We start from the raw sequence: 121896 nt of genomic DNA, 5'->3' as shown, positions 1-121896 counted from the left end.
TTGTTAATATGAAATGATTTATTCGATTGTATGTTTGATGACTTTACATGGCTTCTGATATGTGGAAATGTGTGTTATGTTGAAAATCACCTTGATTTGATTTCACCATGATTCACCTTTGTGAAGAAAACCTGTTGAAGTGTTAATGTAACAACATACTGATATGTTTATCACTGAATATACTGATAGAAACAATTAAAGGAGCATCACTTCATGGCAGTATTCCTTTTATCATTCTCAGATTTCATCCAACAGCACTATTTAAAGCCGGTGATGAAAACGAAAATAGCAAAGGAGCATTTGAATTTGTATATGTCCCTTTATTTGTTTCTCTCAGTATATCATCACCTAATTGTAACATCATCTGTTACATTTATACATGCTTTACTCAACTTCCTGCTACTGATGATCACCATGATGCATGCATGTACAGGAATATGTGCCAGATTTTCACAGGATACTTTTGTTTTGTTCGTCAGGAATAGCTGATAGCCAACATAGTGATAGACTCACATGCTATGATAAAGTCATCCTCTTGATTGTCTGGGATGGGATACAGGTTTTATTTGTTCTGGTGAGAGCTAAATGAAATCATTTGAACCTTTAGTTTCATGAAAAAATAACAGAAACAAGGTATTGGGAATGCAAGATGTCCTCAAACAAAATTATCCAGTTTCTTTCAGGAAAAGAAAATATGTCTTGAAGTAATTACTCTGACAGAATATGAAACTCTTTAGGTGGTTGTTCTTTGGTTGTGTGAAAATGTTTATGATATATCAGATTCATGTACTGGTTATGTTTAGAATAGAACAAATCAATGTTTCTTGTCATTCCCAACTGAGAATTTGTATATCCATACTTATGACAAAGGGACATCATTGATTCATTGTTCAACTTCACCCAAAAGCTTCAGAATTTGCTGTTGCAGAGTAACATGTATTTCTCCCCTCTGTCTTACTAAAAAATGATTTAGGTGCTGGTAAAGTACATCTTGTTTGACTGCTGAAATTTGTGTTCCAGACTTTCATTGCAAGTTGTATGTTTTAACAGTAATTCAACTCATGATTGATTGATGATATTAAATGATGTTGACTCAATCAAGCCAATAATGCCTTGAAACATTTTCGGTAATATTTTATATTTTTGTTTCACAAAATGAAAAACTGGTCACTTAATGAAAAAGAAGAATCATCGAGAGTTGTCTCTCTTTGAAATTCTGACATCTGCTCTTTTTCTGTGTATGATGTTTATAGAGCTGGAGATTGGCTTGGTAAAAATTGTGACTTCAGTGTTTTAACAGAGAGGGGAAAACATTTAGCATTTAGGGTAAACTCTGAAGAACATGATCTTCTGATCAATTACTGATTTCATGTTTTATGTGAAATCTTTTCAAGAGCTATCACAACTGGAGGAATATGGGAGGAAGGAAAGGGTTTTAAATGGCAGTTGGTGTAGATTTCTACATTTTGCAGGACCACATTTTTCCTACACATTTCTCTGTTTACATCCTGTTGTGTTGTGTGTAGACATGCCAGATTAGTGTTATAAATGCAGATTGATAATCCAATGTGAAGGAAATCAAAGGTGAAATCCTTGCTTTGTGTTGTCCTTATCACTAAGAAAACGAACAGCCTGGATTTGTGGCGACAATTTCTGCTGAATGCAGCTGATCTTACAGAGCAGTTTAATCTACCTTGAATACCACACAGCAGCTGAAATATATTTTGTTATAATCTCTGAAAGGGAGCTAAAGAGAGGAAGTACATGTGTAGAGAATCACCCAGTCTGTTTCCATGACCACCAGGGCTCTCCCAGCCATACTTCACTTGGCTGTGGTGAACGGAATTCATCATTTAAGGGAGGTAACTAGGTATACTTGTTCAGCATGGCAAGTATGACCAATGGAAAAGGGTATTTTTCACACGAGTATTTTCACTCATCAAGATTAGAATCTCATTGTTTGGAACAATGAACTAAGTATTCTGTTCTGTATTGCACTGGACTCGACCAATATGACACTGTCCTAATATTGGGCAGTGATGGTTCTGTAAAGTGATGATTGGTCCCAAAGACCAAAAATATGAAAACAATGTACAAGTACTTCCGATTTATTCCCACAGTATATAATACAGTTTTAAAACAAGTATAAAGTATAATCCGTAAGTGTAAAAAATATTATTTATAGCTATGGTAAAAGATACTGTATGGTCAGTGGTGTTAATTCACAAGACAAACATCAGAGATACTTTAGTCTCCACACAAATAGATGACCAAATGTTATATTGCTCTAGTTAAAACAACTACCTCACATGTACAGTTCCTTGGAAGGTTATCAACCGTATCAAATGTAAAGGGAACACCCCCTGGAAACATCAATATGATTTACTGTTATCACAAATCAGCAGTTTGTATTGTAGAAGAAGTAGGATCTTGTCAATACATTAAAAAATATATTTCTATGTGGAGAATAAAAATTCTATGGGGTGCAGTCTTTGGTACATTATTCTGTGTCAGACCCCATTCCTTAAAGCAATCTAAAAGAGTATGACCATTGTAACATGCAACTGTTGAACCACTGAAGTTGCTTTCTGAAAACGGGCTTTGTTTTGAAAAACTGTTTCTCATCAAACAGCAGTATCCAAGTGACTTTAATCTCAGGTCACACAGGGCAGGAACTGCAATTAATAGCTTTATCTATTTATCATAATAAACCAGGAGAAATAAAAACAAATCATGATATACTGTCTGTACATCAAGACCAATGAGGGCCTTAGCATGTGGGATTGGGGCAGAATGAGATATCTCTGAATATGGAAGAATATGATAAAGTTGGTGCATCATGATAAATATTGCTATAAAAAGTGACCAAAAGAAACAAAAAACACAAACATATATACATGTGACATTACTGAGTAAGTCCAACACAGGCAGTGACAATATACATTCAGTCTGTTCATTACTGATCACATTAACAGCAAACAGACAACAAACCCAGAGGAAACGATCTTCCTCAAAATGATAGCAGACAAGCTAGACAACAAACCCAGAGGAAACCATCTTCCTCAAAATGATTGCAGACAAGCTCGTAAACGATGGTTTCTTTTATTGGTGAATTTATAAGATCCTTAAGACAATATTTTACAACAAAGTCACCATTTAAAAAGCCTCACTACTAAGGTTTTATTACAAGAAAACAAATAATGCAAACATCAGCCAACACTCAGATCTCTTGCTTGTAATCATATTCTAAGAACAGAGTTCATGTTCTCTCAGCACTGACCTCATAGATCAACTGTTTGAATGGAATAATAAAAATATTTTATTTATTAATTAAAACATTAAATTGTGTCATGATAATAATTAAAGCTTGCATAAAAAGGTTCTTTCCTGCTAATGGACTAAAATATATTAACACATGTCCCATGTAAATAGGTTTCTCAAAGAAACAAAAACTTTAGTTTCTAAGCTAACCATGAAACTGTTGCAAAGATTCAAATCTGGTGTTTCCTGGACTACGTGACTAGCTTCAGCCTGATGTACAGGACATTGTATGCATTGCTTAAGAGAGGTATGACTCTTTCTCAACCATGCAGGTGTAGTAAAGAAATTATGAATATGCTGCACAATAAACTGCTAAAGGCTTGACAGAATAGACAAAAGTTCACACCCAATTTACATGTAATGAACATGTTTCCATGGAGCCAATATGGGTGAAGGAGCCAATATGGGTGAAGTACTCACAGTGATTGGTAATTTCATAAAGACAATCATATATTGACACTTACATTATACATTACACACTGCAGAACCTGCAAATAATGAAGTCAGAACATTTAAACCAGTTCCTATGCAGCTTCAAACCATGCAGTTTGGGTACTTTAAGACACCAAGCCAGACCACCTGCTACGCTTTGTGGCCTCTTACCATGAACATTAACTGCTTGGAATCCAATTCTTTAAACACTGAGTGTATCACAGCAACTTAATTATAGAGAGGCAGGATAAAAGACCTTTACCACTTTGATAAAACCTTCAAGCAGAAGAGATGTTGATGTATCTGAGAATACAATTCAGGTCAATTCAAAAGCATGATCAGCACATCCTGGAGCTACAAAGGAATACAACTATGAACAGGAAATTCCCACAAATCACACCACATGAACAGAGCCCTTAACAGGAAGAAAGGCCATAATTTGATGGTTGCATCAATAACATTGACATACATGTTAGAAAATAGGAACATGCTCTTTACTGCTACACTATGCACATCATTCACTGCATGGGAGTGGACAGAGGTATCTTTGTGTCATCCCAAACACTAGGGGAACAGTGAAGTGTAGAGGGTGGAGTGTAGTTTTTGGTCGGCTGCTGCTGTGATGGTGATAGCTATTGTCAGTGCATGACCTAGGCAAAACCCCAGTCACTGTGAGGACTGAAGATGAGAAGTCATAAAGCAGTTCCAGTTCAGTGAACTGATGCTTCTGTACGCCTTGACTAAAAATATGTGCACAGAAAGAACCTGTACATGATAACATATTTGTTAACTCAGAGTTCATGAAGCACAAGCTATTAAAATAATAAAAAAATCACTAAATATAAACTAATTTCACAGCTGAAACAAAATACCACACCCCTTTCTACCATGTTCTAGTTTGTGCAAAAGTTAAGAGAGTGAAAAGCTTTTGAACTGAATACTACTTTCGCTCAGCATCTTAGTGTTTGTATGTCATTGATAAATTATTAAAGTACATTTAGGAACCCCCCAAATCATGATTTTATATACAAAATATGCACTTGAGACTAAAAATTGTGGAAATAAAATTGATCTGCTATAAAAAGCATGATACTGATCATGTTATTATTGAATGCATACCAGGATCCAATAAATATATTGATTTAAAACCCTGTGTATTTTCTGACAACCACTACAGGTTACAATTTACCCTGATACAGTGCCAGCTGTAGAGGAAACACAACCAACATCCGAGACAGGAGAAATGAGAGGCTTTACCCCATCTGTATACAACATGTATCAAAATAAAAACATTAAAATATGTGAATAAAATATATTAAAACTGATTGTCCATTGATACTTCACCATCCTGGATTATCCACTGTATATTTCCATTCTACCATGACATTATTCAGTGACCATCAGCCATTAAATCTTCCTTTCGGTGATGTCACTATCATATCTTTCTTGGAATTTCTCAGGAGATTAATTTGATTGGATACCTATTCATAGTGCAATGCCATATGAATCAGTAGTGCTGCAGCCAGAATTTCCTTGGAAGGGGCTAGTTCCTTTGGAAAATGTGTGCAAACAACCAAAAAGTTAAAAAAATCTGTAATCCTTCTCTTTGACATTTTGACAGGAAAAAAGATTTGATGATAAACTCCTTACATCATGTCGAGTTTCATACAGTGAATCAAGGTCCCTACAGTGATGTCGATAATGGTTTCATATGCAAATAGACACAGTGGCAATCTAAGGTGCTTAGGAAGCCTAGTTTTGAATTCTAGAAATTTCAATGTATTGATTCTGATTTCTGAAAGGTTGGCATTGTTTTCAATCAAAGGCAGATCCAGAGTGGGGGGTGCCCCCACCTCCCCTTGTCCCTAAAATTTTGTTAAGTGACCACTGAAACTCAGACTTAGTGTGCACCTCCCCCAACCCTGTATATGAAAACAGCTGTACTTTTAAATTAATTATGCACTCGACATATAGAAAAAAACCCAAAACATTTAAAATGAGAAATTTGTGTCACTTACCAAGGTAAGTAAAATTAGAGGGAACTATGCAGTGTCTGTAGCCCTAAATCAGGCTGTAGATAAAATGGGTCCAATGGGTTCAGAACTGTCAGGGTACAATAATACCCTGGATCATCGAGGATGGTACTTTGTCAGAGACATCTGAAAATTACTTTCAAAAATATTTTCCTCTGATTAAAGCATAATTGTTTAAAAAATCAATAACAAATTGAACTTGACACAGTATATCACACACAAGTTGCTTCCACGCTATACATATGTGCCACACAAAATCACTGGTGTCAAACAATTGCAGCATTTCACGTGCAACACAAAAACTTTAACATGAGATGATTGCTGACTCAGAAAACAATGATAAACTTGGAAAATGAAATCCTGTCATATTGCAAACACTCAAAGTATTTTCAATTTATCAAATGTTCCCCATAATTGTGGATATCAATATGACATTTTATTGCTAACACTCACAGAATATCATGAACATTGTAACTTTGTCTTTACTACGTTTACACACAAAAAAAAGTTCATAAAAGTGAACTTTCACCCACGACCTCATTGATCTAACTGGTCTCAATGAAAGTAAATGGTCTGGAATGTCAATCTTACTAATACACCAAACACACCTATTTTAAATCAGAACATATATTAGTTTCTTATATGAAGTAAATATGCTCCGAAAAACTATGTCAACAATAACAGTCAAACATATACTGATAATCACCCCAAAGCATTTCACATTTCAATAGTGTATTTTGAATATAACAAACAAAATTCCTCAAATCAGACATTGATGTTTGACTTACTGAGTTTTCCACTGTTTCATGTCGAAAACACAAGATAATATGTTCCTCTTTGCTGAAATGCTGACTTATGTAAAGGGTAATCAGATTCATATTAATATCATAGATATTTTCTGATCACTAATGCTTTTTCCTTCACAGGAAGTACAGTGAATATGGACAAGGGGTAGTCAATTAGTAATCTTCTGATTATATACTGAACTACAAAAGAAACGTCACACTTTTCAAAGTCATTTTACTCACACCTGATGTGGAATTTGATAGGTTGACTCACAGTTTATGCTATTGTAACATTACAAATATGACATTGACCATTCATAACACATCATTTTAAAGAAATGAGATTTCTGAGTAGGATTCAAACTCATACCCTTTCCGTGAACATGGTAATGCTCTCGAACGCAACTTTCTGAAAAGCATGATGCATGTGCAAATCCCTGGTCTAGTGGGTATAAAAAGGACCCCAAACCATCATCCTGTCATTCGATTCCTGATCACTGTCACTATGCCACGTTTGACTCTAAATCAGAGGGAACAAGCCATCGGACGTCTTCACGCTGGTCAACGTCCACGGGTCATTGCCAACGACTTCAACTGTAGTGTTCGGACAGTCGAGAGACTGCTGGAGCGGTACAATGCAATCAACAGCACTAACGATCGTCAGCGCAGTGGCCATCCCAGGGTAACAACAGCACGTCAAGATCATCATCTTCATCGGGAGCACTTGCAGGATCGCTTCCGCACAGCGACAGAATCGGCTCGAGCGACTGTTTGAACCCACAACAGACCCATTTCTGCAGCAACAGTTCGTCGTCGGCTGAGAACTTTCAACCTGGCCTGTCGACGTCCTGCTCAGGGTCCTGTCCTGACAGTTCGACATCGTCGGGAACGTCGTCTGTGGGCCCAACAACATCGGAACTGGCGCTATCAGCAGTGGGGGACTGTCATCTTTTTAGACGAGAGTCGTTACTGCATATCCGTGGCAGATGGCAGAGCTAGAGTTTGGAGAAGGAGGGGTGAACGGTACATTGATGCATGTCTTATGGAGAGGGACTCGTGGGGAGGACCAAGCATCATGGTTTGGGGTGGCATTGGACTGAACCACAAACTTGGACCCCAGGTCTTGCAGAATATTGGTCCAGGTCGAGGAAATGGAGTGACTGCTGTCCGTTACATGGATCAAGTGTTAAGACCGCACGTTGTGCCACATTTCGCCCGTCATCCAAACCACGTGTTTCAAGAGGATAATGCACGTACTCACACAGCCAGGATAACGAGGGACTTCTTCCAACAGCACAACATCCGCACATTGCCCTGACCTGCTCTAAGTCCAGATCTAAACCCAATTGAGCACCTATGGGATGACATTCAGAGAAGGATGAATGACCTTCGACCAAGGCTGACAACTGCTGCAGAACTCACGGCAGGTTTTCTCAGGGTGTGGAATGCTATCCCCATGGCCTTCATCAACCACTTGATACACTCCATGTATAGGCGTTGCATGGCAGTTATCAACGCAAATGGTGGCCACACACGCTACTGACTTCAACCCTGAATGTCAAGGACATGACCTCAGCATGTGGCACCATGTGTTGTCAGACTTGTTTCTGGAGTACTTGTTAATCAACAGGACAAAACAGTTCCTTCAATTTCAACCTTAAATAGGAAATATGTTTCCACATAAATAAAACAGTTTGCAATACGTACATGTACGACGTTTCTTTTGTAGTTCAGTGTATTTATATTGTTAAGAGGCTGAACAACGTTGTATGTATGCCCTAAGCATGGAAAAATGGACCCTAAAAACTGACTCATATATATTACAATACATTATGTCACAGGTCAGCTAAGCCTGATTATTTATTTGTCAGTGTGAAAATAGCATAACATTAGCTCTAAATAACTATTTACCAATAGATGGTATTTTCAAATGATCAACAAGTTTCTACATGGAAATGTTGCAAACATTAATACTGGTTTATCATATAAGATAGGTAAGCTTCTCATACAAACAGTAATGTTATTCTTAAACCATTAAAGGTTAAGAGGTAGTTTCGTTCACACTACTAGGTAACATTATGAACATGAATACAATGTCTGAGTGAACAGTTCAATTTGTAAAATACTGCCACATGTCTTGTCCTCATGTTTATCTACAGAAGCATTAAAACACCGGGAAAACCTTTTGTTCATTAAGGGAACACACACAAACAGATCAAGCAGGTAGGTATTCCACAGAAGTGTGGAGACTTTTAAATATAGTTCCTGTTACCTGACTTGCCTATCATCTGTAGAAACTGCATATTTATTCCATTTAAGTTTAATCACTTGACAGTTAGTGAAGTCAATAATATTTTGCTCCTCGTCAATACTGAGCCTATCAGCAGTGCAGTTAAATTATTTATAGGTATACTAACCCTAACTACCCAAGTTATATAATCAGAGTGAGTACATATTTGAACACATGCGAGGATATCTTGGAGTTGCTAACAGACACGTAGTGAAATGTGCTCTCTTCAGAATAGTCAGATTACTTATGACTCTGAAAACCCAGGCCACAGTTATGATAAAAACATGGAGGAATATTTCTATGTCTTTCATGTAATATTCTACAGTCAAAGGCATGTATTATAGATGACAACTTCTTTACTGTACGTTACAACATTTCTGGGCTATTCCTTGCCCCCTTTGTCAAGTGAATCGTGAATCACAATAAAGAAGACTTAAAATAAAGAAGTTGTCATCCATATTTGTCTTTTACTTTAATACCAACATCTACAAGCTTCTTAAGAACCTAATTCTACAGTCACTCATTCAAAACTTAAAAGAAGACTTAAAATAAAGAAGTTGTCATCCATATTTGTCTTTTACTTTAATACCAACTTCTACAAGCTTCTCAAGAACCTCATTCTACAGTCACTCATTCAAAACTTAAAAGAAGACTTAAAATAAAGAAGTTGTCATCCATATTTGTCTTTTACTTTAATACCAACTTCTACAAGCTTCTCAAGAACCTCATTCTACAGTCACTCATTCAAAACTTATGAAACACATGAAACCACGAGGAGAAATCTACAGGGATGATGAAATCCCATCATGCTATTCCACACAGGCATGTAAACACACTATCATTATAGAACATGAACATTTCCCAGGTATACCACATGTAAGGCCTCACTGTCAGCAGGGGAACAATGCAGCCATAGCCACCCTACACATGGCTGTCTCCCCTTGTCACCTGCTGGCATGTCACACACCACGGTCTGTTTGTGGATGGAGGCCACACTTGATGGAAGGCTCACCTATGTACATCAGCATGTGTAACAACAAGGGGTATCAACATGTGAAATGTACGTACGTAAATGACATGTAGATATCAATGAACATGATGTGCCTACCTGCTGTTACACATTGTAGGTACGTATCTAAAACGTATGCAGTGGTAACAAGCACTCAGCAGTATTCCTATATGGTGGCAGTCTGCAAATAACCGGGTCAGACAATCCAGTGATCAACAGCATGAGCATCAATCTACGCACATGGGAACTGATGATGTGTGTCAACCAAGTCAGTGAGCCTGACCACCCGATCCTGTTAGTAGCCTCTTACATTCTAATCCAGACCTTCACGGGTTTGCACTGGTGAGGAGGCATGAAGGTGGTAACTGGGTGTTAATAGTGTTTCTCTTCAGAGACTCAGGAACTGAAATCAGACTAGGTTTGACTGTAACAAAGCCTATTTTTGAGGAACAACCAGTCTTGCTTATCTCGTGTATTGTACCTCAGTTCTACCCAGAGACAAACCCTCGGCCCAGTCACCACTATAGCTTCATTTTAGGTCTCACGATATCTCTTGGCTATGTCATGAAACTCTTGGCTCATACACTACTCTAATTGTGTTCTTATTGAACACAGTTTAACCTCAATCAGTACACTGACTTTAAACTCACCAGTTTGGTTTTACACTGCTTTCTACAGTATTCCAGCAATACCATGACACCAGATATGGGCATCACACAGTGTACCCATCCAATTCCAAACACAGATCTTCATCATGACAAGCTATAATGATGAATGCATCCAGGGTATTGATCATCATAAAACAGAGATATAACATAGTGAATACTGAAAAGAGCTTGAAAACCTTGAAAAAGGTGCACTAAAAAATCATCATCCACTGTATAAATATTGTAGGTATACAAGACATGACAGAGCTATTGAGGTATTTGATTTTAGCTCAATACATCTTTAAAACCCTAAACCAAGGCAAGATAATTAACACCAGGAGAAATAATAACTTGTGAAATAATAACAGGAGAAATAAATATAAACTTGAGTAAAACTACAACATAGATTCTACAATAGATACATGTACCAGGAATCCACTCCATAAAATAGGGTGGCACAAGGCAGGTTACAAAACACCATCTGTTTCCCTCCTAGGGGTGATACATTGAAAGTATTTATTGAAATCATACACTACTGTATTAGGAAGTTTCATTTTTTTTCTTGCAATGTACAATGTACAGATTTTACATCCAAAATGAATTTGCAGTCATGAGATAAACTTCTGGATGTTTCAATATTCTCTATACAGTTTACATGGCAGGTATCACATAGCTCAGTCAGTGAATCAGGTGAATTAATGTAGCATATATATTCATGATTGCCAGCCATTGCAATATATCATTACACGCAACATGGAACATACCACATGTTGTATGTCAAAAACAGCTGTTTGTATCCAACACATGGTAGATGAATGATATGAACCACACCTAAATATTTCATTAGTATTAAAGCTCAAACCCCAGATGGCAAACATTCTTTCATAGGATTCTCAACTTCAAACGTTATCTAAATTAGAGAAGTTTGCCAAAAAGGTCAAAGTAGTCATATAGTATTTTGATTAAACATTCACCTTGAGTCAATGAACTAGTTTAAAAGATAACATTAGATATTTAAGATAACAACATTTTTACAAATTTTGATATGAAAAATGTATAAGTATCCTCTATACCTTTAGTTCAATTCCATCAATGAGTTCAAAATCTAAAATTTTTACACTTAACAACAGCTGAATGAAATCCAATACTGCCTTACCTTCAGAAAGGTAAAACAATTAAACAGTAACCATGGCAACCAGCCAGTTAACAAACAATACTGGTCTATCACAGTAGGGGATAACAGGGTTCATAACTCACATATACTGGAGTTGTCAGTGATTAATTTACAACATGAAATTTACAACCCCATATTGCTTATCAACAAGTGTTCATAGCAGTCATACATGTCAGTCTCATTCATAGTACACGCCATACACAGAGCCGATCGCATATAAATGTTGATTGCGGAATTCTGATGTGGAGAAAGTGTCGCTACCTGCATCCCACAAGCACCGACTGCTGACCCGCATGTCTTGTCCACCCAGCTGACCAATGTGGACCAAGCAGATAATCTTGTAGCGAGGAATCATCAACTCTTTCACCCTGGCCTTGATCACCTGGAGGGTGACATCAATAAAACAAATAATGAGGGCATTTGTAATGAACAGAATTCAGCACCACAGAGAGGCCTGATCAAAGCACTACAATCTGTTTATTACGAATATTGAGTGAGTTGCCCAACAATGCATAAATGTTCCACATAGTTAATGGCAGCCAACACTAGTAAGTGAGTGAGTATGGTTTTACACAGCTTCTAGATCTAGCAATATATCAACATTATCACGGCGAGGGACACCAGAAATGGGCTTCACACAATTTACCCATGTGGGGAATCGAACCCAGGTCTTCCACTTGACAAACAAATGCTTTAACCACTAGGCTACCCCATCACCCTATATTACATATAGCCTTAATAAAATACATATTCACAGAAACTGACATAATTTGCTGAATGCAACTAAAATTTAGTTCAGTGTCCAAAAGGACAAATGTAATTTAAAATTATCGACTAACTAAACTGCAGTGCACTACATTACACATTATGAATGAATATTGTACATATTGTAAATTTGTTTGCATATTGTTGAATACCTTGAGCAGTAGCAGGCCATGATATCCACTATGCTCTTGTACACACACAAGACATGAAGCTAGTGACAAGCATACTCCACAAATCCAACTTTCATCTTCTCTTAACAGGGACATATGATTCCTTCAAGACTGAATCGATATCAGACCAAATAGTTAAAATAATTTCATTCCTTCTTCTTTGAGTAGTGGCTCTTCATGATGTGAGTGACAGGTTATTGTAGCTACAGTTGGTAACACTATAGATGGTAGTTCATGATTACTTGGCAGCACACATTAAATCAATAACATGCAAGACATCTTCAATGGTGTCCTGAGAGTCAGGTTTAAACATACAAGATGATGGAGAAACTATTTTCAGCAAAGATCTGTCTGCTCTTTCCTTCTGTCATCAACCAGCACCTTCAAAGAGTGAACTGGATTACAGACTGCTTTGAAGTTTTGTATCAGAATGTGTCAGCTATATATTTTGGAGCAAAGCAGATGTTAAAACTTTACCATTTTAAGAACTACATGAGCCTGGGTATGTAGTTGGAGAACCAAAGTGGGCAAATCTGAATTTCAAACCAGCCAGGTTTGGGGCATATCTAAGGGAAGCAACTCTGTATAGTGAATTTCAACAAATGGGGTCTCCATGTACTATGTTCTCCTTCTATTAAGGAGACAAATAAATATAATAATATACTTAATGTCACAGTTTAAATCAAATCTTGAATTGGACCTTATTATATTCAGCGTAATTCAAACCAAACTGGTAATATCACGGCAAGAGGTGACTAACAGGATTTGGTTTGATTTGCAAAGTTAAAACACGTCATCGCATCCCACATCCCACTTTATGATGTTCATGCTTTGATCACTGGATTGTCTGATCCACTCTTGATTATTTACAGACCATTGCCATATAGCTGGAATATTGCTGCGTGTGGTCTTAAACAACAAACAAACAAACCATGGCAATTAAAGGTCACATGCAACCAAAAAATCAAACATAAGTAAAACACATTTATCACTTATTCATGACATATTATATACATTGATGCTTTTAAATAAACAAATAAACAAAATTCTAAGCGTACAATCGCGATTCAAAAGTGCAATATTTTGTACTTGGGCTTACTTACCCCGAAACGAAGCCCTCGGGAGACCGAACCCAGTCATAGCGGGTGGATGTGCACACAAGTGTTACGACGGCTTCTGATTGGCTGTTTCATTTGCTGATATGCTAAGGGTTCATTGTGTGTACAGACAGATGATCTGTTTGGTGGGCATTTTAGAAGTATAGCCAGTCACAAGAAAGTAAGATTCTTTATGGATAACAACTTCTTTTTGTGTATTTGATGCGTCGTTTCAGTATGGATTCATAGACTGTTGTCAAACAAAATCATATACACTAAAAGAAGTCGTTATCCATGAAGAATGTATATAGAGATGCTGGGTTTGGAAAATACATGTCCTCTGAATTTGCGCTCGATCCAATAAAAATCATGTCAGTAGAGATAGTAAACTACTGCATCACTGGAATCTGTCATCCGTCCAAGTACAAAGCAGGACTTGAAACTGACAAGAGTTTGCACCAGTTTCCGTCAGATTCAGTCATCCGAAAAAAATGAGTGTAGTTTGTTTGCAACCCACAGACATAAAAACATGTCGTATGTATCACACGTGCCTAATTACATAATGTGGCAGACACGGGACTCGGGTGCACGAGTCATAAATCAACTTATTTTCTTTATGTCGTATAGTCTGATAGGTGTTAAGTTTACATTGCACATGGTCAATGATTGAAGCTGTGTATTGCATGTTGTCTTTAGCAGACAGGCAGACAGACATATGGGTGTGAATAAACCAGACACTCAGCTTTCTCTGTGACAGAAACTGCTTACTACAATCAACAAGTTGTTTTACGTAACGAGTAGATTATTTACTTGTTTGTGTACACAACCAAGATTAGACTACTGCTCACGACCACAGACGCTGGGCATGCATACTGTTTCAAGCTCCGCGAACCTATTCACTGCGCAAGCGTTATGGACGCAGTGCAGTACAGCTGTTGAAACCAGTTTTCCCCCCAGCGCTGGGGGGAATTTAGTGAAACGTTTGAACTCCGATTTTGCGGGCTTTTTTTTCATCGCGTTTTTTCCAATTTTATAGGTTGAATTGGCATTTTTTATGATTTGTTTCGGTAAGTGCATACCTAAAGGTACCAGAATCTGCAAAGTTGTGTTTTATGTTGCATGTGACCTTTAAAGGAATGAACAAAGAACAAAACCGATGCTGTTCGCTGTCTACTTACCTCAGAAAGAGTTTTGGACATCTGTCTGCAAAGCTCTGGCTCATATCTCTCTTCTGCTAAGTAAGCCTCCAAAACATCCTTTATAATGTTCTGGACCTTGGTGTAAGGGAAGCGTTTGTTTGGGGAAAGTTGGTATGTATTCTCAAACTTCACTGGGATGCGATACGTCTCATCATGGCCAGGCTCATCCAGGAAAGACACTGTGCTCATAGAACTGAAAGATGCACAAAATACTTCACACATCAGAAACTAGTTGAGACAAATTTGTTCAGTTATCATTTAGGGTAAAGTCACCTCTCAAAATTTGAATTCTTCAAAAAGGTCCACCTAATTCCTTAGTTGATTAAGTGAGTGAGAGGTAAGTACTGATCTATCCTGCTTTTAGCAATATACCAGCAATACCTCAGTAGGGCACATCATAAATGAGTTTAACACATTGTACATATGTAGGAAATTGAACACGGATCTTCGGGATGATGAGAAAACACTTTAACCACTAACATACCACACATGAGACAGAATGATGAAGCCTTTCAAAATGATGATCATCAAAGGCATTGACTTAGGTTGCTGTTTCAGTTTGTGTTATAACCAAAGCTTGGGAAAAATTATTAAAAAGGCGAAAACATGATATGAACAGAAGCTTCACATGATGATTATTAATGAAATTATAGTCATGTAAGCATTTTGTGATGTCAGGTGCAGTATACAAAGAACTAGATGTTGGAGGAAAGACAGAAGTGATGTGACTTCACATTGAAGACTTAGACATTGACCTGTTTGGTCAAATTTGTCTCACTGACAATAATCCTGATAATGTGAGTATTTGAATCATCATAATCACCAACTGGATTGGTGAATGAGTGAGTTAGATTTTACAGCATGTTTAGTAACATTCCATCAATATTACTGTAGTTTGTTTTGAGAGATGTTAAACTACTTGCACCAGGTGCAACCTAAGATAAAAACCTCATTGCACCAGGCAAATTCCAGATGAACTGCTTTATTCCAATATGTAATGAAAGACATATGCTTTTGAATTATTTACTTGTTTTATTCAGTTTATTAAAAGTTTACTAAAAAATTGACTTGCACCTTCGTGCAGGTTAGGCAAATAACTAGGTTGAACAGTGTAATGTTGGGCTGCACCAATACAAGTACAAAGCACTAAATCGAGCCCTGTTAAATAGACACTAGACAATGTTTTAGGAAATCACAGACTTGCATCAAAGAATTTGGTCACTTGGGCAGTGTGACCTGACTAAACATCTGTCATGCTTTGAATAATAGTCCACCTTCACTACACATGAGTGAACTAATTAAAAAGGTGGCATCCTCTTGTACTAACTTACCACCAAAATATACTGACAGATTAAGAAATGCAAGTTTTGAAAAATTGAAATCTCATAAAACTAAGCGTTAATGTTTATGTCTTCCATTTAAGAACTTGATAAAAAGACAGAGTTGCATTTCTTTTGCTGTTCAGTATATTAAACACTGGTTAAAGCAGGACACACTTTATACATGTCTTATGACTACAAAAGATGTCTAGTCTTGTTAATAATCAACACACAATCCCTGAACCTATCATAATTCCAAGTGACCCTCCTTCTGGAGACTAATCCCTAGTAATAAAGGACCAGGCCTTAATGCCTTGTCCATGTAATGTTCACATTCAATGTCCCTGACACTGCTTGCTGTTTAAGGCTGTCCTCAGTTTTATTCCAGCTGAATGATAGTGATCTGTAATAATCAAGTCTGGACCAGACAATTCCATTGAGCATCGATCAATGTAACTTAGAAAACAAAGACACACAATCAATCATCAAGCATGACTCCACGATCAACCTGAAACACCTCTTACATCAAACATTAGCCTGTCAAGCAGACCCTCAAACAAATTTATCTAAGCAAGTCCATGCAAGTCAAGAATGTGTGGCAAGTCTACATTACTTCAGTTTCAGAAAATGAAGTCTGTGGGTTCCTTTATATAATAGCATTGTTTTTTTCGGATTATAATTTAGGAACCATTTATTTGTGTAAAACACATGCATTTTAGATATTTGTCTAGTCAAGTATGGATCACTGGAGATAATTCTAGACTAAAAATATATTTCTGAAAATATATAATTTTTATAGAAACAAATAACCCTGTTCAATTTGAAAAGCTATTCCTGTGATGAGGGTAATTTAGAAACTGAAGGATATATAGACTAACAATACTGCAAAGAAGGAGTTGTCAGATAATAATATGGTTCAATGAATATGATGCAGACTAGATCTATGTTTATCTAAACCTTCATGGTTAGTTCTCCAAGTACAAGTGTTATGATCTGTGTGGACCTCCCTGCTACTAAAACTACCAGTTGATTGTCAGGTCCTTCCCCTTTCAGGCAATAATGAAGTCAACTCCACAATGCATAATGATCCATTGGTCTATAATCCAAGCATCAGCCTTGACATGCACTGACCATTTGATGATCATGGCCAATGGGAAATTTATGAGGTGGATTTTTACCCTGCCCAATTTAGCATGGACTTCAGCTTTCAGGGGAGGGGAAGGGGAAGCTTTTGTCATGAGAATAATATCAAAATAGAAACAATCATGATAATACAAATTATTGTTATTACATTGTAAATTAGCAAGTGCAGTTATTTCAACATTTATTTTGTCATAATCAGTCTTTTGATTTTTCATCAATTTTATAGGCTACAATTCCATTTCAAAAGGTGTCAAACAAAACAGAATTTCTTAAACAAAATCATATGCAAGGCAAGTTTCAGATCAATTCATTTTAGGACGCTGATTACAACAGTCTGAATTTGGATTTCATATTTCATAATCAGCTAATAAATCCAAGAAGAGAAATCTTTTTTAATTCCAAATTAAAAATCTCTTGCAAAATCATTGCAAGGGAAAACGTTATTGTTAAGTACTGGTATTTTTCAAATTTCCAGACCAAATATACTTTAAACAAAGATACCTGTTGATCAGGAAAGAATTCATATTGATAACACATGACCAAGAATGCTTGGAAAATATATTTCTCTGATTTATTATTTGCTGCTCAAATTAACTGCTCCTATAAAGCATGATTTCTTGAACGAAAGTGCCTGGTACCAGCAAAACTCACTGGTTCTGTGCTCATAGTTTGGAGACTAAGATTGTTCATCTAGGTATCAAACAGGACTCACACAGGTAACAACACACACAGAAAATCATATACATTGTATCCATCACAACTTGACCTGATTTGCCCCTTGACGGAGGAAATCAATTACACTCACTAGCTCAACATATAAAAAAACATACCACAAAATCTTCCAAGCTAATATTTTGAACATTATCAGTTCATGTCAAGTATACATGATAAATGCATACTGTAATCTTACACTTAGTGACTGTTTATTCAGCTGTTGACCATCATAATTTTAGTCCACACTAAATGAAATGAAATTACTACATTTTCATCCCTGCCCAAACCAAACACACTGCCTTGATCAATTAATGATCCCAATTTACCAACAGAAAGGCAGAAACTGGTCCATGCATTCAGGACACATGCACACATGCCTTGAAAAACTGGAACATTGTTATTGTGTATGAACAATAACAAAAATTCACAACAGTTTGGAGGTGACAGATTAAACAGGAGACCTTCACTCACCATCAAACATGTTGTTTAACATAATTACAATATCCCCAAATGGCTACTGATGAACGAAATTGATCTGACTGTTATTATTTATGCAGATGCTTTGAAAAATTTAAAATAAATAATTTATTGTTGCCAATAAAACTGTTGTCATGCCTTCAGCAATGACAAAACTGTTCCAGAGTTATAGCCAGAAATTACACTAAGAAAGTAGAGGACACACAGAAAACACTTGATTTTCTCATCAAATCCATGTGAATCTAATCTTGTGATGTCCGAAGTCAACGTTTTCATGCATGACTGCACCATTCAAGAAAATATCAACTTTGCAAAAAATAGATGAGACAAACATCTTTTTAACAATTAAAAAACCCATTTCATACAATACGAACTATATGCTATCTAAATTCCTCTTAATTCTATTAACATATGCTTGGAGTGTCAGTCCTCATATTGCATGTACGGATCATGTGAAAAAGAAATTGAAACCTACTTACATGGATGCCTTACATCATCTTAGTCAAAAGCCAAATGTAAAAGGTTCTTATGATTGATTTTGGCAATCTTCTCTAGAATATTTCATTATACTTGAACAAATATTAACAAGAAATATAGGTTCACAAAGGCATTTTTCACGCAAACCCAACATGCTTGTTTATCTATTAAAGGAGAATACTAACGTAAAACTATTTTTTGATATATGGAGAAGGGCACCCTAAAGATCACTTTCCGTATCAAAATGTCTCAAAAAGTTTGTAAAATCCCAATAAAAACGTGAAAAACGACCTCCGATTTCTGCTTATTACGGAAACACCCAACAGTTCACAGGTGTCATGTGACATAACGTCAAATGTGATTATAGTCGGTGGCATCCTGTTTGGTTGTATACCAAATACCAGCTGATTTTACATCGTGCAGCAGAAACTTCCAGTGAAGATGAAAAAGAAGAATCCATCGAAACGAAGGCACCAGTTTGATTCATTTCAATTCAATTTATTTATTCGGTAGTTTGGCCATGTGACCCAAAGTACAATTGATTGTGACGACATAGCCATAATACGTGACAGGAAGAACATACGCACATCTTCATGAAAAGGAAAACACATGTTTCATGTGAAAATAGCGACAGAAGTTATGGTTTGGGTACTTTATGTACAGAGAACAGACTTTTGAAATTGATACTATGTAATTATTTTGTTCCGAGATGCGCACACCTTTCACATACAAATAATACATGGTACTCATCTTCGAGAACTCCTAGATTGTTACAACATACATACATAGTGCATACAAGGAGTGCTTTCATTAGTACAATGTTCTCAATAAATTAACTTTAACCTAAGGCAATGCAATACATAATTTACAGAATGCACGATTCAAGGTGTTATCACTTAGCACTGGAAGGTTTTATTTTGGCTGTAATTCTAAAGTCAAGTAATTCCTTAAAATTGTGGATGTACAAAGAGAGTCGTGCCAAATCTGGGAATATATATCACGGATTCATCATGCAAAAGTAAAAAGTATTTTTCCTGCATCTTGCTCTATCGAAACATATGAAACACCAGTTGTGAAAAATAAGTGGCGGATATCTGAAACTTGTGTATTCTTGCCATTTTCATCAAGCTCTTATCATAAGGAATAGATAACACTGGTGAGGAAGGCGGTGTGATTCCATTCTTAATATTTCAAACCAAAACTTTATAACACACCTTTGAGTAGAAATGCGTGCGTTTCTACCACACCACCCCAACATGGCCATATTTGACACGTTTTACATTCAACTGTGAAGGAAATATGCTTAATAATCTATACATGGAGCAAATTACTTACAATTTTAACATCTTGACCACTTGATGTCAACATCAGAAAACTCGGGAACACAGACTAGTAAGTTCGTCAGATTGTGTTTATTTCGCAAGGGGGGCACATGCCCATGATACAGGTACCATAGCACAGATATTTGTTGAGTACAGAGAGCTTGAAATGGTGGCTAACAGTTATAACAAATGTATTTATACAAGAATAACCTCTTTTACAAGATAAATGCATGGGAAATGTTTATCCTATTATTCTACTGAAATAAATTAATGAAATCTAAGAGGGACATCTTCGAATAACATTTGTCTTTTCGTAATTTCATCATATAAACAACTGTCAAATAATCAGTTTTATCGGTTCAGTTATATTGTTAAGGTGCCAAACTGTGATATATAAACTTTATTCATGAAGTACTAATTAATCTTCTGTTTAAACAGATGACTTACATAAATGATGGTATTACAGTTCAAACACACAGAGATGTTTTCATTGTACTTTAATATAGTGTGATTGTGATGAGGGCATTCTGATGTCAACTTGTGTTGAAAGTAAGGGCTCTTGACTCAGAATGATTAGAATGTTTATCTTGCCTAAATCTGTCTTTATACTTGGAAAACGGATAAAATGGTGGCTCCTTTCATTGTTCGATGATTCCATGCATCCCCAGGCAACTGAATAAACTATTGTACCATTTGCTAAAATGACAGAAACAACATGACTTTTATTACTGGAGCGCTTGGTCTTTGGAAGCTAGTCACATTTGATGTCACGAACGGAAAGGTCATGTGACTCCCAGTGGAATATGCATAATGGCCGAAGCTGAGATAACAGAAACTGTTTTAGCGATTAAGATGTAAATATTCATAATTTGTACTTGAAACTTTGGGTATATGTTTTTGATAACGTTATCTTCCACATCAAATTACTGAAATTCTCTCATATTCCCCTTTAAGACAAGAAATCTTTGCTCTAGACAAATCATAATAGATTCATTGCTATTTCTGACAAAGCTTTGGTCTAGTAACCCAGTACATACCTATGTATGTAAAGACGTGCTTAAAAAAAGACACAGCGACATAATTGACCCATGTTTTTCAGCCACCTATATCCAACACTGAAGGTATAATTATTTCATGTACTTGTGTCTGGAGTCAGACCATGCTCTATATACACAGAGTTGAATTAATAGCCCCTTCATGTGATAAATGGCCCCTACTGAACAAAGCTGCAACGGTCAATACAAACAAAGTTATTTACTACCCTCCACCTACTTTAGCTGATAAGAAGGTCATACAGAACAGTTTATCACCGACTGGGGAAATATGGTCATCTAATACTGCCAGAATTGCCTGACAATAGCCCTTTCTTACAGGCTAATGACCTACACAGAGATTCATGGGAAAAGGGTTAAGTGATGGCTAGTGTAATATGATACACAACTTCTTGGGTATGAATTACAGCAGGGTTATAATTTTTATTCCTTGGCTTATGCATACCAAAAATGTCAAGAATGTGAAGACATAAAAGCAACAAACAATTAAAAAATCAGATGACTGATGTCTATTGAATGGTCTCTGTGCATATTACTTGATCAAGCACTACTCCCCATTGCTAGCCCTCCTCGCGAATTAATTTCTACAATTCTGTAACATTTCACAAAGACAGCAATTCTGTAAGAAAACTGAACTTGTTTTTCCTAACCCTATCAACCATAAATTATCACAAATACCAAAATATATCTTAAATTACATTTTAATTATTTAAACTACAAGCACAAATGTTATCTGTCAGACATTCACAAACAGATAAGAAACCCATAAATATAAAATAACCAAGATATATCAACAAGAGAGCAAGATTACAGGCTAACTGCAATATAAATTGTAAGATGACACATGCTTAAAGGTTCATCTGGCTTGTGATATTCAACAGTTTGAATATCTGAAAAACATTTGATCATGTTGAACTAATATGGTTTGGGACTATTCCAAGTCAAACAAAATGTATTAAATATCCACTTGAAGGGGGGGAAAAAGGGTGTCTTGATAATAACCCTCTTTTCAGAGTTCAGTATTAGGCTAAAATTACTTGGACTAAAGTTATTGGAAAACATCAAAGATGTCAAAGCGTATGCAATTCTGAAAGTCAAATTAATCCCTACTGAAAATGATTCTGTAAGACAAGTTGTGCACAGCAATCTGTAAAGTGATCACAGTGGTTATGGTTGCCAAAAGACTGTCTAGATATCATCAATGTCATTGTAGCTAAAATCACTTATGGAGGAAGGCTTGATCTTCTTTCAATATCAAACTCCACTATATTGATCATCATGTCAGGGTATCAAAAGTTGGTAATGAAAAAGATAATAAAAAATACAATGAAACAAAAAACTATACAGAGAGCAGAAATTCTGTTAATACTTCAAAGGATTTGATATCAATGTCGGAAAGTTTCTTTGATACATGCCATAATCTGTATCACCATGGCAACTAATTCAACTACACCAGACATAAACATAGTTTGTTCTAATGGTAACAGATTGAGGTCAGTACATGTTGATTTCAAGAGCTAAACACCATGGAGGCTAAACTCTCCTCACACCATTGTATACACAAGCACTCATTGTATGGAGAAAGTCACGCCCGTGTGTTGTAAGTAAACAGGGTGTTTTTCTAAGGTGACTTAATTTGCCAACCTATTGAGAATATAAATGAATGGTGAAAACAGAAATTTTCATGAAAGGAGTCCTTTGAGCTCAAGAAAATTGTGCCTGACATTCATGTGGCTCTTGAGTGGAGTCAAGGTGCACACATCCAAGACATGTAGTGGTCCTTTTACACAGAATATTTAACTTTTCTTAAACAATGTCATTGTACTGCCTTCCACTGTATCCATTTATCAATGCGGCAAATGAGCTTTACTAAATATTGTGTAGAGTCTTAGTCAGTAACATTCCAGCAACCGAGTCTGGACCAGGACCACCAATGGCTGATAACATGAGCACCAACACACATAATCAGGTACTGTGACACACAACCCTATTTAAGTCAGCTCTTTAAGAAACGAGCATGAGGCATTGGGAACCAATTCTTACCCCATGTCTGTCATGATGGTCTAAAGAGGAAAAGACTTGTCAGTTTATTAATCTGTAGTTCGACAACAATACTACAGCTGACAAGTAACACATAAGTAAACTGATTCCATGTCAAGCTATCCAGTGGTTGATATTATGACCACATTCTACCCTGTTGAAACAAAAAGGATACAAGGACTAAATTAGAATCAAATCCAGTTGTCTCAAGATAACAGCAAGCAGCAGAGTTATAGGGACAGAGCCCAGGTCAAGAAAATGAATATACAAGTAAAATACTACACAAAGCAATAACAATACCTGCATTTCCCATATCCAACCAATGCGCCCACCAATGCGGAGAGTATTATTACAATATAACTATTGCAAAAAGTACTACAGTAAACTGTGTTTATAATGAACTCAGGCTTATAATGAACTGACAGATAAAGCAAACTGTTTCCATAAGACCAGTATATACAGGACAACTTCTCCTATATTGTACAACACAATGTTGTACTTCTTGCCCCTTCTTCAGTATCAGTAACACCTGATGAAAGGGCAAAAAGTAGCCCAGAAACATGTTTTACAATAATTTGAATAAAGAGGATGTTGTCATCCAAATGATCCATATACTCATCTTATATATTTACCAACTTCTAAATGCCTCTCAAGAATCTCAAACTGTTTTTGGTTCCTACCACTATTTTGTTCTGACTATTGCTATATTATAGTCAAAATGTGCACAATATCTATAGTTAAAACAAACACAAATAAAACATTTGTTTAAAGTTTCTTGTAACCATGGTTGACAGTAACTAAGAATGGACTACGACTATAACAAACTAAAAGGGATCAATAATTTCAGTTCATTATAACTGAAGCTGATTATATACATTTTGACTAAAAGATGTAATAAGTGCCATGGACCCTGAAACAGTCTGTTATATTGTCAGTCCATTATAACCCTGCTGGTTATGTAAAGATGTGGGTCACTGTGTACTGGCCAGTATCTGTACAGTCTCCAAATTATTGATAAGATGACGAGAAGTGACTCCTACTGACCCAACTTTGTATGGTCCATGTTGCCGGGTAGCCTCGCTGCTGGCCAGTGACGATACACTTCCCTGCTTCTTTAACAACCGGGCTGCCTTGTCCCGCGCGATCTCTCGGTCTGACATCATGTCTAGCTAGTTCTGGAAAACAGGATAAAAACATCTGACACCACATGACATTTCAGCCTAATCAATAAGTTCCTGGAACCAAACAGAAATAGAACCAGTTCAAAAACTAACAGGGTATTATACGGTTTATTCTGAGTTAAGTATAACTGAATATAGAAAAACAGTAAACTAACAGAAAATATAATTAGAACTCTATGACAATATGAAAAGGCTAGGATTTCATTACATTTCTCATGAAACCATACTGACTAAAATGTCTTACTGATTCTAGGTTTGTCATGTTTATGATATTCTCCTAAGCAACAACTTTGTTCTACATAAAATTAATTAAAATACAAGAAACTACCAGTGCACACTGCTAAATTATCTTACCTGTTCTGAACCAACTGTCCAGCAAATGTAACAATCTGAAAGCAAGATTTGTGAATACTTTCTGGAAGGAATGTTAAGGAGACTTGAGCAACTTCAGAGATCCGACATGTCACATGTCAATCAACATGGATCTGGCTTGAAGTATGAGCAATAGGTTCACAAGATCAAAGCTAGGAGCTATTCAAGTTGTGTCTAATGTTGATATGGATTTCACTCTGATAGATTAAAACTGACATTGGCTGAGTGTCTGACAGTTGATGGCATCATGCCAGTCAATCTCTTAGTCTTTGAGTTCAAACACATATATCCAGTGACAGCTGTCTGCCCACTTGTCAATGGCAAGAAGACTTAAACATTAACTACCAATTATTCAGTATTGGCTTGTTGGTAACCCTTTGACCTGTCCTAAAGAAGACAGACATCAGAGTGAGTGAGTGAGTGAGTGAGTGAGTGAGTGAGTGAGTGAGTGAGTGAGTGAGTGAGTGAGTGAGTGAGTGAGTGAGTGAGTGAGTGAGTGAGTGAGAGTTCTGCTTGGAACAGTATTTCAGTTACATCATGGGGTGTCAGCTTGAAGTGATTTCTGACTATTCTAAACATTTCACAATGACAACATTCTGGACATTTGTGAGAGCACTATCATATGCTGTAGGGCATGTATCTAGCTTCCAAATAGTTGACTGCATCATTTTTATCATGAACCTAAACTGTGTATTTAATATAGTTAATTAATCATGTGTTGATCATGTGTGGGCATTTAAAGATTCCAGGATTAATTTTCATATTTCTATTTGGTAGAAACTATCTCTAGGTAAGTGCTGGACAATAACAGGGGTATGACAACAGCACAATTGATATCACTTATCCGGGGGAACACACTATTTTCACAGTAAATAGCAAGTAATTCTATATAAGATCTTCCTAAAATATTGAACTATATATATTTTATGACAAAAGATTCTCAGCTTTTACTCTTTGTATATTAAAAAAATGTGATGCCATCTGTTTCTTCTCCTTCATTTTCAGCATGTCAGCTATGTAAAGGAGAATTGGGGCACAGTAATATTCATATAAAATTAAGTGGACACATTTGTAGATGAGTTTAGTGTTTCATTGGAGGGTATAAAATGATTTGCTTGATATCCTCAAACCCCTACCGCTAAAAAGATAATTTAAAATAAACATTTCAGCACTATTTCCTGTTTTAAAACAACTTACGGAAATAGGATTTTAATCTGACATCAACGTTTTGAAAAGTTCCAAACTGATGATTTGCATTTTACTAAGTAAAATATCCCAAAGGGAGCGGAATTCGACGATTGCAATGCTAGTGCTCTATCGGAGAAGTATGTACACAATCAGTGTGCACAAACCGTTTCATCGGTAAGGCGGATGCCCAGTTCCTGTTGTGAGCCGTTTTATTGACAATTGAGATTCAGAAGTTAAATTATGTACAGAGCAAATAAACATCAATATTATTTAACTAAGATCGTTAATACCACTTCAGATGCAAATCAATTACCTGTTTAACAAAAAATAGCGAGGGAAATTCAACAAAGATCAGCCGTCTGCTGTTGATACTAATATGATGGGTTATGTATTAAACAGGAAGCCACGTGATCAAAACATTCTCTCGCTGTGTGGAGGTAAAAGTATGGCTCATTGTCGAAAACTCATACAAAATACCCGGATGTGGCAAGCGGTTACAGTTTTGCCGATACAATGTCATCAACACTATTTTTGTAGGAAACACATTATATTATTGTGTGAAACAGATGAATATATCTTTATAACTCAAGGTTAGCAAAATCAAAACTTCAAATGATATTTAAGATAAAAAGTACGCTTTTGTCTCACATCGTCGAAAACCATTAACACCGGTATGTTGTTACATGGTCATTATAATCACGTCATGATTTATGAATGACTGATCTAAGATTAATATTTTCCCCTCTACTTAGCCTTTTCTGAAATGCTAAAAGTCTTAATGAAGCAATCATAGATTTACCCCGTGATCACTGGGACAACTTTTCAATTTAAATGTATTTGGTTGGTTTTAACAAAATTATTCTGAGACTATAATAATATCTTTATCAACAGTCTTAAAGAATGGAAATTTTATTTCTCAAACCATGTAGTTAAAAGATAGTTTTCTTTTTCCATGTTAAATTTTTTAGTCATAAGTTGATAAACATCATTGCTGATTGTGTTTTTTAACCAGCTCTGAGCCATCGTCACCTGTCACCTGTTGACTTGCCTGGCACGTGGAAAAATGTCGGTGCTATTTCATCACCAAGTGACAAACCACAAAATCGACCGATCGTGTAAATATGATCAATGAAAACCTACTTTTAATTACGTCTATGCTTTAAATTAAACGAATTACCTTTGGAAACGGTAGTCCCTTGATAGATTCCCAATGCATCAGACGCACCTGCTCCTGATGGCGATAGTTGCTTGGTGACTGGATGCTTTGATAAGAGACCCGAGTGGAGACACACAATCAAAAACCGCAAATGTTTATATTTACGTTTAACACATACGAAACAACTTCAAATTTAATCCTAAAATTGTCATTTGGCATCACATTTACTATCTGGAAAGGATGGCAATTGTGATTTATAACTTCGTTGTAAAGCAGCAAGAGTTTTCTATTTATTCGAAAATGAGTGTCGAATTTTCCATTACAGCCTCTACCGGAAGGGAATCCCATTTGGTGGACACCGATATGTGTATGTTACAAGATTTCTGATTGGATATGTATTTTAAGCTGCATCCAATTACTAATACTCTTTCTAACAATAACTCTGTTTGCAATATGGCCTCTTGACATGTACTTGTGGCAGGACAAGTTGTCCAAATTTTATCACAACAAACATGTATTTCCCAATTGGATGGCCAAAATATCTTAGGAATTCACGTAATGATTCCTCTCCAATCGATTTTATTGTCAGTAGTTGTGATCGGATGTTTTTTGCCGTTCTCTCGGATGATACGCTCACAATTTGGTATTCAAAGGTGAGTCTGCACTGTCAGTGTCATCTTTTAACAGTCACCGTATTTATATCACTTCCAGTCTATATATTCCTAAATGTCGACATGAATTCATTTTGGGATTGAAATTACGGTGTTTTGTAAAGTCTACCGCAAAATGGTCGTGTTTAGATATGATGACGGAATATGCGTGGCAATGAGGAGCATGGTTTTCATTGTATTCCATGGGATTTTCATTTGCATTCATTTGAACTGTTGCGTCTTAGCAGACAGTCTGTCGTCTATTTTGTAACCAGCAATAGATGACATAGAAAGGATATATTCACCGAATTAAATTTGCATTTCAAGAATATGTTGTGTTACACTCTGTTATAGTATATTATGTTTATTGGAAATTTGACATTTATTGCTTGCACCCTATTCTTCAAGATATTCTGTTATGCTTTATAAATATAATAGGTTTCATTTCATTAAACCTGTTAATCACAATCATATCACTAAAAGCAATATGTGTCATCTTGTAAGAATTTGAGACACATTAATGTCCGTTGAAATTTAATCTTCACATCAAAGTTCAAACCCTGATGAAGGGGTAACATGTACTGTGATGAGCGAGTTAGTGGAAGTCGTGGTGGCTGAGTGGGCTAGGTGGCTGTCTTTGTGTGCTGGCGATTAGGTGCCTGACTGAGGGTGCAGGTTCCAATCCCTGATGGGACTCATCCAAACAAGTACTAGCATTTGTACTTTACTAAGAAAGTGAAATCCCAAATATGACCTATGTTGCATGTACTGCAGTGTTAGATTTGGGTGAAATTTTGAGTGGGTCCAAATTGATGAAAATAATGTTTCTGGGCCCCCTCCAATGTTGAATAGATGGGCAGATGGGTTCTCACTGAATTTGATGAGTCAAAAGACTCTAAAACCCTCTCTTGAGCCAACACTGTACTGTGATATTTCTTTAAGGATATTTTAATTTCCCCAGACAAAATATCTAAAATAAATTCTTCATTGTGTTTTTCCATTATTCCTATTTTGAAATGTATGCAAAGTGCAGGACAGATGATTGGAGATGCAGCGATGCATTACCTAACAAACTAATTAATGCGACTGACCATTGATTGCAGTGATCAAAAAGATGTTTATCTCTGAAAGTTGTCTATTGTGGGTTACTGCTTGTTGATATATGAATCAATGATAATACAATTTGTAGGCTCAAGGTAAGGTTTCATGACCCAGTCTTATCATGATTTAATGTATATTAAACATATCTGAAAAATGACATAGACATAACCCTTGACCTATTTCTGAGAGAACAGTGTAATTACCCTTAAATTAGATCATATTTCTTTATAATGACATTTCAGGTGTCCCCTGCTGTGACATTGCTGGAATACTGATATAAGTAGCGTAAAACCAAACTTTATATTGATGTATAATGTTCAATGATTGGTATGATTTGATGCATTGTAGTGGGAATTGCTAGTTCTGATGAGGATGCTGACTAGGATCTCATACAGGGATGCATGTCACTGGAAATAGGATACCACTGATACTGTCCCTTGGCATGTACTGATAAGACACTAAGAGACAATTAGGTCAGGGCGATGCTGTAGGATCTTGACTGATGATGTATCGGCCATCATTTTATTCACCTGACAGTAGATACACGTAGTAGTAGCAATATTAGAACTTCACAAGCCTATGTTAATGTTAGAACACTAGCACCATGACAATCATGGGCCTAACACTGTATTGTGAATTAGGAAATACAAGATATTGTCAGTGTTCTTTTGAAATGTGCTGGGTAGAATCTTTCAGTGTCTGAAAAGGGGGCTACCTGCCCCCAGATTAATGATATATATTAGCAGGTATTCAAAATCATCCAATACTTAATCCAAATATCTTGGTTGAAATGCTTGACAAGATTTTAACGAGTGAACACAATTTTGGTGATCTATGTTAGAACTTGAAAACACAATGTGTCAATTTCTGTACACCATTGTTTCATCATCTTCAGTCACACTTGTTGATCATTTGTTTACCTGGAGGCATGGTCAGTCAAGCATAGATCATCATATCTTCCTACCTGTAAACCTATTACTGATGCTGTCATGTTGTTGCTGATACTGTTATACATAATCAGGGAGAAATCTTGATGAGACATCAGCTGTTTAATGTGTGTGAATGCAGGGGTTGAAAATAACCATTGTGACCATGACAAAACCAGTGCTAACCTTGCTAACAAAGATAACAGGTATTGTGCCATTGGTTGATCATGCTGATAATGAGTAGGTGGGTCATGATAGACTTTCCCCATTTACCAATACATATGCTGGGCCCTAGCTTTTCGAAGTTTTCTTAGAGTTAAGACTAATAAGAGTCATATGTTAATTTTAACCAGCATACTCATGTTATCGGATGTAACTGAATTTGCTGCTACAAGTTATGTTGTAGCTACATTAGAGATTTTTTTAAACAAATTTCACATGCTTCCAAAATAGATCAAAGAAGCAATCACCTCCTGGTGGTAACAAATGTTCTTTGCTTCTTGTGTCTATTTTGCCAACATGTGAAATTTTTCAGCATGTTAATGTATGGCACTTAAGAGTTACAACCATCTTAACACTAACAAAGCTTGGAAAATCAAGGTCCTGGTCATTTTTTTAGGACTTAAAGCTGTGTGTCCTTTGGTGATTAAATTAGCCTCAATTGTAGTTGGTATATTCCAATGTCTTAAACATTTAACATTGGACATCACCATATTATTTTGTGTTATGATGTAAAGTGACCATTAAAGCCTCTTCATCTTTCATGTTCCTGTTATCAGTGAAATACATATAATGGAGCAAACTAGTCTGCAGTCAAGGTCTAGTTAACTTCTATTCAGCCCGTTAACTTCAGTTTGTAATCATCTAGTAACAGCGTCAGAGTCTGTAGTAAAATGATGCTTATTGTCAAATTCAGCCTTGTGGCAAAATGCTTTCAGCTCAGACTGTATAACTGTACGTTACATGTAATAGCATGAGATTAGAACCTCCTACTTTGGGAATTCTTAAATGGCATCTTTTGAAGACTGTGGATGAAATATTGGCTCCAGAGAAGATTGAGATGAATATCTGATGTTGCAATTGTGGAGTTACATTTTCAGTATGCATCAGTGTGTTACTAGATAACAGTGTTTTTGACTTGAAGAACTTACTTAGAATTGTTCTGTAGTGTTTTACATTCAGACTGAGTATTTTGATTCATGATGGGTGGTGATTTAATGCTAGCATATAAAGATCAAGGTGTGCCAAATCTACATAAATAATTTTGTTTGGAAATTGAACATTTACATAAATTGACCACCAAAGGCATCGAGTATGTCTGTAGTGCTTGAGTCTGAGAGTCTGGCGTGATGGTGTAAATTATGAGAAACAGTTCAACAGTATACACCCTGCAAAGTCCATGGACATGGTACTGAGTTAAACGTGAGGAAGTCAGGCTACTCTATTGCCTGGCAGAGTTGAGCTGTAGCCCATGCTTCCTGTAAACACAACGTTCTACATATATGGCAGGAAATTGTCAGTGTGAAAAAACAAGCTTCATACATTTCATACACTATGTTAAATGATGAAACAGTGATTCATCATGTTTGTTGTCATTGTCACAGACCTCTGTTTAAGCATTAACTGAACAATGCATTCAATGTAAGGGATCTGGGTCCTTCATTGTATAACAATAGAGAAAATATACATATACCCATATCTATGCTCCAATGAAACAGCTTCTGTTTTGAAAAGTAATGTGGATAAGGTTGTTTATTTAAATACATTTCTTGCTTGTCATGAACCACATACCCCTGAAATGCCCACCTCTAGCAGACCTTGAATTGGATTTTGTGAGTGAGTTTAGTTTTACAGCAATAATATGGTAGGAGGACAAAGAAAATTGGCTTCACACATTGTACCCATGCAGGGAATTGAACTCAGATTTTCAGCCTGATATGTAAATGCTTTAACTACTAAGCTAGCTCACTGCCCAATAGGCTATCCCACTGCCCTGAATTATGACAAATGATTAACCGCCTATTTCCTTCTCCAGACATTTACATACTATCTCCCTAAATACACAGGTACCTTACACATGCAGATTCCCAATAGCACAGATCAATGCTCATGCTGTAGGTCATTGGATTGTCTTGTCCAGACTCAGTTATTTACGTATTGCTGCCAAATAGCTAGAATATTGTTGAGTGCAGAGAAAAACTAAACTCAGTCACTCACATGCAGATTACACACACCACAACCATTTACCACCCTCCATACAACATCACCACCCACCCACCAGCACCCCACATTCCCCCAACCACCACACAAGAACACATTTTATTGATCACTGTGATTTTTGTGCAGATGTCTGATGGAATATCATTTGATTGCTCATTAAGAGTTACTGCCTTGGAATTTGAGAGTATTTTAGGTGAAGCAAACAGTGTTGGTCTGATTAATTGAAATAATGAAGGATTATTGTCACAAAAGTAATCAATCATGTTTTGTCATGATCAAACACAAACCAGACATTTGTTTGCATGAAGAATATTTTTCACAAGGTTGATTTGTCTGCGTCATTAAATTTACTTTTCATAAGCACTACAAGCTCCAATATACGACAAAATGTTATGGATGTCAGCTTCTCCTTTATTGTTTTCACAATGTTTCTGGGCTTCACGCCATGATCGAATTTATCTTAAAAATCCAAGAAGTTTCTTTTCCTAACATGCTAGTCATCTGTGAAGTGTGTGAAATTTTCAAATGTGTTTTGTTCATTTTGCCTCCCAAAAAACCCTTAGAACTTCATATTTTGTCTTTATTTTCATGTGCATTAACAAAGATAGCAGATACATTTAATAAATTACGCTTATTATTTTCACTGATTGATTGATTGTAATGGAGCAAAACTATGAGGTTTTAACCAATTTTAACCAATGCTCGGATTAATATAAGTGTTTCTTTTCATGTGCAACCTGTGAAGGTCCGGGGGATGCTTGCCATGAAAGGTGATTATACTTGTCATAAGAGGCGACTAATGAGATCAGGTGCTCAGACTCGTTGACTTGGTTGACACATGTCAAGGGTTCCCAACTGCACAGATCAGTGCTCATACTGTTGATCACTGGATTGTCTGGGCCAGACTCGATTATTTACAGACTACTGTCTTATAGCTGGAATATTGCTGAGTGTGGCATAAAACTAAACTCAGTCACACTCATGGGCAGTATATTAGCCTTTTGTTGTATTTCTGACCTTCAGTAAACACTCCAGGACCAAACCACTGGTTAGATGATATATCAAAGATTATCGAATCATGCAAACACCTCCTTTGAGTTGTTCTGAGGGCTATGTTGATGGAGACCTGTTTGTTGAAAGACTTCAAATACCTCTGCAGCAGAATTTGATCATGTTGATAGCCGTGTAAACTCATGTTTAGTATTAGGTTAAATATTTATGTTGACATAAGAACTCTTTAAGCTCCATAAACTGTTTTTGAAATTAACTTGAGTAAGCATGGTAAGTGCTCCCTGTTTCTTTGATGTATTTGAATCTATAAACTCGTAAGTCTTTCAGACTCTTCATCATGGTTAAGGCATTGACACTGACTTGCATGCTGGGTTTCAAAACACTGTTTTCATAGTTAAACTTTGTATTCACTCAATAGATACTGTTTGTTTTTGTCCTGAAATTCTGAACAAACTGCCACATTTCAGCATCTGTTTGAAAGTTTAACACAAGTCAAGAAGGAATTATTGATGTTTGTGACCGGAATGTGTCACTCCATTGGCTCAAGGGATGCTACTGCTGTGTACATGAATGTATATGGCAGATTTATGGGATTTTTGTCATTCAGAATTTTATGTGGGAAGTGTTCGTAAACTTGGAGAAATCGTTTCCAGAACCAGGATATTTAGACGCTGAAAATTCTCATCAAATTTAGTCAAAGCACTTTGGGGTGCTTTAACACAGGTGGCAGATCGAATGGCTGTTGTTACTTAACATTGTGGATATCTTCATGTTTGCTTGTATGCTTGAGCAAGAATGGCTCGTTCAGATATTAATGGGTGATGACAAATTCTTATGCATTTGAATTATTTTCAGTTTTAGAAATCATGTTTGATTTTACCATGAATTATGAATAATGTTCAATTCTGGAATAGCAATAGATTTTGTTAATGATCATACATGACAGACCTCATGTAGAGTACATAACTATGTATTGCAAAGGAAATATGGTTTCTAACTGTGTCCTTCAGGTTTCTGGAACTTTTATGTATTGCAGCAACAGATAATTGGCATTGGCACCATTCTTTAAAAAAACATGTTTTTTCAAAACAGGGGTTCAAAAATCACATTGCTCAGTGCCCAGGACAAGTGAGGTTTCATTTCAGGCAATCAAGTAATGGTATCTTACTTGTCCATATACTGCTAGATGGTAGATAGTTTCCACTTATGGTTTCAAACTGCAAATAAACTTGGATTTCATTTCATATTTGCTCATAATGTAGCTATAACATTTTGCAAAAATAGTAATTTAGAGTTATCTTTCTTTGAAATTTATCACTCTTCAACAATTAGTCCAGTAAACATTAAATCAAACATTGTGTCATAAAATCAGGGCAAGTGGAAAATTAGTCAGGACAAGTTACTTTCTTGAAGTCACTTGCCCTGTTGCAAATGGCTTTTTTAAAAAGGTTTTTGAACCCATGAAATAATTATTCTTCTTGACTAGAGTAATGTTTGTGATCTAGTAAAATGAATAAACTGGAGTTTGAATAAAGGTTTAAGCAATTTGTTCACTGGAGAAAAATGTCTGACTGGTGATGATTGTTTGATGTTAGTATTAAGGTAGCTACTGTACATGGATGTTTGGTAGAACTGGAGTAATTTTTATGAATTTATAATCAGCCATTCTTGACTATCATTTAACGACACATTGTTAATGATAGTGTGTTTACTTTTTATCATGGTTATACTCAACTTTCCATGCTAAAATTATTGTTAATCACTTTAAATCAGATTTAATTTTTAGTCATTGGCCTTACAATCTGATGATTTGGTCAAGCTTTGAAATGATTGCATGACACTGTCACATGACATTATGACCATTTCCACATGTGTAGTTTGTAATTTTGCAAACCACCTGTAAATATTAGTTTCTTTACATGCTAGCAAGCACATGCTTACCTCAATCTGTGTAACCTGTAGTAAACTGGAAGCTGTTAAGTAGCATCAGTGTTGAAATACTTCCAGTTTAAACAAACCTAGAGACATCAGGTCTTCCCTGCTTACAGAGATATTAACATTCTCAGCAATTTTAGTTTCTCACAGACCAGGGCTTTATTTCTTGTGTGGGTTTAAACATTGCAGGATAAAAAATTACCGTTCTTGTGAAAGAGAGTTTTAACATCTATTTGCTGTGTTGACAAAAGTTGTTCTTCAGACTGTAAGTGTGAATGTGAAGGAAACGTAAACATTAGTAGATGTATTTATTTATAGCATGAAAGGAGAGAATTCGGTTTTTGTATTGATTTTCCCCACAATTTTCGTTGGCAGAGATTTGCATCTGATCATTATGATAACACTGATCCTTGCTTGAGAAATCTGAACATTTTACTGGAAGTTTACAGGATTGTGTAAGGAGACCCTTGGTGGTTGAGGCTCTGTTTGGGTTTTCTCATGCAAAAAATCTCAGTCAAATTCTCCCTTGAAAGTGTTTATAAATACTGTAAACTATGTTTATAATGAACTCATTTATAATGAACTGACAGGTAAAATGAACTGTACATGTGGTCACCACTTACAATATGTTGTACTCAAAATAAATCTGGCGAACTCTGGTTATATTGAACTAAATTTAGTGGTGCCTTTGAGTTTGTTATTACTGTAAGAAGTATGTTTATTTTCTTTTTGTGTGGAATATTTTTCCACTGTTTGAAATTCCTTGTGTTAGGTTGTCACACATTGTTAAAATCAAAATGGCATGTTGAAGCTCTTGGTGCTTGAAGTTCATGCTTTTTGAAGTTCATGCTTAGAAATAATGCCCTATTTCTTCCACATACTGTGTGATTATGTCTATTTTATGATCCTGACTAGCTATTCTCGAAACCTTTGTAGCCCTACGAACGTTTTAAGCCGATTCTTAACACATTGGCTACGATCAAAGTTAAGAATTCTTAGGGCTACGAACGTTTCGAGAAGAAGGGCTGTGGAACTTCTTAAACCCATTCTTAACACATTGGCTACGATCAAAGTTAAGAATTCTTAGGACTATGAACGTTTCGAGAAGAAGGGCCCTGGTTATTAAACTGATTTATTTTGACATATACATAAGAAATGAACTTATATGGATGATTGATGTGCAGTGTGATTTCCACTAAATCTTGGGACTTAGAAATGAAATGGCCAATACTAGAATGTTATCAATCTCAGTGGAAACATATAGGGTAGCTTTCTAAATTGCAACTACTTTTTGTCTATCTCATGATGAATTGGTATAATCTTGTCTGCAGATTTACATTTCAAAATGTTCTCTTAAACATATTTTAAGAGCCTTTTGGCACATTTTGTTGACATCATTTATATCCATATTTTACTTTTCAGTTCCAGTTGTTTGACAATATGTAGAAAATATTTAACAGAGTGTCTGTAGCTTTGTGATGGACATGTGGGGATTAAGGATAGCAGTCACCACTAACCTGGGTTTGTTTGTTGAGGCAATTCATGTAGTGACACTCTGTGACTTACTCTGATGTATGTCAGTGTCATCATCATCATCATCATCATCATCATCATCATAATGACTGGATTGTCTGGTTCTGCAAGAGATGTCGTCATATTATCCTTTGTACAGGCACCCTATGTTTGCTCAAGAGCTAATTAATGGGAACTGGTTGCCATGGTTATGATACGTGACCTGCCTGACTGTGTCACTGTCAATGCTTCAGGACACATTGTTGTAGTGGAAATATTGGAGTAATACATTGGTCACATGTCTAATATTCTTACAGCAAGTTTTATAAGTGTTCTATTTCCTTTTGACATTCTTTACCCTATGTTCAGTTTCAGACATGTTTTGAAGAAGTCATCGAAACCCAATTGTTGATTCAGGGCCCAGCATGTAATCTAGAAAATGGACACATTTGGGATAGTCAGGACATCTAAGGCAATGCAATTCACTGATGCTGGTTTAGTAAGTCATGCCAAGATCTTGAATCCAATGTTTGAATCCTGGTTCAGGGCAATGGTGTCTAGGTGTGTTTGGTGCCATACCCATACTTGTGCTAAAGTCTCCAGCATCCAACATGTCCAAAGACCTGCATGTCTTCAGGCTGTCCTGCCACATCAGTCTGACATGCTCCAGCATAGACTGAATTATATGAACAGAACAATGCTGAAGTATCCATCAGTTTTACACCACTTTTAGCAATATTCCATCATTTCATGGCTTTACACTTTGTACCCATGTGGTTAATCGAACCCGGGTCTCCAGTGTGACAAGGAAGCATTTTAAACCACTGCCCTGAAAAACAACTGAATCCAACACACTTACTAATAGGAAAAGTGCATTAACACTGTAACACAACAGTGCCCGGATTGCTGTCTGGAAAGGCAGCAGTCTCAGAATTCCCACAAGCGTACAAATCCATTTGGTATATCTGATCTAGTCTTTGATAAATGTCGCAAGAGTTGAATTTCTGTCATAACCAACCATGTGTCCTATTGATTAGTGTCTGTGACACTCCCCATGAAATAAACTGGTCCTATAGGTAGCCATTAGAGGAGGATGTATCCCATTTGTTTCTGTAGTGGAATGGGAACATAAAAAAGATACTTTGTAATTGGGTTGAGTTAGAACAGTGATGCATGGGTATTGAACTTGAACATGTCTCTAAGGTAATAATTAATAGTTTAAATGAGTATTTTTGAAAAGATATAAATAATTGACTGGTATTATACTCACTTCTTTAGAGGTTAGCATTACTAAACATCCATGGGCTTAGTATTCAGTAGAGCAAGATTACATGAATATGAGCTAAAATATTCACCTAAATAATGGAGTAATGGAGTAATGCAGCAATTCGTGATTCAGAAAGCAATCCATTAGGATGAAGTCTTAAGAATGTTAAAACAGCAATAGTAATGTTATTAAACATGGTGATAGACCAGGTTCCAGTACATAACAAGTTTCACTGTAAATGCCATGTCAGAGTATTAGTTTCCATAGATTCAGTTTATCAATATCTAGTATAAGAAACATTGATATTGACAGGATTGTCTGAAGGTGAGACATCAGATTCTAGCATATGAAGAAAAGATAATGCTAAATTACCCAAGTGGGAATTTAAGACAACAAAGCAAAATATCAGCATGTTTAAAGGAAATACTTAAATACAAAACCTATCAGTTAAAATAGAAGACATAAGTACAGTGTTTAACAAATTAAATAACAGTCAAGCATACTAATACTAATGGGAACAAACAATTATGCAGCACAGTTGGCCTGAACTATTGGCACTTGGTAATGGCATGGGGATCTTATAAAGACATATACAGGGAAGAAAATGGGAAGAGTCTGATAATATTTTAGAAGCAATTGGAGAGGACTCTGAGAGGTTCTTCCTGTTGTGGCAGTGGAGTACTGACTGTTTTGGGCATTCTCAATTGCTATGGGTTCTTTGTTCTAATATCAGTATTTAATTCTTTCACTTTAGAGTTTTTTAGCTCTAAATAATGATTTTATGTTGTGTATTTCCTTTTTCCATAGAGGTATTTACAGTTATATGAATATGAATAATACAAGTATATGAATATTAGAATATACATGCCTTAACTGAAACCTGAGTTGAGTCAGCCATGGTGGACATGCCAAGGTCAGCTCAAGGTTACAAGAATGTAGTGAAGTTTGTCAAGTCAGAAATTGGTTGAGAGATGTGAAAGATATTCAGGGACATGTATCTCAAATGTCAGGGAGGTTCCCCGTCTGCTCCCACATGAACTTTTCCTGTGTCTCCTGATAGAACTGTTCTCTTGGTAGACCTAGTTACTTTCATTGAAATATGGTTCATGATGCCACTTTGGACGTTTCTTGCTTTACAAAAAAAGTTACATTCTATGAAGCCATCTTTTTGAGGATCTCTCATTTGTTATGCAAAACCTTTAATTTATTACCACCTAGCAGTAAATCTTCCTCTGTGTATAAGCAGATCTGCCAGTGCCAACTCTCTGAATATGTGATTTTTACAGAAAGGAGTAATTCCTGTCTGCTTGAAAATGAGCCCTATTGAGATGGGTGAATCAGTTTCTGTACTTGAGGGAATCTAGATTTGCTTCATTTAGGGTTTTAGCATTGCAAGGAGACCTGGGCAGAAGGTAGAATAATGCAGTTTTGGGACTGACTGAGACAGACTATGTATAACCAACCAATGGCTATGTGCAGATTAAGGTAAACAGCCTCACAAATAACAAGCAAGACTCAATCGACACAAAGTGTGATTGCACACTCAGTTTGTTGTGGTCAGTGTATTTAATATGTTTGAAAATGTGGCTTGTTCCAAATAATGACACTGTACACTTTGGACGATTGTGTCTGTGTATAATTTGTTTGGCTGTTTATTTTTGAAGTGTGCACATATTTATAGTTGAGTACATGACACGTTTTATGGATAACAACTTCTTTTAATTCTTTACATGAGGTTTCAGAGCTAATTCCTGCTCCTTTATCAGGTGAATTAGCTCTGAAAAATCGTGTAAAGAATGAAAAGTTGGTGTCCATAAAACGTGTCATGTATTCATGTTCGTTTTCAGCTTCTAAATGCCTTTCAACAACTTCATATTTTTAGTTAAAATGTTCCAAGTTGGTTTTCTGTGAATATTTGTCCTTTGGCTTTTACAATATCAGTTGAAAACTCCATCAAAAGTGTGTTCAGTGTGATAGTTGTTTACACTTTGAAGGAGATTGATTTAGTTATTTTGAGTTTGAAAGGTTATTAACGGACACTTTGGTTTTCTTGTATTCTATTCTAGCTTAAGACTGAATAATGCTCCAGAATTGTTCATGTGTGCCTCTGTGTGTTTAAGAATACCATGATGTTCTAGATACATATAGGAGAGCACAGTGGCTGTTTTGATAGTATATCCTTGATCACTTGATCTTTTGAAGTTTATAGTAATCTGTCAGCGTATAGTTTCCCAGTATCCCAGTCAATATGAGTCACCTCCAAAATGTTTTTATTTTTTCATAGTTTTTCTCATTTTTTCTTGGTTCATTAGAGACTGTCTCTTTTTCTCAGTCTATATCAGGTTATCCTGGTTTGTGTACATTTATCATCTTTCATCCTTTTGATATAGTCTATCTCAGTTTTTCAGTCTTATAAGGTTATCTAGGTCAGTTTCCCACAGTCTATTTTGTTTCAGTTTCCCACAGTCTATTTCAGCAGAGACCATATGGTGTCTGAATCCAGTAAATGACAGTTTCCCACAGTCTATTTCAGCAGAGACCATATGGTGTCTGAATCCAGTAAATGACAGTTTCCCACAGTCTATTTCAGCAGAGACCATATGGTGTCTGAATCCAGTAAATGACAGTTTCCCACAGTCTATTTCAGCAGAGACCATATGGTGTCTGAATCCAGTAAATGACAGTTTCCCACAGTCTATTTCAGCAGAGACCATATGGTGTCTGAATCCAGTAAATGACAGTTTCCCACAGTCTATTTCAGCAGAGACCATATGGTATCTGAATCCAGTAAATGACAGTTTCCCACAGTCTATTTCAGCAGAGACCATATGGTGTCTGAATCCAGTAAATGACAGTTTCCCACAGTCTATTTCAGCAGAGACCATATGGTGTCTGAATCCAGTAAATGACAGTTTCCCACAGTCTATTTCAGCAGAGACCATATGGTATCTGAATCCAGTAAATGACAGTTTCCCACAGTCTATTTCAGCAGAGACCATATGGTGTCTGAATCCAGTAAATGACAGTTTCCCACAGTCTATTTCAGCAGAGACCATATGGTGTCTGAATCCAGTAAATGACAGTTTCCCACAGTCTATTTCAGCAGAGACCATGTGGTCTCTGAATCCAGTAAATGACAGTTTCCCACAGTCTATTTCAGCAGAGACCATATGGTGTCTGAATCCAGTAAATGACAGTTTCCCACAGTCTATTTCAGCAGAGACCATATGGTGTCTGAATCCAGTAAATGACAGTTTCCCACATCTATTTCAGCTGAGACCATATGGTGTCTGAATCCAGTAAATGACAGTTTCCCACAGTCTATTTCAGCAGAGACCGTATGGTGTCTGAATCCAGTAAATGACAGTTTCCCACAGTCTATTTCAGCAGAGACCGTATGGTCTCTGAATCCAGTAAATGACAGTTTCCCACAGTCGATTTCAGCAGAGACCATATGGTGTCTGAATCCAGTAAATGTTAGTTTATCCAGTTCCTTTCAGTCTGTCTGAGTGATGGCCAAAAGTATTCTAGATCGCTGAAAGCATTGCCTCTACACTAACATTTAACCTACAACTTGAACAAAAACAGAAGGCCATTTTAGGACTGTGTAATCAGTCTATTACCAGGTTGTCTATCAAACGTGACCATGGTCAATGAAACATAGCTCCTGTCAGTGGGACGTGACCAGCCCATGGCTTGCAGGCATGTTGGTACACACGATGCAAGGGATGAGTCTGTGTGATTTACTGGTGTGGTTCCATTGAAGATGTGGCCAGTTTTAACCATTCCAATGCACATAGCACAGTGAGTTACCCACTCATTGTTAACACTGTTGACCTGTTCTTACAGGGTCAGCGACAGGTCAGCTTGACCTCTCTTAAGCAACAGTACAGCCAATTGTCAGGGCTATTTCAGGCTAACGCTTAGTCTCTGAATATATATATTTTTGATTGTAGCAAATCATCCCATTTAAATTGAAAAGGAGTCCCAGAGAAACGAGAGATTCAGAACCTAAAGAAATCTAGACTTCCTTTAGGGTTTTAGCATAGCTGTATCATGGAGTAATAATTCATACAAAATGAATTCTTCATTATTACCTCTACAAACAATATATTAGGAAAATATAAACATAGACAATTAGTTCATCATGATCAGTAATATTCTATGTTTATATTTTCCTAATGTATTGTTTGTAGTGGTAATAATGAATGATGAATTTGGTATGAATTATTATTCCGTGATAGCAGTTTGGCTAGGCTGTAGGGAAATAATATGGTCCAGGGACTGAGAGGTTATCTACTCAGGACTAGACATTGTAATTCAAGGAATGACCTTGATGGGTTTGTGTCTGTTGAAAAAGAAACAAATGTTGATTTGGTCAGGGCATTAATCATGATTATAATCATCTTAAGACGAAGTTGGTATTCAGAGACTGAATTTTTGCTTCTGCCAGTGCTTGTAAACATTCCACTCTATAGAACATCCATCTTTGCATGCTGTGGTATATAACAGTATTGCTGTTAACACAGATTTGTGCATACCATGTCGGGCAAAAGTGCATTACCTATGTTATTTCCAGCTTAGAATATATACCCTAGCTTGCTGAGGCAACTTTATGGGCCAGCTAGGTCGGCTGGTTCACTCCGTTGGTTAGTTGTGTGTCATGACATGCCAAACAATACAAGTAGCTTCATATGTATGTTGTTACCCTATGACAGTTTGTTATATTCGCTTTCTGTTTGACAAGTATTAGATGAGCCACGACCTGACAAACGATCCCAACAATGCCCTCCAGAACATTCCATTTGAAAAAAAAGGGAAACAGGTAGTTGCTATATATTGTAAAGTTTAATGTCATCATGCAAGTAGCGTTTTGATTGTTATATCATAATACTGCTTGACAAGTATTAGATGAGCCAGTGCAGTGAATGCGTTTGTGACAAGCAGACAGGGCAAGTATTCTGGGCCCTGTTCCTCAGAGCGATCGTAGCGTTACAACTGCCCTAAGTTAAAGTATCAGAGTTACGATCATCTTAGTGCTAATGGCTTACAGATAAATAAAACTATGCATAGCTTTAATGTAGAATGATTGATTAAAGTACTATATTGCAAACCGAGTTTTGCAAACATAATGATAAAGGCAATACTGATAAGCGACGACCTGACAAATGACCTTAGTTTGCATATATGGGAAGGCCCTTCAGAACATTCTGTGTGAAAAAGAAGTAAAACAGGTTGTCGCCTACAACTTGACAAATTTAATTTCCTCATGCAAATCGTGTCTGCGGGACATGTGTTAAACAGAAGTGGCATTGAGTTCATGCCTCGGTCAGCGTGTATTGCACATGCTTAATCCCCAGTCTACCTCATGTACCTGTAGCAACCAAATGTATTCATCTATTTTCCTTGCCCCGCCTACTTGTCATAAACACATTTACTGCACAGGCTCATCTAATTCATGTCAAGCAGTAACATATGTTACACCAGTAAGACATGTTTGTTTATGACATTGTGCAAAAGACTGTCCTTTTACATAGGTTCTGTAAATCTACAGAAGTAAGCTTGAATCTAGGAGATAAAATGATCATTTTTACCTTATGCTCACGTGGTGAGACGTTTATCCTTGAACCATGTTATTTTCCTAACCACTCATCTATTTCTGCAAAAGCTATACATGAAGCAAGTCTATTTTCTTCAGGTTGTAGTCCCATATGTACCTTTGAGACCCCCAGCCAGTGTTCATATAGCTGATTGTTCTGATCAAGATTACATATTTTCATGGACTGAGTGTTATTGTTTGAATGAAATACTACAGTGCATACCTGGAATATCTGGGTTAGAAGTTGTCTTGACAACCCATGCTTGTGGTAAGAGGCCATTCATGGAATCAGGTCGTCAGGCTTTCTCACATGTGATCATATCCCAATTGCATAATTTGATGCTCATGCACTTGATCACTAGATTCTGGGGTCTTGACTTGATTATTTACAGATCACTGCCATATATGAGGAATATTGCTGAGTATTGCATTAAACAACAAAGACACTGGGATAATGTTGACCATTGCTTATCCTGGAAATACGACTTACTATGAATATTACATGGTGCTTGCACAGATAGCCCAAACCCTTCTAAAAACGAAACGTAAGTTTGATAATTCGTTTCCTATGCTTAAACTGAAAAGTAATTTTAGACTATTGAAAATAGATTTAAAATAGATGCAAATATATGAAGTAGCATTTAAATAACATCAGATATCTGATTTATTGATTTTTACAAACAGATGTGTAGGAGATGTGATTTAATGTTGACGATGTCAATGCGTCAGCTACTCTATTATTCTGAGGAGGATTTTTGTTTAGAACCGCTGTTATGTTGTACAGTTTGAACTCTGAAAAGTGACAAATGATTTTGTAAAGTGTTGAGTAATTACTTTGCCCATTACATGAGCTACTGGCAAAATGTTGTGCGGTGTTGTGTTGTGGATTAGTTTAACATTGATACAAAGATAATACAAGTAGATACAAAGATAATACAAGAAGATACCTATCAAAAATCTGGGAAAGAAGAGGTTACATTCTATACGCATAGGCTAAAGTGTTATGCTGTAGATGAGTGTGACATTTCTACAAAAATCACAAGTTGGTATGAATCAAGGATTTGGGAAAGGATGGGTTGCATTCTATGCACATAGGATTTAGTGTAAGGGTGTTGATTAGGGTGACATTTCTATGAAGAAACAATCTTGTGATAAACTGGCATGATCATAGGTGTCCGAAAAGGTCTGAGGTTGTAGTGTTTGTGATATGTTGGTGTACCCCTTCCGATCTGCCTGTCCCAAAACTATGGGCGTAAATGTGGCAGGGAGGAAAGACATAATACTTGAACGTTTATTTGAGAAAGAATGAATAAATACACACATTGTCTTATATGATATCATATTTGCCATTATTTACCTAGCTTCTATTTTTGAAGCTTACTGTCAGACTTTCCCCCCAAGAACTTAACGAAAGGTGCTTCCCCTGTAGTGATTCCAGCTAGTAGGTCAGACTGTGTCGTCTGTAAGTCACAGTAGTGTCCCAACAACATGGATGTTTCTTGGTGGGGGTGTATCCAGGATTCCTTGTCAGTCAGAATGGAAGGCAACAGCGAGTGAGGGAGTGAGTGAGCAAGTTTAGTTTTATGCCACTTTTAGCAATATTCCAGCAATATTGTGATAGGGTGGCATATGGGGAAACAAGCCTGGATAGGGAAGGAAATTAGACTGTATTTTGCCTGTGATTGTTACATTTCACTGTCTTCCAATACTGGGAATGACCTTTATATTCGATCAAAATGAAAAACTAAAAATTGGATTTTCTCCATTTTTTATCCCTGTCATGAGTGAAATAAATATCATCTCCACAAGAACATTACTTTAGTTATAGCAACAAATACGTGAACTGGGCAATGTCGAGTGGCACTTTGAGAAAGTGTTGCAGATTACATAGAGTTATATCAAATCTGCTTTAAAGTTTGTAATCTGTAAATATGTGACATACACTTCTCTGCTGCTCAGTTGTAAATACTAATATTATTTATATAAATGTACTATAGGCCTGTGGCCTCTTGAGTACAGAATAACGATTGATTGATTGATACAGATATTTTACTTTCCACTTTGGCCTGCGTATCGATATAGACACCATTGAGCAGGTATGTAAGTGTCTGTTGTGCTGAAGTGGATTATTTATGTGGCAATGTCATATTGATAGAATGAGACTAACAACAGAATTTAGGAACAAACTAACTGGAATGACCTTGTACAATTAATTTCTAGATATTTTTTTTAATCCACCTATTTGAAAAAAGGCATACATTATTTAAGAACAGTTTTCTCATTATGAGCAGTGTTTAAACTGAAAAAGGAAATTAATGGATAGGATGTCATTTGAAGTTAAGAACTTAAGGGTTTTTCAGATTGAAATATGGCTACTGAAAATATCTAGACAAAATTGAATTCTTTTACATAGGAATCCATGCACCAAGCTGTTTCATTGAGGCTATAATTCACGTATCATAATTGAAATCAGTGTGATAGCACTGCTTTGCCACATTTCCATGCTCTAGCAGGTTTGATATATATCTTAATGTTGGCTTGATATACTGATATAACCTGTATTGTGATGCCATATTGATGTAACTATCCATATCAGCATATTCTGGGAAACTGCTAGCCATTGATTATCATGATTATCACGCCTGTCAGCCCCTGGAGCTGACTGCCAATAGCAATCATAATCTGTGTCTTTGACTCAGGTCACGTATAAGGAAGTGTATTTGTGATGAGGAAGGTGTTGCTGACCAGATATTCCAGGGGTAGATTTAAGGAGAATCATGTCTACCAATCAAGGTCTTGATCCAGAGTCAAATATTTTTCTGGACCTGAGAGGGTGTGGATTTGAATTGATTCCTCAGTAGCCCATGCTTGTTGTAAGCGATGACTAATGGGATCAGGTAGTCAGGTTTGCTGACTTGGTGGACAGATGTCATTGGTTCCCAATTGTGTAGATCCATGCTCATGCTGTTGATCACTTGATCATTTGGTCAGACGTGATTATATATGGACCTCAGCTGGAATATTGCTGAGTGTAGTGTAAAACTCACTTGATCCAGAGTCTGGTATTTTTCTGGACCTGTAAAAAATTGGTCTTCAGCAGCCTGTGCTTGCTGGATTAAAATCTTCAAGGGGTTACCTCTATGGGAGTGTCTAATAATGCTGGGGTAGTCCTCTGACCCAGATGCACATAGTTTCACCTGTGTAATAATTACCTGTCACTGTAATGATGCAGATTTGATGCATCACTGCAGCATGTGTAGAATGAGACATGACTGAGCACCAAACAATGGAGTATTGTCCTTTTAAACAGTGGTCCGTCATACTTTCAGTGGAATGTTTGGTATGTGTATTTAAACAGTTGATTAGAAAGACGTTACTAAGGAACTGTTTTTGTTTTGAGAGGCAGGGCTTTAACAAGAGCTGTGATGAGACTGGGATGTGATATAGCCCAACACAGACTATGGCATTGGTCTACAGGATCTGGTACACACTGAGATTAATTGTGTGTGTATCCAGTAGATGACATAAAATATGAACAAGCTCTGGGCTATTGACTGTGTTTCACCAAAGGTGTCTGTTTATTAATGTGAGCACTTTGTGAAGGATAAATTGGGGAAAGATAGGGCTGGACAAGTTCGGATATATTCTGAAACAACCTGTCACAAACATATAGTTGGAGTGAGTAGGCAAATCCAAATTGACAGAACTGTCTGGAATTATATGTCCAGCTGTCTCAGCAAAATATTATCAAGTTACACTGTGTGTAAACATAATCTTTAGATTAACCTTTAGTACATATTTGTCAACTGAAAACTGGACCTGCTCAACCATTTGTCAACAGCAATTTGGAAATGTTAATGTCCTGCTAGAGGAAAATTTTGTAGCCTATTTAGCCTATTCTGTTTACAGAAGTGTTGGATTAAAGTATATTTTAAAGCAGTCAGACATGACAACGGTCACTGGGTGATTGTAAGTTTTACAAGTAAATTTCATCTGAACATTTACAAAGAAAGATATGCAAAAGATCATGCAAATTTTTGAAAAAAAAAGGGCTTTGATATTTCTCAGTATTACAGATCATATTAAACATCAGTTGTACTTAAGTCTGAAATTTGCTTTAGAGGAGTACAGGGGTAGAATTGTCCATAGCAGAACCATAGAGCATTTGCAATGGACAGTTATTACTTCAACCAAAGAAAAGTTTATGATGGCTGACTGCAAGACCAGTTCTCATATAGTGGTGTACAGGTTTATATACTCCTGAACACAATAAATCATTCCTTTTAATTTTGTTCTTATCTGCATATTTTCACACCATATATATGCTGTTACACCCTGTAACTAGACCTTAACCCCGAACTATACCTTAAAGTGTTGTAAAATCATGCTTACTCACTCACCACAAGCTACTAAAAATGATGCAGACTAATGTTTAGTCTCTGAATAGATATAATTTTGATGGGAACAGACTGACCGATATAAATTGAAAAGGAGCCCCGGGGAGACCAGAAATTCTGAACCTATGGAAATGTAGACTTGCTATATTTAGAGCCTTAGCACTGCAGAAGTAATGTGGCTCAGGGACTGTGAGACAGAATGATGCTGAGACACATGTTTTGGCTCAGATATACAGATGTTTGATTGTGCAAATGATCAGCTGAAGGAGCAGGATAAGAATCGAGGTGTGACCGGGATACTACTAGTCCAAGATTACTCCAAACCTAAAGAATTTGTACATGTCTATAAAAATTTAGTTAAAACCCTTCATAACCCTTCTCTAAACTGTACTATGGACTACTTAGAAATGGCCAGTATTATCTGTCTGTGAAATTATTCCTCATACTTGAATAACACCAAATCAAAGAGTACTCATGAGCTGATGTCAGCTAGTTCGCCAGAGCACATGTTCCACCTAAAGCATGTGATATGAGTGATGATCAATTGAGACTGTCTTCTCACTACAGTTGGGTCTCACACTGCCAAACATCTGTAGATTCCTACTCAATCACTAATCTTGTAATTGGTATATAACATAGCCTAGTACTTAAGCTCTGATTCTACCCTCAGCCAGTTGGCCTTGATCACTTCAAAGCAAGTTATTCTGAGAGGGAATACAGTCAATTTGAAGCAGTTTCATTTGAGTATTTGGACTTGGACTTCAGAATGTCGAGGGACACTTTTTGTATGTCAAGATAATCGAACGAGAAAAGAAGAGGCTTACTTTTTGGAAGACATTAGTGGAAAGTGGTGTCATTTAGGGCCCTATTAAATGTCAAGTTGGCAAGAAAAATCGTTCATTGTAAATAGAGTCTTTGAGAAGCAGACATCTTATGTCTGATGGACATCACATGCAAATTGTTTGACAGCTACAGGATCCCATTGCCTTGAAGCTCATAGAGCTTTGTTGGTTAAAAACATGGTGACCTGAATGGTTAGTGTATTTTGTCACTGAGTGACTGAATACAGAAACCGGAACAGGTTTTAGTTTCTGGTTAGAACCAGATTAGCTACAGAACAATAAGCTGGCTATCAGAGTATACAATAGGGATTGATGATCATTGGTTAAGTTTGGGAGGTGGGCTAGGCTAATGGTTAATGCGTCTGTTCGTGATGCTGAATACCTGGGTTCAGTTCCCCTCATGATATTTACATTTATTCAGTAATTTGGTGCCATAGCCTAGAATAAAATTATATTTGACAAAACACATGTCACATGGTGAACAATACAGCAATATTTCTATTTCCATTGATACCTCAATATAAACACATTTTTAAGAAAAATGGCAAGAGCTTGTAAGGTATCCTCATTATTTGTATTTAATGTATTATGCAACAGTTTCATTGAATAGTGCTTTACATTGGATAGGTTTGGGAGATATTTTAATCTCAGATCATGATACTTTTCACAAATAAACAGGATGTGAAACTCTTCCTCCATAACATTGAGATCACATTGTAAACAGAGTGATTTATACACCTGCTCATTTTTGTTTCTACGTATGTTGTTAATATTAAAATCATGTAGAGATATTCTAGATTCCCCTCATGGGTACAATGTGTGACACCCATTTCTGGTGCCTCTTCCTCCTCGCTCCCCATGATATTACCAGAATATTGCTGAAAATGGCCTAAAACTATACCCACTAAGTATTGATTGATTATCAATGTATATTGGCAAAAAGTTTGAGTATACAATAAAAAACCCAAAATAAATCTACATGTGTCATGTCTGTGGTGTGAGGTGACACATTGATGCCTGGATTATTGACAAAAACAGCACCTTGAGAATGATTTAGAATCAAAACTAAAACCAAAACAATGTGTATTATGTTTTTGAATTAAAACTTTATTTCTTCATAATAGTTTACATGGGATGTTATTGATGACATGGTGTTCATATCAATAATCGGTCAACAATATTTCCGATTATGGTTTTTTGAACAAGCTCTACAGAGCATGTTTCATTGTTCTCTACTGCTTCATTGTTGAAATGCTCACTTTTTGTTGTTCTCAATCTACAAAGTGCTACTTCAAAAAACATCACATACATGTAATATGAAACAATTGGTCTGTAAAATATGAAGGTGAGCTACAGAATTAAGACTCAAGAATCAATATGTGGCATAACATGACATGACAATACTGGGTGTCTGGCACTGTGGAAGGCTTGTCTGTTTAGAAATGAGAGAAACTTTATCTTAATCTGACATTATAAATGACATGTTCTCTTGAATCTCCGGGAATGTGTTTGCCAGAGATGGATTTAGAAATAAGATGTGTCTACAATGCTGACACACATGTGGTCAGGACCTAGATGTTTTTGTCAGCTAAATCCAACACATGTCAGCTTAACACTGCATGTTGTGCTTGAGTAAAGATTATCTTTCTACAGTTTTTGTTTCTTTGCACACAAATGTTTTTTTTGTAGATAAAATGATAATACAGGAATGATAACCCTCAACCTTTTGTCGGCAAATTCTCTCATGAGCACCCGTGAAGGTCCTGGGTTAGAATAGGCCTTCAGCAACCCATGCTTGCCATAAAACTCACTCATTCTCATGAGCTGTGGTATTTGTTAATGAGACATGCCTGTGTTTGTGATGTGAGGTTGACAGTAGTGTGATGCTGATAGTGATATAATGTAGAGGGCAAGGAGCATTCTGTTCACTTTACAGAGACGTAATAATACACTGTAGTCTTGGGAATTGGTTGAAATCCGACAGTTGATGATTGGTTCATTTCCAACAAACAATCATCGAAAAAAAATGGGTTGACTTAATTTGTCACATTTTCCTATTCAGATTATAATGTGGTTCTCTGGGGTTTTTTTTGTTGTTTTATTTAGAAACTGTACAAATTGCATTTGCAAACTCCACATCAAATGTAAAACGAGACTGCTAGCTACTTTAATGTGATGACTGATATATCATAAACTTAAACTTCCCAGTTTCTTCATGAAATATTCAGTCATGACTTTTCAGTAAGTGAAGTGAGTTATACATGTTTTCAGGCTATGGGAACTTTAAGATAAGATCTATTGTCAAGCGTTTCATACACTAACATGGTAGTTCCAAAATTATTTTGAGTTTGATTGTCAGAAAATATGATTAATTGCTACATCATTAGGTCATTTCGACCACAATCATTGACTATTTCAACTGATCAGAATACCACTAATACACTGGGTTAGAGAAAAGAAATTACCTATTTAGTACCTATCCAAATATTGGAAAGTGCCATGTGAAATTTTATCTTTGAACATGGGTTTTTATGATCTGATAAACTGGTGTACCCAGTAATGATGCATTTGATTTCAGTTACTTTTATGTAAACCTCTCCAATGAAACTGGAACGTGTCCTGAGCCTTATCCTACTTGTACTGTCATGGTGAGGCAAGGTGAAATTGGGTTTGTGTTTCATTCTAGATTGTTTCACCGGCATGCATTTGTGCAGTTGTTTGTACTTGTCTAGATATATGCAAGCGTAATAGTGCTAGTCAGATGCAGTTTAATGTACATACCTCAGTGTGACTCATTATGCAGACTCTCAGTCTTTGCACTATCTATGGAATCTTTTAGCAACTTTTAGTGAGTCAGTGAGTTTAGTTTTATGCCGCACTCAGCAATATTCCAGCTATATGGCGACAGACTTTAAATAATCAAGTCTGGACCAGACAGTCCATTGATCAACAGCATATCCATTGATCTTTGCAACTGGGAACCGATGACATATGTCACCAACTTTTAATGCAGCATGTCATGTCCAACATAATTTTCTACTCTGTCATGACATGACAAATTAAGGGTAGTAGTACAAAAACATTGTGTTCTTAACTAGGCCGTATTTTATTTGCATTTTCAGAGGAATATTGGTCACTGTTGATGGACCTCTACCATATAGATGGAATAATCCAGAGTACAGCTTCACACAACAATTAAAAACAACAAATAAACATTTTGAGACAGAAGAGACAAGATCTTTTCATCAATTCGTGTTTCATGTAGAGAATTTCATAGAAATGTGGCCCTGATCTGGGACAGTAACTCATGATGTGTACTGTGGCTGGTGGTTGGAGGAATTCACTCTGTTTGATCAGTGATGTGTCTCGTGTAGGCAGGGGCTTGCACAGCTCTCCAGGCTAAACACCTAGACTTCCATTTAACTGTTCCCAGGAGATTTGGGGAGAAATTTGATTTGTTAGTATGTGAACATAGACCTCGCTTTTCCTCCATTGAACAAACTAAATTCAGGTCTCACAACTGGATTTTAGTATAAAGTTGTGAATAAGCCTTAGTGTAGGCACTTGGATAGAGAATCAGAATAAATCAATTTGGGGTCCCGACAATCTGATAACTTCATGAAATGGTGTGACATTTGTAGTAACCATGGCAATGGCATAAATACCCCTATATAAGCATAAATTTTTCACGTGATCAGTCTATCACATTTTCCTTTGTATTGTTCAGCCCAGACCCTTCTGTTTTACGTTTGAGGAGTTGATAGATTATCTGACGATGCTGTTTGTTTATGTTAGTACTGAATGTGCTCCATCGATTGTTTGGATGCTGCACTGACTATAACGATACATCATCTGGACGTGATAGACGCAAATGTTTAAATTGACTGCCAATACAATGATCTTTTTATTAGCGAAATGAAACCATGAAAATATTGATTTGTCTTTTCTGTGATCCTGTGAAGCAGTGTTAGGGGCAACTGAGATGGTTCTCATATGCGCAAACATCATTAAGGATATTGGCTGCAAATTTTTTCTCTTTATATAAGTTAATAAGGATGCTAGTGGTATTGGACTTCGATAAATTTGTTGATATATGAGAAATCTATAGTTTTTACCAAGCAGTCATCAGCATGATTAGATATAGCTTAAACTTGATTTGTTTTGAATAAGACGTCTAGCATTAAGCACTGTTACCATGGTTACATAACACAGTTATCATTGATGGTTGTAGTTTCAACCCTTGTGACATTGACAAAACAAAAATATCATTGTTATGATGTATGATGGATATACTGTTAAATGGCTGAAGGATACCGGTCGTATGTAAACTGTTGTTGATGAGTGGACAGACCCCAGTTCTTTTACTTGTGTTGAAACTGATAATGATAACATTTGATGTATGAAAATTCTATAGTTTGTAAAACCTTTGTGTTTGTCTGATCATCAGTTTATATGGAAAAGACAGTCAAACTTAGGCTCAGTACTGTTGGATTACTGCTAGTGGCTCCATGTTTAAATTCTTGAGATTAATTTTTCGTGGACTTCATAATTTTTTTTCATCACAGAGCAGGTGTGAATGTTCTTGGAACAGATTATGCAGTACATATGCTCACCTGGTCAGCTGGTTGAGCGTTGACCGGCTTGTGTGTCAGACACACCTGTGTCAAGTAACCCCACCTGTTTCTAGGAGTTCTGATTTTACTTGTTCAGTCTTTGCTAAATATGTTTTAAACCACCAACCCATTAGTCTCTAGGCATCATTTTTCAGTTGATGTTCACGTAAATGCCATGTTTGTTATTGGTCAGATTATCCTGAACACTGAAGTGAATGTGAAATAGAATCGATGCCAGCAATGTACGCTGTTTGTGTATGCTGCTATAATCAAGTTGTCAGCTTGATGTGGATTACTGCATTAAATTCTATCTCAGGATTGCCTTGTCCATAATCACTGAGTAGGGGGAGTTTTGTGGTGTGCGGTACAACAGATAATAGTAGAATTGGAACCTGTGGTTAGGCTCACAGACTGCCTCCTTTGCTTTATTTTAGTTACTGAATAGTGGCATCAGTCCCATGCCACAAGGCAATGAAAATAGCAGATGGAAGTAAAATGTCCAGTATCGTTGACCTGACAACATTAGCTGCTAACCATACTGAAGATATACAGAGGATGAGAGGCATGGTTGTTTGTCTATGTTTTCTGTAGTTATATGTCGAAGTTTTGATGGAAAATCTTCTTAGAGGCAGACATTAATTTCCATATGCATGTATCAGGTATCAAAAAAAGGATTAGATGCGTCTGTTTGTTAGGCCGTAATATATTATGTCAGGTTTCCTGTTGTGATTGTAGACAGGTGCCCTCTATCCCATACTGGTTTTACAAAGAAAGGGGAAAGTGTAATTTACAGGATTGTGTTTATTGTAACCTGGTGATGTTGATTGTTGCCTTTGATGTGGTTTTCATTTAGCTAATAATATTAACTATGGAACAGTACTCTTTCAGTCTGAATTGTGACCCAGGACCACGTTCCCGGTGATCGTAGGTCTATGACGTTCGTAAGTCTATATAAAAGTATGGGAGTTACTATAATCTTAGCGTTACAATCGCTTTGGAAAGGGATGAGGTTGATATGTAAAGCTGATACTGTATTTGAACGATGTCCTGAAGGATTCATGACAGTAGAGTGATTATAGCAGGAGTTCTCCTGTCATATTACTGGCAGATATGATGGCTGTGACTTATGAAGCATGAAAGTATGCACTAAACGAATGTCCAAAAAGATTTGTCATGAAAGTGCCAGTGATAATTTAAGCCAGGATTTGTCTGGTGACATTAAACTGGTTTACCTGTACGTCTCACATGAACCAGTTGCACATTTATGGGCCCAGATTCTTGGGTGTCTAGGATATTAATTGTCCTTGTCTCCTCAAATATTCACAGTCTTTTGTTATGATGATATACTGCATGCAGGAAGGCCCCAAATGTCTCCAAGTGCTTTACAGAAAAACAAGTGATGGTGATATTGAAGTGCAAGTAAAGTTAGCCTGCTTATATGTTGAAGTGTGTCCATTAGTCCCCTGTAAGAATGTGTATGTGTAATCTGGGTATTTATCAGCAGGGTTGGCAGAGTACTAGATGGTGTCTTCACAAGTATATTAGTGTTTACACGAGGGGCAGAGCGGTAGTGTTGAGTCAGGTCTCCTTCCTTACATACCTCCTGCTAAGACAAATACAACCTTGTCAATTCAATTGCAACCATTGATCAAGTTTTTCTTTTGAAGTCTTCTTCCTTGTACCTGCTGGTTCATCACTCGCGTTGTTGATTATTTTTCTAGAATAGGGAATAATTAACTTTACTAGCTCAGTACAGGGGCTTTATTAGTGATACCAGCTGTAAGCTTGTTACTTTTGTTACATGTTATCTGTTTTGTTTTGACCTGGAAGTGTCATTCTAAATTTGAATTTGTTGTTTTGCTTATTTTTAACATGGCAGGTGTTAACATAATCAGTTTTGCCAACCTTTTTTATTTCAAAATGGGAATGACTTATTGAACTGTTTGTCTATTTGTTTGTTACTGTTTATGACCTGCAAAGGTTATGCTGATCTTCGACTGTTAGTGTAAATCATCATGCTTTTATGTTATTTGTTTTTGTTTCCAGTGACCTTCATTTATTGTATACTGCCACCAACTGTAAATTCATAGGATTTCATTGCTATATAATATCTTTTGTCTCAAAATATATTTTTGGTATTTTTCAGCCCTCAATACAAATAGTAAGTCACAGTTTGTCTCAGAAGCAGTTGGAAGAATATGGAGGATATTGTCGGGCAGAATGGAAGCAGGACTCCTCCATGCTGGCTGTCATTGTAAGGGCAGATAACTCTCGGTCTTCATGTTATTTTTTTGTATCAAGATGACTGTGTCAGCTTTTTTAATTTTACATTTATATGCTTTCTCTTGGCTTTTGTTATCATACCAAACTTATTTTGACTTTGGACTTTTTAAATTTGTATATTTTCTCTACAAATGATATTCACAGCTTCAAACTTGCAAGCATATGTTCTTAATGGTGTGTAGAGCTAATAAACATTTTACTTGGTAAGATACAGCAAATTCCAGTGAAAGGAATGTATGGATTAACATTTAACAATTAATGTTAACTTAGAAAATGTATATGAAATACAGAACCTCAAAACTAATTTTTGAACGTTTGAATGAAAACATCAATATTTGGTTTTTTTTATCCATTTTTGACAGTATTTTCTTTTTGTGTGGAACCCTTCTGTTAGTCAACAGATTGTTAAGACCATATGGCATACCTGAAATGTAGTCATTAATACTAAGTGACATAGACATAGATACACCATTACATAGACAAAATCTACATTAACACTCTTTGTGGGATCTAAGAATCAGAAATTTTCAAGAACATCTGAAGTAAGTTTATCATGTGCATCAAAGTTACAAAGTTACACACTGTTTCAAAATCGCAGTGAACCTAATCATGGATGTGAAAATATTGCATTTCTAAGACAGCTGTCTATCACCTCCCTGACACACATCGCAGTAATCTATGTAGGCTTAGTGTATTTGTTTTTGTATTGGATGTAAACACAGCGTTCTAAGCCAGATGTTGTTTCTCTATTACAGACCTCAAAGTGCTTTGTTTTGTTCTTCAAAGTGGAAATTGACATATCTGTGTCCAACCACAACTGTTTGTATGTACAGCAAGAAGGAAGGTGAGTTGACAGTGTAATTGACTTGCAATACATAGGATATAGGAACATTAGGTTACAGTGGAATTTATAGGCAAATTAGGCAACAGTATAGAAAGGGGAGGTTACAATGTAGGGCAATGGGCAAGGGTATAGGAAGTCGAAGTTTCAGTGTAGGGCAAGGATATAGGAAGGTGAAGTTACAGTGTAGGGCAAGGGTATAGGAAGTTGAAGTTACAGTGTAGGGCAAGGGTATAGGAAGTCGAAGTTTCAGTGTAGGGCAAGGGTATAGGAAGGTGAAGTTACAGTGTAGGGCAAGGGTATAGGAAGTCGAAGTTACAGTGTAGGGCAAGGGTATAGGAAGTCGAAGTTACAGTGTAGGGCAAGGGTATAGGAAGGCAAAGTTACAGTGTAGGACAAGGGTATAGGAAATCGAAGTTACAGTGTAGGGCAAGGGTATAGGAAGGCGAGGTTACAGTGTAGGGCAAGGGTATAGGAAGTCGAAGTTACAGTGTAGGGCAAGGGTATAGGAAGGCGAGGTTACAGTGTAGGGCAAGGGTATAGGAAGTTGAAGTTACAGTGTAGGGCAAGGGTATAGGAAGGCGAGGTTACAGTGTAGGGCAAGGGTATAGGAAGTCAAAGTTACAGTGTAGGGCAAGGGTATAGGAAATCAAAGTTACAGTGTAGGGCAAGGGTATAGGAAGGCGAAGTTACAGTGTAGGGCAAGGGTATAGGAAGGCGAAGTTACAGTGTAGGGCAAGGGTATAGGAAGTTGAAGTTACAGTGTAGGACAAGGGTATAAGAAATCAAAGTTACAGTGTAGGGCAATTGTATAGGAAGTCGAAGTTACAGTGTAGGGCAAGGGTATAGGAAGGTGAAGTTACAGTGTAGGGCAAGGGTATAGGAAATCAAAGTTACAGTGTAGGGCAAGGGTATAGGAAGTCGAAGTTACAGTGTAGACAAGGGTATAGGAAGTCGAAGTTACAGTGTAGGGCAAGGGTATAGGAAGGCGAAGTTACAGTGTAGGGCAAGGGTATAGGAAGTCGAAGTTACAGTGTAGGGCAAGGGTATAGGAAGGCGAGGTTACAGTGTAGGGCAAGGGTATAGGAAGTCGAAGTTACAGTGTAGGGCAAGGGTATAGGAAGGCGAGGTTACAGTGTAGGGCAAGGGTATAGGAAGTCGAAGTTACAGTGTAGGGCAAGGGTGTAGGAAGTCGAAGTTACAGTGTAGGGCAAGGGTATAGGAAGGCGAAGTTACAGTGTAGGGCAAGGGTATAGGAAGTCAAAGTTACAGTGTAGGGCAAGGGTATAGGAAGTTGAAGTTACAGTGTAGGACAAGGGTATAAGAAATCAAAGTTACAGTGTAGGGCAATTGTATAGGAAGTCGAAGTTACAGTGTAGGGCAAGGGTATAGGAAGGTGAAGTTACAGTGTAGGGCAAGGGTATAGGAAATCAAAGTTACAGTGTAGGGCAAGGGTATAGGAAGTCGAAGTTACAGTGTAGACAAGGGTATAGGAAGTCGAAGTTACAGTGTAGGGCAAGGGTATAGGAAGGCGAAGTTACAGTGTAGGGCAAGGGTATAGGAAGTCGAAGTTACAGTGTAGGGCAAGGGTATAGGAAGGCGAGGTTACAGTGTAGGGCAAGGGTATAGGAAGTCGAAGTTACAGTGTAGGGCAAGGGTATAGGAAGGCGAGGTTACAGTGTAGGGCAAGGGTATAGGAAGTCGAAGTTACAGTGTAGGGCAAGGGTGTAGGAAGTCGAAGTTACAGTGTAGGGCAAGGGTATAGGAAGGCGAAGTTACAGTGTAGGGCAAGGGTATAGGAAGGCGAAGTTACAGTGTAGGGCAAGGGTATAGGAAGGCGAAGTTACAGTGTAGGGCAAGGGTATAGGAAATCGAAGTTACAGTGTAGGGCAAGGGTATAGGAAGTTGAAGTTACAGTGTAGGACAAGGGTATAGGAAGTTGAAGTTACAGTGTAGGGCAAGGGTATAGGACAGTTACAGTGTAGGGCAAGGGTATAGGAAGTCGAAGTTACAGTGTAGGGCAAGGGTATAGGAAGTCGAAGTTACAGTGTAGGGCAAGGGTATAGGAAATCGAAGTTACAGTGTAGGGCAAGGGTATAGGAAAGCGAGGTTACAGTGTAGGGCAAGGGTATAGGAAGTCGAAGTTACAGTGTAGGGCAAGGGTATAGGAAGGCGAAGTTACAGTGTAGGGCAAGGGTATAGGAAGGCGAAGTTACAGTGTAGGGCAAGGGTATAGGAAATCAAAGTTACAGTGTAGGGCAAGGGTATAGGAAGTTGAAGTTACAGTGTAGGACAAGGGTATAGGAAGTTGAAGTTACAGTGTAGGGCAAGGGTATAGGACAGTTACAGTGTAGGGCAAGGGTATAGGAAGTCAAAGTTACAGTGTAGGGCAAGGGTATAGGAAATCGAAGTTACAGTGTAGGGCAAGGGTATAGGAAAGCGAGGTTACAGTGTAGGGCAAGGGTATAGGAAGTCGAAGTTACAGTGTAGGGCAAGGGTATAGGAAGTCGAGGTTACAGTGTAGGGCAAGGGTATAGGAAGTCGAAGTTACAGTGTAGGGCAAGGGTATAGGAGGGCGAGGTTACAGTGTAGGGCAAGGGTATAGGAAGGTGAGGTTATTGTGTAGGGCAAGGGTATACCTAGTTTCCGAGTAAATCACATGGTGTAGACAAGGGTATAGGTAGGTGAGTGGTTACAATGTAATTCACATGCTGCAGACACACAGGGTATTGGGGCATTGCAGCTGAAGGAGCTTCCTAATGAATGGGGGTGAGTCATGATATAGTGTTTATAGGTTGTCAGTGTGACATGCTACATACTTGGTGTTAGCGAAGAAATTGAATAATGGAGATACTGTAGAAGGGCAGATTATCATGCTTTCAGATTTTGAGTGTTTCAGTTGCTTGTGAAATATTAGATTTCCTCTCTCCTACTGTTTATCTTTTGTCAGGGGTTTATGTTTGAGTTAGCAAGAAAGGGAAAACAATTTTCTTTTCAGTAAAGATAAACCATGTCCACATGACCTGCATGTTTCTTGGAAAATAACTTTAAAAAGTGCCTTCAGAACAAGGGATGAATTAAAATTTATCTGTAGAAATTTGATTTAATTCTTTAAGAGACATTTTTTCATCCAAGGACAACTAAAATTCAAGATAGTAGTTCGGGTAAATTTGGTATGTCAGCATCCTATTACTTGTTGGTAGATGAGTGAGTGACTTAAGTTTTAAGCTGCTTTTAGCACTATCGTGGTAGGTACAGCAGAAATGGCTTCACACATTGTAACCATGTGAGGACTGAATCTGGGTCATAGGTGTGATGAGCGAATGCTTTAACCACTGGGCTACCGCACTGTCCAATGAGGATCAGTTGGTCACAATGTCAGGCAAGCCTTCCTGATGTCAACCACAAGCAGGGGTGCTCTGAACTGTGACCAACAACACTCAAACTACATTCACTTCAGACAATGTTCATGCTCTCACTCCGTCATATACATAAAAGATTCAAGGTTTAGAGAGCTGTATAAATGTCATCTATGTTAACAATGTTATCCAAAGGCAAATCAATAGCATCATTACTTAGATAGCATTCTATTCTAAACCACTACATTCATTAATTGATGTTGTACTGACAGCAATGTAGTTTTAGCCCTGCAGTTCAGTTCATCAGATAACTTGCTTCAGCGCTGTTATTGCAAACATCAATGAATTGTGTCTAATACTAATATTAATGAATTGATTCAACTATTGCATACAGACATCAATAAATGAATCCTATGATGTAGACATCAGTATATTAATTCATTGGTATAAAGATGGACATTGATAAATTAATTTGTCCCTATTATAAACAACGTGAAATGACTTAATTCAACCCTGTAATTCACTTTATCACCTGAACTGAATCAGCCCTGATGTACAGACATCAATGAATCATGTCAACCAGCTTGTGAATATGTTAATGAATTTATTCAACCGTATCATACACACCTCAAAAAATTGATTCAGTCCTGTGATGCAGTCATAGGGAAATTGATTCTGTGTTGTAGTACAGATGGCAAAAAACGAAATCTGTCCAGTGATACGTTAAATCTCTACATAGATTCCAATCCAGATATCAAACATTCATACAGCCCTGTAACAGATTGACTTCATGTAATCACAGCATCATACAAGTTTCTCACACATTTCAGAAGTATTCCAACACCCCGTCACAACATCAATGGGATCCTGGACAGTGACAGTGTTCCTGCCCTGAAAGTGTCCTGGGTGTCTCAGATACAGCTCTCAGATAACATCTCCTGGTAGGTATGAACAAAATCTGTGAAACTTGCAGGTCTCTCTGGGGTTACTGGGAGATCAGGCCCCCCACAACAGGTGTGTTGTAAGAGGCAACAGATAGGAGTGCATGGTCAGGCTTGGTGATGTGGTAGCATGTCATCACATCCATGTTGTGTGGACTAATGCTCATGATTTCAATCACTAGATTATGTGATCCAGACGTGATTATGTACTGATACCTGGAATACTGCTGAGTGGAGTATAACACAGTGAACTATTGTTGGTTTGGGAGACATGTTTCTGTCACAGTGGACATGTAACTATGTTTTATTAAGACTAAATAAAAGCGAAATGTTTCTTGGGTATCGGTGCATCACTTTTATTTATGCGTATAACATTGCCATTTTAAACAGTATTTTTGACTTGGCTGCATCCCGATCATCAATTTGTCCTCTATAAGAATGAGCGTCTGCAAGAACGAGTCTGGCAAAACTCATTAACACGTGCTAAACATTCCAAGCTGTTTTCTGAGAGAAAAAAAATGACAGTGTGTTCCTCCTTCATCACTTTTTTATTATCAAAAGTTAAAGGTCACATGCAACCAAAAAATCAAACATAATTAAAACACATTTATCACTTATTCATGACATATAATATACATTGCTGCTTTTAAAAAAACAAATAAACAAAATTATAAGCGTACAATCACGATTCAAAAGTGCAATATTTTGTACTTGGGCTTACTTCCCCCGAAACGAAGCCCTCGGGAGACCGAACCCAGTCATAGCGGTTGGATATGCACTCAAGTGTAACGACGTCTTCCAACTGGCTGTTTTATTTGCTGATATGCTGAGGGTTCACTGTGTGTACAGAAAGATGATCTGTTTGATGGGCATTTTAGAAGTATAGCCAGTCACAAGAAAGTAAGATTCTTTATGGATAACAACTTCTTTTTGTGTACTTGATGCGTCGTTTCAGTATGGATTCATATACTGTTGTCAAACAAAATCATATATACTAAAAGAAGTCCTTATCCATGAAGAATGTATATACATGTGGAGATGTTTGGTTTTGAAAATACATGTTATCTGAATTTGTGCTCGATCCAATCAAAAATCATGTCAAACTACTGGTAAACTACTGTGTGGCAGGAATCTGTCATTCGTCCAAGTACAAAGCAGGACTTGAAACTGACAAGAGTTTGCACCAGTTTCCGTCAGATCCAGTCATCCGAAAAAAAAATGAATGTAGTTTGTTTGCAACCCACAGACATAAAAACATGTCATGTGTATCACACGTGCCTAATTACATAATGTGGCAGTACGGGACTCGGGTGCACGAGTCATAAATCAACTTATTTTCTTATGTTGTATAGTCTGATAGGTGTTAAGTTCAAATTGCACGTGGTCAATGATTGAAGCTGTGTATTGCATATTGTCTTTAGCAGACAGGCAGACAGACATATAAATGTGAATAAACCAGACACTGGGCTTTCTCTGTGACAGAGACTGTTTACCACAATCAACAAGTTGTTTTACGTAACGAGTAGATTATTTACTTGTTTGTTCACGCAACCAAGATTAGACTACTGCTCACGACCTCAGATGCTGGGCATGCATACCGTTTCAAGCTCCGCGAACCTATTCACTGAGCATGCGTTATGGACGCAGTGCAGCACAGCTGTTGAAACCAGTTTTCCCCCAAGTGCTAGGGGGAATTTAGTGAAACGTTTGAACTCCGATTTCGCGGGCTTTTTTTTCATCACGGTTTTTTTTTCAACTTTATAGGTTGAATTGGCATTTTTTATGATTTGTTTTGGTAAGTGCATACCGAAAGGTACCAGAATCTGCAAAGTTGTGTTTTATGTTGCATGTGACCTTCAACAAAATAGACCTACTGCCCTTGTCACTTTTGAAGAAAATGTGCTCCCAGAAACATTTAAATTTTTTATGCAGTCTGATGTGACCATCTCTAGTTATTTCTGAGTTGGTAATGAGTCCACAACATACAATACACAAGTAATATTGTTGCTTAGAAAATTGTGTGATTGAAACAATGCCATTTGATTTCTCATCGTTACTTTTGGTTCTAGTCACTGTGAAGGGAAAAATTAATGAGAAAGAGCTTTGTAATAAGGATGATGATGATATAACCATGAATTTATAGGTTTCATTATATACAGATTTTGTGTCTGACAATATATGAATAGTAAATAGTATTTTATGAAGCTGAGAATTTTTCATGTGAATCCTCAAGTGAAAGGCAGACGATACATCTAGATGAGCAAATATGAGCATCAAGTATTCTCTTCACTTGATAATGTGGGTTTAGTATATGTAGAGCTCATAGCTTCTGTTGTATGTAAACATATGGAAAAGAAAACCAGTGCATTTACTTTGCCCGTTTCTTCTGAACTTAAGCAAACAAGAGTCATTTATGGCACTACTTGTCTTTTCAAAATGTTGGAGAAAGATCCTGCTAGAACAGCCCTCTCGTCACAGCATGACAATATTATATCTATAACTCGCCAGCACCTTTCAGCTTTCCGTGATGTATTTCAGTGACTGCCCCAAGCTATAGTGATGTACTGACACTGTTTACTCAAGCATAAAATTCAATTCGGTGACAGTGTGATCTTGCTGTATTGACTTCCTTAAAGTGAATTTGTTTATGGCAAGGAAACCTTGACCTTTGAAGGGAAACGCCTTGCCCCTGACTATTGAAGGGAAACGCCTCGCCCCTACCTTGTAGAGGATCACCATGCCCCTACCCCCATACCCCATGAAGGGAATGCCTTGCCCCTGACCCTGTAAGGGATATGCCACACCCCTAACCTTGCCAAGCCCCATGTATCTGCTTTACAGGGCATGTTTTGTCCATTCCCTTTAAATGGGAAGTCCCCTCTCTGGTCTCTGAATGTGGACACCTCCTCTTTGAATGGGGAGACCATGTCCCTGCCCTCTGAAGGGGACACCTCGTCCCTGCCTGCTGAAGGGGGACACCTTGTCCCTGCCCTCAGAAGGGGGATATCTCATCCCTGTCCCTTGAAGGGGGACACCTCATCCCTGCCCTCTGAAGGAAATACCTTGTCCCTGCCCTCAGAAAGGGACACCTCGTTCCTCCCTGTGAAGGAAATACCTTATCCCTGCACTCTGAAGACAACACCTCATCCCTGGCCTCTGAAGGGAACACCTCGTTCTTGCCCTCTGATGGAACACCTCATCCCTACCCACAGAATGGGACACCTCTGATAGTGGGGATGCCTTGTCTGTCTCTCCGAAGAGGGACCCCTCATTATTGCCCTTTCAACAGGCACATCATGTCCCTACCCTTTGAATGTGAATGCTATGCCTTTGTCCTAGATACTGACAGACTACCAGACATGGTAGGAATAGTGAGGGGTAATCCTCCGCATCTGCAATTTAGGTGTAGCAGACCCATTCCCACAGACAAGCAGTGATCTTATTTCCCTGACCCAGATAGCGAGTAGTTATGAATACTGTCAAGATGTTTTTACGTTTCTATCAATAGCTCTATCTGCGATATTGTTTACTTGCATTTTGGAATAGGTCAAGTTGGACTTCCCTTGAAATCATGGTTGTAATATAATCATGTCTTTTCGTAGTTTCTGATTTGGGCAAATAGTGTTATGAATCTGTGAGGTATTGTCAAATTAGTGTTTGATTGTGAGGTTTCAACAGCCTCAACAGGTAACTAAAATTGCGCAGTTTATCAGTAAACTGTATTCAGTTAATTATTTCCATCCCAACCTAACACATATCTGAGTGATTATCAGCTGTGAGTTAAGATATGATGATATGTTTCATGATTGCCTAATAAAACCCAATTTTTACAGCATTTCCTATAATATGCATGACATACTCATAAAACGAAGTGTCTGACACAGAAACCTGTTCTGTAATGATGTATACACAGCTGGAGGGCTGTTGTAGTGACACTTGAATTTCACAACTGTCAAAGCAGGGAAAAGTAACAATGTGGAATATAGGTGTGGTATGATGGAAAATGACATAGGATATGTGTCATTCTGTATATTTGCCTAACTGTGCAGTGATATTTGTCAGTTCTTTTGAATAATACTGTACATGTTCAATAATTCCCTACATGTTCAACAATTCCTAAAATGTTCAATAATTCTTTACATGTTTAATAATTCCAAACATGTTGAATAATCCTTACCGTACATGATCAGTACTTCCCTACATGCTCAATAATTCCTTACATGTTCCTTACATGTTACTGGAGTACTCCTGTCAACATTTAAGCATATATATATATATATATATATATAAGACATTGTTCAGTGACACTAGCAACAAACTGGCATATATATATATGCCAGTTTGTTGCTAGTGTCACTGAACAATGTCTTTGGCTGACTCAAATGGCAACAGATGTCAAGATGCCACATTTTGAAAACGATTTATTTTTGTTGCTGTCATCGTTTTTATCATGATTTTATGAACAAGATAACAATCTGCTCTCTGAGAGTTTTAGCTCTCTAAATTTCAGTTTTAGTTCTCTGAGTTTCTTGTTTCAGCTGTCTTAGCATCTGTTTTAGCTCTGTGAGTGTCTTGTTTCAGCTGTCTTAACATCTGTTTTAGCTCTCTGAGTAAATGTTTTAGCTCTCTTAGTGTCTTGTTTCATTCAGCACTATGAGTGTCTTGTTTCAGCTGTCTTAGCATCTGTTTTAGCTCTCTGCGTAAATGTTTTAGCTCTGTGAGTGTCTTGTTTCAGCACTATGAGTGTCTTGTTTCATTCAGCACTATGAGTGTCTTGTTTCAGCTGTCTTAGCATCTGTTTTAGCTGTCTGAGTGTCTTGTTTCAGCTGTTTTAACTCTGTGAGTGTCTTGTTTCAGCTGTCTTAGCATCTGTTTTAGCTCCCTGTGTAAATATTTTAGCTCTGTGAGTGTCTTGTTTCAGCTGTTTTAGCTCTGTGAGTGTCTTGTTTCAGCACTATGAGTTTCGTATTTCAGCTGCCTAAGTGTCAGAGATGAGCTGGTGGTGAGCACGGCGGATGGCTATCTAAACCGGGTACGCTGGAGCGGCAACAAGAACGACAAAGCTACATTACATCTGTGTGATATCCCAGTCTCAACAGATCTGCAGCAGTTTAGAGGTAGGGTGTCTGACTCTGTGAAACCCCAAGGAATGTCAGTGTGACCTACCACTTTTGTCTGCTGTGAGATTGTTTTCACATAGAGGATACAACTGTACATGGAAAAGATGGAAGTGCTAATATTGCTATTAGACAGAAAGATAAACAATCTTACTACTTGTAATGAAGACTGCTACAGCATATACGATAGTAGAATATCAGGCTGTATCTTATGTGTAATATACGTATGCATTTCACTTTTGATGAACAAAAACAATTTATGAACTTTTAGATTTTTCCCTTTTGCTCCAACCATATTTGTTAAATAATTTTATCAATAAAAGGAACTTCAAAGAGAAGTTGATGTACACATTTAACTTAAAGAGATACAACTACCATTTCTTTTGAAATTTCCAGTGATAAAGATAAAACCTTTAGAATTATTTACGTATTCAGATGATAAACAAACAATGACAAGTGACTTTATTTATACTGCTCACATATGCGGGTATATTTCTTAAATGTTAGAATAGAAGCGGGTCATAGAATGTCTATTGTGAAAACCTTCCCTGCCAGTTAGTTTCAAGTTTTAGTAGATATAACACTTGTACCTTTCATTGTGCTTTTATCATCATGTAACCATGGTAACTGACCTACAGTTTATTGACTGACAGTCATGCATTTCATGTCTCGATCTGTCACTTTTGTCACTTGTCAGTAAGGTTTCCATTTCATGATAACTGTATCCATTCTGCTGTTAATATCACATCACTTTTATCAATGTTTTTTATAGCTTTGTAGACAGAAAATAATATGCCACTAATTTTCACTTTTTATCATTAAGTGTTCCAACTTAAAACCAATCAATGAATTTACACAGTAATATGATAAAGGATTTATTTATTCTCAGTTTCTTGTTTAGGATTATGCCATGCAAAGCTTTTCACAAAATTTAATGTTTTGGTCAAATATGGCATTAAGCTTATGTAGACTGCCTCTGCTTTGTGCTTTGGAGGTTGGGGGTAGGGTGGGGTGGGTTTGTTTTATATTAGCATGCATTATGTTAATAGGAAGACAGATTTAGGTGATTCAATTATGATGAGGATGAATTTCTCACATCATCTTGAAGAAGCTTTGTCTCAGCATTTTCAATTTTCTTTCTTACTCATAATCTAAACATGAATGGTAAATATGTCGTTCTTTTATTTGTTTTTTTTTCACGAAGTTGTAGATTGAAATGCTATTTTGAATATGCCCATCTGTTTTTGAGCTTGCCCTCAGTGGAATTGGCCCAACGGAACCACACCCAGTCCCGGTAATTTCATTGTGTAAACAGCACTGAATGATGAATGATTAGGAATTTGTTGGTGAATGGAATAGCTTTGCATGGAGTTGGAAGCTAATGTTCAGTGCATGTTTTTTCAGTGCAAGGTTGTAAAATCCGTGAGTTGTCTCCCTTTGTTGATTGATTCAGTTGCGTTTGAACTTTGTTCTGGGCCCTGTCCTACAAGACAGTCCTTACACTACAACTGTTGTAGCATGTGCAGTCATGAACATGGGATGGTTGTAAGTGTGAGGTAGTTTTGTGGAACAGAGCAAGAGGATCATATGTTTTTCCAAGGCCACAACAAATCCAGTAATTCTTCATGAAAATCATTACCACTTTTTCAGAAATCTACATTTTGTTGTACGTTTAATGTTGAAGTACAAATGGTCATGGATATCTCAACATTACAAATTCTTTCAGACAAGGTTTAGAAAAGAATAATGACAAACTCATTGGACACTAATTGCCTGTTCATGGTGTTACTGTTATTGTATAGTGTCAGTGTACTCTATCAGGTGAAGTCTTTCTTGTATTTTGTTGTCCCTGTCTGTGCTATGACCATCTTCTCATCAGCAAGATGCTCAGATGAACAACTAATGAGGGTTTGTTGTGGCCTGAAAGCTTTATCAGTTTAAGCTGAGGGTTTGTTATGACCAGTCATCTGAGAGATGTTGTTTACAGGTTATATTACATGGGTTAATGCCCTGATGTAATTTGTTAAAAATGTTTGTTGTTTGAGTTAAGCGTTGATGGACTTCATCTGTAATTCTAATGTAATAATGATGTAACTTTAAGGCTGAACTGGTGTCTGATCTTCTAATGCTACCTAGATTGTCTAGAATGAAATACTATGTTACAGACAGTTTTGGTAGACATGTAGATTGTATCTATCTATGCAGGAAACAGTATTAGGATTGTTTAATCAGGTATTTGTGATAAAGTATTTGAGATAGTAAGTCAGTGAATTTAGTTTTATGCCACACCCAGCAATATTCCAGGCTGCGGTCGACAGCATGAGCATCAATCATGCAGTTGGGATACAATGTCTTGTGTCAACCAAGTCAGCCTGTCTGATCACGCGATCACGCTAGTCACCTCTTATGACAGTCATAGGTTACTGAAGACAAATTCTAATCTGGATCTTTACAGGTTTTCTATTAGTGAGTGGGTGTAAAATATAACTTGATCTATCAACATAGTCAGTATGCCAAATATCAGGAAAGTATTTAAAGATTTCAGTTTAGATGAGTGATATGAAATCATCAACAATGTAGTCGACATCATGGTCAGTGCGGTGAAGGGTTTCTCCATTAATGAGGGATAAAGGGGAGGCAACTCATACTGTGTCATCTGTCATGCTAAAGGTTGATATGCTCATAACATGGAATGTTTTTGTATTGCTGATGATAATATAACTAACATATATCTATATGCTTCTTTCATTGATCATGCTTGTATATGCACTCACCTGCCTACTAACATCGTGATAACCTGTTCATTGCTGCTGTATTGTGTGATATTGTATTAATGACTTCATCAGGTGTGTCCTGTGAGCTGGTGTGAAGGTGTCTTGTCCAAGGTCCCACTTCCTACAGTCACTTAGCAACTAGTCTATACCTTCTTCCTACCAAAATTTACCCCCCAAAAACCCAACTTGATCTGTTGGTTTCATTAGATATTTGTTGAATAAGTGAATGGTTCAAGAAGTATTTATTGATACTTTTTATTTATACTTTAAACCATATTTCTGTAATATCCCTGCTTGTCAACTTAATTTGCCTGAAATCATGAAGTAAATGGAGTTAATAATACTGATAAATTTCTGGAAAATATGTGAATCTTTTATCATGAAAGTTTCATCAGTGTTACCAGATGTTTTCCTGTGGACTATTTTAGGCAGAACTTCCAGGTCAGGAAGTCATTTTACTAAACTCGACTTCTGTTAATTGCTGATAAAAAACCCAAACAACTTTGATACTGACAAACTGAAATCTGGGATTCAAACTCGAGATCAGCACATCCTGGCACTCATGGCACATTCGTGCTCCTCAGATCACCTGGAGCACCTGGCCACCCATACCCTTTATTGTCACCCTCGGGTCATGTGGAGTCTTTAGTTTAATGGATTAGTACAGTTTTATTAGTTTAGTAGACAGATCTGACCACGTGTTTTCCCTGAATTGGACAGTCAAGCCTTGAAAAGTTTGTAAATGTGATTCTTTGTAAAAGTTTATAAAATGACTAGAACATGGCATAAACTGTTTGAATGACTTTTAGGGTATTTATTGTTGTATCAACCAAGCTTAGTCTAACTCTGTGTAGAACATTTTGCATACCCAACTTCTTTCTATCATATTGGTGTTGACTATATACAGCATGTGAAGATGACGTCCTTGTGTTAGATCCTCCCGGACCAGCCAGTCCATGGTGTCTATACCACATAGCATGCCAGTCAGGGATGATTGTGTATCCTTCAAAATTAAGACATGTGTCATCATGTTCATCAGATTATCTTTAAGTTGGTTATGTGTAAAGTGCCTGCAAGATCCAGTAGTAAATTCATGTTCTCTTTGTAATTAAAATTTGTACACCAATTGTAGTTGCCCCAAGTCAGTTATTTATTTTCATCATTTATGGATTAAATTTTTATATTTAGTTTGTTAATATGATTTCTCCTCTTAGCATGTTTGGTGTAAATATTTTATCGATAGCTGGAAGCTTTGGGTGTTTGGGCTTTGACTAAGTTGGTGTTGCTGGTGTTGTGTTGCAGCCTCCAAGCTGACTGACAGTGATGGCTATGTGGTTCACATGGAGTACAGCCCCACTCTGGGTGGATACAGCATGGTGCTGTCCAGTGGCAAGGCCATCTTTGTGATTCCTCCCTCATCTAGATCAGAGAAAACTGTGAGTTGATGATGATGATGATGACGGATCATGTTGTGTCAACCAGTTTTATCTAGATGGAGTGGTACTGGGTGGGTGGTTGACTGGTAGTAAACCAGTGGGTACTAGATTGAGAGGGACTTGGTTGGTGAGTGGTTGACTGTGATTAAACTAGTTCGAACTAGATAGGGAAATATCGGGCTGGTTTGTGATTCACAGTCATTTTAGGTGATTGAACTAGGTCATGTAGATTGGAAAAGGGGCTCATAGATGATGGGCAGTGATCTTTACTGTTCACAGTATGTGGAGAGCAGGTGGTAGTGTGTGGGTCTGTGCATAGAGCTTGTGTCACAAATCAGTTGAAGTTAAGCTGTGCTGGGAGTGGAGTCTTTGGGTTGGTCTCTAGGAAATCTGTCCTGATCCACAATGAAGCACATTCATGCGGTCATGCACATTAACTTCTTAGTGCCTCAGAGGCAGCTAGAATAATAATCATTTTGTGTGTTAGCACTTTGAGCATGTGCATTGCACAATTACACTGTAACTAAATGAGAACAGCCTATTGTCTCTCTGGTGTTTGATCGAGATGCAGTGTTGTCAGTATGTGAAGCAATTTGAGCGTGTACATGTATTGTATTTTCAGACTGCCCATGGAGTTTGGGCTCAGGATCTGTCAAATGCTACCTCTCTTGCCGTCAATCACAGATACAGGCTTATAGCATTTGGATGTAAGAGGTGAGATCAGTAGGCTTTTGCAGTTGGGAAAATAAGGGATATGTTTGACAACAGGGCAGAACTGAAAGGTCAGATTGTTGCTATGCTTCATGTTCATGTGAAACTTCACTCTGAGAATCATTGGTTTATCTTGAACTGATCAGTGGCTAATGTTCAGTCTTAATTATTCAGTAAATATTTCAAACTGGAAACTACAGTTTTCCAGTTAATCACACTGTAGAAACCAATGTTAGGACTTTGTAGAGTGAGTGAGTAATATTCCAGCAATATCTTACCAAGGGACACGAGAAATGAGTTTCAAACCTTATACTCATGTGGGGAATTGAACCGGGGTCTTCGGCATGATGAGCAAACACTTTAACCAGTAGGCTACCCCACAGCCCCATGACTTCGTAGAAGTGACCTGTATTTCTGTAATCAGTTTTAGCAAGAGGCAAAAATTTCCTGTCAAGGGCACTAGAAATCCGTGATAGATCTCTAATTGAGTGGGTCATTAGGTGCCTGACTCCAGAGTGGTCTCAAATCCTGGATGGGACTCAACTTGACAAAAGTACAGAGAAAGTGTAATTCCAGTATAATGTTTGTTGAGGCTATAAAGTTGACATGACGAATGGCTTCATCCAAGAGTTTCCTTGAAACTTGGTAGATAGTTGCATTCAGCAGCTATTGTCTTGGTGCTGGCTTTGTGGAACATATCCTGGTGCAGGGTAACATATGCAGGAATAGTCATACAGTAACAAATGTGAACATCGTAACTGTTGTTTGTTTGGATGGCAGCTACTTGTCCTATATTGTTTGCTAACTGGGAATCCTAATGTTCTGTTTCAGTGGTGAGGGGATAGTGTACATGATAGATGAAGTCGTTGGAGCGCTGGAAATCTCACATAAACTAGTCATCTCGAGCAGGGACTACCCAGGTATGTCAGTTTTATTGTGCCACTTGATTCTCCTTAACCTCCTCCTCCTAACATTTTTTTAGCGCAGATATCCATCTGAGCTGCTCAAATGCACTTTGTTTTTCCTTCGGTCATTGGATGTCAATCTCAATGGCACATCAAGGTTTCAATCTCAACTCCCTGGGGCTCACACAACTCTTGCAGCTACTAGACTTCCTTGTTCTTGCTGATAATCACTGGTTAATGGATAAAACTTATGGGATTTCCTGCAGATTATCTTGCATATTTCTTTAATTTCTATATTTAATTGTTTTAGCACATTACATGATAATAACACTATCCACCGTATGGTAACAAGTTTAAGATTTTGACTCTTTACACTACAGAAATGATAACACTATCGATGATATATCTTCAGATGCTGCCACCATTGCTGGCCCTGTACAGTGCATGAAGTGGACACCAGATGGCACTGCCATTGCTCTCACCTGGAAGAATGGTGGCTTCTCCTTATGGAGTGTGTTTGGGGCATTGCTAGTTTGTACACTAGGTGGTGATTACAGGTATGTCTAGCTATAACAGTTGAAAGAAGCACAAAGTGGGAATTAGCTCAGGGTGATATGGAACCTGGATTGTTGTTTTTATTGTCAGCCAATGGTTTATTTGGTATTACTTGAACAGACTTTGGCCAAGGTTATATATCCTATGATTGTGGTGAAGAGCAAACTCCATGTCCCCATGTACACAAGAGACTACTAACAGTGAACACCGAGAGGGGATGCGGGTCTGGATGTGTCTATTGCATGCCACTTTTTATCACAAAGCGTGACTGAAATTGGCACCCATGGAGATACTTGGATTGATCCATAGCATCATATCCTGCTTGTAAGAAGCGACTTGATGGATCAGATGCTCACAGTATCAAATGTATCCTCAGTCACCAGGTTGTAGTGTTCAGACGTGACTATTTCCAGCCTGCTGTCATTAGGCTGGATAAGTTTTGATGTTGTGGTGTTTTTCAAAACAATAATATGTGACAAGGGGATTTATAAAACGTTGTAGCTGAGTGATATGAATCGTTTGGTTGGTCTAGACATTACAAGCAGCCAAGATGTAACTTCAAGTCATTCTGATTGTAATAGAAGACTAGACATTGTGACCTAACTACAGTAGGGTACTAGTTGCATATATATCACAGGAGAGATAGACTGAGACACATTTTCACTGCCTGATGATGATGTTAGTCTAACATTCTAACACTATTAAGAAACAAGTGACAACAGTGTTGAAACACTGAAACATTGCCATCACTGTAGTGTAGTGAAGAATTTGTAAATCCATATATTGCTGTTCATCCTCCCTGATGATCACGATGGTTCTTCCAGCTCCCCTTTGGATGGCATTCACCTGTACCCTTCCTCTGTCAAGTCTATGGTGAGTCTTTGGAGGGGTATGTCAGAAACACTAACTAGCAACAGTGTGCTTGGGACATAGAAGAACGCTTAATGGGGGACTAATTTGAAATATGACGTGTTCCACAAGTTCCAGTACCTGTGGAATTTAAGGGTTAGAATTGTTCCCAGCAACCTAAGTTTGTCTGAAACAGTGTCTATAAGGATAGCGTAATCAGACCTGTTAGTTGGTTCACTGTTTCATCATGGTGCAGAATGTGGGCCTTGTTCATGTTGACAATTCGTTTGTGAATTATTTAGAAGCCGCTCTGTTTAATCAGCTCTTAACAACATATATTTCCATGAGCAACACTTCTGATTCTGTGGCAGCAGGGTGATAATGTTGCAACCCTTGCTGTTACTGACATGATCTGGTGGAAGATGGTGACATGTGTTTCATTTGATTGCAGGAGTGGGGCCTAGAGGGCTACCATCTGTGGATGATTTCTAACCAGTGGGAAGGAGGCAAAGCCCAGGAGAAAGAAGGGGAGGGCCTGGAGAATGGGGAGGGGATCTACCAGCAGTGTCACAAATCAGTTCTGTTGCAGTTCCAGTTCCTCAAGAGTGCTCTATCAGTCAACCCATGCATGGTGAGTAGTTTGTCAGTCAACCCATGCATGATGGGTACTTTGCCATTCAACCCATACATGGATAGTAGTTTGTCAGTCAACCTATTAATGGTGAGTGGTTAGTTAGTCAACCCATGCATGGTGAGTAGTTTTTCAGTCAACCCATCCATGATGTGTAGTTTGTCAGTCAACCCATGCATGATAGGTAGTTTGTCAGTCAATCCATGCATGGTGGGTAGTTTGTCAGTCAATCCATGCATGATGGGGAGTTTGTCAGTTAACCCATGCATGGTGAGTAGTTGTCACTGAACCCATGCATGGTGAGCTGTTTGTGTGTCAACCCATGCATGGTGGGTAGTTTGTCAGTCAACCCAATAAGTAGTTTGCCACTGAACCGTCTGCATGGTGAGTGGTTCATCAGCCAGTTTGTGCACAGTGAGTAGTTTGTCACAACTCATGCATGGTGAGTGTTTTTCAGTGAACCCTTGTATGGCCTAACCCCTATCAACTTGTGAATCTTGTAAGAGGCAACTTAATTGAGCAGACTGTCATTCTCAGTGATTTTCCTGATTGCATGTGTGGACATGTGTCAATCACAGCATTCTGGTCTAGGTTCAGTTGTATATATGCCTGAATTGCAATTCACATGTTGTTAAGGGCGTTGTTTAGCAACCCATATGTGTTGCAAGATATGTGTTAGTTAACCCTTGTAGGTGAATCAATGTGTTAAGTAAACCTGTGTTGGTAGGGTGGTCCATCAACCCTGTATGTGGCATGATGTCTATTTCGTCCTCTGTTTATGTTGCAGGCAAACCATGAACACGTGTTCCTCCAGGGGGAGGATAAGCTATACATGAGTACTGGCGACACCATTTCCCGGACGTCTAGTCACCATCATCATCACCACCACCATCACCACCATAACACTCAGCACATACGCAACAACACCTCATGTCTTCTGGGCAATGTGTTCATCGGCAACAAGCAGTGGCAGGTCATCCCTATATCACACAGCTACCTGGCCAGCAACTGGCCAATCAGGGTGAGTGTAGTATCAGGGTCATCCCTATATTGCATGATATATTATCAAGTAGTCTGTGAGAAGGACGTATGTCACTTGTATCCTGACTAGGGTCAGGTGAGCCCTGAGTTGGTCTTGGGTCAGTGAGCCCTGAGTTGGACTTGGGTCAGGTTGGCACTGACCTGGATACTCAGGACTACAAGGAACCACGATTATTCACATAGTTTAGATGAGATTAATCAAAGAACACATTGGTTGCACTACAAGTCAGTATTGCTTGAGTAATCTTCAGCATATGAATGGTCAGATTGCTTTATTACATGGTCTAAATTGTTTTTGTCAGGGCACCAGTATTACAATCTACAATGGGGTATTTCATACCCAACTCTTGAGATTTACATTGGTAACTTGGGTATATGATAGTGAATTGGATTGTAGGCTGAGACTCGTTCCTGTCCTGTCATTAGGCTTGTAAGTGCAGGTTTATAACAAAGCTTGTGTCACCACTTCCAGTATTCAGCAGTGGACCGAGCGGGGCAGTGTGTTGCAGTGGCAGGGAAGACAGGCTTCGCTCACTACGCACTCTTCAACAGAAAGTGGAAGTTGTTTGGGAATGAAACACAAGTAGGTTGTCATGTGTGTTGATGATTATGTGTGTGACGGTTATGGTGGTCAGTGTCAGATGCAGGTGTTGTTGATGATTATGTTTTGTGTGTGACGGTGATGCTGATGTGTGTCAAATACAAATCTTACAGGTGATGTTTTAGGAGGTTATGAGGGGCACCTGTACATTTCATATGTTGCATATATGTGTGTGATGATGTGATGTGTGTGAAGCTGATGGTGTGTGTGTGGTGTCATGTTAATCAGAGTGATGTCAATGATGTTGTGCCTGTGATGCTTATGTGTGGGATGTTGATAATGATGTTAGTGGGATGTTGATTATGAAGTGCAATGTTGATTATGATGTTAGTGGGATGTTGATTATGGTGTTAGTGGGATGTTGATTATGATGTTAGTTGGATGTTGATTATGATGTTGGTGGGATGCCGATTATGATGTTAGTGGGATGCCGATTATGATGTTAGTGGGATGTTGATTGTGATGTTAGTGGGATGTTGATTATGATGTTAGTGAGATGTTGATAATGATATTAGTGGGATGTTGATAATGATATTAGTGGGATACCTTAGTATTTATGTTGTCATGTGTGGGGTGTTGATAATGATTTTTGTTGGATGTTGCCGGATCGCTGATGTTTATGATGATATGCCAGGGATGTAGCAGTATTACTGCTGTTTATGATGGTCTTTATGGGATGTAACTGTATTGATGCTGTTTATGATGGTCTCTATGGGATGTAACTGTATTGACGCTGTTCATGATGGTCTCTATGGGATGTAGCAGTATTACTGCTGTTTATGATGGTCTCTATGGGATGTAACTGTATTGATGCTGTTTATGATGGTCTTTATGGGATGTAACTGCATTGATGCTGTTTATGATGGTCTTTATGGGATGTAACTGTATTGATGCTGTTTATGATGGTCTTTATGGGATGTAACTGTATTGATGCTGTTTATGATGGTCTTTATGGGATGTAGCAGTATTACTGCTGTTTATGATGGTCTTTATGGGATGTAGCAGTATTACTGCTGTTTGTGATGGTCTTTATGGGATGTAGCAGTATTACTGCTGTTCATGATGGTCTTTATGGGATGTAACTGCATTGATGTTGTTTATGATGGTCTTTATGGGATGTAGCTGTATTGATGCTGTTTATGATGGTCTTTATGGGATGTAGCAGTGTTGATGCTGTTTATGATGGTCTTTATGGGATGTAACTGTATTGATGCTGTTTATGATGGTCTTTATGGGATGTAACTGTATTGATGCTGTTTATGATGGTCTTTATGGGATGTAGCAGTGTTGATGTTGTTCATGATGGTCTTTATGGGATGTAACTGCATTGATGTTGTTTATGATGGTCTTTATGGGATGTAACTGTATTGATGCTGTTTATGATGGTCTTTATGGGATGTAACTGTATTGATGCTATTTATGATGGTCTTTATGGGATATAACTGTATTGATGCTGTTTATGATGGTCTTTATGGGATGTAGCAGTGTTGATGTTGTTCATGATGGTCTTTATGGGATGTAACTGCATTGATGTTGTTTATGATGGTCTTTATGGGATGTAACTGTATTGATGCTGTTTATGATGGTCTTTATGGGATGTAACTGTATTGATGCTATTTATGATGGTCTTTATGGGATATAACTGTATTGATGCTGTTTATGATGGTCTTTATGGGATGTAGCAGTGTTGATGCTGTTTATGATGGTCTTTATGGGATGTAACTGTATTGATGCTGTTTATGATGGTCTTTATGGGATGTAACTGTATTGATGCTGTTTATGATGGTCTTTATGGGATGTAGCAGTGTTGATGCTGTTCATGATGGTCTTTATGGGATGTAACTGTATTGACGCTGTTTATGATGGTCTTTATGGGATATAACTGTATTGATGCTGTTTATGATGGTCTTTATGGGATGTAGCAGTGTTGATGCTGTTCATGATGGTCTTTATGGGATGTAGCAGTGTTGATGCTGTTTATGATGGTCTTTATGGGATGTAACTGTATTGATGCTGTTTATGATGGTCTTTATGGGATGTAGCAGTGTTGATGCTGTTCATGATGGTCTTTATGGGTTGTAACTGTATTGATGCTGTTTATGATGGTCTTTATGGGCTGTAACTGTATTGATGCTGTTTATGATGGTCTTTATGGGATGTAGCAGTGTTGATGCTGTTCATGATGGTCTTTATGGGATGTAGCAGTGTTGATGCTGTTTATGATGGTCTTTATGGGATGTAACTGTATTGATGCTGTTTATGATGGTCTTTATGGGATGTAGCAGTGTTGATGTTGTTCATGATGGTCTCTATGGGATGTAACTGTATTGATGCTGTTTATGATGGTCTTTATGGGATGTAACTGTATTGACGCTGTTTATGATGGTCTTTATGGGATGTAGCAGTATTACTGCTGTTTGTGATGGTCTTTATGGGATGTAGCAGTGTTGATGCTGTTTATGATGGTCTTTATGGGATGTAGCAGTGTTGATGCTGTTTATGATGGTCTTTATGGGATGTAGCAGTATTACTGCTGTTTATAATGGTCTTTATGGGATGTAGCAGTATTACTGCTGTTTATGATGGTCTTTATGGGATGCAACAGTGTTGATGTTGTTTATGATGGTCTTTATGGGATGTAGCAGTGTTGACGCTGTTTATGGTGGTCTTTATGGGATGTAGCAGTATTACTGCTGTTTATGATGGTCTTTATGGGATGTAACTGTATTGATGCTGTTTATGATAGTCTTTATGGGATGTAGCAGTGTTGACGCTGTTTATGGTGGTCTTTATGGGATGTAGCAGTGTTGATGCTGTTTATAATGGTCTTTATGGGATGTAGCAGTATTACTGCTGTTTATGATGGTCTTTATGGGATGCAGCAGTGTTGATGTTGTTTATGATGGTCTTTATGGGATGTAACTGTATTGACGCTGTTTATGATGGTCTTTATGGGATGTAGCAGTATTACTGCTGTTTGTGATGGTCTTTATGGGATGTAGCAGTATTACTGCTGTTTATGATGGTCTTTATGGGATGTAGCAGTGTTGATGCTGTTTATGATGGTCTTTATGGGATGTAGCAGTGTTGATGTTGTTTATGATGGTCTTTATGGGATGTAGCTGTATTGATGATGTTTATGATGACATGCATGAGCTGTTGCAGTATTGATTTTGTTTATGATGATATGTCAAGGATGTTGCAGGTTTGATGATGTATTGTGTGGAGATAAACATCATAATGATGTTTGTTGGATGTTTATGTGATGTTTATGATGTTGCTTGTGTGATGTTATTAATGATGTTAATGTTTTGGGATGTTTTAATGATGTTATGATGATGTATTTTGGATGTAGAAATACAGATTGTATTGTGTGTGGAGTGAGTGAGTGAGTTGTGTTTTATGTCGCACTCAGCAATATTGCAGCTATATGGCAACGGTCTGTAAATAATCAAGTCTGGACCAGACAATCCAGTGATCAACAGCATGAGCATCGATCTGCACAATTGGGAACAGATGGTCAACCAAGTCAGTGAGCCTGACCACCCGATCCCGTTAGTCGCCTCTTACGACAAACTGAGACACCTTTAACAGCAAGTATGGGTTGCTGAAGGCCTATTCTACCCATGACCTTGATGGGTCGTATTGAGTGTGGAGATTTTGGTGATGATGTGTATTGGGTGTAGAAGTACAGATGGTATTGTGTGTGGAGATGTTTATGATGATGTGTGTTGAACATAGCTGTATTGATGTTGTTTGTGATGCAGGAGCGGGACATGGTTGTGTCTGGTGGCATCACCTGGTGGAAGGACTTCATCTGCTTGGCCTGCTACAACATCCCAGGTCAGAGGGATGAGGTGAGACCTTTATTTGTCTTTTAACTTGACAAAATTAATGTGAAGACAGTTGCAGATTCTTTTGTCAGTCGTCAAGATAGAAATGACAAATAGATGGAAAGAGATGTTGATAAGTTCAAGGTCCTGACAAGTCAGAAGAATATTATTGACCCATCTTTACTGTTTATTTCACATTTTTTATTAGTTTACCGTAAAACAGACCCATGCACAGCTTTAGCAACAAGTCATGGCATCCCTATATCCTGTTTCAGATCCGATTCTATCCCCGTGGCACTAAGCTGGACAACACATTTGCCCAGATAACCAAGGTGCCTGCTCAGGTCCTCCTCCTCAACACTTTCAGGGACATCCTTATCATCTTCTGTGCTGACAGCCATGTTATGCTCTTTAGTCTGGAGAGGAAAAATACTCAGTCAAGTATGTGTTGATCTATTTAATAAAACATACAGATAGTATTCAAGCAATTAACTGTAGTTTTGAGGGGAGATCTTGGAATGGCCTGACTGACAGCCCCTATAAGCTTTGTCTTGGAATTGCCTTAGATTTTGGATGCAGTTGCTTGTTTCACTGAGTGTTTTTGGCTGACATATTTTTAGTGATATTTCAGATCCAGCAGTGACTATCAGCAAAATTCAGGAGGTGCCCCTCAACCAGTTTATCCCCCACCCCTTGTGTGTAGCTGGCCTCACACTCACCTCCCTCACATCTGAGTCAGGTATGTAATTTGGAAACTATACAGGTACCCCTCAAACAGTTTATCCCTCACCCCATGTATGTAGCTTGCCTCACACTCATCTCCCTTACTTCTAAGTCAGTTATGTACCGGTAATGTGTAAACTGTACAGGTACCCGTCAAACAGTTTACCCCCAACCCCTTGTGAGTAACAGGTGTCACACTCACCTACCTCACATCTGAATCAGGTATGTAACGTGTAAACTGTACAAGTGCTCCTCAATCAGTTTATCCCCAAATGACCTTCCTTAAATCTCAGTTACCATATACAGGTTCTCCTCATTCTCATCCATTTATCCCCACTGCAAAGGAAATCAAATGCTTCAAATACAATCTCTTGACAGTGAGATGGGAATTTACATCTATACCATCAAGTATGTATAGAGTAATTCACACAAAGATTCAATCAGATGAGACCCTCTTTAATGTTATAAGAAGACCAAATCAACCTTTCTTATCCACCATTTAACCCTGTCACACGTCTTGTTTTTAGGAACACAAATAAAGCATACTTCCAAAGAAGCTGAGAGTATGTTGCTGAATGTATCTGGTAAACTGTTGATGTTTCAACGAGACCGCACAGGTCCGCAGATCAAAGATGAAGATCATAAATATAGATCGGTAGGTGACACCTTTATTATTGAACATGCACTAGTTTGTATTTGCTCACAGGAGTTAGAAGCCTCTGATTGATTTTTGTGTCATTCTCCAAGGCATGGATTAGTGCTCAAGCTGTCCCTAGATTTTAATGTTATCCTGTATGTATCTAGAATATTGATAAAAAAACATTACTGTACACTCTGTTCTTCGCTCAGTTATCTGGATGTACAGTCATATCCTATTTTTTCAGACATTACCTTGTAATATCGGGCTTGTTTCAATAGCAGATTTGTTTTTACTCCATATACTTTTGAATATAATTCGTGTCCTTGTTGGAATTAACAAGACCTTGCTGTATGAAGAAGTCACCAACAGTAAATGTGTGATAAGTAGGATTTCCAGTCTAGCAAGGTATGGGTAAGACTGAAGAAACCAGCAGCATGTCCTGAAGTTACATCTGTTGCTGCCTTCAACAATGCTTACATCAGTTCAACCATGCTTACATCAGTTCAGTTCAACCATACTTACATAACTTCAACCATACATCAGTGCAACCATGCTTGCATCAGGTCACTCAGCCATAATTACATCAGTTCAACATTGCTTATATCAGTTCAACCATACTTAAATCAGTTCACTCAGCCATAATTACATCAGTTAACCTTGCTTACATCAGTTCAATCATACTTAAATCAGTTCACTGAGCCATAATTACATCAGTTCAACCTTACTTATATCAGTTCAACCATACTTAAATCAGTACACTCAGCCATAATTACATCAGTTCAACCTTGCTTATATCAGTTCAACAATACTTAAATCAGTTCACCCTACCTACATCAGTTCAACCCTAGTGAACTTCATATCAGTGAAACGTTCCCGACATGCTGGTTTCAGAGTATACAAACACTATGTTGTACACTATGTAAGTAGTGTTGGTGTTTCTGCAGGTGCCGTTCTGTCCACCATCTGTCGTAGCTACCTCTGTAGAAAATCTCTGGACAACCTCCAGGGCCAACCTGGGCAAGATGCAATTACTGGAAGCCATGTGGCTGGGCTGTGGCTCACACGGGATGAAGGTCAGTCACGGGACAGCTCACACTGATTTAAATGATTTTTTTACAGTGATTGATTGATTGATTGATTGATTGATTGATTGATTGATTGATTGATTGATTGATTGATTGATTGATTGATTGATTCGTTTTCCTTTTGGGACAAATTCTGAGAAGGAATTCATTAATAAGTATACATACTGGTATATTTGTGATACTTTCTTTGAGTTTAATAAGCTATTCATATTGTCAGAATCTAGAAATCTGATGATTCTTAAGAAGATGTTTGAGAATGAGATATGGGGATATCTGTTTCAGGTGTGGTTACCTTTGTTTCCTAAGAATGAAGGAAAAGCTCACAACTTCATGTCAAAACGAATCATGCTGCCGTTTAAGGTGGACATTTACCCTCTAGGTGAGTATACTGTTATACTGCATTTCTTAGCTTAATGCATTGATATTCATGATTATTTATAACTTAGCAAGATAATGCAGACTCAGAATTGGCAAGTTTAGAAATTACGGTTCAGTAGTATACATTGTTACCTCTGGAAGATGACTGTTTATGTTGTTGACTGTGACCGTGATACTCTGCCTGCCACAGTAACAGTTAATACAGTGTGGCTTGGTTAGTTCTCATCACCCAGCTGTAAATGGCTGCTACCATTTTTAATGAAAGAGGATGAAACTGTGAATGTGAAAGCTAAATGTTCATGCTTGAGCATGGCCCAAAGCTGTATTTTCCCTGGGAAGCAATGCTGTTTGGTTGTCAGGAGCTTCTCTCATTTGGTATAACCATGTGCTTTATGGGCCTGGTAGCGTCTCATTAGGTACAACTGGACATCCTAGGATGAGCAGGCTTGGTATTTTCAAAGTCCTTTTAGCTGATTGTTCCTACTCCTTTGGGATTCCATTAGAATAGGTGCCTACCATCATGTCAGGCTTTGTGATTTTGTTGATTACATATCTTGAAAAGCAGATGGTATTGGTCGTAGCTCTACTATAAGTCACTACTTTGACTGGTTGTACAGGTTGGTATAGCATAGGTGGTGTCTGAGGTGTCAATGTCCCACCTTTCTGAAGTTGTGGTCACATTCTGGCTGAAATATTGCTGATATGAGGGTAAATATATTGAACAGCAAAAGAAATACAAGTTCTGAAAATATGAAGTCTCATAAAAACTAGCGTTCTTATTTTTGTCATGTATTTAAAAACTTGACAAAAAAGACAGAGTTGTGTTACTTCTGCTGTTCAGTGTATTAATTCACTCACTTATTCTGAGTCTATGTATCATGTGTCTGCAGCTGTGCTATTTGAGGATGCTGTTATTTTGGGCGCTGCATGTGATGCTGTGGTGTACGATGTCTCTTCTCCTGGCCAGGACAAGTCAGCTCTTCCTCTGACACTGCTCGAAAGAACTGTAAGTTGAGGAAGGAACAATGTTTCTACATTTCTGTGATATTGTGTCCAGAAACAGAACCTCTAGTCGCTTTACCTCATGTTTATTTTCTTTTTCCTTGTTACAAGACTATAGTAATGGGGAATTTGTAGGAAAAATGTTTGTACCCTTTGGAATGAATATAGGATGTGATAGGGTATTATTGTTCAGCATTTGGCTCAAATTTAATGACATTCTTAGCATGTATGAACAAGATGTATGATAGTAGGTATCTGAGTTTACATGTCATCTTTGCTTGTGTTTGTAAAGATAAGTTGAGTAGAAGAAAACCACCAAAGTTGATGAAATGTTCACATAGAAGATGCATCTGGATGGATTTTATCTGTATTGGTTACATGTGTATTAAATTTTTCCTTATCGTGACTCATGCTTATTTGCTTATCTCCCCCTTCTATGCGAAGAAAGTGGAACACTTGCAATCCCTTGAAGTTCCCTTCTTTTGAAGTGAACGTACAATTACATTCACTCACAGGAACCCTGCCATTTCCTGCCACATTGGTCACATGACCAGCCCTGTTTGTCACTCTCTCCTCCATTGCCCAACATTTTTACATAGGCTCTCTCAAATCATGTCTGGCAGTGTAATTCTTATTGTGACTGGTAGCCATGTGCTCACTACAACTGATGTTCTCCTGGGTCCTAGTCCCAGAAGAGGTCCAGATTGATGTCATCGCAACCAAAGAAGTCAGAGTCATCTACATCCTCTAAGACTAGTCTTCTGCTACTAGATTAGTACTGGATCATCACTAAAACTACGGACCAGCTCTTCTACGAAGTCCTTCAGTGATGATATCATTTATCCCTACGCGTGAGACATCTACGATGATCCTTGACTCCTATTACCTGAGGCACAGAGCTTAAAGGAACAGTGCAACATGCAGCTTCTTTTAGACTTTTGTCTACTGCATCTACGACGCTGCAACCTTCAGACAGTCTACTTTCAGTGCAGACATTGATAATGCCTACACTCAACACGTCAGATGCTTCTGCAAATCTACAACCACTGTTGCATTTGGACATTGTCAGTCATCAACAACTAGTACAGTCACCTTCAACAATCCTACAATGCCCTCACGTAGTAGATGATCTACAGTCAGCTATAAATAGACTTTACATGGAGGACAGCTCACTCACAACTTACAGTGTTTCACTCAACCTTATAACAGTGTACCTGTAAAGGAGTTACTTGTACATAAAGAAGGGTTGCAACTCTACGATGAGGACATCATGAAGAAAGAGTTGCTATAGATAGCCAGCTGGAGGAAGAGACTAGTATATCAAAAATCTCACTCTTAACATGTGACTTCTTGAGACCAAAACGCCCTGCGGAGTAAAATGGTTTAGAACAGAGTGATTATTACCCGGTGCACGTAATGAAGATACTTGTACATGTGAAGGGTGTCTTGTCTTGTCTTGTCAAGTTGTCTTGATAGGAATCTTGACATACAGTTGCATCAGACTCTAGCAGGATGCTAGCTGATCTGTATATCATCATGTTCCAGTCAGCGATCGCTTCACAAGAAGCGACGTTTGACTGGATGTGATTCCCCGCGTACTCGTAATGAAGATACTTGTACAAGTGAAGGGTCATAACTTGTCTTGGAAGGAATCATGACATACAGTTGCATCAGACTCTAGAAGGATGCTAGCTGATCTATATATCATCATGTTCCAGTCAGCGATCGCTTCACAAGAAGAGACGTTTGACTGGGTGTGATTTCCCCCTGTACTCGTAATGAAGATACTTGTACAAGTGAAGGGTCATAACTTGTCTTGGAAGGAATCATGACATACAGTTGCAGAAGACACTAGCAAGGTGCTAGCCGCTCTATATATCATCACGCTCCACTCAGTGATCGTTTCACATGTACAGAAGTTCGACTGGATGTGATCCCCCCTCCATTTCTCAGATGAGTATTGAAAGAACAGAACCGAATTACTCCTGTTACAGTTCCCAAAGGGGGAGGGGGAAGTACTGGACGTATTTACTGGGTGTAGGGCAGCCAACAGAATCCATCGTGGTCTGACCCACTGCAGATTCTGTCAGATTCTGTAAGCATATAAGCATGAGTCAGGATAAGGAAAAATATGTAATTTTCTTAATGATGTTTTATACTTATCCTGACTCATGACGTCAAGTTCTGTCTACCATTCCGCTCACACTTGTTGGATTCTCCACAATTCTCCTGTGGGGCTTATGGAATTACGGAGAGAGAGTGACAAGCAGGGCTGGTCATGTGACCGATGTGGCAGATATGGGGAGGCTTCAGGTGGGTGAATGTGATTGTATGTCTACCTCAAAAGAAGAGAACTTCAAGGGATTTCAAGTGTTCCATTATCGTTGCATTAAAAGGTGAGATAAGCATATAAGCATTAGTCAGGATAAGTATGAAATATCAATTTTATTTAAAAAAATTACGTTATTTTTCAGAGTCAGATTTATCTCCATCACATTCTGAGGCAGCTGCTGAGGAGAAAGTGAGTACAAATGACTATATATGTTGTGTTGGAAGGTATGGTGATCTCAAACCACTGTACTAAGTTGTAGTTGTTGAAAGTAAAAGTATGGATTTGCAAGACATGGTTGTACAAGGTGAGACTGCCTGTTTCAGCTTGGGTGTACATGCTCTGAACCTGGCCAGGTGCTGCACAGAGCTTCCCTACTTCCCCCATGTGCTAGAGCTGCTTCTACACGAGGTGCTGGAGGCTGAGGCCACATCTAAAGACCCCATTCCAGGTAACCTAGAGGCTTTCATGTGATCCCAGGTCATCAGGGAACTCCTCTGGCATAAATTCTAGGCTAAGATCTGCAGAGTTTTGTAGGTCATCTGGGGACCAGTCTTGGAGTTGTTATGGGTTTTCTTTAGCGCTATCAAGTGGAATTCTAGACTATCTGATGACCTATCTATAGGAACTAGACTGTTTGGTGAGCCATTGTATGGAGCAGTCGGTTGGACTGTCAAAACAAGTTATTGAACATGGGAATGAGTAGATATGTTCACATTTTGCTGATAATGTGTAGTTACATTGCCAATAAAAACAAGGATGATGGTCGTTACCAGTGGCATCAATACATGTTATGTCTGTTGCATGAAGTGATGGATGTTTTTGCGCAAACATAATGAAATAACCATGCTACTCTAAAATTTGATGAGTAAGTGGCGTTTAGATCGATCCTATAAGAATGAAAAGCACCGAGGTATTTTCTCATTTATCTGTTAATATATGGAGTAACTTCTTGACCATGGACCCATAGACATACTGACCCAAGGTTTATTTATTTTGTTTTCACGTTACAGACCCTTTGTTGCCGCGAGTGGTAGCATTTATCCAGGAGTTCCCTGAGTACCTCCAAACCGTAGTCCACTGTGCAAGGAAGACAGAAGTTGCCCTGTGGCCCTACCTCTTTTCCACAGTTGGTAACCCGAAAGATCTGTTCGAGGTGAGTTTATGGAGAACTGGAAACGAATGAAAGACCTATAAGAAATTAACAGTGCTATAGGAATAATCAACACTGTGTCATCTCTGTGTGTACTGTCACTGGTCTATAATGATGTAGCCCAGTGTAAATGTAGATGCTTTAAGGTTTTGTCACATATTGACTGCTACCTGCCACCACAGTTTGAAACCAGTTAGCATGTACAGGTCTATCTCAGGGCTATCTCCTTTATAGCACCTTGATTCGGCTTGTTTTATGCTACACTCAGCAATATTCCAGATGTATGGTGGTGGTCTTTTAATGATCGCGTCTTGGCTAGACAGTCAAGTGATCAGCAGCATGAGCATCAATCTATGCAGTTGGGATACGATGATGTGTCAACCAAGTCAGCGAACCTGACCACCTGATCCTGTTATGACAAGCTTAGGTTACTGAAGACCAATTCTAACCAGGATTTTCAGGGGTCTTATAGAACCTTGAGAACAGTTTGTACAATACATCATGCTCAAGAAACACTTCCTGTGGTTCAGTGAAACATCCTCAGATGCATCTGTAGGTGTCATCGTAAGAGAGATCCACGAATGCAGAAGGTCGTGAGTGGCCTTTGTATTAGGTCAAGGGCACAATGAAAATATTGAAGGAAGTTGCATTTTCCTGTTGATATTTTCTGTATATTATTTGCCAACTGTTTGAAGTCTGTGTCTGTGTCTGTGCTGAGAGACGTAATGCATTACATGTTTGTTGTTGTAGGAGTGTCTGATCAACGACACCCTGGAGACAGCTGCAACCTACCTCATCATCCTTCAGAACCTGGAGAAACCTATGGTCAGCAGACAGGTAAGAAGATTTCTGACTGTTACAAAGTTTTCCAAATTCATGTCAAAACACCAGTTTTTGATCAGCGTATCACAGCTTAGATTTTCATGTCTGAACCAGTAAGAAGCAGGAAACAGGTTATAATGCACAGCCCTAATTGTGAGAGGTGTAAGTTAGCCAATAACTTTGTGTTACTGATGCACTGCATGATGTGGAGTGACTTCAGTCTTTCTGATTATGTATGTGATCTGTTTCACAGCATGCTACCCTGCTGCTGGACGCATCACTGGATGCCGGCAAGTGGGAACTGTGTCGGGACTTGGTCAGGTTCCTGAAGGCCATAGGTCAGTATCTCCACCTGCATCAAATGTAGATAAATGTCCCGTTGCACAGCTGCACAGCTGATCATACTTACTACAATACTAAATCACTCACTATGATGCCATGGTTAAACACGATGTTCATCTTGTGGAAGACTGTATTTACTTCAGTGCAGCTTAAACGCAACAATCACTTAGTTGTTTTAAACCTAGGTGCTTAACAACTCATGTAGAAGAGGCTACTAGATGGATTTGGTGGTGAGACTCAGTGATTTGATAACATGTTCTAAATATGTGAATATTATTGATGCTCATTATATCAATCACTGGATCTTCCTTTGGGGTTATTCAGAGGCCATTGCTAGAATATTGCTATCAGAGGCATTAAACCTTCAGAAATCAGTCTGGCTATGTACAAATTCAACAGGAGCCATTTAACCTTGTCTTGTGATGTAAATGACATAAACAGTGTCCTGTATATCCTTGTTATTTCACAGATCCCAATGAGGCTGAGATGTCTCCTCCGATTGGAATGTTCAGTCGAGTGGGGTCTGGGTCCTCCTATCCTTCAGCATCACTCAGTCCACCAATCTCGCCAACGGATGCGGGAGGATTCAACTTCAGTAATGTCAGCAATGTAGGCCGAGTGCGGACATCCAGCATGGTGGCTGACCCAGTCCGAGATCTGCCAAAACCAAAAGACAAACTCAAACACACTGCCTCAGATCCTCTGGTGAGAAAAGGGTAAGTTAGAAATACAATCCTTTGTGTAGTTACATGTCTTACTTTAGTAAATTGAGGAGACTAGACTCAGGAGTATTGGTAGTCCATGCCAAAGTGGTTCACCTTGTTCAAATATAATTATGTGCTAGTTGTTATTGTGAATATCACTTTATGACTATCTTTGTAACCCAGATAAAGATAGAGACTGAAAATGGTCTCAAAACTGCAAAAGTCATGCAGTTTCTTTTAAGAGATTTTTCAAATTCAAACCTGAATGAAACATGGTCTTACTGTGTCCTGTGAAGTTAAGTGAAAACAATACAAAATTTTCCATAGCCATACCTAAAAGACATTGCACAGTTGAGACTATATCAATAATGACTTGAACCATTTAGACCCCTGGGGTAAGATGTGTACTGTCCCAGGTGGAACTATGTTATAGGTATATAGACTGGCATGGTGTATGGTGAGTTCTGAGACGAGTATTGAAGGGAGCTGCTCCCCTCATTCCCCTGACACCCCTGTGAAGTCGATCAGTCACTCCATTCCAAACTAAGAGAAGCCTCCTTTGGGAAGACAGTGATGGTGGATAGTGTTTGCCTTTTGTGTTCCAGGTCAGTGTCCAGCAAGACCAAGATGAATGAGCCCACAGCAGAGCAGGTGTATATAGACATGATATTGTGTCGGCATGCACGCAAACTGCTCAGCTCCAACCAGATCCGGACACTGGGATACTTCTCTTCCAACATGGACGACTTCCAGCTGGTCTCCTGGCTCCGTAGGGAGAGGTAAGGGACATGTGGACAGACAGGCTAGAGACAAGAAGTCTTGGGGTTTTTCACAAGTTTTTTACTCTTACGTGTTGTGCGTACTTCACACTTATTCAAATGTGCATTGCTGTGTATTACCCACTAGTATATTTCTGGTAATGAAAGCTGTTAAGTATGTAGCTTTAATTTGGTATGTTAATGTTGGTCTGTGAGCAGCATACCCGGGCATGCTAGCAATACAGCCAAGAAATGTTAAACCCAAACACATGATAACACTTTTTTAGCAATACATTGAATTTTTTTTGTTGTTGCAGGGTTCGTGCAGCCAAGCTGGATGACTTTGTAACAGCCTTGCGTGATATCCACCAACAGTTTGACTGGCCTCTGCCTATCTTGTCCTACCATCAACTAAAGAAGAGCATGGCATGTAAGTCACATACCTGTTGACATCCTGTCACTGTCATGCTGGTGTGTCATGACACTCTGAGAGACAAGATCGCCATTACCTTCAACCATGACTATGGAGGCTGAAGTGTGTGTTTTTGTATGCCTATAATTGTCTGGAGAATTTATAGACAGAAAACTATTTTTCTCTCAAATGCTGCTCCAAGGTACTGAGAAACTTGATAAGTAGCATTTATATTATCTGTAACTGGGCTGATTTCTACTTCAAAATATTTATGCCTACTCAGTTCAGTCTTTCACGAGTTCATAAACAATAGAGAGTTCCTCTGTATTTTGACATTGATATTTCTGCCACCCTCTTCGTTTCCTTTTGTAACTGTAAATTTTTATGAAGACTGATACCTTTCAAGTTTGTGAACATTTAGTCATTGTTGCTCATCCGGTAAATTTCACAAATGTATGGTTTAGATTGTTTAATATATTTGATGATGACAAATGCTTCCAGATTCGTCATCTAGTCTTGGGTCATCAGTGCTTGAGGAGGACACTGCTAGTCCATTGACCGACAGTGACAAGCCCATGACAGACAGCCAGGAGCCTGTGTTGTTGACACCATTCTGCGCTGTTCGCTCACCACCCACTGAATCCTTCATGTCCCAGTCAACATCGGACGATGTGTTTCTCAGACCACAGCATTCCAAGAGTGAGTTTTCACAATGAAATAGCCATCCATTTTATTGGTCAGCAATTTAAAAATGAAGACGTCAGATTGTGTAATTCTACAGGATTGCAGTTCACTGTGAAGAGTTACAGGCCTTACCTGTGGCAGGATTCACAAGTCACACTCAAGGTTAAACTGATATTATTCCAGTCATCACCCAATCAGTCTGTCAGCCACCTACCAGCATGTCAGCTTCACTGAAATTGTAAAGATGATCTGTTTTGTTTTTGAGGCAATGACTTGCGATGACGTGGGGAAGCTGATTAGCTGGCTGATATTACATTTTTGCCAGTTATGTAAGACTGTCGTTCAGGATGATTGAAAACAATTGATATATTATTTGTGTTTCACCATGGATTATAAAAGCATGCTCTTGTATTTACTCTGTTTGACCATGATCTGCTGCTAGTGTAATCCTCATTGTCTGCTGTCCACAGCTGAAGACAGTAGTGTTGCCACCCTGGAGGTATCTGACAGCAGTTCTCTACTGGGGGAGTATGAGGTGGTCAACGATACACTCAACAGTGACCATGTCACGCCCGACATTGAGCACATGTCACAAGAGATAGCAAATAAGGGGCCTGTACAGTCTGAGGTGGAACTAAGGTATGCTGGGCATATTTATCGTACAGTTAAATAAGCCATGATCTCAGTGCCCCCTATGTGTCATTTACTTCCGTGTGTGTAAACTGTGACACTCATATCTTGTCTCTGGCAGGTATCTCCTTCAGATCATGTTGGAAGCTGGCTGTCTGGAGTGGGCTCTGATTATGGCAACAGTTTTGCGAGACACGCTCGGGGTGACGAGGACAGTGAACACAGCCAGCCTGACAGACACGCCCCTGGACATGGCAGCCAGGATGAGGGAGGGGCTGTCCTACCTGGAATTGTGGGCAGACACGGAGTGGTGAGTACACTGTAGTCAAAACCCTGTAGTGTGTGCTTTACACATAGCTGGGTACTGACAATCCTGTGACCAAACAGAGTAATCTAGGCGCTTGCTGTGAAAACAAACTTGCATGATGAAGTTCCTGCTACTCTACCCATAGCATGTGGCAGATCTGCTTACTGTAAGATGGAACTCTTCACAGGACATATCTACACTCTCCATAACAATTAGAAGAGCTATGGTTGAAACACCAATAGAAAGCTTAAGAAGTTGACAGTTTATGTTCTGAGTGTGTAATAACCTGATTAACACAGCAGTTCTGAAACAGGAATAAAGTGTTGGTGTGAGGGGACCCAAATTTTGAAAGGATATCAACATATGCCATACTTATTTCATTATAATCAACTGAAGGTTCTGAAGGGCCTAGTCATCTAAGGCATATGTGGTTATGCAAGGAATTTTCAGTGAAGCAGGGTAGTTAATCTTAGGGAGGAGAATTACAGGAATCTCTTTAGGCTGAATACCCGCGAAGGTCTGGGGTAGAATTGGCCTCCAGCAACCCATGTTTGTCATAAAAGTTAACTCTGCTTGTTGTAAGAGGCGACTAATGGGACTTGGTTGACACATGTCATCGGTTCCCAGTTACACAGATTGATGCTCATGCTGTTGATCACTGGATTGTCCGGTCCAGACTCGATTATTTTCAGACTGCTGCCATATAGCTGGAATATTGATGAGTATGGTGTAAGACCAAACTCACTCACTCACTCACTCACTCTGTAGTCTGAATTCTGTATAGGCAAGGGTTTACAATATACTAGTACGTCAACCTGTGTATGTAGAAGAACATGTGTATGTAGAACAACTTGTGTATGTAGAACAATGTGTGTGTAATGCAACTTGTGTATGTTGTATGTAGAACTGCTTCACGTGAGCAACTTGTGTGTGCAGAACAAGTTTTGTGATCAGTTCTGTTTGTTGTTTGCAGTATGGGCTACAAGGCATTCTTTCATTCTATCAAGAGTCAGATTCACGTGTTGGAGAAGGTTGTGGAGCAGTCCCAGTCATTGTTGGACGTCAGCATTCCACCATGTGACTCCCCCACGCTTGATGAAGCTAATGCCTCACCAGTGGCTCAATCAATGCGTTCAGACAGTCAGGAGATTGTGTCCGATACTGAGGAAACTGTGGCAAAAGATGACAAGTCCAACGATTGTTCTATAAGTTAAGAATGAGAAGGCCTAGCCATCCTCTAGGAATGTTACTGGGAAATAAATCTCAACCATCGTGCCAAACTGAGATGCGATGTCGCAGATTGCGATATGTACATACACTGAATATCTGTGAATATGTGAAACTGTGTTATCTATATATATATATTATATCAGGTTGCCATGGGAACAAGATCCAAAGAGAGGTTTATCAGAGGTCAGATTTACTGTCACAAGTATGAGATGTTCTGAATGAGAGACAGATGAAGACATATTTCTCTATTTCTTCTCTGATACTTGTGTGATAATTATGTGATGTGATTAGATGTTGTCGATTTTCCACAGGCTGTCAAAATTGTAAATAATCAGAGCCTGGTTCATTTGTATCTCTGTCTGGTTTCTTTCTATGATGGATACTTCAAAATCAAATATTGTACAAATTGTCCCCTAATCTTTTCACGAGTGATTTTCAATTTCACTCATTTTAAAGTCTCCGTTATCAAGGCAAATATTCAAAATGATAGGAATTTCTTTTTTCAAAATAATTGTTAATGACTATCAGTATGTATCGCTTTTGTCAGTGTATCTCAGTGCTTTAAGACCGGACACCATTTCTGGTGTTCCCTGTCATGATATTGCTGGAAAATTGCTAAAAATGGCATAACACCATACTCAGTCATTCGCTGGCACACTTTGTAGAATCTGCTTATCTAATAAGATTCGAGAGCAACTCAAATGTTCTGCGTCAGATAAAGATCTGATCCCTTTAAATCGTTATTTACTGCTGTAGTGTGATGAGAAATGTAATTATCACATCTTAACCCTGTAATTGGAAAGCATTACTATGTTAGTAGAAGGTAGGTAATCTCAGGTGTTCTAGTGTCACCCTGTAAGTATGTGTTGACATAAGCAATACAATGGTACTTATATAGAACAGTTGCTAACACAATAGTACCTTCATTTGTATTTTTATTATCTCCAGGCCTTTCTTCTCCGATGTCAGATCTTCACTGTATTATTATTACTAATGATTCAGGGGTTCAATCGTATGTTTAAAACATAAAGGATTATATTTTTTTCTTCTGACACAAAACGTATGGACTGCATAGAATCTATAAGCAAATATTGACAGATACTCCTGCTGTGATGTAGTAAAGACAGATGGTTTCACTGACAGACTCCCGTCAACTGTGTATATAGTTTCTCTTTGATTCTCCCTACATGCATATCATTGTTTTACTGGGCTGCACAGGATGTTCTTAGCAGGTCTTCAATGTACAGAATTATTTTATCATATGTTTTTGAACTCACAAGTTTGACTGTATCATTATTTTATTCCGACTGATTTGTAACCACAGTTTCAAGTTAGGGCTTGGCATCAGTGGATCTTCAGTGCCGAATGTGAAATTCTTGAAAACAGCAACAATGGACTTTTTTAACAGTTATGCTCTTAAAAATGTTGTTTTTTATGTATACAAAACCTTGTTAGTTATTCACTTTTGATTTTATGTATTTTATTTTCCCCCAAATACTCATAGATGCAAAATTGCTGTCTTGGCAAATAATAAGAGTTACCTCCCTTCCACCACAACAGTCACTCAACTTCCTTTTGTTTGGAATGTGCGTTCTACATTTTGTGTTCATCAGAGAATTTGATGCTCAGACATTTATCCAGTGTTGGTCTTCCACAGTTTTTTTTCCTTTCGTTCAATTTTCAGTCTCATTTACCTTTTACTGACACCGTTTTTGTTATTCTTCTCCACAGTGATAGTCTTTGCAATGGAATGTCTTTCTGTAACTTGTTGACTAGCATCTTTCATGGAAATAACAATTTGATTTTCTTTTAAGAAATATACAAATAGCTCAAGATGAAATGTGTGATACAGCTCATGTCTGTCTCCTCATCATGACATCGTCTATCCAGGTAGGTAAGTGACTGTTCTTCAAAATCTCTGTTTAGTCTTAAAGACGAAGACCAGATAGTATGCATCTTTCAAGTGGAAAAAGGAAATTATATCAAGAAATCCAAATACTTCCTTCAAGTGCTTAGATCATTTCATTTCTAATTCTTTGACATAGTGGACAAATGGATTATAATAATTATAATAATAATCTTTATTATTTGTTCATGAGTCTGAAGCATGTCATTTTCCTATCTACTGATTTCTCATTAATTATGGGGAGGGTGGACTGAAGATTTCAACCAGAGAGTTAAAAAGATTCCTCCAAAATGTCAATTATGCAACCGTTTCCATGTGATTGCCTGATTACCTAGTGACTTAGAAGTGTCTGAGATTTGCATGCAAATAAGCAATCCTAACAGGACCATGACTGTCTGTTGTTTGTCACAACATGGTGTGACACTTGTGACACTCTCTGATTTTCAACACTGTAACCTGTATATAGACACCCAGTTCCATAGTGACATGAAGACAGAATTAATTTGATAGATCGAAATAGAATCAAGTGAAATATGTATAAATGGTGATTCAGGATTAACCAAGATTTGCTGTATGACGTCATAGGGCAGTATTTGTGTCAGCGTCAGTGTTCTAACAGTTTATATATTGATTATAGTGCTACCAGTTGTTATCAGAGTTTTGAGATTAGGGTAAATTTTGTACATAAAATAAATCACTTTCTTAGAGAATGCATGTGGCACTGTTTATCCTTGATTTATTTTTGTGCAAAGTTATATTTTCCATTAAAGTTATCACTAATTAATGGGTGCCAAAATCTGTTTGAATGTGAACTGTTTTCCTTATAACCCATATTGTTGTTTAGGTGAAAAGTTGCTTTTGTCTTTAAAATATGATGTGCAGTAGTTGTTTAAAAGACATATATCTGATAAAATGACAAGTGATTCATTCAACAGACACAAGGGACCAAAGTTTCATCACATCATACTGAAGCCCCATAGTCTCCTTGATATTTCTTCCACAATTCTGTCTCACATATATGACTCACCTTGTGATGTTGGGACCGTTTACCATGTCCATAATATAATGTGCACCTTTATTCCAGTTATGCAAGAAATTCATCACAAGCCCAGACCACACCTCCACAATCAGTCAAGAAGCTGGAAATGTATATTACTTTCACATTTTAATTATTGTAATATTGATGTGATGTTGACCTTTGATGTTTCATCCAGATTCTAGAATTCATTTACATTAATCAAACCATTTTTCCACAAATCACAATTTCCATATGCTCCAGAATTGTTCCCATTTTCAATTGACCTTACATGTGTAACGTAAATGTATAACTGTGATGAAGCTTTAACTTAGTCCCAACTAAATAGTTCCAACTTAGTTCTAAGTATTTTCCAGTATCTTCCTGCATCAAAGCTGTCCACTGGAACATGAAATGTTGAATTTATACCAAGTCTTCAGCACTGTCACCCTTGATATTGAGCAGTATACAGATGAAAGTTGCTATTGTGCTTGCAACTGTCTCGCCGGTCTTAAGACAGATCCCCGTTGAAACTAGAGGTAACCAATGGACAGATGTAGTGTTTGTGAAGGATGCCTTAAAATCAGGGTTTTATTAATGTAAATGGCAATACAGGGCAGTGAAGTGAGAAACTTGGACACAAATCGTATGGAAGGATAGAGTGTATGAATAATTTGGAATTGGTATATTACATAGTATTATAGTGCAATAACACTGTATTCAGATAGGGACAGTTGGATATCGGCTTGCACTATTCTTCCACGAAAGTTTACACAGAATCAGCCACTGTCTTTCAACTCAGGTGTTAAGTGATTAGTGGATGATGGATGATGATCAGGATAAGTTAACAGTTTCACAGGGTATATTTAAGACTGTAAGTTGGCCAAGGCAGGGAAGCATGGGAGATGATGGTGTGATGTGGAGAGGGCTATACAGTATATCTGCAATACTCGTTATAATGTATGTCTAAACTAAGGATTTCTACAGTACACTACATTTCTTGGCTTTGCTGTACACGAGTACCACTAAATTCTTCTGCTTTTAACTTAAACTAGTATTACCATTACAAGTGAGATATTAAACAAGTTACTCTAATCCGGCTCTCCTTCCTCTGCATCCAGGGATTGGTGTAGTCCTGATTACTGTAATAATAGACTATATAGAAGGGCAGTGGAGAAGCTGAATTGCAACTGATGCTGATGCCGAGAACAGCAATAGTCTTTACCATTTGTGTGTCAGTTTACCGGATACACAGTTCTGTAGACTTTGTTCTCACTCGCATGGATTTCCTGTCCCCTTTCCAGCTTTTATAATGAGGGGCAGTGGAGGAGCCTTGAGGTTAGAGCATGCATGTGTGAGGCCAATTGTTTGTCTCCCGCATGGGTACTATATTTGAAGCCCATTGTTTGTGTTCCTTGCTATGAAAATAGTTGAAATATTCATGGAAGCAGCGCAAGTCCATACTCACTCATTCCAGGATCTGGTAAATTATATAAGTAACGTCCTGACATGGGTCTTACACAAGTGTTATCTTCCTGATATTGTGTCCATCTGCCCAACCTCAGGTACCTGGACATATAGGCTTCACTACATTATTCTTTGTATATACAGACTGCTATTGCTTGCAAAGGTGTACTCAGCTTTATTTATTATTCTGTATATGCTGCCACAGTCAACAGTTGTCTTTTGCATTTGTCAGTCAAAACTGCATTGTCTTTTTATGTGGACACATTTATTGTTAAACTTGCTCAACCTTTTAGATAAATTTTGGCCATTCTGCGAGATGTTACTTCAAATTTATCTCAGTATTGTTGTGTAGTTCGAGGCTGAAGCATGCACTTGTATATGGACATATCTATTTACATTCAATGCAAGTATGTAAGTATAATTTATATGAGTAGACCTGTAGACTGCACGTCAGTAAGTCCACACTGGTGTCAAGTTGTCCTTGATGCTGTATATTGCCATGTATTAGTGAAATGTATGTCGGACATGTGCTGTCAAACTTGTCATTGCAAATCATGAATAAAGAAATGAAATATCTCAATGTCAAATATTGTATTGTCTTCATTTGCACTTTGGCTATGCTTCTTGATGATGTTTTGTGAGTGATTCTTAAAGGAAGATCCTCACCACTGAACCATGACATGTTCATCATGACAAACACATTTTTTCTTCTCAGTGAAGTAAGATGAGCATGGGATATTGCTTATTCAGCCGAATGCTTGAGACTTACTATCACATAATACAGTGGCAAAGTTGGACCCCACTGCGTAGGAACCTGGTCAAAGAGTGATCTCACTACTGACACACCTGGGCCAGGTAGGACCAAACTAGGCAGGAACCTGGGCCCCTATTCTCAAAACAGTCATATCCCTAAGAATTCTTAACTTTGATTGCAGCCAATCTGCTGCGAATGGGCTTAGGAAATCCGTACGGCTGAGAAAGTTTTGAGAATAACCAGCCTGGTGCAGATAGGATCACACCAGACAGGCACCTGGTCAAGGTACCAAGGTCGGACCATACCACACAGACACCCACCTGGTATGGGTTGGATCACACCACACAGGGCCTGTTCAAGGTAGGATCACACCAGATGGACACCTGGTCCAGGTAGGATCACACCAGATGGGCACCTGGTCCAGGTAGGATCACACCAGATGGGCACCTGGTCCAGGAAGGACCACACAGGACAGGCACCTGGTCAAGGTAGAATTACACCAGACAGACACCTGGCGCAGGTAGGACCACACCAAGCAGTGACCTGGTCCATACAGAGACACAGTACCCTTTCTCCCAAGAAGTATTGTATACACCCACCCTGATTTCTCAATCCTAGATAGACTCTGACTTTGTGATCTATAGCACCCTATCCCTGCTGTATAAAGTATGTATTTTTTGCACCACTGTTTGGTGTAGTTAATTTTGGAGAGACACTAGTCACTTAAACTACAGAATGGTGTGATGGCTGACCTGCATGCTACAACCACTTCACATCTTTCCCGCCACCTGGCTAGACATGGCAAATGGCTTTTAGCAAGTCGGCGCACTTGTGTCTGGTGTGAAAGGTGGCCCATTATTCTGCTCAGGAACATAAATCTATAAGTTGTCTGTCACTCTGCAACTTACATCTCACATGCCATTGACAATAGCCCTTCAACTGGCTATCTTGGTCCTCTTCCCACCTGTACATGTCTGTGAGAGGATGTGTGTATTATACAGAAGTTAGAAATATTCGAACTCGAGCTGTTTTGGCCAGGTAGACTAATGGTCAACAACATGAGCAAGTCATCTAGGTTCTCACTGTAATCACCCAATCCTCATTTGTCGTCTCTAATGACAAGAGATCATATTTTTATATGACGTGACTTCACCCCCTGAGTGCCGAGTTTTATTTTTAGGGCACACATGTTCATAAGGTTTGAAAAGTGAACGTTGTGCAAGAATTGCACTCGTACTGGATCACATCACAGGAACTAAAGTACATGTTGCAGTAATGGCAGCGTGTGATCTACTAACACATGTGTGAAGGCTTAAAATATGGTATGATACAATAATGTGTCAATTTCCCATGTAAATATTATTCAAACAATCAAAAATTTTCAAAGAATAAAAGTGCATACACTATATCCATGTTAGGCTAAATGTAAACACTGAAGTCAGTTTCATGAAAACAGTAACTAAACAATAAGCAAAATATCATAATACTGAAAGTAATCAGAATGATAGGGCGATTTTGTTTACTCTTCAACTGACCTTCACCTGAAAGAAATTGCCTAATATGTGCAACAATGTTGACATATGACATCACTACCGATGACCAACTTCTTACAAAATTCGCTGACAATATACACAAGATTTTGCAAGGACTCTTACCTTGATTCAGGGATCCTTTGTACATAAATATGAGATGGAAGTAATCAGAATGATTCTGACTATATGTGTATTGTTACATGTTTTCATCGTTTTCATTGTAAGTAAGAGGAGAAGCCATAAATGGTCATAATGACTTTTGTCGTTCTGTGTGATTTTGCATCTGTAATGGCATCACACTGCACAGAAACTTTGACAGTTTTTTAAGAATTATCAAATCATTGCACTGTATCTATTTTTAATTTGCTATTTCTTGCTGCGATGTTCTTCCCCTGCATATTCTAAACGTACTGAGCCATTTTAAGCAATGATTAGATGGCTGGATGTCGGAAAATTTCAGAAATTGCTACGTATAGTAAAATTGCAATTGTTCTTTGTTTACATTTGAAACAGGCGCAGTCTCTCGAGCAGATGTTTTCAGAATTATCATTACTTTTTAAATGAAAACTTGATGTCAGTGATCATTTATATGCTACTTTTGAAATTCAATACTCCCTGAAATTATCTATTTTCACATTTCAAAACATGCAGCAAATAACGCTGTGAATCACAAATTTGTATTGCATATAAAATTTATGATATAGCCATTTTTGAGAGGTTATTTGAAGCACTTCAACTTCGTCTGGGATAACTGTGGATGGTATCAAGAACCAGGGAATTTGCCGAAGAATTCAAAACTGTGAACTATATTTGTGTGTGTGATTTATCTGGAATTTTTCTGGACTTGAAAGTGAGCAGTGAAGATGAAGGACATATATGTCCCTGTGGCACCCAGAGCGTTAAGGGCTGGTTGTGCAGACATGTCATCATGGGTTGATCTGAACATCCCCACCTTGCTGCCACACTAACAACCCGATCCCACCCCACATAATTTTACTGTACAGTAAACCATTGTCCCATTCCCCAATTTTTGTAGTCATATGAACCATTCAAGCAATATGTGAATTACTTTTGTCAATACACAGATGTTTTGAACATTTGTATCAATTATAAAACATTTGAATGAAAATCTAATAATTCATATCTATCTAGCTATGTATCTATCTATATATATATGACAACACCAATTAGAGGTTCATGTGATTTTCTATTTCAATGATATTGAGGTCATTGGAAAAGAATACACATATATTTTTGAAAACACATCACATGATATATCACCTTTTGACATTCACTGAAATATACTGCGTACTGCAATATGTGGAATTACAGAACTGTGTCTTATATCTGTAATGGCAATTGTTCAATCTATGGACACTAACTGACAAAACAGTGTTTATAAATCTCATCACATCTCCATAAAACAAAAAATACGATGAAACCCAGAGCCAAATAGTCTGTATAACAAAATCTCTTCTAATCCATTATAAGGCTAGACCAATTTTATTTCTTGTTTTACGGATCCGCCTGCCACATTTTTTCAAGACTAAGAAAAAAAATAAAAATTCATTTTCCCCGCTCAAAAAATAAAATCCTAATGTTTTTATTGGTTACAAATGTAAACTCACAAGAAAATACTTTTCAGGTTGTGTTTTGACCAATATTCACTTCATAAATTGCCAAAAGTAACATACTTTGAGTACTTGGCAGGAATATTACTATGATTGGAAATTTTATTTTTATTTGTTTTCCCACCTTCTTTTAGGTTTTCAGAAGACAAAAATCCGTAAAACAAGAAATAAAATTGGTTTGGCCTAAAAATAAAATTCTTGAAATATCAAAATATCCCAGGCCAAAGCTTAAGGACATTAAAGAATCCCCACCTTTATACATACTGTGTCTGTGCAGTGGTTATCAACTGGTCTAAGTCTTCGTCTATATATTGTGAAAAAGTACCACCCCTCGACACTGGACACATAAACTTTCGTGCAAAATACATAATTCCATAAACCTGTAGCATGCTTGGTAAACAGCTACAATTTTGCATATAAATACTTCAAGACATTGTGGAAACAAAAGTTGTGAGGTCTGACTCTTGAGGACTTTTGTCTGCCATAAATTTCACAGAGTCACATCTGAATCCCTAACAGATCAAACAGGTCCCCCGTACAAATATGTTTTCCTGTTAGTGTCAAAAACTCTAGATTTGTTGCTTATTCAATAAGCTCTGCTTGTAATGTAGTTTCCATGCAGACATCTCGCCTGATCAGCCAAAGAAACCATAAATAAATAATTGGCTGGTGTCGGAAACTGACTACATCAGCATCCATGACAGACAATGTGTTTCACCTCTTGGAATACGTCTTGTCCTAATGCCGGTTTAGAAAATAAATATTGCAATAATTCTTTCATGTCCAGAAAAATGACCCAAGAGATAATACTTTATTCAGTATTCCTCACTCCAAAGACACATCAGGCTCTTTTCTGTCACCCTCCCACCTCAGTGAGCAGAAGATCAAGAATAATACATACGTCTTACTTTTTATTCCCCTGTATTTTCATATTCCCATTATTTACCCAAAACGTGAAGAAAAATAAGGTACCTATGGGACTATTAGTCATAAAAGAAAACATCAAAGATTGCTATTTGACTGGAGTATGAATATTCAACTTGCATGGGAAGTAAACCTGCAAAGATTATGCAGTGGAGTCATATACACATTTAAAACCAAATGCAATAATAAAAACAAAAAGCTGTAAAATAATGTGAGCTTTCTAAAAGTGGACGGACAGTGGTGAGAAAGTCATGGGTAAAACAATGAACTATAAGATTCTGTTGGCACATCCTGAGAGGAATATTCAAGAATAACATGCTGTTCCTCTATGATCAGTACTTGAAAAACACAACAGGTGCTAGACTGTTACAACAACTGACATGATGGTACTAGACAGAAGGGTTGCAGGCATACTGGCTACTGATATACTGTCATTCTTATTTAGACTCATTTTAGCAAATGCATTGTGATAAACTAAGACATAAGTTAAAAATATTACAAAATATTTGATATAAAGTATTTTCCATTCTAATTTTACTTACATTTATTATTGTCTATTAATACAATATTTTTTAACAGAACAAATACTTGTGTATGTTAGAATACTGACAAATCAACTGACAATGATAAATATTTATTTGGGTGGAGATAAATTTACTGGTATATTGTAAGATATTTCAAGCTTATGAGACCATACTGACTTTAAACCCACGTGTATATGGCGGCAAAGGTTCTGTGACTCAGGTGGCTTCTCTGCCATGTGAGAGTAGACCCACATGAGACCCACATGAGATGACATGGTGGCATTTCACCTAGTGGTTGTGCCATGCTGCAAGCCTACCAGGCAGGTATAGTCTGTTTGGATCCAAAGTGGACTGATGAATTGCAATGTAACTTGAAAACTAATAAGCATAACATACTCAATGAAATGCTGATCATAATCAAAACATCGTACCAACTCTGTGAGGGTTTTGCAGAACTTTTGTCCTAAAAATAAAAAAAAGTTGTTTAATAAACTTTCATCAAAATACTGACACAGTTCACTGTTTATAGTGAGGGAGGAGTGCAGAGAAAAGCACAGCTGTGAAGCATGTGCACAAGTGCCAAGAAAAGGCTGAGTTGTCTCCATGCTTTCTAGCACACCTGGTTGTCCCTTTCTCTGCACTCCTCCCTCGTAATAGAGAACTGTGTCAATATTTTAATGATAGTTAAAACAACCTTTTTATTTTAAGGAAAAATATTCTGCAAAAACCTGACAGAGTTGGTATAATGTTCTGACAATGATCAACGTTTCATTGAGTATGTTACGTTTATTAGTTTTCGAGCTAGACTGCAATTCATCGGTCTGTTTTTGAGCCAAACAGACTATAGCAATGGCACTCAAAGCAATACAGATTTTGACAAGGATGGAACCAAAATTATTGTTTTAAGAATATGACAGAAAAATAAAATCTACAATGAGACAAAAGTTACTGAAACTCTGTAAAAGGTATCACTGGTGACTAATGTCACCTTAGGTTAATTCTGTGTGAGTGAGGCATGATCGTATATTTAAAAAATTTAGATAAAACCACTTCCAGTAAGAATATTTCATTAAACAAATGTTTCATTGATTATAATTGGGTTTACTTTATAACTGAAATCACTTTGAACTTTCAAATTTTCATCTTGTGCATTGACATTGAAGCTCAACATTTCTGGTAACATAAATCTTCAGTTGATAAGGTCAACATTTCTGGTAACACTGACCTTGAAGGTAAAGGTCAACAGCCCCAGTGGCCTCAGTTTGGACACTGAATAAAATTCCTCTTCATCTGTTCACAGAAGATCACACTAAGTCTCTGTCACATTAAAAACCTGAATCAGTCTCCCTTTCAGGAAAGCAATATTTTTAACAATTCCATGATAACTCTCTGAAAGATTTCAAGATTAATGCTAATTTGAAACATGAAAGGGTGTTCAATCTGAATCAGAACTCTAACAGTTCTACACTGGTAATCCTTCAAGTCAGGAACTACTTGCTATTCATTACTTAGTATCCTCTAGCTTCAAAAACCTATTTGTATGAAGAACCCTGACCATGTCCAGTATTTCCTGGCTCATTGTCACTAGTGCACATCTAGTCCATGCATATTCCGATATATTATCACTCCCATACATCTATACAGAAGGCATCACCAACAGAAGCAGGTATCACCTTTCTGTAAGTCTTGTAGACAGCTGATGGCCATCCACCATTGATCAATCCTCTTACTAATAACACTGACATTCCCATACTTGAAACTGACACTCATACATTGCTGTCACTCAAATGTCACTATTGGCTTGCATGTCACCTATTTCACATCACCGTGGCGACAGTGGAATGGATAATGATATGATGGGTACATGTGCACCCCTCATTACAATATTACATCCCGGCTGATTGTGAACGATGGAATGAACACCTGAAGCTAACATACATGATCTCCTTCAAGGATTTTGATTAATTATGTATTGTGTTTATATTTCAAACACAAATCAGAATCTGCGATCCCTCTCCTTTAGTTGTAGCCTGATGGATGTGGGCGTGTCAGAGAAGGCGCTACTGCTGCTGTTGATCGAGTAGTCGGCACCACGCCGGGAACTCTTCTCTTCTCGACTAGATTTATCACCGTATCTAACAAACAAAAATAGAATTGTCAAATAGGACACCAGGATAATCTTGATAGGGAGACACTGGGATATTCTTGATAGGGGTTAAAACACAAGCATCAATTATAGGAATAAAGGAAAATTATTCCACAACTAATCATTCTAACCTAAAATATGGTTCATGTACTGCTGGTGATTTAGCATCAGATTATACTGTCCTGAAAAGTAACAAAGTTGTAACAAGTTGTTTTATTTGATGTGGAAGAATAACGTGTACCGGTGCAGTGCTGGGACAATCCTTGTGATGCTTAGGGAAATATTGACATGAGAGATAGATTGCTTCACCACATACCTTGGGTCATCTGAAGCTACTTCATCCAATCCCACAGCAATATTTATTTATCTTACCTTACACATGCATGTAGGTTTCTGATTGGCTAAGTGCTCTTCTACTATTTTCAATGTACACTGCTTACAAGCGAGGTACATTTCAACATACCCAGTTGTCAGTGGCAACTCGTGGTATTACTTGTTTATCTCAAATAACACTGAACCACACATGATGCACAGATAATACTGATGTTTTGTGAATGCAAATCGGTAGAAGGGAGAATACTCTTAATCGGTTTTTCTTGTGTCGTCTGCTAAATCTTGCGAAGACTATGAAAAGATGTTCCAATGAATAAATTTTGACAAACATTCAAATGTAGTCCCTGTGAATATTAAGATGGGGAATTACACTGCAGTGACAATATCTGTAGGAGAAACATCAAGATGTAAGAATTGATTCGTTTGATTCACACAGGTTGGATGGAGCGTACAATCTGATAACCATGCTTCAAACAGCTCCAAAATAATAGTGAGGTGTTCAGTAAGATAAATATGTTGTTTACTGGTCCCTCGGGTGCAATGAATTGATGTACCCTCGATGTTTGTTTGTGCCCTAGCCAGGGAGAAACTTATCGTATTTCCAGGATTACAAACACTCCTAAATTTGTCCATCTAGCTACCTTTGGCTGTAGTACCTGGAGTCATCCAGGGGGTTCCTCCCATTGGGTTCAGACACTGCTCTGTCATTGTTTTGGCGCTCACGGTGTCGGTACATCCCAGGCTTGGGGACAATGCTGCTGCTAGGCTTGGCGCTGATGTAGCCAATGAGCTTGTAGTAGTCCAGGAATGTCCGTGCAAGGTTTCGGCCTAGCTTCATATCTCAACACGGTCAAGGTCCATATACGCAATGGTACTAAGCTCAAACTTTGATTATGAGAATGTATTGATTGATATTGACTGGGATGTATGACAAGTTTCATTATTGCCATATACAACTACTCACATATGTCTTGACTTTGAACATTAATCAACATAAGCACACATTTAAATTAGTAATCAATGTAATATCAAACTGACAAAATAACAATCAAATACTTATTTTGCCAAATTTTATGTCCAAATTACTCATTTTCAATAGAACCTGATAATCTTCTGTCTGTAGAAAAAGACTATCAGGCACACATGTTTGGTGCGCCATGGACAATAAAGAAGGATTACATACAGGCTAAAGCTGACAATGTTTTTGAAGAACCATTTAGACACTGCAGTAATCTCCTTCTGTTTTTAATATTCATAGGTTAATGGCCAGTTATATTTTGGTAATAAGCCATTATGTTTTTGAGCGCCCTGTGATAAACTGCCATTAAGATATAAACTATGCCTCACTATCATCTGGGCTGTAGAAGATGACAGGATCGAACTGTTGTCATTAAATGACAATAACACCAAAGCCTTCCTTTCATTCTGAAGAGAACTTTTGACATTTTGATGCCTCATAAATCCGTTCTGAAATACCAAAGCGTGTAATGTTTTCTAACAACTGAAGGGGAATGAATGTATCTCTATTGAAGACATCAGTCATGTCAGATTTTCCTACACTCTAATGAGCAGCAGATCCATGTGTGTCTCTCCACCACAGGGAACTCAGATGAACGTACTGTCAGTTCAGTTTTAACTGATCAACAGTACACTTCCTCATCAGTTTGGGAGTGTGCGGTCATGTGGTGTGAGTGATGTGTGGGTGTTTTGTTTTAAATGTATATAATTCACAGAGAAAAGGATTGGTACGAGTATAGGTAATTTAGATTCCTGCATATAACAATGACAGTGGACAAGAAAGAAGTAAAAGAAAAAGAGATAGAGCTTTCTACACATTAATATCAATATGGTATCAAAACTTTTTTGTCTTGTTAATGAACGATTGCACTAATTTTTTTTTTGCACTGCATTTCATTCTAACAAAAGTATAAGGTCAGCTGAAATACCTGATGAACTAATGTGCTTAACAGATAACATGACGGACTCTCTTTTATTTGGACATTGTGGGTGATGCATGGGTGATGTGGGGATGATGCAAGGGTGACGAGTGGGTGATGCATGGGTGATATGTTGGGTGATGTGTTGGTGATGACAGGGTGATGTGGGGATGATGTTAAGGTGATGAGGGGGTATTGTAAGGGTGCATGGGGTTGATGTGCGAGTGATGCAAGTGTGTGTGTGGGTGATGTATGGTGATGCTGTGGGATCAATGCGAGGGTGATGTGTGGGTGATTTGGGGGTGATGTGTGGGTGAAGTAAGGGTGCATAGGGGTGATGTGTGGATGCTGGGGGGTGACGTGTGGATGCTGTGGGTGTGATGTGCGGGTGATGTGGGGGTGATTTGTGGGTGATGTGAGTGTAATGAAATTAACTCTGTTTTTTGTAAAATGGGGTTGATGTGTGTGTGTGATGTGTGATGTGTATGTGTGTGCGCGTGTGCTTGTGTGCGTGATGTGAGGATGTGTTCGGGTGATGTGTGGGCAATGTGAGGGTGATGTGAGGGTGCTGTGGGGTTGATGTGAAGGTGATATGTGGGTGATGCAAGGATTATGTGATGGTGTATGGGGGTGGTGTGAGGGGTCAACTGCTGCTGCTGTGAGGGTGCGTGGGGAGGACATTTCGGGGCTCTTATGGGTTGTTGCTCTGGATTTCAATCCAGGGATCTCCTTGTTAACTTGCCATTATGACAAGAATTCCTCAAATCCATGTCTGTCCTTTCACACTCACACTCACAAGATTCATACAGTTTTGTACATGCAGGATAGGATCACACTCAGGCAGGGTTTAAACTTATGGAAATTCATGTCAACCATTGTCAAGGCAATTCAGAAACTTTTCAATGCTAGTAAAACCCAAACATGTTTCCAAAAAGACTTGCCATTCAGTAAGAATAAATATATCATTACAACTCCAGGGAAACATCGAAATCCACTACTATTCATATCAAGCCATAAGTGTTTCAATGCTAAAATATTTACATGACTCTGATAGAAATTCCTGTTTCATAATCATTACACATCATAATACACCATTCACAATCTTTTTCATTTTAACACAAACAGAATTTTATGCCTTTTGTCAACGCAGATTCAAATTTGAGATTTTGACTGCCTGTCCTTGACTGTCACCTTTAGACCTCTGTGAGCCATGGCAAATGAGGTGTGTGCAGTATGTTGTGTAGCCTCTCTATCTTATAAAGCCACTGAGTGAGCAGGAGAATGTTGCTGCACATGCCATCAGTATTCCACCAATCTCTGCTCTGATCAAATCAGGGCCCTGTTTCACAAAACTCTCGTAAGCCTAAGATGTCGTAACTTTTCTCGTAGCTCTCGTTCCTGGCATACTGTAACATAGGAGGTGCAAATGCTACGAGAAAAGTTACGAGATCTTAGGCTTACGAGAGTTTTGTGAAACGGGGCCCTGGACCATTAATGCACACATGGCATGAGGACGTCCATCTACCCGGCCACTTGATCCTCAGTCACAGGTGTTCTGACAAGCATGCAGTATTGGGGGAGTTGGGTTTCCAATCACCACCCATAGAACAGGACAATGCTGGTTTGTGTGTGCAAACATTTTAAAGATATGACAAATGTCCATACTAGACTATTCATGAAAGACTCATTCTTCATGATGAGTATCTAAAAGGTGACAATGGATGAAGCTACTCTCCTCTACTGTGAAGGATACAGCCTTCCTCTGTGTATGGCATGGCTTGTCCAGTGGTGCTGGTCTGATAGCTGAAGAACGACACCTCCAGGGTGTAGCAGTGGGCGTTCTCGTCCATACATCCACCTAGAGTCCTGCAACACAACAACTTCACATCAACCAAAGTCTAACACAGAGGATTTAATGTAAAAATAGATCCAAATATTGTTATACATGTACTACATGTATGAAGTGCATGTAGCACAATATCCCATGACACCCCATCATATAAGATACAAGGTACCCTGGTTAGTCAAGTGTAGGGGCGGTCGGGTAGCCTAGTGGTAAAAGGTTCACTCATCACACGGAGACCCAGGTTCAATACTCCACATGGGTAGAAAGTGTGGAGCCCATTTCTGGTGTTCCTCACTGTGATAGTGCTGGAATAAACCCAATATTCCTAAAACTAAACTCACAATCAGGTGAGATTGTCAAACATTGGAAGAAGCTATTTATAGTGTGGAAAACACTGCATATCAATAGAGTAACAAAATGACAAACTGATCTCACACTTCCAATGTAGTCTGTCTCACAACCCATGAATCATATTATTTTCCCTACATCCAGGCCTCACTGCAATGCTGAAGCCCTAAATGAAGCAAGTCTAGATTTCTCCAGGTTCTAAATCTCTGGTCTCCCTTGGGCTCCTGTTTAATTTTAAAGGGTTTGTTTGTACAATAAAAATCATATATGTTCAGAGATTATGCAATAGTCTAATTCAAGGGAATTGATATAATGACATTAACTGTTGGTCCAACAGCAAACTAGACCATACAAAACTAAACATTATTAGCCACACAATTACTGCCATACATTTTAAGATATCATTGTTAACTCATGCCATAACATGACAGGTTGTGTCAGAGAGGCATTGTAAATATACAGATGATGGCTTGTGTTCAAAATCAAGTTGTCTTTTATAAGTTACTGACATGTGCTCCAGTTGTTAATGGGATTAATGAGAACACCACGGATGTACTAAAGTGTCCAAAACTCATAATCTGGGGATATAAACAGCACATTCGGTCTCATCAATCTCAGCTCTTCAGCATCACACAGAAACACGGCAATCAAACATTGTTCTAGTGGCCACAAACTGGAGTGAAACATGCTTCCCCTAAAACTAACAACTGTTCTACAGCAGGAACCGTAATTAGAGTTCAATTTATCATCAGTTAGACTAACGCTTCATCCCTGAATATATAGAACTGTGATAGTAACAAACAAACTCATTTAAACTGAAATTGAGCCCCAGTGAGTTGGGAGATTCAAGGAACATAACGTAGTACAGGGATTGTGAGACAGACTAACCAGTCAAATACCATGAACAAGAATAGTGTCATTTCCTGGTGGACTACCACTTTTACTGTACACCTACCACATAAACTTTACATCACTTATGTGTCCCAGAAAAAATATGTATGTTTAAAATGAGTAAGTTTAGTGCTATGCTACGTCTAGTCTAGCAAAATTCCAGCTATATCACACCTGGGGACACCAGAAAAAATCTTCGCACATTGTAAACAAATGGGGAATAGAACCTGCGTCTTTAGTGTGACTAGTGAAAACTTTAACCACAAGGCTACCCTATGGCATCTATGTCTGAAATGAGCTCATTAAGTACTCATTAAGACATTTAGATGGGCCCTTTAAATTGCAAAAAAATGTATTAGTGAAATGTTTACCTTTCAGACGACCTCATTCCATCCTAACACTAGTGGCAAAATTTATCTGCCCTTTCTTTTGAGACCTCTAACACCCAATTTAATATCAATATACCCAATACCCGTGAAGGTCCCGGGGTAGAACAGGCCTTCAGCAACCCATACTTGCCATAAAAGGCGACTATGCTTGTCGAAAGAGGCGACTAACGGGATCGGGTGGTCAGGCTTGCTGACTTGGTTGGCACATGTCATCAGTTCCCAATTGCGCAGATTGATGCGCATGTTGTTGATCACTGGATTGTCAGGTCCAGACTTGATTATTTACAGACCGCCGCCATTTAGCTGTTATATTGCTGAGTGCAATAAACTCACTCCCTCTATATACCCAGGTGTACTGTATGAATGACATTGTACACTATTTGTGCTCTCAAGTACATGTACATGTATGTGCCATGAACAATTTTGTAAGATATCATCTGAGATCATATTTAAGACTATTACGTTGTCTCTGTATCATTGCTTTGATGTAATCAACATTGTCAGTCACTGTATCACTGACTTAATGTACTAAACTCTGTCAGAAGTTACAAACTACATGGATTGTTTTATCATGCAGTGTACTACCTTCATTTCACAATGATGATCAACATATCCAGTGATGATCAACAACATATCCAGTGATGATCAACAACATATCCAGTGATGATCAACAACATATCCAGTGATGATCAACAGACAGCTACAATAATAATTCCACTTATGAGTCAAATACCATTCACAATGTGTGTACTCAAATCACTATACTGTCATCACTCCAGTTTGTTAATCAGTGTGTGTTTGAAACTCATGCTAGACATCAATCTCAATGTCAAGCAACAATCTCATGCTACCCAGTAACTGCTGGGTGAGGCATATTATAAAAACAGTGTCGGCTGTCTGAGAAGACAGTCCATGTTATGTGTCCAGTGCAAGACAGGATGGAGGTACAAGAATCTGATTTGTGTCCTGCACTTTCCACACTGTGGTTGAAGACCACCATTTAAGAGGTGAATTGTTCCACACAAACAATTCATGGAGTTATCTCCCTTAGACTACAACAGTTGGCCTACATTATGTCCCGATACAGTTTTGAAACATTTTAAATACTTAACTAACATTTTAAATACTTAACTCAGAAAAAAGAATATTCTTCTCTAAACCAAGGTGATTTTGAAGTGAACTATTCCATTATTGTTTGACAACTCCCTTTTTCACATCACACAAGCATAACTTAAGTAAGTTTCAAAACTGTTATTATACCATTTCATGTTTATGCAGCCCAAAAAACTACCACAGCATGTAGTATTACAGTTTTTTAACTTCACTTATATCAATAGGCACTAACACCTTATGTGCTTGAAATTACATCCTCCCCCTCTCCCCTATCCCCTGCTTTTATTGCATATCCAGTATCATCTAAAAAGATCAGCAATATGATGTATGAAGAGCAGATTATTGACATTCTGGCGAGTTGGTAAAGCAAACATCCCCAACCATACTATTATTTAAATGAAGCCTACCAGCTAGGCTCAGCACGACACAACATGGCAGCATCTCAATCTACAATACTTCATGAATATTTAACATTACTAAACTGCCACTCTTGATGTTTTCCCAAATATTGGGAACAAAATGCCCATTAGGAAAGATGATGATAAAATAACAGCCCTGGAAAGTGATTCAGAGCATTAGTGTAAAATGAACTCCTATCAACATTTTAATGGAAGCTTAACACATTAGTAATTTCAATATATTTGCTTCATAAACTGTTGGTTTAAAGTGTAGCGCTGGCTATATTACTTGATAATTCACTCATTTCTCCATTTTTCAGTTATGCTTTTAGAGATTGTTTTTATTAAACACTTATCTCAAATTTCCTTAAATGACCTTTCTCTGTAACAGAAAATGAGTTCATTTCTAAACAGTCAATTACACTCATAAATAAAGTACATCACCAAATATAGCACAGACTCTAGTTCTCAAGTTAATGTAAAAAAGGAACAATAAAAAAATGGTTATAGAGTGAGACCTTAACATACATATCTTGTTTTGGTTGTTTTTGAGGAATGGACAAGGTGCGATATCTATATCTACCACCTAACAGGGAGGTTTCTTGGCAAGATAAAACCTTGGAAAAACAAATCCATAGGGGTCACTTTGCAAATATGCATATAAGGAAGGTCAGGTAAGTACAATGTACAGTGTTTACAAACAAACCAGTGGCCTTTTCTATCAAGACTTAGTACCATGTTTATTTTTAAAACAGGATATTTACAGACCTGTTTTAACACACTTACATGTGATATCCACATTTTTCTATTTTCTGCAAGGAGTAAACATGAAATTGCTATTTTTTCAAACATTTCACTTGAAGAAGATTTTACCAGTAAGGCAAACTAATTATTCAGTGTTGGGTAAGTAAGTAAGTACAGTTGAAAGGTTTAAAACTGCATTAAGCTGTTACATAGTTTATATCGCATAGTTTATAGTTACACAGATTTCCCTTGTTCCTTTGTAAAAACTATAAAATTCAAACTTGTAAACACCACTGTATTTTCTTTGCCTAATTTTATACTAATTTTTATTCAACACTGACACAAGGTTTAAATCTGAAAAGGGCTGTGTAAAACAAGATGGCTTCATTCCCTGCCATTGTGATGTTTGTGTGTGATTGCTTCAATCCAGTCACAATAGTGACACATACACAGGGGTTGAGTTTCCAGGAATTGATCTGCTCATGACTCACCATCAGCTGTTGATGTAGGTTCAATAGGTCTACATATATGAATAGAAGCCAAGCTCTTTCACTACAACATGTTGCATGTACACTAGCAGCAGCACCACTTACATCAGCGATCAGGTTATATGACAATATTTACCATCAGTGACAACAGGAGACAAGGAGAGAGAATTACAATGAAAAAAAAGAAGAATATTCTAATTCATGAGTGCATAACAGCAGTGGCTGTGGTGATGGGTTAGTGAGTAAGATTGATGACATATTGATTAGTGGTTTAATCACTTATATTATCAGGTGAAAGAAACTATCAGGTGAAAGAAACTATCAGGTGAAAGAAAAAAACCCAATGACTTATGATGAAACTATGGTTTTGAACATTACAGACCATGAACCACAATCTGTATGAAAACTACTATCCTGATATCCTGATGTAACAAAGGAAAGCAACTCTGTGCTGCACATGACTGTGGCACATTACTTCATTCTAAGGAAGCAGACACTTTGAAGAAAATTACTTTGTTCTGTGTGTTTGAAATCTAAAAGAATTCCACTGCAGAGAGATCCATAGACTGGTTCATAGTCTAAAGAGGTGCAATTCCCCATGTCAATCAGGTGTCGACTCTGTAAGCTTGCTCATGCTCACGGGTTTATTCACAGTTACTGGTGGTTTTCCCTCCTTCACTGACACACTATGATATAATATTGTTACCAGTTGAATTTACAACATATTATCACACCTTTCAACTCAACATTTAACCAACCACTCAGTACAGAACAAATTAACATGCACTTGAATATAATAAATGACTATCCATTAAATATACATTAAACCACCATCCATTAAAAATAGAGCAAATGATCATTCATTTAGTATACAACTAATGACCACTCATTTAAAATGGAAAATATTACCATCCATTCAATATTCAAAATAAATAAATAAATAAATAAATAAATAAATAAATAAATAAATAAATAAATAAATAAATAAATAAATAAATAAATAAATAAATAAATAAATAAATACTTGTACAAGAGCAACAAAACTAGACTTCATTATTAAACATTTTATAAATTATTACATTCTATTGTTATCAGATTTCCAGCATATACAATATTCAACAGCGGTATAATGTATAGTCCAAGCACATCCAGAAGCCTCAATTCCTTGCTGTTCCTTCAATGCAGGGTCAATACTGGGCAAATCCATCCTGTCTCCAGTCCTACAATATAGTCTGTAGGAACCTGACCCCAGTCATACGACTAGGCAATCTCACTGTCTGGAGTAGAAGCTAGTCAGAATATTGTGACATTTCATGTCCCTATCAAATATCACCTTACAATAATGATAAATAAAATATTTCCCATCTCAGACACAGCCTTAGACATTCAATGGTAAAACCGTCGAAATGACCAAAATTTCATCTCTTATATGAGAGTCAGGACCAGCAAATGCTCTTGATTGAAGGTCTATCAGCCCAGCACTGGTTTAACAGGAAAGCATAATCATCATTAGGATGGCAAACCACTCAGCTGAGGCCCTTCCTCCGAATAATCTTCTGTGAATTCTTTTGAAGTAACTCAAATATTCAGTCATTGGAATGTGCTTTATTGAATTTCTACCATTTATGACAAGCAACTCAGACGTACAAATCATGTGAATCCTCCAAGCATGTGTCAGTAGAATGAATCACACAGCTTAATAGACAATTTGTAACAAACTCAACACTACTCTAATAATTCAATACAGTTAACAGTTTTCCTTGGAGAAAGTATCGCTGCATTTGGCCATGGTTCATACAGCGTGACTGATAACAGTAGTCTTGGGAATTGGACAAAAAATATATTCCAAAAGCATTTGATAAATTTCTGTTTATCTAGCTATGCCATCAAGCAAATCGTCACTTAGTGAGGAGGCTGGGGATTACTGAGACAGTGTTTAGAAATGATTCAATTCCATGACATTCATCACTGTCCCTGCAGACTTGGCATTTGGACATGTAGGCATTTATTCAAGGGTGATATTTATTGTTTTCTCATCTTCCACTACCAAAGAAGAAACATGCATTTGACAAGAAAAAAATCCATCCCTGGGAAACTATATTTCTGATTTAAAGTAAATTAGCAAAATATATTGGAACACATTACAAATGCAATAGCAACTGAAAAAAATCCCATTCAACTGAAGAACATTAATATATTTTTTGGTATCATCTACGAGGACTATAAATCATGTTCATGAGCTGCTAATGCTAGTAATGTAGGGATGTGATCATGACTGCTACTCTGACAGAACACTGGAGCTTCTTCCAGCCCTGGGGACTCCTTGTCTGGTACACATGCCCAACACCATCACATCAACGGGAATATTAACACTGATCAGTTAGCTACAACATGGTTGGTCAAACTTTATACCAAATACTAACTGAGTATTGTAAAGTGAATTCTTTTTCCTTAATGTGTCCAGGTCACTGGCAAGAATTTTTAAGCATTTGCGCTGGAATTTATTAAGATCTTCATTTGAAAAAAGAAAGTAAAACATTGTCTAACTGGATCAAGTGGCTTAGTCCCTGTATTTTAATAAGTAGAAGGCTACTGGAACAATGTTTGTTTAGCAATGTTCAAGCTGTATAATGGCAGTCTGTCATTAATTGGTTCATCAGTACATGATGGTGGGGATAATCATCTGCAATGATCCATGCCACTGTGCCATCACCTGAAGGTCACTCCATCCATTTACCTGTCTCCTTCTCCTACCAGTAATTACGGGGGATCTGTTCTAACCTGGACTCCTGACTCAGCTGTACTAGGCTTCCTCTTAAAACAGGCATGGGTTGCAGGGGATCTGTTCTAACCTGGACTCCTGACTCAGCTGTACTAGGCTTCCTCTTAAAACAGGCATAGGTTGCAGGGGATCTGTTCTAACCTGGACTCTTGACTCAGCTGTACTAGGCTTCCTCTTAAAACAGGCATGGGTTGCAGGGGATCTGTTCTAACCTGGACTCCTGACTCAGCTGTACTAGGCTTCCTCTTACAACAGGCATGAGTTGCAGGGGATCTGTTCTACCTGGACTCTTGACTAAGCTGTACTAGGCTTCCTCTTAAAACAGGCATAGGTTGCAGGGGATCTGTTCTAACCTGGACTCCTGACTCAGCTGTACTAGGCTTCCTCTTAAAACAGGCATGGGTTGCAGGGGATCTGTTCTAACCTGGATTCCTGACTCAGCTGTACTAGGCTTCCTCTTAAAACAGGCATGAGTTGCAGGGGATCTGTTCTACCTGGACTCTTGACTCAGCTGTACTAGGCTTCCTCTTAAAACAGGCATAGGTTGCAGGGGATCTGTTCTAACCTGGACTCCTGACTCAGCTGTACTAGGCTTCCTCTTAAAACAGGCATGGGTTGCAGGGGATCTGTTCTAACCTGGACTCCTGACTCAGCTGTACTAGGCTTCCTCTTAAAACAGGCATAGGTTGCAGGGGATCTGTTCTACCTGGACTCTTGACTCATCTGTACTAGGCTTCCTCTTAAAACAGGCATGAGTTGCAGGGGATCTGTTCTACCTGGACTCTTGACTCAGCTGTACTAGGCTTCCTCTTAAAACAGGCATAGGTTGCAGGGGATCTGTTCTAACCTGGACTCCTGACTCAGCTGTACTAGGCTTCCTCTTAAAACAGGCATGGGTTGCAGGGGATCTGTTCTAACCTGGACTCCTGACTCAGCTGTACTAGGCTTCCTCTTAAAACAGGCATGGGTTGCAGGGGATCTGTTCTAACCTGGACTCCTGACTCAGCTGTACTAGGCTTCCTCTTAAAACAGGCATAGGTTGCAGGGGATCTGTTCTACCTGGACTCTTGACTCAGCTGTACTAGGCTTCCTCTTAAAACAGGCATAGGTTGTAGGGGATCTGTTCTAACCTGGACTCCTGACTCAGCTGTACTAGGCTTCCTCTTAAAACAGGCATGAGTTGCAGGGGATCTGTTCTACCTGGACTCTTGACTCAGCTGTACTAGGCTTCCTCTTAAAACAGACATAGGTTGCAGGGGATCTGTTCTAACCTGGACTCCTGACTCAGCTGTACTAGGCTTCCTCTTAAAACAGGCATGGGTTGCAGGGGATCTGTTCTAACCTGGACTCCTGACTCAGCTGTACTAGGCTTCCTCTTAAAACAGGCATGGGTTGCAGGGGATCTGTTCTAACCTGGACTCCTGACTCAGCTGTACTAGGCTTCCTCTTAAAACAGGCATAGGTTGTAGGGGATCTGTTCTAACCTGGACTCCTGACTCAGCTGTACTAGGCTTCCTCTTAAAACAGGCATGAGTTGCAGGGGATCTGTTCTACCTGGACTCTTGACTCAGCTGTACTAGGCTTCCTCTTAAAACAGACATAGGTTGCAGGGGATCTGTTCTAACCTGGACTCCTGACTCAGCTGTACTAGGCTTCCTCTTAAAACAGGCATGGGTTGCAGGGGATCTGTTCTAACCTGGACTCCTGACTCAGCTGTACTAGGCTTCCTCTTAAAACAGGCATGAGTTGCAGGGGATCTGTTCTACCTGGACTCTTGACTCAGCTGTATCAGGCTTCCTCTTAAAACAGGCATAGGTTGCAGGGGATCTGTTCTAACCTGGACTCTTGACTCAGCTGTACTAGGCTTCCTCTTAAAACAGGCATGGGTTGCAGGGGATCTGTTCAAACCTGGGCCCCGTTTCACAAAACTCTCGTAAGCCTGAGATTTCATAACTTTCCTCGTGGTATTTGCACCTCCTATGTTACAGTATGCCAGGTACAAATGCTACGAGAAAAGTTATGAGATCTTACGTTTACGAGAGTTTTGTGAAACAGGCCCCAGGACTCCTCACAAGGCTGTACTAGGTGGTTTCCTCCGACAGCAAGCATAGGTCACTGTGTGTATTTCTACCACTCATTTATAATCATGTCTCCCAATCCAAGAATCACCCTCATCATATTTATTGGTTGTCAGCACCAAACCAATTCTCATGGGTTTCACAAAAGAGCATCATGCTTCAGGCTTTCCCCCAACAAAAATATGTAAGTGAAATACTATTCAAAGAGTCATTAATCATGTTAACTGACATCTCCTACAGCATGGCTACAGACTATTGATGATGAACAGCGTCAGGCCTTGTGCAACATGTTGAGCTATATATAATGTATATTTGCTTAGGCACTCTGTGCATTGATTCTTCTGCAGATCATCTTTCTACAAACATGTATTCTCATAAATAATAAAAACCCAACACAAATCCAGTATTTATTTCTTCTGGTTGGTAAATCCAGCACAGCTCAAGACCTGAAGAGACTCTCCAGCTGTGACGAACTCATATTGGATCACTCCTGTAAATACTGAAGCAGAAACAGACTTCTCGCAATGGTTACCTGATTTGTAGAATTTTACCAGCTGTGCTTTAGTCAAACAGATAGTGTGGGCTTTCTGAACTACATCAATACAAAACAACCAGACATATTTAAGTGGTATTTAGTGACAAGGGTATCACTGAAGACAAGGATGGACTGTGGATATCAACTTCTGTATCCTGTCATTGGGACAGCTCAGTATTGATGCTAGCTTGATAAATATGCTACTATTAGTGCTGCAACTAATACAGTATGGCATAAATATGATGCATATCATAAATATTGGATGTGAAATGCAAATATTGGGTAATGATTAACATAAGTCATCAGTGGATGATTTTTTTCTTGTTTTTCCTATTTAGATGTTTGAACCAAGTTAACAGTACCTGACCAGTGATAACATAATGTGAAAGTAGATATAGAGGACTATTTCCCTGTTTGTCTTAGACTAACAAGTAACAAATTAATTGATGTAAAACACAGTTTTTGTATAAGAGTCATGAGTATTCAATTCTACAGATTGTGAAAAATGGATTTAATTCTTGAAGGGATACGAATTGATTCACCAGTATGTGAGTGAATCACAACAGCTTTAACTATCATTTGTCACAAAATGTGAAAATGCAGTGCAAAAAAAAACAAATTTGAACTCACACCGCTCTCAACATAAATCCCCCATAGAAAAACTGTATATAAAAAAACAGATGAGGAGCTACATCCAGAAAGGCATGATTTGAACAATTACATGAACAGTAATGAAAACCACAAGTGAAGAATTTGATGACCATAGTTTACCATGAAAGCAAACATGATAAAAATCCAACATTTAAACGTCACTACACTCATAGCTTGACCTTCATAGATACAATACTGTACAGGAACAAACACTTGTCATTTGGGTTGCATACTATACTGAACAGGATTCCAGTATATGACAGCCTGTCAACTGTGAAACTATGCTTGACTGAGACATACACTACTCTAGATAAACCCACACCTGTCACAGGTACCGGGTAATCAGGACCAAAATATCCTTTTCTCTTACTGAAGGAAAGAGTGGCAGTCTGTACATAGGACCAGGCAATCCAGTTACCAAATACATGAGCATTGATCTATGCAATTGGGATATCATGACATGTGCCAACCAGGTCAACATGAATGATCTGATCCCATTGGACGCTTCTTATGACAAACATGGGTTACTGAAGACCAATTCTAACCTGGATCTTCATGGGTCTTGGATATATGGGGCGAAGGGGTAAATGAATGTAAGGGTGGAGAGGCGTTCAAGTGTTTGAATGTATGAAAGAGAGTATGCAGCAAGAATGCTGGGGTGTAGGGTTATAGGTGCATGCACCCTACCCAGTTAATGATTCAGCCAAACGTGCACGGCACCAAGTCCATGATGGCAGTGAAATGTGGTATGTGTGACCTTGCTTCGAGCAATAACCCATTTTGCTATACTGCCATATGTTGCCATGACAATGGCCTGGAATAATTACACACATATATATATATATGCATGGAAATTTGTACACATCTGGACATATTTCAACCTGTAAATATAAATGACGACTAGGGCCATAAGGTACAAAAATATTCAAAGTTGTTTATCGAAAATGGTGAACGATTCAGTATACCTTAATAAACTAGAGCAAGTTAAGACATGTCATAGCATTCTGTACACAGAAACAACAATCAAAATCACTAGGATACTTTAATGATGACCATTATAAAGTGAGCTATATACTCGAACGTTTGACTGCTGGAATATATATTTGTGTATAGCCTCAGCAGTAACAATATATTCTCCATCATTGTTACATAAAACACAAACCTAATAATCATTTTTCAAAATAAATAATTCAAGGATTATCAAACACTACGCCACTATCCATATTTTTTGGGTTAAACGGAACAGCTGTTTCCAGGCAGAGTTGATCTGAGCTGGACATATCTGCTCCAGCATTACATATAATTTCACCCATGAACTCAGCTTACAGCGACAAAATGTTGACAGCCTTTGGTGTTTGCCTAAAGAAGCATGCTTATAGAACACTCGTACAAACCAATTGTCCCAATTCACTACCACAGCATGTTAAGTAACTTTGAAATTAACAAGCATGCCACATGTATCTCATCAATGTCGTAATTTGACAGGTGGTAATCAACCCTTTTGTCTGACAATAACGACATCACTTAACAATGAAATATTTGGGACAGAATCTAAAAACTGCCATTGAAGTCCGTTACCTAACACTAAAACCAAGCAAATATAATTCAGCGAGCACACAAAGACTGAATCAATAATGGGCGTTATTAACAATACGTCAAACGAACCAGGCTCAAATGCATTGCAGCCTGACACAGCAGTGCCATTGGAATATAAGTGTATTAGCTCGTTAATTTCAAAACCCTACAGATTTCATCAATTACCAGAACAATTCTGACAATGAAGCTTAAAGAGAAAAGAAGCACTTAGGGATATCCGATGATGTGATGGAGGGGGTTGAGTTACCTCCCTTGAGACAAAAGATCCAGACATTTGGCTCGGGACACACTAAACCCTTGCCGAAATATCAAACAAGCATCATTTGCACAGATCACAATATGAATTCTTCATAGAGGTCAATAATGTAACTCCCACGTTCCGACCCACTCATCAGCAGGCCCTCTCCCCCCACCACTTGACAACTTTTGCTAACCATTACAATTCCTCAGAGATATAAGGGGAGAAATGCTTTCAAAAGCTTCTTACATCTGTGTATATAAGACATCCTAATGCTTTTAGCGGACCGTAGACTTGCAAAAACTCATTATAGTGTAATTTTGTTGAACAAGTGTTGGATTTCTCTGGGCTATGAGGATAATGGGTTTAAATCAGTGATTGGCAAGACTCCATGTGTGAATCTGTGAGCACAAATGCAGTATTCATGCACTAGCATGGACATTGGGTGTTAATGATATTCTTAGGGGTAAACCTTAGAGAAAACACTTTTCAAGCACTGATACTAACACGAAACATTTATTTCAGCTATTGAGGACAAATTTCAACTATTTCTTTACCCAAAATGATCAACTATACTTTGATCTAATTTTATTGAACACTATAAACGAGAGTATTGTTAAGTCTTAGAAGGGCATTTAGAGTATTGTTAAAAATGATTCAGATTTTAGACATGCTCAGGCCCATGAAACCAGAAAGAAGACACGTCTGACACTGACATGAGACAACTGAAATGGGTTTTGACATGTTGTCAATTTCAGCGTACATTTCCCTATTGAACAGTCATTTCAGTTCCAAAGTAATGTCAATTGTGGGGAACACTTATGACAACTGTCAATAGTCCTGAACATTTATCCCCAAACAGAAAATCACTGCTGTGGGAACATCAGGACTCCTAGCACCAGAACAACGGTAACTATTAACCAGTTGAGATAGATACATTTAGTCATCCATTCAACCCAATGACAGTGTTTACGGCACTGATTTCATATGTTAGCTGTAATTATGGAAATACGCCTATGGCCTTTATGGAAATCTACAACGCTGCTCTTTTAGTTAATTTGGGAGCAGAAGAACTCTGTCTCCGACTGAATATCGTTCCAGGTGGAACTAAAGTGTCC

General features: G+C 38.1%; 3 protein-coding genes across 6 annotated transcripts; 1 reads left to right on the top strand and 2 right to left on the bottom strand.

The window, feature by feature from the left end:
- Nucleotides 1-11869: 11869 nt before the first annotated feature.
- On the bottom strand, nucleotides 11870-27447 carry LOC137291578 (dynein light chain Tctex-type 5-B-like). The gene is made up of 4 exons (XM_067822958.1): nucleotides 27385-27447; nucleotides 24511-24641; nucleotides 14902-15115; nucleotides 11870-12073 (listed from the first exon to the last, which is right to left on the bottom strand). The coding sequence occupies exons 2-4, from the start codon at nucleotides 24627-24629 to the stop codon at nucleotides 11870-11872; spliced, it is 537 nt and encodes a 178-aa protein (XP_067679059.1). The 5' UTR covers nucleotides 24630-24641; nucleotides 27385-27447.
- A 366-nt stretch (nucleotides 27448-27813) lies between these two features.
- LOC137290477 (guanine nucleotide exchange factor subunit RIC1-like) lies at nucleotides 27814-97487 on the top strand. Of its 3 annotated transcripts, none has more exons than XM_067821435.1 (33): nucleotides 27814-28016; nucleotides 55583-55690; nucleotides 56475-56563; nucleotides 60750-60860; nucleotides 65835-65977; nucleotides 67382-67399; nucleotides 70054-70187; nucleotides 70810-70901; nucleotides 71730-71818; nucleotides 72216-72360; nucleotides 73183-73231; nucleotides 73659-73838; nucleotides 74626-74859; nucleotides 75352-75462; nucleotides 79248-79337; nucleotides 79589-79754; nucleotides 79945-80052; nucleotides 80564-80691; nucleotides 81621-81749; nucleotides 82044-82140; nucleotides 83030-83145; nucleotides 85616-85662; nucleotides 85797-85921; nucleotides 86484-86626; nucleotides 87374-87460; nucleotides 87699-87783; nucleotides 88257-88503; nucleotides 89097-89270; nucleotides 89567-89679; nucleotides 90163-90360; nucleotides 90816-90984; nucleotides 91097-91285; nucleotides 92256-97487. In XM_067821435.1, exons 1-33 carry the CDS (start codon nucleotides 27876-27878, stop codon nucleotides 92494-92496), a joined length of 4296 nt encoding a protein of 1431 aa, XP_067677536.1. In that variant the 5' UTR covers nucleotides 27814-27875; the 3' UTR covers nucleotides 92497-97487. The 3 variants fall into 3 exon arrangements, with proteins under 3 accessions (XP_067677536.1, XP_067677535.1, XP_067677537.1); XM_067821434.1 differs by lacking the exon at nucleotides 67382-67399 and adding an exon at nucleotides 67227-67271; XM_067821436.1 differs by lacking the exon at nucleotides 67382-67399.
- A 5538-nt stretch (nucleotides 97488-103025) lies between these two features.
- On the bottom strand, nucleotides 103026-108543 carry LOC137290482 (cytosolic carboxypeptidase 6-like). 2 transcript variants are annotated; one of them, XM_067821451.1, is made up of 3 exons: nucleotides 108435-108543; nucleotides 105386-105584; nucleotides 103026-104400 (listed from the first exon to the last, which is right to left on the bottom strand). In XM_067821451.1, the coding sequence occupies exons 1-3, from the start codon at nucleotides 108529-108531 to the stop codon at nucleotides 104262-104264; spliced, it is 435 nt and encodes a 144-aa protein (XP_067677552.1). In that variant the 5' UTR covers nucleotides 108532-108543; the 3' UTR covers nucleotides 103026-104261. The 2 variants fall into 2 exon arrangements, with proteins under 2 accessions (XP_067677552.1, XP_067677553.1); XM_067821452.1 differs by having other exon boundaries at nucleotides 105401-105584.
- Nucleotides 108544-121896: the final 13353 nt, after the last annotated feature.

The sequence above is a fragment of the Haliotis asinina genome, chromosome 7, assembly GCF_037392515.1.
Source record: "Haliotis asinina isolate JCU_RB_2024 chromosome 7, JCU_Hal_asi_v2, whole genome shotgun sequence".
In the NCBI taxonomy this organism is placed as follows: domain Eukaryota; kingdom Metazoa; phylum Mollusca; class Gastropoda; order Lepetellida; family Haliotidae; genus Haliotis; species Haliotis asinina.
The sequence above is the reverse complement of the archived record's forward strand: the minus strand, read 5'-3'. Positions and strand labels throughout refer to the sequence as shown.

Bases quoted from the DNA above. Each gene is read 5' to 3' on its own strand.
- LOC137291578 (XM_067822958.1), bottom strand. From the start codon at position 24,629: ATGATGTCAGACCGAGAGATCGCGCGGGACAAGGCAGCCCGGTTGTTA. The intron at 15,116-24,510 runs GTCAGTAGGAGT...TGCATCTTTCAG, and splicing joins CATGGACCATACAAAGTTGG to TTCTATGAGCACAGTGTCTT. The intron at 12,074-14,901 runs GTAAGTAGACAG...GTCACCCTCCAG, and splicing joins TGTCCAAAACTCTTTCTGAG to GTGATCAAGGCCAGGGTGAA.
- LOC137290477 (XM_067821434.1), top strand. From the start codon at position 27,876: ATGTATTTCCCAATTGGATGGCCAAAATATCTTAGGAATTCACGTAAT. The intron at 81,750-82,043 runs GTCAGTCACGGG...TATCTGTTTCAG, and splicing joins GTGGCTCACACGGGATGAAG to GTGTGGTTACCTTTGTTTCC. The intron at 87,461-87,698 runs GTAAGAAGATTT...TCTGTTTCACAG, and splicing joins AACCTATGGTCAGCAGACAG to CATGCTACCCTGCTGCTGGA.
- LOC137290482 (XM_067821451.1), bottom strand. From the start codon at position 108,531: ATGGACGAGAACGCCCACTGCTACACCCTGGAGGTGTCGTTCTTCAGC. The intron at 105,585-108,434 runs GTATCCTTCACA...GACCGTGTTGAG, and splicing joins GCCATACACAGAGGAAGGCT to ATATGAAGCTAGGCCGAAAC. The intron at 104,401-105,385 runs GTAGCTAGATGG...TTTGTTTGTTAG, and splicing joins TCCAGGTACTACAGCCAAAG to ATACGGTGATAAATCTAGTC.